Genomic DNA, 121896 nt, shown 5'->3' on the forward strand with positions numbered 1-121896 from the left:
GAAGAGTGACAGGCAGAAGAACAGGGAGTGCAAAAACCCTGAGATGCTTAGAGAAAAGTAAAGAGTGTGAAGGAAAGTTTGCAAGAAGAAAAAAATGGTAGGAGGTGAGATTTGATTTGTAATCAGGAGCAGAATTGCTTGGAGTTTGTAGGTCTTTAGTCAATGAGGAGGGTAGACATCTCACTGAGGATAAATCTAAAGACCTACAAACAGTAGACATTTATGAGCAGGGTGGTAACATGGCATGATTTACATTTTAGAAGGATCACTCCGTCTGTTTTGTTTAGGGGACAAGGATGGAAGCAGGGAGACCAATTAGGAAGTTATCTGGGTAGTCTAAGTGAGAGGCAAAAATGTTTGGATTAGTGGAGGTGGTGGGAAGGTTTCAGAGTCTGGATATATTTTGAAGGCAGAGCTGACAGGATCAAAGAATGGATTGACTGTGGGATATAAGAAAATAAGGACCAGCTGGACAGAACTTGAAAAATTATGTATTTATAAACGTAATTCAATTTGGAAGGCTTACATTTTAATTATTCAAAGATACTGTTAATAATACAAATACAGATTTGACCAATCCATTCAACTAAGTTCCTTTCAATGTGAAGGTTTGATTGAAATGTGAGAAATAATTCTCGTTTGCCTTTTATTTAGCATCTGGCCCATAAAAATAGCACTGATAATTCAACCACTTGGCAACAAATTCACCAAATACTTGTTAAGCTTGGGACTATGCCAAGATTTGACGACACATGATCAATAAGGTACTGATATGAAATATTCAATCTTCAAAATTACTACTTTTAGGTAGATACTCTGACATTAATATCTATGCTACTGTTTTGTGATGTAATATTATATAATATCACAGAGTACTTTTTTTTTCACAGAGTACTTTTAAAAATAAAAATGTTCCCTATTATAATGTTGATATTGGGAAATAGGGCTTCCCTATAGACTGACTTAGTGGTTGTGGCCTTTATTTGTAAATTATTTTAATTTTCTTGGGATACAGTTTGATTGAAAATCCATGTAAGTTAGGGTGGCTACCTACCTTACATGGGTGGCTGGGTGGCTCAGTCAATTAAGCATCTGCCTTCACTCAGGTTATGATCCCTGGTGGTGAGAAGTCTGCTTCTCCCTCTCCCTCCACTCCTCTCCCTGCTTGTCCTCTTTTTCTCTCTCTCTGTCTCACTCACTCCCTCTCTCTCCTTCAAATAAATAAATAAATGACCTTAAGAAATCCATGTAAGGGAATAATAAACCATATGACAAAGGAGTTTTGCGTACATTTGATTCAACCTAATGATGCTTGGGACGCCTGGGTGGCTCAGCGGTTGAGTGTCTGCCATTAGCTCAGGGTGTGATCCTGGAGACCCAGGATCGAGTCCCACGTCAGGCTCCCTGCATGGAGCCTGCTTCTCCCTATGCCTTTCTCTTTCTCTTTCTCTTTCTCTCTCTGTCTCTCATGAATAAATAATTTTTAAAATCTTAAAAAAAAACTTAATTATGCTTGATTCAGTTTTTTTTCTTCATTGACCAGAGGAAAACTTTTGAAGAATCCATCATTATGTAACTTTTATCATTACTACCTAGCCAGAATAGTTATCTGGTTATTTTGGAAACATTCTTAATTCATTAGTGAATATTGCACTACCTTTTAGGACTATATCTCTTTATAACCATACTACAATATTTTAAAAAAATATATTTCCTCTCTTTCATTCCTTTTATAGTGTCTAGAATATCATTGCTGGCTCTCTGTTTCTAAGAGTTGTATGATACCTAAGTGAATGCTCTGTTAGTGCCACATAACTAATTGTTATGATAAACTCAAGTCTAATTTTAGCTTATTTTACCAAATTACAGAGATAAGCCAGCCTTTATTATTAATGAGCTGATTTAAAAAAATAAATTTTTGAGGCACCTGGGTGGCTCAGTGGTTGAGTGTTTGCCTTTGGTTCAGGTCGTGATCCTGGGGTGTTGGGATTGGATCTCGCATCAGGCTCCCCATAGGGAGCCCGCTTCTCCCTCTGCCTATGTCTCTGCCTCTCTCTCAGTGTCTCTCATTAATAAATAAATACAATCTTTAAAAAATAAAAAAATTAACTTTTATTCTTGCTGTTGGTCTGTACTAATCAATGAAGAATTGTTTTCTAATACTGATTCAGAGAGGAAAAGATGGATTTAGGGTTATAATGTATGCCTGTCATGCTTCTGATTATTTTGTGCATTGTTTTTATGTATATTTTAGCTAATTAATATGGGAGAAGTGTTCAAATCAGTAAATTTTTCATTAGGAGCTGTGCAGCCCTTTTTATTTTAAGCATTAGAACTTACCTGGAATTATTTTGTTATCCTGATAGAATTCCTGTAAATCCTTGCCTATCCAACATTCATCCTTCAACAATTCTGAATCTTCAAGAATGACTCTGAACCCATAACTAAACAAAAGGAACATTGCACAGAAAAATGTCAAAGCAAAGTTCAAGCCTACTGCATCATGATGATTGGATTGACCACAGCAACCAATAAACAGACAAACAAAAGAGAAACCACCAGAGTGGTCTGATTGAGTAATCCCACCTATAGGAATAGTTGTGCTAACTTTTGTTTGTTAATGCATGAATCAAGGGATTCGTGAAAAGACCTGGAAGAGGAAAGAAAAGAAGAGAGAAGAGTGGAGAATGAATGCAATAATTTCAGAAGCAGCGGAGGTTCAAAAATCACAGAAATGATGAGAAGCAGCTATGGGCATAGGTGGCAACAGAGAGCCCTTGAAGAGCATAGAGATGTTCAACTGCAGCTTACCTGCTCTGGGGTTCCGGAAAGCACAGGATAGCTCCTCTATGAGGCTATTTGCAGGAGAGAATTGCCATACACGTCTAACATTTTTATTTACTTATTATTTTATTATTTTATTTTATTTTATTTTAGAGAGAGAGAGTGCGTGCATGTGCGCAAGCTGAGGGGAGAGGCAGAGGAAGACTGAGAGAGAGAAAATCCCAAGTGGGCTCCATGTTCAGCACAGTCCCTCACAGGGCTCTATCCCACAACTGCATGATCATGATCTGAGCCAAAATCAAGAGCTGGGTGCTCCACAGACTGAGCCACGCCGGTGTCCAAAATATAAACCTTTTATTTATTTATTTATTTATTTATTTATTTATTTATTTATTTATTTTTAAGATTTTATTTATTTATTCATGAGAGACACCGAGTGAGAGGCAGACACATAGGCAAGAGGGAGAAGCAGGCTCCCTGCAGGGAGCTTGATGCGAGCCTTGATCCCAGGACCCCAGGATCCAGACCTGAGCCGAAGGCAAACGCAGGTGCTCAACTGCTGAGCCACCCAAGTGCCCCAGATAAAGCCATTTTAAACGCATATGCTACATATCTGTAAAATGTAGTAAATTTCTTTCATGCTTCCATGGAAGAGAAACATACTTTTTTGTTCTGTTGATGAGAAATGCTAAGTAATAAATAGTTTAGTATTTCATGAATAGTTATTTATACCATGATTTTTTGGTGAAAGAAAACACCTGGAAAAGTCTTCCTTATCCGTTGAAACACTAACTTACAAATACAACAGTTTTCTCTCCTATCAGCTAAATTTGTTGTGCATAGCAAAATGGCAGACTTTTAAAATCTAAAGCACACTTCTGTCTTGAATATTATTTGTAGAGTGAGATAAAGTATAAATAAATATAAATAAATAAAGTGACTAAATGAAGTTTGTATTCTTTGCAATTAGCTTTAGAACCTTTGTAATTAGCTACCCGAAATAAACGCTTTTGTATTTAGCTTAATAACCTGGACTTTACCGAATTCGTATTTTTGTTTCCTTTTTACTGTGTGACATTGTCCTAAAATGTATTAATGTAAAAAATTTGATTTGTGTATGATTCACTTTTCTTTTAATCCACTAAAATGTCATCAATTTAATAGTTTTACTTTCCTCACACGGAGCATTGAAAGGTAACTTCTATTAGAGATTTCTATAAAAAATGACTCAATGTAAGCCAAAAAAAATTAGTAGTCCATGAACTATGTTATTTCTGTGTTATTTATGTAAATAATTTCATTAGAAAAGGAAAGCTTTACTGTGCCCATGCTCTCCTGATGAAAATAGAGAAGTTCATCTGTTCACTGGAAAGGAAGCATTGTAACGTGGCAAATGGCCAAGAAAGCCTACAGTTGGCTCACTTCTTCAGGATTATATAAGGATCTCACGCACCCATATTCCTGGGTTCCACCTTTAGAGACTCCAGTTTGATCAGTTCTGGGATGGGGGTGTAGAGCCTGCATATCTAACAAACTTGCGGGTAATTCTGATGCAGGTGATCTGTGTGTATCCATTGAAAAATCCCTGTATAAGGGCAGTTAGCACTTGATTTTAAAATCATACTAAAAAAATAAAAAATAAAAAAAATAAAATCATATAAAGATATAACTATCTGATATCCCTTCCTGAAAACACATTCTAATGTTGATAGTGGGATTTGGAAGAAGATTGAATACTTTAAAAGTTGGCACGTCACAGTGATAGGGAAAGGGGTACTTAAAATGAGGACTTTGTGAGTACTTAAATCTTCATAATTTCATAAAGCTTCCTTTATAGGAATAAAATCTCAGAAATGAGAATAGGTACACAACATAAGAGAGGAATAAGAATGGGAGATGAACACATTTCTCTTTAGAAAGGGGTATCAGTAAAAGGTTTAGATAGTGCCTGAAGTTAAGTGGAACAGGCAGGTTATCATCTTTTAATTTTCAGAATATCAGTAAAGAAGATTTTCTGCTGCAAGTAACCGATTACTCAAACATCAATTACATAACCCATAAAGATATTTGATTATCTAACCAAATAAGAAGCTTACAGATGGAGGTTCCAGATATGGAGTTCAACGACCAGGCTCATTCTTCTTTGCCATCCTCAGAATATTGGCCTGTTGTTCCAGACTTACCATGTTATTATCACTTGATGGCTGCATCTTCAAACATTCGAGGAGGAAAGAAGGGATCATCTTAATTTGAGCAAAATCCTTCCCAAAAGTGCACCTACCAGATTTCCCCTCCCATCTCACTGATCAAAACTAGCCAGAACTGGGTCACACCAAACATTGACAAAGGAGAATGAAATTTTACTCCTGGTTTATATCAATTATGTTTTATGCCTTGATCTGGAGGGAGAACCTACCTTCTCTGATTATGCTGCTGCTAGAAAAAAACCGAAGGTTCTTTAAGTTGATATATAAAGTATTTTTTAAAATGGGGAAATAACAATGGATAGGCAACCAATCATATCTTCCTTGGTTTTGAAATTAAAAATTTGGATTTTAGTGGTGGTTGCAGAATCCTAGAAATGCATTGAGAGTGCGATAGAGTAGGAGGAAGAGGTTATGGTCAGAATTGCTTATGGGGATGGCAGTAGGTGGGGTAGTATGGGAGTGGGTATGTGAGAGATGACCTGGAGAAAGAGTTGTCTTTCTTTTTTGATATTTTGGTCAGTCATGTCCTAGTTGAGGATGACTTTGTAAGAACTAGAAGGTTTGTAAAGCTTGTGTTGCTACGAGAAATAATAAAATAAAAATGACTGTAAGCTTATAACATTTGTAAACTAATAATGTTGGATTATTTCCAGAACCTGTTTGTAAATTTGTTTATTGCAATAATTTAGTATTTTACCACCTTCCATTTAAATATAAAACAAAGTATTCTTCCAGCTTCTTGCAACTCACATGAAAGACTATGGTAAATAGTACTGTATAGTGTTTGCTTTTATCTTCAACTCTGGAGATCACACGAAATATTTAGACATGTTGGAAAACAGTGTCAGCCATGTATGTAATGCATTTATTTATTTTATGCTTTGCTTTGTTTCAAAAATACTTGAAGCCACATGAAGTGGCTTAAAAGAATGTGCCTAATACAAACAGGTAATAAGCAGAAATGTCAGCCTAACACCTAAGTAGGAGAATGTTACTGTTTTTTAATTATATATAACGCAAAATAATGACAATGAACTTAACCTTTTCTAAGACTAATGCTAGACTTTCAAGGATTATTATTTCAAAATTAAAGTTAAAATTATTATAGGGGTGCCTGGGTAATTCAGTCGGTTAGGCACCCAATTCTTGATTTCAGCTCAGGTCATGATCTGAAGGTTGTGAGATCAAGCCCCACATCAGGCTCCGCACTCAGCAGGGAGTCAGCTTGGGATTCTCTCTATCTATCTCCCTCTGCCCCTCTCTACCCTGCTCTCTCTCTCTCTAAGATAAATAAATAAACCTTATAAAAAATTACTGTAATTGGGAAGTCTTTGCTTTCAAATTTGTTCTCATTAGACTTCTTTCAAAAAAGGAATGTTTCTTCTGTAACACTTTCAGAACAATCAAGTTGAACATTAATATACATGTCAATACACATAATGGTATTTAAGGTTTTGCTTTGTAAAAATTGAATTTCTATTTCAGAAGTAGAGTTTGTATTTAATAACTATTGACATTTTAAACATTTAAAAACTCTATTGATATGAATAATATAGAAATAGGTATTGGTTCATCTGACATTGTAATATCTTTTTTTTTTAAGATTTTTATTTATTTTTGTGGGGATAGGGGAAGAGAGAGAGAGAGAGAGTGAGAGAGCATGAGCAGGGGGAGGGGCAGAAAGAGAAACAGACTCTTCACTGAGCAGAGAGCCCAATGCAGGACTCAATCTCAGGACGCTGAGATCATGACCTGAGCCAAAGGCAAATGCTTAACTGACTGAGCCACCCAGGCGCTCCTGTCATTGTAATACCTTTACAGATATAATACCTTCAGCATTTTACGAGGAAGTTGAATTTAATTTAATTGGAAATTGCTGTTGCTTCAAAATAATCAGTGGAATGCAATACTCTTCAACTTTAATAACTGTTTTAACAATATCATCCTTTCTTGAAATATGAAAGAAACAGACAGTAGTGTATAATATTGTCTTTTTATAATAAAGTCTTACAAAGTGTCCACTCATAGGGACACAGTTTTCCAAACTGAGGAAAATGTTGCTATGAAAGAATATCATAAGAAAAAACTAACTACAGCCTTGCTTTGGAAAATAAATGCTGGAAAATGGCCCAATAGTAGGGATTCACTTGGATTTTTTCCAGTTAAGCAATAGTAAAGATTTTAATCTCTTTTTCCTTCAAAAATGAAAAACACCCCATCTGTTTTAATGGCTTTAAAATTTTAACCTTAAGTCCTTCAAAACAATTAGAATAGCAGATTCTTTCTTCATCCCAGACTTCATGATGGAAAACAAACTCAAACTAAATTATAGTGGCGATTTTTTCCCCAACTGTATATGTACGTGTGTATGATTTGAGATACTTGTCATAATCATTTAAAATCAGTTTGAAGAGCTGAAAAGTGAATTAATTGAAATAACTATCTGATTAATTATCATTCATTCAAGAGTTTCTAATTATTTAGGCTAATGATGGGCAAACACAAACACATAAATCAAATAGCATAAAAAGTTAATCTATAGAGGTTGAATTTAAAAAGAGCATTCTAATCAAGTCTGGGCAGATGAAGATTAGATTAGGCAATGACTGCTGAGAGTTAAATATTAATGAGAAATGCGCTAAAGTGTACCACATACTTGGTTTCTTCAAAATTTATTCTATATGCATTATATTTATCATTTCACTTAGCAGTATTATGGGAATATAAGCATTTTATAAGAAGTTGTATTTTGGAAAGGGAAAAAAAAACCTGGATAATTCATGATCTAACATGATACTCAGGTAAAGATACCTAAGGTAAGAATATAATTGTGATTTATACATAATAGATGTTTGATAAATACTTATTGGAAATGAATATGATGGGTTAATTGGGGCAGCAGAGCTATATGCAGACTCAGGTCTCAGAATTATTCAGTTATGAATAGACCTTGAACACTATTGATGATAGTAATATCACTGTTGATGAGGAGCAGCTGCTCTATTACAGTTATTTGACAATGCCATGCTTTAAGGAAATAAAGAAAAACACTTGGGAAACAGAAAAAGATATTAATTGTTAAGAGAGGTTTGTCCAGCATAGTTTTACTATTGTTCTATCTAATAATGTTTGACATGACTGAGTCACGTGAATTGCAAAGTCAGTTTATACTCAAAGCTTAGTATTGTAATCACATTGTTTCAAAGTCCATCTGATATATATGTAATGAGAGCCATAATTGTACTTTGCCCCTTGGTCTTTAGACAACAGTAGTAACATGATCACAAAAATGGATATTTGAATTATTACTCATTTTATACAGACTGGACTAGGGTTAATGTGGGTGGATGGGGAATGGGCTGGGGATGGTGGACAGGAAAGAGGTTGAGTCTGTGAGGGGAGATTGAGCAGTGCAGGAAGTTATGCCGAGAGCACCAGGAAGACCAACTGGTCGTAGCATCTGGAGTGCTGTACGTCATTACCTTCTGCTGCAGGGATTGCCTATGGCCTGGTGTTCTGGGAAATTCTGGCTAATGGGCTTGTTCCTACACTTGGGAACTCAGAAAGCAAAGACAGAGAAGGCAACATAAATGATGCATCTTCCCTGATGAGTGAAAACTTGACAGATGGCTTGGTTCTTAGCTTCTGACCAAGGGTTGCTGATGGGCAAATAAAACAGAAAAAGCGGTGACTAATATCTAACTTTCTCAGAAGAAGAACAGGGTAGTCACAAAATTTCCCCTCCTCTTCCTCCTTTCTTTCTGGAGTTTTGTTTTACTGAAAGAGGACATCTATATGTAAAATTAAGGGCTGTTCACTAGCCCCCAAATCTCCAAATCCAACAGGGTGAGAGAAAGATCCTAAGGGTGTTAAGTACAGAGGAGTAGCTTTGGGGAATGCACTGAAATATCTGATGGTGTCAACATGTTAATACCTCTAAGACACTGGAAAGGAAGCTGTCATTCACATTTTATTCATCTATTCAGTGAACATTTATTGAGCACCTAGTATTTTCTCTGAGCCATTTTATAGATATAATGCAATTCCAAGGACACTAAATGTGAATTCTGTTTAGAGACCAACAAAGCACTCCTTGTGCTTGCTGTCAGATTGCTCCTTCCCAGGTCTCTTTGAATCCATCTGTAAGGTCAAGAGGACACTCTGGAAAGCCACTACTCCCTGATCACACCTTGCCACCTTTTCTGCCTTGAGCCCACTGAAATTAATCTCCTATTAAAACTGCAAGTAACTATAGTTCTCATTCCAATTCATTTCCCACTCTAATTCCTACACTGTTCATATCACCTATTTTATTCCTTTCTTCCACCTTTCCCTGACTTCTGAAACCTATAATACCATTTCCTGTGGAACTTATGATCCATCATCAATAAACTGCTCTATACCTTTAATCGTCTCTGAAGGTTCCCTTCACTTCCTTGGTCTAATCAAAACCTGACTCTCTCTGAGCCTCCTATTACACTGTCAGGCTGTAAGACATTTTTCTTCCTTACAGTTGGGGTTGGAGCGGGAGTATGTGTCCTCTCTGTTCCTTTATCACCACTTTCAGAGTATTCTCACTCCCTCTTCCCTAAAAAAAATACTCAGGTATGAGTTTCATATCATCAGACTCTTCCCACTATCTCCATTTTGCTTCCATCTACTGGCTGTCCTGGTTACTGTACTTGATTTATTAGTTTTCTGACTCACTGCATGCTACTCTTATCTAAGTTCTTGGTAATGTGAAACATGGGTGATCCTTCCAATGCTCTAGTTCCTTGGTTCCTTCATATCTCTCTTCCAATAATCTTGACTTCCACCCTGCCTTAGCTCCTCATATCCATAATCATATCCTAGACCTTATCATTACCAATCATCGCAATGGCTTCATTATCTCAGTTTTCTGCATACTCTTCTCTGACAACCACTTTCCTAAGTCCTCCTTCTATACTGTGACTCTAACAAGGATTGGGTCAAACCAAAACCTACAGTCCACTGACCCTACCATTTTTTAGCCATTCCGTCTCTTCCTGCTGACCACTCTTCCCTCCTTACTCAGTACTGATTCCATAATCAAACACGTAATCACTCACTTTTATTCATCTGCAAATCCCTTGCCCTTCTCTTTTATCATAAGGCCTTAACACAAGCGCAACCTGGGTAAGCCAGCTATTGCCTACTTTTGGTTTCATTTTAAACCTGTGATCCAGTAGCCTGGGTGGCTCAGCTGTTTAGCACCGCCTTCCGCCCAGGATGTGATCCTGGAGACCCGGGATCGAGTCCCGTGTTGGGGTCCCTGCATGGAGTCTGCTTCTCCCTCTGCCTGTGTCTCTGCCTCTCTCTCTGTGTGTCTCTCATGAATAGATAAATAAAATCTTAAAAATAAAAATAAAAAATAAATCTGTGATCATTAACCACATTGGGCCTTTAATGATTTTTGAGAAATGTCCTTTTTTCTCCTAGTCCGTTTGCTTTCCCAATCTCTTGGATAACAATTGCTTACCTTCTGGTCTCTCTTCAAATCCCCAGCATACCTGCTCACATCTTCAGTCAAGTCAAACATTACTTTTGGGTGAATGGTATGGGCTCCTTTTATCTTTTATTTTTTATTTATTTATTTATTTATTTTAATTTATTTTTTATTGGTGTTCAATTTACCAACATACAGAATAACCCCAAGTGCCCGTCACCCATTCACTCCCACCCCCCGCCCTCCTCCCCTTCTACCACTCCTAGTTCGTTTCCCAGAGTTAGGAGTCTTTACGTTCTGTCTCCCTTTCTGATATTTCCCACACATTTCTTCTCCCTTCCCTTATATTCCCTTTCACTATTATTTATATTCCCCAAATGAATGAGAACATATAATGTTTGTCCTTCTCTGATTGACTTACTTCACTCAGCATAATACCCTTCAGTCCCATCCACGTTGAAGCAAATGGTGGGTATTTGTCGTTTCTAATGGCTGAGGAATATTCCATTGTATACATAAACCACATCTTCTTTATCCACTCATCTTTCGATGGACACTGAGGCTCCTTCCACAGCTTGGCTATTGTGGCCATTGCTGCTATAAACATCTGGGTGCAGGTGTCCCTGCATTTCATTGCATCTGTATCTTTGGGGTAAATCCCCAACAGTGCAATTGCTGGGTCGTAGGGCAGGTCTATTTTTAACTCTTTGAGGAACCTCCACACAGTTTTCCAGAGTGGCTGCACCAGTTCACATTCCCACCAACAGTGTAAGAGGGTTCCCTTTTCTCCGCATCCTCTCCAACATTTGTGGTTTCCTGCCTTGTTAATTTTCTATGGGCTCCTTTTAAAGACCAATCTCATCTCTTGTTTATTACAATGCACCACTTTCAGTTCTTCCCTCTCTTTCCTACATTATCATCCTCCCCTCACTCTTTTCAGGGTGATTCCCATGAGCATATAAACATTCCATTTTGTTCTCTCATCTTTACTTCAATCTAGAAACATATATATATATTAAAGTAGGCTCATAAGTAGTATACAAAACAACATGGGGTTTGAACTCATAACCTTGAGATCAAGACCTGAGCTGAGATCAAGAGTCAAGTGCTTAACCAACAGAGCCATCTAGATGCCCCTGGAAAAGTTTATTGAGCATTTAGTATTTACATCCACCAGGGCTGGAGGAATGGAAAAAAGAAAGAATCACTGCATTACTGCCCCTACAAACCAAAGATAGAACTTTACTAAGAAAGATTTTAGAATTAAAGACTGTAGATATGAGTTATAGTACTTTAATATTACCTGTAAATTTCCATAATATCAGCTTCCTATTGCCTGGGTAACATCTATAATAGAAGTCATTTTGCTCAGAGCAGAATATTTTATGAGCCTTTCCACACTTTCTATCTCTAGAAATGATAAATTTGAACTTTGTTGTGAATTCTTATGTATAGTAGCTTGCTATTTTCCTTACAAACAACAGATAAGATTCTGCTCCATAAATTAAGGCCACAATTTATTGAATGTCAATAAATTTACTGATCACCAGACTCTTGGCTGACTGTTTTCATCCATTTGTTCATTAATCCTTATAGCAATCCTCTGAAGCAGGTAGAGTTCCTTAAATTACAGGTAGAAAACTGAGAAACAAAACATTTTTTTTGTTTTGTTTTTTTAATAAAGCTCTCCCCATAAGCTTTATAAAATTTTAATTTTAATTAGGGTAACATACAAATTCTTTGAATAGTCAAACAAGAAAAAGTATGCATGCAGATGGTCTGAACTAAATAAATCATGTGCACTTGAGAATGAACACCGTCTTATGAAAGAGAACACGTCAATAGCTACAGTGGATTTATTGTGTGAATGGTTTCTGCAGGACACCAGAAACCCCGGGCAATGATAGGACAATTTAGCCAACAGACAACTGGTAGCTTTAGGGGATATGCAGGGAGGAGTTCATGGATGAGAAAGGAGGAGGAAGTGCCCACTTATTGTCAGATAAGTAATGCTTTTTAAGTTAGGTAGTTTAGGTTTTTTACTCTCAATTTTATGTTAAAAATTTTTTCGAATCTGTAGAAAAGTTGAAAGAATAGTACAATGAACAACCATATACTATTAACATAGGTCCAAAATTAACTTTTTGCCATATCTGCTTCTCTCTAAATATTTACATTTTTTCCTTATTTTGGAAGTAAGTTAGTTGCAGACATCCTGATTTTTCAGCCTGTAATGTTCAAGAATAAGGACATTCTACATAATAACAACCAAATAATCACACTTAATCCATTTAACATGAATCTATTATTACCTACTATGTAGTTTGTTTTCAAATTCTCTTGGTTCCTATAATATAGCATATAAATCACTTTAAACTCTGCTTCAGAACCCAATCATAGATCCTACATTGCATTTAGTTAAGTCTTTTTAGTTTTCTTTAATCTAGAACACTTTCTCAGCCTTTTTGTCTTTCGTGACATTGATCTCACAGAAGGATCTAGGCCAATTGTTTTGCAGACTTCTTCAATTTGGATTACTATGATTTTTTTATCTTACAATTAGATTCACAATAAACATTTTTGACAGCAGTACTGCATAGATAATAAGATGAATTTTAACATATATTAGATTTTCTTAATAAATGTATTACAACTATGTTTTGCTTTTGTAATTTATGTGTATATTTTAAATATTTATTTATTTTTGCTTATAATGCAATTTTGCTCAAAACTTAGATGAAATGTACTCTGTCACGAATAAGAATTTTTTTGCAGATTAGCAAATTACATATTTTCAGTGACAAACTTTAAATCTTATTTTTTTTTAAAGTAAGCTGTATACCCAACATGGGGCTCGAACTCACAGGCCCGAGATCAAGAGTTATATGTTCTATCGGCTGAACCAGCCAGGTGCACCAGTGACAAATTTTAAAATTAAGAATGAATGCAACCTAAAATGTGTGAATGTAATTGGTTTAAAATATTTATTTATTTACTGTGTACAAGGCTAATAAATGCACTATACTCTCTATGTCTGGGTGATAAAGAAGTTCTAGTAATGTTAACCCTTTTTAGTAAGTCTTAATACATCTTTGCCACAATGCAGAGTAAAACTAACAAGGTGTTTGATAAGAAATGCCAAAATTGTTAGTTGTAGAAATAGAAAATAGAAAAATATCTCCCAAAATAGCTCAACATTTATTTACAAAATTTTTTTTTTTTTTGAGATTTTTTATTTATTTATGATAGTCACAGAGAGAGAGAGAGAGAGAAAGAGAGAGAGAGAGGCAGACACACAGGCAGAGGGAGAAGCAGGCTCCATGCACTGGGAGCCCGATGTGGGATTCGATCCCGGGTCTCCAGGATCGCGCCCTGGGCCAAAGGCAGGCGCCAAACCGTTGCGCCACCCAGGGATCCCTATTTACAAAATTTTAATGTGTGCTCTACACTAACAATGGTTGCTGTTTATTATCTTTTACATATATCTCCTGTAATTAGCACACAACTTAAGAGGGAGGTTTTGGAGGTTAGAAACAAAGTCTCTGTTTTTTTATCAGTCTACAAAAATGCTTACATTATGGGATGCTTAAATGATGCTCACTTCCAGCTCTCTGCTATAGTCCTTGAAAGAAGACTAACTCCACCTGCCACCATTCCAGAAATTTCTCTTATGGAAAGGAAGTAGGGGAATCTAGAGACTAAGTCATTTAACTTCCCTCTGGCCTTCCTCCTCCCAACTGAAATCTAGATCTGAAGTTCCTTTCCTTCCGAAGCTACCTTTCCAAGTGTTAGATGTTGCCTCCCTGCTGGAGAAATGAACATCTCCTCAGGATCTTGATGTACCTCATTAAATTTGCAAAGCCATTAATCTAAGCTAGGATAATTAAGGATAAATTGTTTTCAACTATTATTTTGCTTTTAATAGAAAGTTGACCATAGTTTTTCCTTAGCCATGATTTAGTTTTTCTGTGACAAGAATACTCATTATTAACATTATTAAGTAATATTACTCTGGAATTTTCGGTCAATACAGACATAATCTTTAGGAAGGAGAAGTACATTTTCATTTTTTACAGATATTACAATTAGATATCAGTGAACTCTCCAAAATCAACTAATAATTATTGAAAATGAAAGGCTTAGATTTGAGATAAACATATATTTTAAAAACTCTTGCAATACACCAGTAAAAACAAATCAGAAAATAGAACAGAAAAAAATTGCATTTAGAATAGTTATAAGAAACATAAAATAATTAGGAATACCAAAGTATGAGGTGTAAGATAAACAATCCAGAAGTATATAATAAAGTTAGCCTACAATGTTGTGGTGATGCAAAATAGAAAGATCACTAAAACAGAATCGAAAGTAGGCAATCAACCCAGTATTCAAGAAAGCATTAATATATGATAAAAGAAGTATCACAAATCAATGGGCAAGAGAATATTATTTTTGCTGGTGTTCTGACAGTGGACTAACAATAACACAGAATCAGTTTTGTTTCTAACCTAATACTGTAAACCAAAATATACTTTGCATGGTTTAGAATTACATGTAAACATCAAAAAAAAAAAAAACTTATGTAAAGTGGCACCTAGGGACACATCATACTGGAGCTATGTTGATGGTACCGGTGGAGAACAGTTACAAAGGAACTCATTGTGGAGAGTAGAACACAGTAGTCCAAGGACCAGCAGGCTAAGGGGATTGTCACACGGATGGCTCCTTAGGAAGGACTTCTTGGGAGAGCTGGCCCTTGGACATGGTGTCATATTTGGGTTATGGAGAGGAAGGGACACCCAGGAAGTGGCACACTAGCAAAATTACGGTGATAAAAAAAAAAAGCCAGGCACTGGGGAAAGAGTGATGTCCCAGGAAGGGGATGGAAGCTCTGAGAGGGTGGAGATTTGCATCTGCTTTGTTTGCTGCTGACATCCCCCCACCCTCCCCTCCTCCCCCCAGGACCCTGGTGGTCAAGAATGGCTGCCTTGGGAAGTAGCCAGCTTCTGGGTGAGGAGATTCACTCTGCATGTTGGGATCTGAGACACTGAGAAGCCTCTGAGTGGCGACTACTCACTGGTGAATGGGGTAAAAAGAGATAAAATGTAGGAGAATCTGCACAGTGAAGGCATTTGTAAGTATAATAGCAATGGACGAAAATAAAAAAGGAAAGGTGAAGAGAATTTTTTTTAAAGAGAGTTTTCAAAAGATCTGTATTTTATGAAGTGTATAAGTCAAACAAAAACCAAATGGAAAAATAAGACAAAAAAGGGATAAGGTCAGTACATTGAAGATACTCTAAAAATCATTGAGACATGAGGATTTATCAACAAATAGGACAGGGAAATGAAAATTTTCACAAAACAACAATTACAAATGGCCAATTAACATTTGAAAAAATTATGTTTTCTTGATCATAAAAACAAATTTTAAATAATATATTAATGACTTGTTTGTCTTTTAAAAATTAACTAGTAAATGTTGATAAGGACAGGCAACTTTTTGGGAAAGTAACATATTCAGAGGGTTTAGATTATTCATATCTTTTCATTCCTAGGATCTGTTACACTCCTAACTGGTAGCTATATTAAGAAATCAGAAATGCTGGCAAAGCTTTTGTGCAAAGAGTTTCTTCTCAGTGTTATTTACATAATGAAAAAGGGAAAAATCTATATAAGTAATAATATGGGAAATATTGTTATCCACATAACAATAATATATATGAAAACATATAAATATAAAATATATAAAAATAAATAATAAAATATTATTATCAACATAATTAAATAGTAATAAAAATGTTTTCAAACAGTTTTAATGATTTGGAAAGATGTTATATTGTAATAAGAAAATAAAAGCAAAATGCAAATTTTAAAAAACTGCCTGATGCCAAGGTGTATTCTAAACTCCAAGGTGGGTGTGAATGTTATGAAAAAAGAGAAGAATAAACTGAAATTTACACCTTTGTACAACTAGTTTTGCTGTTTTCTCTGGCAGCCTTTTCTGTCCTAAACAGGGCTCTGAGGATAGTCTTATTTTTCTTGTTTATCATTTTATTTTTCAATAAAAAGTATTAATTTGGTGTACTATAAACAGTTACACCAACAGCCAAGATAGCTAAGAAAGAAAGCTGCTGTTTACATTCTCTTCCTTAATGAGTGTTATGTTTGCTTTGGCTAAATTGCCACTTTGGCAAATTATCATGTTTTGTTTTTTTTTTTTTTTTTTTTACATTTATCCATGTAAAAGTGATGTATAAGTTTAAAGAAATAAAGACTTAATATTAACTTCTAATTTTTAAGTCAAATTTGGAAATGAATGTTGTAATGATTATGTATTTTTTAGTTTATTATAAAAATACCTTTAAAATAAACTATGGTTAAATTAACAATAGTAAATTAAACATTGAAGGCAGGAAATCCAATGAAGTCTCTTATCATTAGTGCTTAGCTGTCAAAATGCCTTCATAATAGGAGTAATTTTTTAGTTCATATCTTCACCCAGTGTCTGATTTAAATTTCAGCATGATCCTCTACACCTGATGTGTTAGAACAACCAGATTTTTAGAATGAAAAAAAATGAAGTGTGTGAAAAATTCGCTTGAATACTACTACTAAAAGATTTCTCCAAATGTCTGGCTAAGCAATCTGATGGTTTGGGGAGAAGAGGACTTCTGGACGCTAGTGTATGCCTGAGGGATCAGAGAAAACCAGAGTCTAACAAGTAGTACAAGTGCTATGATTCACTTATTTGACGATTTAAAACTGTGATAAGAGGCACACAAAATGTGGTGTCAAATTCAAAACAAAGTGTGGTGATCTGCCTTGTTTTCAACTTGTTGCTATCTGATGAAAACACTTTTCCACAAGCAACGCTGATGAGCAGATGGTGCTAATAAGACCAATTAAGTGCTAAGCTTCTGGAAATGTTTTTTGTTGAGTGACATCTTCAGACTGTTTTCTGTTAACATATATCTTAAGCCATGTGTTTCTAAGGTGCAGTAGCATTAATACTTATGGTCACTGGAATTTTCATTTTCAAGAATATAGACTCAGACAAGACCAAAAAAAAGCCCTCAAACTCCCCCAAACCCCAAAAACCTTCTGCCTCAATTCCAAAGACAGTATGTGAAGTGATGAGATTTTTTGGGACTCTGGGAGGCTTGGTCTAGGTCACTGGTTTCCAGTAATTGGTGCATGAAGAAATTTTTCCATAATCTAATAGCATGAACACTCTTTGCTGGCATATTAGTTGCTGAGAATTAGTTGGTTAATCAAAAAAGTAGTCAATGCAACAAGTAGTGGATAAGTCCTAGAGACCTAATGCACAGTGTAGTGAGTATAGACCATATTGTATTATAATCACCAAACTTGCTAAGAGACTAGATCTTATTTGTTACAATCACTAAAAAGAAATGGTAATTATGTGATGTGATGGGGGTGCTACAATGGCAATCATATTATAATATATAAACGTAAATTAATATGATGTAGATCTTAAATTTATACAATGCTATAGAACAAATATATTCCAATTTTTTAAAAAGTGGTTAAAGGGAGAAAATAATGCCCAAAAAATACATGTCTTAAAATTAAGACTGGCATATTGGGCATTCATTCACCAAATCTTCAGTGGAACCAAGTTGTTCTCTTTGAATTTTGGCTCCTGATCTATTATAAGTTTTGAATTTTTCTTTTTCTTCTTTCTTTTTTTTACACAAATCACATTCATTTACAATATCTTCAATTTTATGATTTCTATTTCATTAACATGGAAATAGAATATAAAGACACCACAGAACAGTCTGAGTGCAGAATCTTCCTGGAGTTTTACAACTAAATTTTTTTTTTTTTACAATTGCCTCACGTGCATGTAATTTGATAACATTTTAGCAACTTAACAAATATTTATTTATTTATCTGAGAGAGAGAGAGAGTGTGTGCATGTGCTTGCATAAGCAGGGGGAAGGGCAGAAGGGGAGGGAGAAGGATAAGCAGACTCTGCCCTGAGCTCAGAGCCCCACATGGGCTTGATCTCATGACCCAGAAATTAGGACCTGAGCCAAAACCAAGAGTCCAACACTTAACTTACTGGGCCAGCCAAGTGGACCTAGCAACTCACCTTTTAAGCATTTTTAAGGATTTGACTTAGTTTTCATAGAATCAGAGCCTAACTTACTTGTGCTCCTTATTTTTCATTTTATGTAATATTTCATGGAATTATATAATTATAATAATTAGTACAACTAGCATCAACAGACTTGAGGATAAACAGTTGACCTTTGGTTTGTGTGATCCTCAATGTAGAACCAGGTTTCCTAGCCTTGAGCATTCAGAGCCTATGGGTATCAGTCAAAATGTTTGATCTTTAGGCTCTCATTTAGGGAATTAATTTGAAATACTTTAATTTTATGCTTTATGTATTTTATCTAAAAAGGTAAAGTCAAAAGAAAAGATACTGTAATCACAAAAAAACTTAAGGATAGTAGTAATTTTAAAGTAAAATTCACAGAATAAGATGACAAAGCGACATGCTAGAATAAGTGATGTAGTTGAGTTATAATTGTGAAAGAAGTAAGTATTACATTAGTGAAATATTAATACCTTAGCATTTTGGGAAGCTTTATACGATCTCAGGGGAAATAATAGTCAAAATTCCAGAGCCTAATTCTAAATACAGAAACAATAACTTTCATGTACTACAAAAGCAATGATTGTGTGTCACTGTGACTATTTCAGTTAAGTAATAAAAACAAAAACATGCTTTTCATATTGCTTATCCATTCTTCCACTTCATCTAGTTTCACATTTTCTGCACCAGTTTATGACTGCGTTTGTATTTTCTACTATCACATTTTTTATAGCAGGTTGTATGGCAGAGTTTTATCTTTGGAATTTCCTGTGGAATTACACAAAAGAAAAAGATCTTGCATCAATAGTTAATTTATCATTTTTATCAACCTCTGAGGAGATTCCTAGGAAATATAATTATGCACTTAGACTAAGAACTTACTAGATAGCATATGAATACAGAAGAGAACTAACTACCCATGGAAATTTCTTGGAAGGTTGCCTATGCCTTAAAAGGTGCAAAACTGGTAAAATAAATATTTATTTGGCATGTCTAACTTCCACAGCTGGATTAGTGAGTGATAAAATACACACTGGTTCAGTGACTACTGTTGCTATCTCTTCCTACTTTAACTGTACAATTACTTATTCTAATAGCTCCTGCCGTTGGCTCAGGTCATGATCCCGGGGTCCTGGGATCAAGCCCTATGCTTGGCTCCCTGCTCTTGGGGAGCCTGCTTCTCCTTCTCTTTCCCACTCATTCTCTCTCTTTCTCTCTCTCTCTTTCTCTTTCTCCCTCTAATAAATAAATAAATTATTTTAAAAAAATATTTTTTTTAATTAAAAATCCTATCAGCAATGCACAGGGTTCAAATTTCTCCATATCCTTTGCCAACACTTGTTATTTTCCATTTTTAAAATATCCTACTGGGTGAGTGGCATCTCACTGTGGCTTGGATTTGAATCTCCCTAATGATGTGATGTTGAACACTTTTTATGTGTTTGTTGGCCATTTGTATATCTTCAGCTAGTCCAGTTTGCTTGACTGGGTTAGAGGATGGAGGCGATTCAGGTCTTCACCCTGAGAGGTTTGAGACATGATCAGTCATTGAGGATTATGACTGCTGCAGTCACCTGTCCATAATTATTTCTAGGCATGGAGACACCAAGAGATGCCCTCATGAATCCTTTGAGTTACAAACATAATCCTGCCTAGCTTCTTGTGGTAATTACAGTTTATTTTCTCTAACAAAAGAGTAACCTCTTTGACTGCTGGTCCACTGCATGAGGAGCCCAAAGAGATGGGTTGGTAGTCAGAATTTCTAGTTCAGTGTGTTCTTTACTAGATGTGTTCTCTTGAGGATGAGGATTTTAATCTGGCAAAATCTAGTTTCAGAGAGGGAAAGCACAGAACCTGAAAATATGTCACTGTCACTGATTATAATGGTGAAAGAGATTAATCTCACTTCTTGTTTTCTGGACCTAGGTATTCCAACTATTGGGGACATAGCATCATTTATAGATGACTGATTTAAAGCTTTCATTACATTTTGGGGACTGTGGTCTCCCCCACCGGCTTTCCCAGAATGTTGTCCTTGAATTGGAGAGTTACTTGAGCCTATGAAAAGTTTATTCAAGCATCTAATAAGATAGATGCTTTGGAGTAAAAAGGTATGTGATAAAACCATTATATCTAGTGCTCATGTGCCTGCTGACACACCACTTTGGCCATAAGATGTGTCCCTTCATTAGAGGTAATGCGTCAGTTGCAGTGCTGATAGCCCAGTCCCTCTATAAGCCTCTGAAACTGTTATCCCATCCCCTAGCTTAGCCAACATAGTAAGTCAGAAGTAATACCACAGTCCAGAGAAAATGCAAAGTCTAGCGCCTCCTTCAATACTTAAAGAATTTAGGAGTGGAGATCTCCATAATATCCCTGTGCAATACACTTGTTTAGTACCTACAAAACCTTTCAAACAAAAACATTTCAGACAACCACTACAGTCATTACCACCACTAAGTACCATAGTTCCTGCATATTCCAACACTTCACTTCATCTGTATCTCAATCTTTCACAACTGAGAGTCTTGGGAACTGCAGTGAGGTCTTACTGCTGTCTGTGATTGATCCAGTTACCAAATCCCAGCCTAAGCACCTGTTTTCTAAGGCTACTACTGGTATTAATTGTCTGAGTGTAGTGTCTTAGATCATGCTTTCTAGGAAATGTACTCTGAGGTGGATTTGAAATGCACAGGGTTTGTGCTTTGGAAGCACAGATACCAAAATGAATAATGCAGGGATTTTACTGGGGAGTGTTCTCAAGATCACAAGTGAGGGAGTAAGGAAAGCAAGAGTGAGCAGAGGAAGAAGTTCAACTGTGTTGCAGTTATAACAAAGGGTTCGGCAGATCCCGGAAATCCCTGAAGCTGAATTTGCCCTTCAGAGAGGGGCTACTTTGCCCCCAGTCATTGGTTAGGCGGTGGGAGGGGCTGCAGCGTGGGTGAAGCAGTTCCCTTTGGCCACTGGCAATACCTTGAAAGGTGAGCCACCAGTAGTCAACAACAGTCCCAGCGGTGGCAGAGAGGGATGCTGTGGGCCAAGGGCAGAGCTGGGTGGTGCACCACTGCACTCACTACACTTACAGTGAAAGCAGAGTTGAGAATAATTGCATGGCAGCAGATATTCTATTTGGGAAGTAATCTCAGGGAGTGACAGGAGGGTGAAAAAGGAGGAAGGAAAAGCAGTGCAAAAATGTGCTATTCATTTGGTGGCTGCTTTAGAAGGCTGCCACTCGGCTCTGTGAAATCTTCTGAGGAGCTGTAGGAAATGTGTTCCAAAAGTTTCCACCTGGGCAAAAAAGAGAAGCATTTACCGACTGGCTCTCATTGGTTAAGGCTGAAGTCATTAAACTTCCCTGTGGTTCTGGGTCTCTTGTGCATGAGTGCTGAAAATGCCAAGAAAAGCTGCTGTCGGGTTGCATCTGCAGGAAGCTTGTAGAAGCCGGTATGGGTGGCACCTGGGTGGCTCAGTTGGTTGCAAGTCTGCCTCTGGCTCAGGTCATGATCCCAGGGTCCTAGGAACCCAGCCCAGAGTCAAGCTCCCTGCTCGGCGGGGAGTCTTCTTCTCCCTCTCCCTCTGCCATTCCCCCCACTTGTGCTCTCTGGCTCTCTTTGTCAAATAAATACACAAAATCTTAAAAAAAAAAAAGAAGAAGAAGAAGAAGAAGAAGCCAGTAGGGAATGGGTTGCCTCAGAACAGGGTTGAATTGAAGGGTCTGCAAAAGGTATCTGGTGCTTCTGGATACTACAAATTTATAATCTAAAAAAAATTAGATTCACTTACAGGAATTTATACTAGAGAAATTTGTGCTTAGAGATGCAAATACCTATTTGATAGGCTTTGGGGCCAAATGCCTGGTTTAAGGCCAGGTTCTGAACATGTAAATGAGGCACCTGTAAATATGTCATGTCTCACATAGGGTTGCTATGTGAGAGTATTAAACGTTCCTGAGAGTATTAAGTAAATTAAACCATGCAGTAGGCTTTAGACAGTGCTCTGCACACAGTGAGGTTTCTACGAATGCCAGTTATTATTAATATTACTCTTACCAAGGATATTGGAAAAGTTACTTTTAGTAGTGACAAAAGATGACAAACAACCTAAACAGTAGGTAAAGAAATTACAGAATGGCCATATACAGGAAACTATCATGTGCAACGTATGTTGTAAGTGAAAAAAACAAAAAAACAAAAAAACAAAAAAAAAAACTAAAGGAAAGCCAAATGTAGAAAAGAGTGTCTAGTTTGTGCTCCTATTTGTGTAAAAAGCACATGTAGGTACATGTGCCATAGAGATTATTAGTTTACCAAATGCTGGTTCTCTTCTGCTTCCTGGGCACACAGAAGATTGCTCTTTGCAGTTAAGTGGACCATATGATTACCTCTGGCCAGGGTGAGTCCAAGCATGAGACAAAAGCCCCCATGAAACCTTCCAGCTCTCTCTTCCTGGAAGCCACATGCTCGAATGGCAGTGTCACAAGGTGATGTAGCTTAAACATGTAGTTTGATGCAAAACTGAAAACCTTTGTTGTGTCTAGCCACTGAGATACTGGGTTGAATTTGCTACCACAGCATAACCCAGCCTATCTGGCTCGTATCATATGATTCTGCAGAGGAGACAGAAAAATGAAAGCACTATTTGCTCCTAGGAGAGAAAACCGGGGGCTCTAGAGCCAGAGGTTGGGGTGAGAATTAATTTTGTCCTCCGTATATTTTCATGTTACTTGAATTTTTTTACTTGAATTTTTAAACTATAAGTGCAAATTAATTTTTTTTTAATTTCAAGAAATTCGGGGGTGCTGGTGTGGCTCAGTCAGTTGGGCATCCCATTCCTGATTTTGGCTTAGGTCATGATCTCAGAGTCTTGGATTTGAGCCCTGCTTAGGGCTCCATGCTCAGGGGGGAATCTGCTTCAGATTCTCTCCCTCCCTCTGCTCCTCCTCCTGCTCATGCGTGCTCTCTCTCTCTCTCTCTCTCTCTCAAATAATCAGTCAATAATTAAAAATCTTTAATATTAAGTACAGTTTGGATTACACAGGAACCATCAACCTTCCCTAAAACTTAGGAGAAGGTGCAGCCCGTATCCCCCTCAAAACAAACAAAAACGAGAGACAAAACAACTCCCCTGCCACCAAAAAAGACAAAAGCACAGAAATCATTTAGCCAGATTATGTTATTTTCTCTAAGAATGTTCAGCAGCTAGAATAAAGATGCAGGAAAAGAGCCTTTTGGACAAGAAAGGCAGGAAAGATAGGAAGGAGTGGGGTTTGTGGTAGTGGATGGGGAGAAGGTAGTGGAACTATAGCACTGGAGTTCTTGAAGGAGTTTACACAGTGGTGCCAGAGAAGTAATGTGGAGAAAGAAGTGCTCGTGTTTGGGGAGTTAGACACCTGAGGAAAAATTTTTGTTAGTTATAATGAGGTCTGAGAACCGGCAATTGAAGTAGGGTAAAGTGAAAGGCAGCACAGTTTTGATATTTTAATGCAACTCCTATAAAATTTGGTCTTGTTTGGTATCTCATTATGCTTATAACATTCTGAGTGATTTCAAAATACACTGCATATTCCATAATATAGATGGTGACAAGGAGAGGAATCTTGATCATTTTCCTTCAAGAGCTTTTGCAAAGAAATTTATGATTTTTCTGTGAGTTTTATCTGCAAAGGATGGTATGACATATTGCTCATCAATAGTGACCCAGCTGGATATTTGCAGGACAGCTATGACAAAAAAGGATGGCAGTTTCACAATAAGGAGGAATAATGGACAAGATAAAAGATAACCTTGACAGAGAACTCAGTTAAGAGGGAAATTAGAAAATATTTAAAGATCCTGATTCATACCAATGGGCCATTCTATAAGAGTCCATCTAAAATAATAAACCATATTTATACAAATGATTTTCTTGAGTTGCAGGAAATTTTTCTTAGTGAGTAAAGAACTATGGCATTTTGGAAAATAGAAGATTTTATTAACATGAATAATAGACCCTTCCTCAATAATACTATAGCAAATGTTGTGGAAGAAAATTAATTGAGCAAAGTAGTTATCCAGCACCTACTGTGTGCCTGGATGAGGAGATGGGCACTGTTTGAAGAGCTATGTGATCCCTGATTTTAAGGTACTTTTGGTTCATTTGGAGAGATATGGACTAATGGTATATTATTACTCACAAGGATGATGGAAATAAAATAAGATAGTAACCATTGATGAATTACAAGGTAAAGAATAAAAGTGGTATAAAAATTCAGAGAAAGGTGAGCTCAGGGTCATTGAAATGTATGTTGAGGGCTCACTGGAAGTTGCTGTTAGCTGGGTTCAGAACTGGAAGCCCCAAGTTAGAATCTGCTGCTGTCATTTACTAACTTGTGACTTTGAACAAGTTGGTTGAACTTGCCTGTTTCTTGATTTGTAAAGTAGGACGATAGTATAAACTTTGCAGTACTGTAAAGAGTGTGCCAGTCCCGGTCCTGTTGCTCTCAGATCCACTCATGTCTTTCCCTTTCTGTATCAGAGTCTAGTAGGGGTGACAAGAAACTACATTTCCTGAGTGCTCTGCACTGAATTGTGTCCTGCCAGATTCATATATTTGAACTCCTCAACCCCCCCACGATGATTGGATCTGGAGATAGTTTCTTAGGAGATAATTAAGGTTAAATGAGGCATAAGTGGGGGGCTCTAATCCAATAGGGCTGTGGCCTGGATGGCTCAGTGGTTGAGCATCTGCCATTGGCTCAGGGCTGATCCTGGAGTCCCAAGATTGAGCCCCCAATCAGGCTCCCTGCAGGGAGCCTGCTTCTCCCTCTGCCTATGTCTCTGCCTCTCTCTGTGTGTCTCTCATGAATGAATAAATAAAATATTTCTTAAAAAGAGGAAGAGAGAGATCTCTATCCCTCTCCTCTATAGGTGAGGACACAGCAAGAATGCAGCCTTCTGTAAGCCAGGAAGGGAGTCCTCACCAGAAGCAGACCACACTGGCACCTTGATCTTCCAGAACTCTGTTGTTAAAGCCATCCCCAGTCAATGGTATTTTCTCATGGCAGCCCAAGCTGACTCAGAGAGTGGGTTTCCACATCAAGAGGCTCAGGCAATAGCAGATACAGAAGAGTAAAAAGTGGGAGGAAGAGAAAAGCCAGACTCTATCCCTCCTCTCTGCCTCAGCAGTATCTCCAGCCTTTTGCCATCACAACTCCCTGTATTTAGGCTGATCTAGCTTCTAGCTCCTTCTGGGGAAGTCTGGTCCTAGACTGCAGTAGCACCAACTCCTCTTCCTTTTGTCTTTCAAGACTTGGGGTGCTTGTAGCTTTCTGCTGTTACTAATCTCTGGGGGGGCCTCACCGTCTCTCACTTTGTTACTGTCGGGTCTCCCATCATCTGTGCTATCAATTTTCTGGATTAAATCCCCCTCTATTACAAATATGTAAATATGTTGTCTGGTTGACTTTTGACCTAGACAAAGAGAAAATCTTAAAATGGAATACTGTGAAGCTGTAATATGCCTTACAAGCAATAAATATATATACAGAGGTGTCATACTGCACACATCTATCTTTGCCCATCCTGCCCATGATGCCTGATGACTGTGTTTGTGATATGTCTTCTTTGATCTAATTGATTATTCTGGAGGACTCAAAGAGGGCTCCGCACAGGTCACAGTATTGACCTAATCACAATCCTCTCAGAAACTGGAACTAAAGTACAAAGAGGGACATTCTAGCCAGTGGTGGTCACTAGGGATGAGAAATCAAGCTATGAAGTTCATGCCCATGTTCTGGTAAGTAAAAGAATCTAGTTGAGAGATGGGACCAAAGAGTAGGTCACATGGTTCTTGAGAAGTAGAAACTATAGCCTTTGTTCCAGATAACTTTCAACTCCCCAATATCAGTTTTGTACGGGCTTGGTATTTCTATTTCACATTTCATGAGATTCTTTTTTTTTTTTAAGATTTATTTATTCATGAGAGACTCAGATATATATATATATATATATATATATATATATATATATATATATATATGGAGAGAGAGAGAGAGAGAGAGAGGCAGAGACATAGGCAGAGGGAGAAGCAGGATCCCTGCAGGGAGCCCAATGTGGGACTCAATTCCGGATCCTTCGATCATGCCCTGAGCCAAAGGCAGATGCTCAACTGCTGAGCCACCCAGGCGTCCCTCAACAGATTCTTTAAATGCTTTCCATAAAAAAAAAAAAAAATGCTTTCCATAAAGGTACCTTTTTTGGATATCTGTTATCTGTGGTTCTGAGTCCTTCACTAGAATACCCCATGTATCTGTGTTCACACACACACACACACACACACACTTCTGCATACTTTGAGCTGCCTATAAAAATACTTAGTTTGTGATTAGGGAAAGAGACATTTATGTGGAATTCTGTTCAGGATGAACAACATGAGCAAACGTTCATGGTTGAGAGACATGAGATTCTAAAATATCTGGTTGACTGCTTTGCTTGTGTTAACTAACATATGTTAGTTTACCAATATGTCTAAAGGCAAATTGTTTTTAAGTTAAATATAGTTGGAATTTTATAGATCTTACTCTACACAGTTAACTAATAATTTTGGTGTTCCCTGAAGGCTGATTTAAAATAACATAATTATAACATTCACAATAGAGCAGTAATCATTACATTAAAATATATTAAAAACTAAATTTATAAGCAGCATGTTTCCTCCATGCCCTGAAGGTCATGCCACCAGGTTTCTGCAAAATTGGGTCAGGAATAAAATGCAGTAAAGAAGGGGCTCTCTCTGAAAACTATCCTATTTGTAATTTCTTGACGGTAAGTTTCTGAAACTCAGGGCACCTAATGGATCTTAACTACAGACACAATACAGTTTTTTGTGTTGCTTTGTTTTGTTATTAGGTGTTCTGCGGTCATTCATTCCCTACCCAAAGGAATCTTGCTACGGAGATGAACATTCCTGTGTTGATCAACTTTTTACATTCTAAAACAGGCTGGAATCTGTTTTTTGATGTCAATGTGAAAATGTCAATTTTCAAGAAGGGACGTGAATGGAAATGTGAAATATGCTGCCAGAGGAAAGTCCCTGCTACAAAGTTTAAAAGATATTGATCAACTTCACTTGCCTGGAAGTTGTTTCTTATAAAACAAAGCATATTTTTGGACACGATATTTGCATGTGCTATAGTGGGTTTTAGCTGGTTACACAAATCCATTTGTTAATGTACTATACTAATATTTATTGTTTTGCATTGCATTGTTGTTGACGTCTATATATATATATATATTTTTTAAAGATTTTATTTATTTATTCATGAGAAACACAGAGAGAAACAGAGACATAGGCAGAGGGAGAAGCAGGCTCCCTGCAGGGACCCTGGGATCATGGCCTGAGCAAAAGGCAGACACTCAACCGCTGAGCCACCCAGGTGTCCTGACATCTATATTTTTAAAAAGATTTTATTTATTTATTTGAGAATGAGAGAGAGAGTAGGGGCAAAGGGAGAGAGAAGGAAAAAGAGAATCTTGAGCAGACTCCACGCTGGGCATGGAGCCCAGTGTGGGGCTGGATCTCATAACCCTGAGATCATGACTTGAACTAAGACCAAGAATCTGAAGCTTAACCCACTGAAACACCTGGATGCCCCTCAACATCTTTTAAGTCTTTGGCGCTCTTCTTTAATTTCCACTCACTCTTTTTACAGCACCATGAGATGAACATGCTCCATAAGCCCATTGGTCCCAGGAGGTGGATGAGAAACACAGGGAGCAGAGCTGCCTCAGTCAAGCTGCCCCCAACAAGCACAGCCTACACCAGCCAACCACAAGCTCATGAGCTAAATAAATACCTATTGTCATAAGGGTAATGAAAATTTGTGGTTATTTGTTAAGCATCATTATTGAAGCCATAGATAGCCGGTATAACAATAACAGTAGTTTATTACTGAATTCAGTACTTCCAATAGCAACCTTTGATTCCCTCTTTTGTAATTGTGACAAAGATAATAGCTCCCCTAGTGAATTAGTTTTTGGTGTTCTGGGAATTATTCCTGAAGATCAGTCTACTCCAGTTTTTAATGATCTATTTCCTTTTCTGCTTAAAATAACTATACCACCTCACATCCATTAGGATGGCTACTACAGAAAAACAAACAGAAATTAAGAGTGTTGGTAAGGATATGGAAATATTAAAACACTTTCGCCCCATTGGTGGGAATAAAATATGGTGCAGCTGCTATAGAAAACAATAAGGCAGTTCATCAAAAAACTAAAAATAGAATTATGATCCAGCAATTCTACTTTTAGGTATATACTCAAAAGACTTGGAAGCAGACTTGAAGAGATATTAGGACACCCATGTTTATAGGAGCATTATTCTCAATATTCAAGAGATGGAAGCAGTCTACATGTCCATCAATAAATGAATAGATAAACTGTGGTATAAACACTTGCCTTAAAAGTGAAGGAAATCTTGACACCTGCTACAACATGAATGAACCTTGAAGGCATTATGTTAAGTAAAATAAGCCAGCCACAAAAGGACAAAAACCATATGAATCAATTAATGTGAGGTACCTAGAGTAATCAAATTCAAAAAGAAAGTATAAGTATACTCTGGCTACCCTCCACCCTCTGGCTCATTTTGGGATCAGAATAATACAGTGTAGGACCAAGACTGTTGTTTACCCCATTACCATCTATGTAATAGTGTGAAGAAGGAACTAGCACAAAGGGGTATTGGTTTAGCCCACAGTAGATAATGTGTTGTACATGCCATCATCAGCTTAAATGTGTCCCTGGAAAATTCAGTGTGCTTTCCTGAACCTCTAGTTGCCAGTAACTGCATTTTGCCTGAAGGTTCTTCCTTCTACCTCTAACCCCAACTATAACCATGGAAAACCAAGTTGCCCATCTAGAGTAGGCTAGAAGTGGGCAGAAGAGTAAACACTCTGCACCCTCACTTGAGTAGTCCTCAATCATTGACTCTTAGGATTTTATGTATAAATACTCCAGCTCTCTCATCTTGAAGCTGGGGTAATTCTGAGACATATGTTTTATACTATTTCCAAGGGTTTCCACTTTGGAGGGTGAGCTCTAGCTCCCATTGTGGCAGCAGGTCTATTGGCTACCCTCCTTTCCCTTCTTTTTGTCACATCCCCACTTCTTTAACTGTGTTACCTTTACTTCCCAAATAAACTAGTTGTACTCAAATCCTTGTGTCCAGGTAGAACTCCAGTGAAGCCACCATGGGAGCTTTGTTCCTTAAGTGTCCTGTGAGTCCCTGGCACTAGTGTCATAGTACCTGCTTCCCCAACTGAATAGCGAGATAACCATGTTCACTTGGGTGAGAGTATTATACCTACCACAAGATAAAACCAGGAAACTCATGGAGCCTTTCTGGTGGCACTCTGTGTCCCATGTAAGTTCATCCATCCCTGCCTCACCTATTCTGTAGGAGAAGAGCAATGGTGCTTCTTTAGCTTTCCTCCAGATCACTGGGATCTGGGATTTGAGCTGTCTCAGGAAGTCTGAAAATGGACCCGAATTCCCTCCCAATGATTTCCAGCAGGAAAAGTCAGGAAGTTCTAGTGGGATAAACTGAGATGGGTATAGGCTAACTGGTGGGGACAAAGAGCAAATGTGGGAAAAGCAAAGCAAAAGGGTGGAAGACAATCACTAGAAGGGAAAACCCAGGACCTAACTTTCACTTGTGAGCACATGTGCTGGTTTATATAGTGTGTGATGAGTCAGCCTGGGTCAAAGGCACAGGTGGAAAGGAAACATAAAGTGCCTTGATTTTCTCATATGAAAATTATTTTAGTATAGTTCATAAGATTCTTGGCCCTGAACCCTACTCATTTCACCTTCTGCATCAAAACTGGATACATTCAAAGGAGGTGCAGGTGAAGGTTGGCCTGAGGAGTTACTCCAGACTCTACCTCCTACTTTCCCTATCAAGTTTTGTTCTCCCTTGTTCCTATCTTATTGATTGCATACCCATACCCACATTATCTCTGCATCACCAAGAGGACTGGTAACTCTGGCCCTAACTTGGAGGAACTCATAACCTGGTTGAGAGCCATATAATCAGATTCAAATAGTATGGTAGTAAGTGCTAAAAAAGGGACCTAACTTACATGCTATGGAAACAGGGGGCAAAGCAGCTTATTCTAGCTGGTGCCATTGAAGATAAATGAACAAATAGAAAGGCCCTGAGAGATGAAGAGGAGATTTCCAAGCTGAGAAATACTGCAGAGACATTTCAGGCAGAAGGATCACTATGCCTTCTCTCACCTGTGTGATTCTTGGGATCTTGTGGCTGGTCATGAAGACTCCGCATATGTTCCTTAACAGATACTGGGGGAAAGAGAATCCATTTGGAAAGTTAGCATTTTGGGAAAATAAATGTTTTTTTGTTTGTTTGTTTTTTTTGTTAACTCTTTTGAGAAACCATCTCTAATGTATAGCTTGTAAAAATGCAGGTCTTTCTTTCTTTCTTTCTTCTTTCTTTTTTAAAGATTTTATCTATTTATTCATGAGAGACAGAGAGAGAGAGAGAGAGAGAGGCAGAGACATAGGCAAAGGGAGAAGCAGGCTCCATGCAGGGAGCCCAGTGTGGGACTTGAACCCGGGTCTCCAGGATCAGGCCCTGGGCTGAAGGCGGTGCTAAACCGCTGAGCCACCTGGGCTACCCTTTTTTTTTTTTTTTTTTAGATTTTATTTACTTATTTGACAGAGAGAGATCACAAGTAGGGGAGGAGGGGCAGCCAGAGGGAGAGGGAGAAGCAGGCTTGCTGCTGAGCAGGGAGCCTAATGTGAGGCTTGATCACAGGATACCAGGATCATGACCCAAGCTGAAGGCAGAGGCCTAACCGACTGAACCACCACCCCAAGGCCCTGTAGGCATTTATTTCTTATGAATTGAGAACTTTAATGATTTAGCCACATAATTTGAAATTAACACCCACAGGAAACATTAATGAGGGTCAAAGCACAAGTAAAAAGTCAACTTGATGTGTATATTGCTTTTTGATTAAAGAGAGGGAATACCTAGAGTTCAAATTCCAAAAGCAATTATTGAACAAGTTTGGACAAGGTATCAGTTGAGGCCCTGATTTTTCATCTAAACACCCCTGATTTGCTATGAAGTCATTTCCTCTCTTAAAGCATCACTACAAAATGAAAGTTTGGGGGGAATTTAGAGAAGGGGGTGATGTACGGGGTTACTTTTGTTGCACAGCTAAACATATATTGAGGACCCTCTTCTTTTTTGATGGAAAAGTTTAAAAATTTAGGAATGCCTTTCACTGCATTTACTGTTAAATGAAAAAAAATTACTTGAATATTTGTAAGATATTTTTAGGAGATTAGATACTGTGAACGAGAATAACTAATAATGAATATGTAATTCTCCCCAGTTCTACCATTTATTAGGAGTCTGTGAGGTGAGTTACATTTTGGGTTACTGTAGTTGGTAAGGTCCTTTCTGGCCCCAAACTCTGTTCCTTTCTTCTTCTTCATTCACCTTGTTATTGTTGATGGTGGGGAATTATTTTACCTCTTGGGAGTCATATTTGAAAATGTAATATATTAGTTAGGGATCAGATTAGATCACTGTAAAAAAGAGCCCCCAATATACAGTAGCTTAAACAAGACATTATTTCTCTCTCACATAGAAGTCTAGAGGGGCATTCTAGTGACAGTATGATCTTATCCTGGTGTCAGAAGCACTATCTTGTTACTCTAACATTATCAACACTCAGGTTTTAATTCCTTGGTTGAAAATGGCTGTTTCAGCTACAACCAGTGATCAATTTATTGTAAAACTAATGAAGATTCAGCTTCAGGATCCTTCATTTGCATGGGTCCTTTCCATGTGACATGTAATGTTGGAGAAGCTGCAGGCTTTTCTGAGATATGACTGTAAGGATACTTCTTGTGTCATAGGCCCCTCTGGCAGTTTGGTGAAGTCTATGGACCTCTTTTCAGAATAGTGTTTTAAAAAGCTTAAAGTATAATACATAGGACTAAAAAAGAAGCTAAGTATACTAAATATCAATAATCAAGATATTTTAAAAATTTTATGATGCAGAGGGGCGCTGGGGTGGCTCAGATGGTTGAAGTCTGACTCTTGGTTTGGCTCAAGTCATGATCTCAGTGTCCTGAGATGGAGCCCCATGTGGGGCTCCATGCTCAGCAGGGAGTCCACTTGAGATTCTTTCCCCTTTCCTCTCTCTCCTCCTCTGCTCCTCTCCCCTACTCTCTCCAATAAATAAGTAAAATCTTAAAAAAAAATTTTGTGATATAGAAATATATGTGCTTCTTTATTACACATTAAACAATCAGATCTAGTGACGAGACTAATAACTACCATAATTTTGAACCTGTAATGAACATTGAAGATATTTCACAAATCTGTATTAATTGGAATATCATATGAGCATATATAATTCTACTGGTGACAAAGTCACAGGCAAAGAATACAACTATGCTTTTGTCTACATTTATAATAGAAGGAAAAATCTTAAAAGTCACACTCCCCAAAGTTGGAGACCCAAGTGATACATTTTCATGGATTCTGTATTGGTTCTTCTAATAAGAGCCAACAGTTATCCTTATATTTGACTGTCTTTATTTTCCATTTCAGTTTCTCTCTGTGTTTACTTCTTTTCATTTTCATCAATATATATTGTGATTATCTCAATTCCTCTGTTTCAGTAGCTCAACTTTTTTAGTAAAGACTATTCTGTTTTTTTAATGTTTACTTGCCTTTTGGTGATTTTTTTTTAAAGATTTTATTTATTTATTCGTGAGAGACACAGGCAGAGACACAGGCAGAGGGAGAAGCAGGCTCCATGCAGGGAGCCCGACGTGGGACTCGATCCTGGGATTCCAGGATCACGTTCTGAGCCAAAGGCAATTGCTCAACCGCGGAGCCACCCAGGGATCCCTTTGGTGAATTATTTTATTTATCATTTTCCCTTTGATTCACAAGCCCTTTTTAAAATTTTATTCTCATCTTTTATTTGATCTCTTGCTTTCTTTAGTTGATATTCTTATTCATTTTTTTTATGCAGTGATGCAAATTCAGGGAGTTTCCTTCTGTTCCTTGAATTAGATTTTCTTCTAATTTGAGCATTTTGTCTGTTTCTTCAATGTTTCCTTCTACCCTGTCTCTCTCTCTCTTTTGATTTTCACTCTTTCCTTCTTTCTTTTTAAAAACGTCCAGATTAAGTTTTCATGGTTGTCATTTTATTCTTTTTTATGCTTGGCTCTGTCCAGGCATACATTTTATTTGCTGTGATACAGTGCAAGTGATTTCTTGACTTTCACTCTGCTGTATCTGAGACCACTTTTCCCCTCTGAATTGTAATTAGGGGACTGGGGGTTTTGTTCCTTATTTACTCCTCTATAGCCTGAGGAAATTTAGCCTGGAGTGTGAATGTGTGTATGTGTGTGGTGTCTTTGTTTTCTCATCTAGATTTTGTTGAATACCAACCTTCACTCCATTATCCCAATGGGGCATACCATGTACAGCATTGAAGTCTTTGCTTCTGTTAAAGAAAACCAGCTTTGCTCTTCACTTTTCTTGTTTTATCTTCTTTTTTTTTAAGGCTTAATTTTTACTCATCCAACATTTTTTTTAAAGATTTTATTTATTTATTCATGAGAGACACGGAGAGAGGCAGAGACATACGCAGGGGGAGAAGCAGGTTCCCTACAGAGAGCCCAATGTGGGACTCAATCACAGGACTCCAGGATCACGACCTGAGTCAAAGGCAGACACTGAACCACCAGGCCACCCAGGCACACTTACCTTCTTTTCCAGTTTCCATTTCTGCTATTTGAAAAGAAGGATGAAGAAGACGAAGAAGAAAAAGGAAGAGAAGGAGGAGAAAGACAAGAGTGATTATTGAGTTTGCTTTTCTTTAGACTTGAGATTAGTGAGAATTTTTCAAATGCATTACAATGTCTGGATGGTGGAAGTGGGTATTAGGAGCTGAGCTACATACTCCTCAGCTCAACTCCAGAATCTCCTGCTTCTTTCTTTGAACACCTGTTTTTGAGGTTTTAGCACCAGTTTAAATACCTTTTCTTGTTTGCTGGTTCCTAGTAAGTTTTTGGATCATTCCATTAGGTGAAATAGGATAGAAGTTCTTTGAAGAAGTTCTAATCTTATATTGTATCCCAGAAAAACAAGCCTCAGTTTTAGAGCAATAAAATGGACCTATGTATACCTAATTCAAAGAGCTGTTAGGACAAAACAATGGATTGATGTTTACAAAGTGCCCAGTGCTGCATTTGGTATGAAGAAGGCAGGTGGTAGTTGATGGAATTCATTTAATTTAAATAAAATGAATTATTTGTCCAGTATACCAATAAAGCTGGGAAAAAAATAAAATGAGTAACTTTAATAGCATCTTTATATATACTACAAACTATGAAATATGTACATTTACAAATTTCCTCAAGATATGTGCATTAAAAAAAAAAAGATTTCACTTATTTATTTGACAGAGAGAGAGAGCACAAGCAAGAGGAGCGGCAGGCTGAAGGTGAGGGAGCGCCCCGTGCAGGGCTCCATCCCAGTACCCCAGGACCATGAACCTAGCCAAAGGCAGCTGCTTAACTGACAGAACCACCTGAGCATCCCGATATATGCATATTCTAATACTCAAAAATATGAATACATTTATTACAAAGGTACATTAACAATGCAGACAACCAAAACAAGTTTTATACTTAGGCCATTAACTTAAGATTGACGCACTAATTTATTTCCTGAATTGTGATCTTTTTTAGGTGAGTCAGGGGAATCAGGAGAAATCATGGTCATCTGTAGGAAACATGTCAATATATTTGCAGCCAATTTCTGATTATCACATGGGGATTTTCTGCCCGTTTGATTATCAGGGCCTTCCAGGTGATGCCCAGAAAACAAAACAAAACAAAACAAAACAAAAAAAGATTCTGCTGTTTGGTATGGTGCAAATTAATTTTTTTTCCTTTCTCTTAGTGAAATCTAGACCAGATGGTGATTCCCAAGCAAATGGGGAATCTTCCCAAAAGAGGGAAGACCCTCTTATTTAGGAGTCTATAAACATAATCTCTTTCCATACCAACTCTATGTTAGAAATTTGTGCTGTCTCCTGTGGGTGGGAATGCAAACTGGTACAGTAGACAGTGTGGAGGTTCCTTGAAAAGTTAAAAATCACGGGTGGGTGGACGGGGGAAATAGGGGATGAGTATTAATAGAACACTTATCATAATGTGCTGAGTAATGTATAGAATTGTTGAATCACTATATTGTACACCTGAAACTAATACAACATTGTATATTAAGTATATTGGAATTAAAATTTTAAACTTAAAAAAAAGATATATTTTCTGCCTCTTCCATAAGCCTCCTTAAATGAAAGGAGGCAGGGAAAACCTTGTAGAACTACTCATTCAAAGAATCAAGTATATGTTGTTTGATAAAAATAAAAATTTATATTAGAATGACAGGGAGGACAATGTGAACCTTTCCTCCCACGTTTCCTTCTTCCCTTATTTTTCCATTATACAACTGTAAATTCCTATGCAAGGAGGAATTCAGTCTTGTCTTTTTTATTCCACTTTCTGCCCCTATCACCTAGCAGAGCAACTGACACAATAGTAGGTGTGTAAATAGTTTTTTAATAAATCAACATGTGTACTTAATGTGTGAGCTAAACATTCCTATCTGATTTACAGACATCTTTTATTAAGCTTGTCAGATCTAAAAAACATTTTTCATTTTTCTGAGGAACTATACATACAATTAGAGGACTGTGCAACTAGTTATTATCTAATGCTACTCGAGGAATTGCTGTCACAACTGTTCTTGGAGACTACACTATTTCCAAGCTTCTTTATAGTTAGGGTCAAGTGCATCATTTTGCTTCATCCTACTGGGCAGACTAGATTCTAGAAGCCATTTGAAGAGAACATTGTGGGTGTGGTCATCATAACTTCCCCAGGTATTGATAGTATTTATAGTATGATTACTGAGATTCCTCAGACTTCATATCTATGTCCTGACAACAGTCTTCTGTCAAAAAAGAAAATGGCTGTATTTTATTATTGGAGTGTGTGTATGTTGAAAAATGCACTTGACCAATATAGTCAAAGAGTCAAGAAAAGGCCATGATTCATTCCTTGGGTGTTCCCTTTTCTGGTTGATGGGTGGTTTATGTAAGTCAAGGCTATTGCATTCTCCAAAATTAACAGGCGCGTACCTACATATTGTATTTTAGTATACTCCTTTCACAACTGGTAGCATTCTTTACTTAGAATCAAAGGATATTCAAATGCTGAAAATGCTTTGCACTTTCTAGTCTCCATCAGTTTGTTTATCCTCACCCCTTAATGGTAGATGCCATCTGTTGTTCTTATAAATGTGTTGAGGTCAATTCTATCCTTTAAAGCCATATCAAATGCATTCATATATCATACAGTGCTTTTCATTATGGTTCAATTTATCTTAGCTTCCGAAATGGAAATTACGTATATGTAGTTAGAGTAAAAAAGAGTCCAGAGCAGTGACAAGAAGTCAAATAGGTGCAGGCAGACCAGAATGAAGCACTTTGAAAAGACAGCAATAAGAATTTGATGATACCTGCACTGGGAATTTATCTTGAGAATTTAGCATCCCGGGGATCCCTGGGTGGCTCAGCAGTTTAGCGCCTGCCTTTGGCCCAGGGCGCGATCCTGGGGTCCCGGGATCGAGTCCTGCGTCGGGCTCCTTGTATGGAGCCCGCTTCTCCCTCTTCCTGTGTCTCCGCCTTTCTCTCTCTCTCTCTATCATGAATAAATAAATAAATAAATATTAAAAAAAAAAGAATTTAGCATCCCTACTTCATTCACTATTATCTTTCATGTTCTAGTATTTTCCATTTATTAGGCAGGTTGCAGTGGGGATATGGTCTGTGTCTTGTGATATTCTGTATATCTTTCAATATATTAGTGTTGAAAATTGTTATGGGCTCACACAACCAGGGCCTAAAAGAAAACCAGTCAAGTCAAGTGAAATGAGCTGGAAATTTTTAAAAAATATTTATTTTATTAATTTTAGAGAGGGAGTACAAGGGTAAGGGGCAAAGGGATAGGGAGAGAGAAACACAAGTAAACTCTGTGCTGAGTACAGAGCTGACTTGGAGTTCCACTTTGGGCTAAATATGGGGCTTGATCTCAAGGCCCTGAGATGAGACCTGAGCTGAAACCAGAGTCAGACACCCAACTGACTATGCCACCCAGTCATCCTGAGCTGCAGGATTTTCAATGAACTTTGAAATGATTGCCAGCAAAGCCAATATTATTCTTCTTGAGGTGACCAGATCTCACTTATTAGCTACATGAATCCATTAATTAATACAAGGAAATTTTGTGGGCACTTGCTCTACATCTATAGTTAGTTTTCTTGCAGGATTTTGTGCTAAGTGCTATATCACTTTTACTGATAGGGTTTAGTGAACATACATACATAAACATACATAAAAATTTTAAATTTCAAAGTGATGGTTTGGGACATTAAAACAAATATGCATGGTTAATGCAATTTCTTAATTTTTGTGACGTAACCATAGCTTCATTAGGAACTTCTCTTTTGCATTGTCAAAACACGTCTGAAATGTCTTGCTAACTGATACTGTTGAATGAGGGTGGTCTCTGTTCACAAAAGGGAGGGCATACCTCTTTTCAGTGGGAACTCTTTAAAAATAATTTCACTGCTCTTTTAAAAAATGTGTAATGAATTGAAATTATTCTTAAATATTTAAATTCACTTCTTCAATGAATTCAGTAAGATAAATCAATCCCTCCTTACTTCTTTACCCGGACACTTTTATTTTATTTTATTTTATTTTTTAAGATTTTATTTATTTGTTTGAAAGAGAGAGAGGGAAAGAGCATGAGCATGAGCAGGGGGAAGGGTAGATGGAGAGAGAGAAGCAGAATCCTCACTGAGCAGGGAATCCAACACGGGACTCAACCCCAAGACCCAAGATAATAGTTTGAGCCAAAGGCAGACACCCAACTGCTCAGCCACCCAGATGGCCCTATTTATTTCTTTAGTAATCTCTACACCCAACATGGGACTCAAACTCACAATCCCTGAGATTAAGTCACATGCTCTTCCAACTGAGCCAGCCAGGTATCCCCTACCCTGACACTTTTAAAGTGATCTACCTATATTTTAATTACTCTTGGGGCCTCCTGCCTTGAAACAATTGTAGAATTTTATTTTTCACTTACAAATAAGATAGGTCATTGATAATTACTTAGTATGAAAAAACACGGTATCCATAGTGACTATGGGGATAAAGCTTATCTCTATATTAGCTTAAGGAGTGGCACATTAACCTTCATGAAAATTTGCCTTTGAAGAAGAAAAATTAGGATGATAGAAGAAAGATTAAAGAAATGTGATCAGTTGCCAAAGGAGATGAGAGAGCCTGATTTGGGGCTGCTGGAATCATTACTAATGATGAGAGGTATTTTATAAATGTTAGATATTATATACAAACTGCATAAAATACACAAAATATACTTTCACATCTGTAGAGAATTATGTGGCCATTTAAAATATGTCCACAAATTCTTTAACACACCTCCCTTCAAGAAGTGGAGTCTAAATTCTTGAGTGTGGGCTGGACTTCAAGATTTGCTTTTAACAAACAGAATAAAGCAGAAGTGATAGCATGCAGCTTAGGAGACAAGGTCATAAAGGGCACTGCAGCTTCCTCTTTGTTCTCTCTGTCTTGGATTGCTTGCTCTGGGAGGAAGCCAGCTGCTATGTTTTAATTAAGGACACACGGGCAGCTCTGTAGAGAGACCCACACAGTGAGGAAGTGAGGCCTCCTGCAAATAGCAAGTTAGGATCTGAAGCATCTTGTCAACAACCTTGTCAGTGAGCCATCTTGGAAGTGGATCCTCCTGCCCCAGTCATGCCTTCAGGAGATTGCAGCCCTCGCTGATATCTTGACTGCAACCAAATGAGAGGCTCTGAGCCAGAAGCACCAAGCAAATCTGCTTCTGAATTCCTGGCCCACAGAAACTATGGGATAATAAACACTTGTTATTTTAAGCCACTAAATTGGGGAGGAGGGGATTTGATAGATAATGAATACAAATTCCTAAAATAGGATTTATTTTCAAGAAACAGAATTAATTTCAGCTGCTTTGATCTAAAAGAGGTATAATATAAGAAGTTGGAAGGATTGAAAAATTGTTATTTAGGCCATATTTACAGAATCATACCACTATTTTCACCTATAAGAGGAACTGCTACCTCTGCCACTATTAGGACAGTGAAAAATCGAGATGCTCCCCCTAAAACTGCTGACCTCAATGAAGCAGGAAGCCTCTGCTACTGTTACCACTGCTACAATATCCACAAAGCTCCTACCTGGATATGGGAATGTGGCTGCAGAATAAAACCAGCATGTGTAGTTCTAGAATCAACCAAAGCTTCAGGAAAAAAAAAAAAAAATGTCTCTGCTTTACTTCTGCATTCCAAGTTGCATGAATATACATCTGGTTGGGAAAAATACAACACAAAACGAAAACCAAATTAAAAACTTGCCTCTAGGACCCTAGGTGTATTTATAGCTTTTTAGCTTCTGTAGTGCAGGAAGGCACACCATAGGTATTGGATATTTTTGTGTTTCTATAAATATTCTTGAGCTTTGTTCTTCAACATAGGTAAGTTTCTTGAACACATTTCAATCCTTCTGAGTCTTGCTTTTAGGATTTGCTAAGCTATGCTTAGCCTAAGGCTAGTTTTTTCTCATGACTGAGGCAAAAACCTCCCAAGTACTCTACCCAATGCCCTTGTGGATTATGAGGTTTTCTAATCTAGTTGGTGGACACCACTCCACATCCAGTGTGGATGTCAGGTACTGTTTTTTTTTTCTAACTCTTCCCCTTGCCTAAGATATTTTCCTCACACACACAGGATGATCATTACTCTCCTCAATCCTGAAAGAATAGCCTTTGTGGATCTCTGGGGTCCTGTCAGTGTGCAGGTCTGTCTCTGTATCATCCTGTGAGCTCTGTCACTTTGCTCTCTCTAGACTTTTAGTCCCTTCTCCTTAATTCAGGAAGCCCATCTGGTTCCACCTGGGTTTCTTCACCCTACACTACAGCCTAGAAACTCTCAAGCCAGTAAGCAAGGGTAATCATAGGGTACACCTCATTTGTTTCCTGTTCCTCAGGGATCACTGTCCTTCCTTGCCTGATGTCTAGCGTCTTCAAAATTGTTTTTTCAACTACTTTATCCTTTTGTTGTTATTGTTACAGATGAGAGCATAAATCTGCCCCTTTTATTACATTTTGGCCCCTTATTGATTTTTTGATCAAAATCTGTATCACATCCCGCAGGAAAGCATTCCAACCCAATACATGTATTATTTCCCAGCTGACACCATAAATGTCTACCTCAATAAGTCATTCTACTGTTTTATAAGACTGATTGCTACTGTGTGCTGGAATACATGGTAAGATCATTGTTTGCCATAGGCATTGATTAATCACATACCTTCTTTTCTGTACATTTAACTCTTTGGTCAATAGTTGAGTGAACAAGGCATTTAGTAAGTCTATGGATGGTAGTACTGGTGCATATACGACAAATAGGAAAGATAATACATTTCCAGAATACATTTCTGTTCCATTAGGATGATCTCTGCTTCCCTATGATGGAAGGTTTCCAATGTGGTCAACCTGCCACTAGGAATGAGGTACTGTGTACATGGACTCAACTGCTGGTTTCTGGTTGTTGGCAAATTAAGTTGCTGCAGTGGAAGTAGCCAGATTAGCCTGGATGAGGGAAAGTTCATTCCTCCCACCATGGCTACCTGTTCCTAAGGCTATTCAGCAAGTACTAGATGGCTGGGGAAAGAATTTGACTGACATCCATGAACAGTCCTACTTGTCCTCCAGATTTTTAAGCCACTTAAAAATCTATATGGTTGACTTGTAGTTAGCATTCACAAGGGCACAAATAATTTTTACACTTTAGGCCAATTCTGAGAGATTATCTGTCTGTTATCTATTGCTTTTTAGCAATCATCCCAAACTTAATGGCTGAAGAAAACATTTGCTTTGCTCAAGAATCTATTTAGGTAAGTCTCACAGGGATAGTACCTCTCTGCTGTACTTAGCGTCACTAGTAGTGACTTGAAGGCTGGGGCTGGATTATTCTAAAGGTTTGGTCACCCACATATCTGAGGGTTGATGCTACTATTGGTTACATCTTCAGCTGGGGTGGAGCTGGAACCTCTAGATGTGGCTTTTCCGTGTGGGTACTTACTTTCCTCACAGCACAGTTACTGGGTTCCAAAGGTAAGCATAAATGTCCCAGGAAGAGTTAAAGAAAGCTGCATTGTCTTTTATGACAGCCTTAGAAGTCACATGACATTGCCTCTGCCACAGCCACAGACCTGCCAAATTCAAGGAAAGGGATCACAGACCTCATCTCTCAATGGGGGAATGTCAGTGTCACGTTATAAGGAGTGTGTATAGGATGAGATATATTGGTGTGGCCATCTTTGGAAAATAAAAATCTGCTCGTCCATCGTGCACTTCTCCTGTGGACTTCCTTATTATGAATTTTTCATTCTTGTTCCTTCCAAGATCTTCACCGTATAGCCAAATTGGTAGCCCCTGCACATGGATTGATACTGATCTATATTTCTGAGCACATCTATTTCCAAGCAGAGGATAAACATATGTACTGCTCAAAGTTCTTGTCACTGAATGTATCTGCCTCATTGTCCATCATAGCCAATGTTGAGTAGCACTATAATGCTGAGGCATTCCTTTTATGGAAGGTGCCAATATGTTATGCAGAATGATCTGAAAGCCTTTCTTTAATTTTCTTATTCCCTAAGCAATTGTCATGCATGGGATGAAGGGGATATGACACTCAACTGCTGGCAGTGCATTAGGAGTAGGAATACTGAGAATGTAAGCTACGTGTTTGTGAAAAATGCTGGTGTTGTTAGAACCTCCTTGAGCCTAATCTTTTTCCTTGAGGAGGGAGTACAGCTGCACACAACTTTAGCGATTGCTGGATCATATAACAGTTCAGTTCCTGACAGGAAGAACAGGTTACATAGCCACTTGAAATCCAATGGTTAGGTAGTATGGTAGGCTAAATAATGGCTCTTCAGTACATCCACATCCTAATCTCTAGAACATCCTTGGTGCCTTAAATAGCAAAAGAGATTTTGCATGTGTGGTTAAGAATCTTGAGATGATTACCTAAGATTATCTGAGTGGATCCAATATAATTACAACATTCCCTAAAAGGAGAACGCAAGGGGAATCCAAGGCAGAGCCAGAGGAAAGAGCAATGTAATGATGGAAGCAGAGATTGAAATGATGCCTTGGGAAGAAGGAGGAAGGGGCCAGAGGCTAAGGTCCAGTCACCACAAGCACAAAAAGGCAAGGAAGTAGATTTTTTTCTACAGAGCTACTAGAAGGAACCAGTTCCCCTGTCAACACCTTGACTTTAGTTCCGTGAAATTGATTTGACTTCTGACCTCCAGAACTGTAAAGAGAATAAATTTGCATTGTTTTAGTCTACTACATTATCTTCCTGTAGCTGCTGTAACAAATTACCACAAACTTGGTGGCTTAAAATAGCAGAAATGTATTCTCTCATAATTCTGGAGGCCAGAAATCTCAAATCATTATCACTGGGTACAATCAAGGGGTTGGCAGGGCTGCACTCCCTCTGGAGGCTCTAGGGAGTGTCTTGTCTCTTCTAGCTTCTGGTGGCTGCTGGCCTTCCTCAAGGCTTGTGGTCACATCTCCCCAATCTCTGCTTTTCTCTTCATGTTGTCTTCTGTGTATCTTCTCTTCTGTCTTCTGTGTCCTTTCTCTCTCTCTTATGAGGACATGCAAGATTGCATTTAGGGCCCACCCAGATAATCCAGGATAATCAATCCATTTCAAGATCTTGAACTTAATCACATCTGTAAAGACCCTTTTCTCCTATAAAGTACCTTTATGGGTTCCAGAATTAGAGCTTGATATCTTTGGTTGGTCATCATTCAGCCTACTACAACCAAGTTTGTGGTAATTTGTTACAGTGCAAATGATACAGATAGGTACTAAGTCTCTACTAGGGCACAGTAGCAAGCCAAAAGCTGTTTCTCAGAAGGAAAATTGTTGTCTTTAAGGAGAGCGTGGTTCTCTTAGGAAACCCTAGGAGCCTGGACAGTGGTGTGGTTCTTTGAATGCAGCTCTTTAGATCTGCCATAGACATTTCAAACTTTATTGAATATGTTGTTGTAAGGGGCACATGTTAGCCTAGACCAGTTGGAGAACTTTCTCTTTCTCTCTGTTCCATGTAAAACAGGTTGAGGGTCACTTAGTGGATGGCCAGGTACCATGAACTCACATGGAACCTCTTCTTTCACTTTTTGAGGAGATATTCTGACATGTTCCAACTATTGGACTCCCGGAAACTTCTCTAAAGTAGCAGGACCCTGACTTTATCTGCCACATGTGTGTGCCTTACTAAGGCATTCCAGTCCTATTAACCATTTGCTATATATTCTTTCAAATTCCTTTATTTTTATTTATATATACTCATATGTATTTACTTCTCACTTAGCTACTCTTCATCTTTTTCTCACTGAAAAATGTACAGTAGTGGGTTAACCAATGCTGACGTCCACTCTCACCCACAGAGTCCCCTGTGAATTGAATGAAAGAAAGACATTTTGGAATGAGAATGCACAATATGATAACAGGCATCCTTCTTCAAGTTCATTTAAACCAGAAGCAAAAAGAATTGGTGTGGTTTGTCTTTTTTGTATTTGGGGAATTTGCAGGTGGGTCTGACTAGTAGATCCTTCTGTTTTTGAGCCAGATGTGCTCACAAATAGAAGTACCACACATTTACCGTATGTATGCTTGTGTGAATGAATTCCTCCCTCATTAAAGCTGAGGATTGTAATATAAAGCAATATCCTTTTTCTTCATTTGACAGGCACAACTAGGTGATGTGAATATTTATCTTTCAATGGATAATTTCCAGGAGAACGAAGAAGGAAAGAATAATAAAAACTAAAATAGAAGGGAGAAAAAAAGATATGTGTTTGAGAAATACCGCCTTGGTTGCATTGTAGAGAATGGAGTGGAGGAGAAAGAGCCAGGAAGACTAGATAAAGGCTATTGCCATTCAAAACAAACAAAACAAACAATAACAACCAAACCCAGAATGAAATACTGATAGATGTAACAATATGGATGAAACTTGAAAACATTATTTTAAGTGAAAGAACTCAGACACAAAAGGCCACATGCTGTATGATTTCATTTATATAAAATGTCCAGAATAGGCAAATCTATAGACAGAAAGTAGATTAGCAGTTGCCAAGACTGGAGAAGGGCAAAGGGGAGTAGGTGGCAGGATGATTACTAATGGGAATGGAGCTTCCTTTTGGGGTGATAAACTTGTTCTGGAATTAGATAGTGGTGATGGTTGCACAACTCTGTGATTATACTAAAAATCACTGAGTTTACAATTAAATAGTGAAGGAATTTTTTGGTAGGTGGTATCATATTTCAACAGGACTGTTAGATTTATTTTAAAAATCAAAGCAAGATATCAAAAGAATTTTGCCTAACAAATAATTTCTCTTTCTTTTTTTAAAGATTTTATTTATTCATTCATGGGAGATAGAGGCAGAGACACAGGCCGAGGGAGAAGCAGGCTTCATGCAGGGAGCCTGATGTGGGACTTGATCCTGGGTCTCTAGGATCAGACCCTGGGCTGAAGGTGGCACTAAACCACTGAGCCACTTGGGCTGCCCCTAACAAATCATTTTCTCAAACTTCCTATCAGATGTAGCATTTTCCCAAGCCTTTGAAGAACAGACCTATGTGGTAATATTACAGGTAGTTTCTTTTCAGGACCATTTAATTAATATGGTGGACAATCTAACAAAAATGAAAGGAAAATGTCACCAATAAAATCAAGGATTTTTACTTAATTCAGTTAATGGACAGGAAGGATAAAAATCTTCTGATACTAAAAGGTTAGGGAAAAACAGTTTGCCCAACTGAATCATAAATCAAATTATAAAAGCCTCAGCAAACATTAGGAATAGTAATCCTCAAGGAAGCAAATTCTCCTTTATTTGTGGTAATTGCTATTCAACATAATGGACACCCATTGGTGCCTTTCAGAGCATTCCCAGTGTTAGCTTACGGTAACTGGGGAAAGTCCTTTATTATAAGACAAATAAATTATCTTAAATAAACAAATAGGTATTTTGTTATAGGTGGGTAGGCCTCATCATGCATCATATATATAACTATCCAAACTGAATTTGGGGCAATTTTCAAGCTTTTGTTTGTTTGTTTAAAGAAAATCAAGCAATATAGTAGATTTGGTGGATGTTGCAATGTCTATCCTATATCAATTTCCCCCTTGTTTCTTACTAACAGAACCCTGATTATGTTTGGAAGGGTGTTGTGGGCTGAATTGGGTCTTGTCTTTTCTTTCTTTCTTTCTTTCTTTCTTTCTTTCTTTCTTTCTTTCTTTCTTTCTCTTTCTTTCTTTCTTTCTTTCTTTCTTTCTTTCTTTCTTTCTTTCTTTCTTTCTTTTTCTTTCTAGATTTATTTATTTATTTGAGAGAGACAGAAGGAAAGAGTGGGAGGGGGCAGAGGGAGACTCCAAGCAGACTCCCTGCTGAGCTTGGAGCCCGACACAGGGCTCCATCCCATGACCCATGAGATCACAAAACCAGGAGCCAGATGCTCAACCAATGGAGCTATCCAGCTGTACTGTGAATCGTGTGCTTTTAAGATTCATATATTGAAGTCATAGCCTCCAGTACCTCACAGTGTTACTGTTTTTGGAGATAGGACAATTAAAGAGATAATTAGGTTAAATGAGGTCACTAGGGTGGGCCCTAATCTAATATGACTGGCATTCTAATAAGAAGAGGACATTTGGATATAGATTACACACAGAGAAAAGACCATGTAAAAATAGAGACAAGGTAGCCGCCTACAAACCAAGGAGAGAGGCCTCAGAAGAAACCAACCCTCTGACACCTTGATCTTGAACTTCCAGTCTCTGAAACTGTGAGAAAATAAAGTTCTGTTGTTTGGGCCAAGTACTCTGCATACTTTGTTATGGCACCCCTAGCAAGCTAATATAAGGGGTAAAAAAAAAATCTTTATTTTCAATTTTTTTTCAATTTGCAAGCATGGGTGGACATGACTGAGCATTCTGGCCAAGGATATATACAAGCAGAAATTATTCCTTGGTTAACAATTTGCTAAAACTCTCTTGAAGAGGTCAGAATTAGCTCCTAGGTGCCCTTTGCTCTTTTCTTTCTTCCTGCCTGGAATGGGAATATAATTCTGACAATAGAGTAGCCAACCTGGGACCATGAAGCAACAGCCAAGGATGGCCACATGGAAAGACAAGAGACCTGAAGGTATCATAGAGCCACTGTACCAACCTGGAGCCACCTAATTTCAGGTTCTTTCAGATGAGAAAAACAAAACATTTTATGTGTTTAGCTACTTTTTTCCCTTTCAAGTGTCTACCTCCCATAGCTGAATGTAATTCCTAAATGATATCACAAATACTTAGTATATACATATTTTTAACCTAATGAGAAAGAGAATTTTGCTATATTGGGTATAGGTGAAAGATCTAATTGTAAATTATATGGAACATGAATTTATTTACTTCCAACCATCTGCTTAGCTATGCAGTTACCACCTTCTCATTTGTGAGCAAATTTTAAATGAGATAATTAAACAGAAAGATACTGATTTTTTATTTATTTAAAGTGGGCAATGATGCTTACAAATGCACTCATTCAGTATTCAAGAAAATTTCAAAGGAACTATGACTTCGTAGCCAGCACATTTAGATGTGAAGAAGTCTACTGCTGTGATCACTGGAGTAGGTTTTAGAGTGGCATCATGGGATTCCTTATAAATTCTCTTGTAAATTGTCATATGGGCAACCCGGGTGCCTGACCTCTGGCTCATAAGTCTGTGTGGTCTGTGGACTAGCTGTGGGTCTGCAAACGTTATCAATGAGCAAAGAGATGGGGAGATAAGGAACCTATTACTAAATGTAGAAGAACTACACCACTGTTTAGTTCAGCTTACTTGCTTACATGTTTTTTGCAGGACTTCTTAATGAAGGAAGCAGTATGTTGGCCAAGCAGTATGTTGGCCAGCAGTATGTTGGCATACATTCCAGTATGTTGGAATGTAAGCCAACATAATGTAAATAGATAGATAGATAGATAGATAGAATGATAGATAGATAGATAGATAGATAGATAGAATGTAAATAGATAGATAGATAGATAGATAGATAGATAGATAGATAGATAGATAAATCTATCTATCTGGTGCCAGCTCCATATCTCATTGCAGCTTGGTGAGTAGCACTTCCATGGACAACTTGCGTAAAACTAGCTAATCATGGCAGGAGGTAAGGCTGTGCGTGTCTGTCCTCCATGACTCACCAGGATGTCTGTCCAATTAAAATCATATTTCTATTAGGTCCAGACTGTAATGACTTTGAGCCCCAACTCTCTGTATTAGGAACTTGGCCATGCTTCTGAGAATCTCTAGAAAACTGTCTCATATTTGTTCAGGAAAAATTCACTCAAGTCCTTTCACTTTGGTCGCTAGCCAAGTCATCCCAGCATGGCCTCTGGTGTGGATATTTTCAGTGACAAAACTGAAGAGCTCTATTATTTAAGATACATTTGGCTGCAAGGAACAGAATGCTCTCCTGTACCTTTATCCACCATATCTTTAGCAATACAGACATTTAATTTTTTCACATAACAGAACGTCTGGAGGAAAGCAATTCTAGGTTTGAAATTGGCTCAACAATTATCTATGGCTCAGCCTTTTTGCACCTTTCCACTGTGTCATTGTTGGCATATTGGCTTTTTGTCCTTGTAGAAGTCAGTTAGGAAGGCTACGGGGTGGGGGCCCTCACAATTCTAGACATCATGGTTTAAAGCTGGAGATTTCTTCTCTTTTATTCAAACAAGAAAACCCTTTCCTGAAGCAACAGATGTCATTCCCCCACCTCCAACCACACACACCCAGAGATTTCCTGTTACATCTCATTGGTTAGAACTAGGTCTCAGGAACTGCCCTACCTTCAAAGGTATCTGAGAAAGTGATCGTGTGGTAAAGGGGACAGGATAACTATAACTGGTTTAGTCAGTTAGGATTCATCTCCTTGGGCTCCACTCACTGATACCCCAAATTAGAGCAAGGTTCTGTTGGCAGAGAAGAAGGGAGGGTGCTTCTGTTGTGTAGTTATCCATCAGTATTTTCCAGAGACACTGTCTCCCCAAAGCCATCTTTCCTGATGGGCCAGAGCAGTGCTAATGGCACTAAAGAGACCTAGGCTTCAAAGCAGCTCCATCCAGATCCAGCGTCTCACAACTTCTCATGCAAAGAGCTGCTTTAGTTTCTAACACTTAGTATCTGAGCCCTTGATGGCATCTTCCTAACATACACTCACATCCTCCCATGACAGTGAGCCACAGTTTTCCAGCAATGGATCCATTTCAAATGCACATTCGGAAAGAAAACATTCTCTCAATGGAACATCATTCTACTGAGCTGTTACTGCTGACCACACAGATATTATCATCCACTGTAGCTTGAACCCCTAACCACTTGGAGCCAATGAAAAACATCTTTATTTTCTTTATTTCAGACTTTGGTCTTTGCATTTGTAAATATACCATCAAGGTAGTTTTTTTTCCAGAACAAAGAAAAGTGTGTGCAACTCCTTACTTCTTGTATGACACCAAACTGCTAGATGCTTTGACATGGCAGTGTTCCAGCTCTCGTACTTCCTGTCAAGGTTCCAATAGATTCAAGTTTCAGCAAAGGATCGCACACTTACTCTATCCATCCTCTCCTTACAGCAGTTTCTGAAAAAAGAAACTGCTCTCAAGCAACTGGCCTAGTAATGGGATCTCAAACCTAAGATGGTGGCAAAAAGCACTTCCTTGTCTTCATCACCTTGCTAGTGAACCTTGTAATTAAATAATGCAAAGGAGTGTATGCTACATATAAAAACAATTGGTAGAATCCTATCAAATGCAATGATGTCTGTGTGTGTGTGTGTGTGTGTGTTCATCAAAATAAGCTGGATGACCTAGGAAGATTTTGAATAAGAGTCAGAACTATGGGTAGGTTCTCACCAGTGGAGACAAAAAAAAGGAGTGGGCTTTCCTGAGTGAGAGGTGCTTAATATTAATGTGTCTCAAGGTAGGGAGGTTAGGGCTGTCAGCAGAGGGAATATAGTTATATTCCCAGGTTTATAAGCAGTTTAGATAAATCTATGATTAATCTATCCATAGTTTTTGAAGCTTTCTGTTTATGTTGACTATTAGGGTTATTGTGGTGAGTTTCCTAGGAATACCGTGAGTCACTCAAATTCAACCATTTTCTTTCTTCCAACTCAGTTTCCTCATGCAATCTTGACCTTGACCTAGCTGCTTCCAATATAACAAATTCTGAACTTAAATGAATACAAGTCAGAAGTTTTATAAGATCTGCAATCTTTACATTATTGTTATTGTTCATCACAGTGACAGAAAATGGGGATATAACCTGTAGGCTCTTGAACTTTGTCCAACTGGTATACCTGCCTTGTATTAATAGGGAAATGTTAGCATCTTCTGATCTTTTCCATGAATAAATTCTGGATATAACTCTCCAAATGTACTACTATTATTGTTTTATTTGTTTAGTACCAACTCTTTAACATCAGTTCCTTTTGAGAGAGGAGTAAAAAAAAAGGGTTAATTATTATATGCATCAGAATCAGTTTTCTACCTTTCCATTTTCTTTTTAAAAAAAAATTGACAATATGTATAAAGACATGCATGTGATCCTTGCCTTCTGATGAAAGGCAGTTTCTGGCTTCTACTGGCTAGATTTAATCTCATTAGGGAATTTGGAAAATTGAATTTCACGTGTCAGCAAAACTTATTGTTCCTTAAAGCATTTGAAAAACTGGCAAGGATGGGGTGAGGATGGTAGAATCAGAAAATGGGATAGGATATATGGATCTGAAACAGGGCTTGAGAAATCTTCTTTATTCACACAAGACCAAATGTGTATTTACTGAAAACAACACATGGAGAGGATGGGGAGCTAGAACTTGCTTTGTTAAGCTAAAGCTTGGGAAATATTGTAATTGAAGATCCACCTGGTGTGTTCAAAGCAGATTATAAAGCCTGTTGAGCAGCAACCAATTTCTCTGGAAATCAGTTCGTACCTATGAACGTAGCTGGGTTGGCCCTGTGGTACTCAAATCAAATCAAACCACAGTTTTGGTTTCATTCATGATGTCTCTCTCCCACACACAGACACACACAGAGACACACACATATGGAAAGTTTTAATGGGAATCGGTATTTTGGTAGGTTAAATAATGGTCCCAAATATGTTCGTATTCTAATTCCTGAAATCCTTGTATTATTTTATACGGCAAAAGAGACTTGCAGATGTGTTTAACTTAAAGTTCTTGAGATGGGAGGAATATGCTTATTATCAAAGGGGAGGGCCTAAATGCAACTGTAAGTATTTTATAAAAGAGAGGCAGGGGGAGATTTGATACAATAGAACAGGAGGAGGCAATGTGGCCACAGAGGCCAAGATTGTTCTGATGCAATAACAAGCCAAGGAATGTGAGCAGCTGCCAGAAACTGGAAGAGGCAAGTACTGGATTCTCCCTTAGAGCCACGGAGTGTGGGCCTGCTGACACCTTGGTTTTGGCCCAGGGAAACTGATTTTGGACTTCTGGGTTCCAGAACTGTGATAAAATACATTTCTGTTGTTTTAAGCTACCAAGTTTGTGGCAATTTGTTCCAGCAGCAAAAGGAAATGAATACAGATATGTAGTGGACTGGCATCTTAGGTAAAAAAATTTAAGGCAAAAATCAGAGACTGATAAATTATTGACCACCACAAATCACTTAAAAACATACCACTTTGGAGAACAAGATAGCAAGTTTCGTCCCCAGCAAGCACTGGAACAGAGTGCTGCTTCTTTATTTGAGATGCCAGATGAAGTAATTGGCTTGCATTTAGAGGCTATGTTCTGGGGGAAAATATTTATCTTTAAACATAGATTCCTCACAAAAGTGAGGCAGATTCATATCTCCCATCTCACTCTCAATCAAGGCTCTTTGAATGGAACAATGGACAAAATCACTTACGTGATTCAAATTGCTCTTTCTTTTCTACCAAGGTTGAATTTGTTTAAGATAAATAATAAAAGCTAACCAGTATAAAGACTCACCACATGCCAGATTATTTTCTAATTGCTTGTATTAACTCATTTCAAGTCATAAGCTGAGGTTCAAAGAGGTGAGTGACTTAATTAAAATGGATTTTTCTTATTTATTCAAATAACCTTCCCATACAAAATTAAAGACATTTGAAAATCCCAATTTTTTTGTCCCATAAGGCTTCCTTGGGGAGCTGCCTAATAAAGATGAGGGTCTCAATTTCCAGAACTTGTGGACCCTTTAAAAACATGCTCCTCCAAAAAGAAGCTCCTGTCTTGTTTTATGTGGACTTTCTCATCTATTCTCCATTCCATTCTTCATTCTCTATTCCAGCTTGAAATTAAAAGATGTTCTTAGGAAACTTTTCCCTTCTTTGCTATTAACTGGAAGACATTGTGATATTTGCCAAACATCTATTTTCATAACCTGAATGGATGCTGCTAAATTAATACACATTTTATTCCCAAATTTTTTTTCCAGCAACTTCCGTGGCTATCAAAGCTAATCCATTCTGTGGTCCCTTTACTTAGTTTTAGTCCATTTAAAAAAATTGCCTATTTTAATTTGTCTTTCATATAATGCATTTGAAATCACTCCTCCCTTCCTAACCACAGAACATTTTCTTGGGTTCAGTGAAATTGCTGCAATTTTATACAATCTTCAATAACTCTCTTACTAGAAGAGCCATATGTAAGCTTCATCTGCAGCTTAAAGCTGCCATAAAGCTTTGTCTCCACCAGTTAAATAACCAGACTGGAGTACACTTGATGGGATTCTTCAGGTCTCCTGAATGACTAAGTGGTGTTGCTGCATAGTTGATGGGCACCCATGATTCAGAGAGATTGAAAAAAGGAGCGAATTGGTGGTGGCAGCCAATTCGGTCACAGGGCATGCAGGGGAGATCCAAGAATAATTCTGTAGCTTTAAAATTATCTGCATCATTACTGTGCACCCCACTTGTCTCACTGCTTAAAAAATATGAACTTCTTTCTCTCTTTTTTATCCAGACAATTTGGCAGTCTATGGTGGTATTGTCTCTCTATCTAAGCCGTTTCTCCTTTTCTTTGCTATAGCAAAAATCTGGCTCTCTCCTAATGACACTGATTCTCCTGCATCTCTTTTGGGTTTATTTTCATGCTCTCCACATACCTTTGGCTCATCAGGAAGGATGGTGCAGTTCTTGCACTGTTGCTGCTCCCAGATTCCCCTTCCTCTTGGCACACTCATCCCATCTCCTGGCTGCTCTAAGTGGCGGCTGCTGACTACCCAAGGCTGCTTCCTTCTCTGTAGTAACACCTTTCTAGACATGTCTCCTAAGGCAAGGGAAACAAAAGCCTCAATAACCTATTGGGACTATACCAAAAGACAGATTCTGCACAGCAAAGGAAAAAAAAAATCAACAACTCAAAAAGGCAATCTACTGAATGGGAGAAAATATTTGTAAATGATATATCTGATAATGTTAGTATCCAAAATACTAAAGAACTTCTGGAACTCAAAACAAAAAAAGAGGGGTGCCTGGGTGGCACAGTCAGTTGGGCATCCAGTTCTTGGTTTCAGCTCAGGTCATGATCTCAGGATCATGAGACTGAGTCCTTTTTTTTTTTTTTTTTTTGAGACTGAGTCCTACATCAGGCTCTACACTTAGCTCACTTAGCTTGGAGTCTGCTTGAGACCCTCTCCTTCCCTCTGTCCACCTTCCACACATGGGCTCTATCAAATAAATAAATCTTTAAACAAAAAACTAAAAAACCCAAATAATCTAATTAAAAAATGGCAGAGGACACAGACATTTCTCCAAAGAAGACTTACAGATGGCCAAAAAAGAATGAAATCTTGCTATTTTCAACAACATGAATGGAGCTAGAGAGTATAATGCTAAGTGAAATAAGTCAGTGAGAGAAAGACAAATACCATATGATTTCATTCATACCTGGAATTTAAGAAACAAAGCAAGGGGAAAAAGAAAGAGAAAAACAGAACAAAAAACTCAGACACTTAACAAACCTCGGGGAAGGGAGATGGGTGAAACAGGTGAAGGGGATTAAGAGTATACTTGTCTTGGGGCATGTGGTTGGCTCAGTTAGTGGAGCATGTGACTCTTGATCCAGGGTTGTGAGTTCGAACCCCATGCTGGGTGTGGAGATTATAAAGATCTTTAAAAAAAGAGTACACTTGCCTTGATGTGCACTGAGTAATGTAAAGAATTGTTGAATCATGATATTGTACAACTGAAACTAACGTAACACTGTATGTTAATTATACTGGAATTTAGAAATAAAAAAAATTTTTTTAAAAAAAAGCTGTTTCCTTCTGAGAACTGCCTACATCAGTTGGTCTCAAAGTATGGTCCCTGGACTAGCAGCATCAGTATCATCTGGTCATTTGTTAAAAACGTAAATTCTCAAGCTCCACTCCTGGTCTATTAAGAAACTTGGGATTGGGGCCCAATCATCTGTTTCTGACACACACTAAAGCTAGTCAATACCACCATAGAGGGAGTGGAAACCCAGATCAGAAATGTCCAGGATAATAATGTCTTCCTTTCAGGGGTTATCTGCAGACAATGGCTGAGTGATTGGGGAAGAACAAAAGGCTACAAGCCCCCTTCCCTCAATAGGGCACAAGTTCACGATGCCATTCAGCCTTCAGAACTCCTTGTGGGATAAGGCTGGGGCTAGAATCGACCTGAACCTCTACCTTGGCCAAATTTCTACTGCCTTATTCTGCACCCGCCTTCTCATAAGAGGTGTTATGAGTTGGGGCACCTGGGTGACTCAGTGGTTGAGTGTCTGCCTTGGGCTCAGGGTGTGATCCTGGGGTCCTGGGATTGAGTCCCACATTGGGATCCCCGCAGAGAGCCTGATTTTCCCTCTGCCTATGTCTCTACCTTTCTCTCTGTGTCTCTCATGAATAGATAAATAAAATCTTAAAAAAAAAAGAGGTGTTATGAGTTGAATTGTGTCCTCCCAAAGAGAAATGTTGGAGCTCTCACCCCCAGTATCTCAGATGCGACCTTATTTGGAGAGGAGGTCATTGCAGATGTAATTAGTTAAGACGGGGAGGAGCCATTCCAGAGTGGGGAGGGCCCTTAAGCCTATAGGGCTGGTGTCCTTATAAGGTGGAGACACAGGGACTCAGGGAGAGTGCCCTGTGAAGATGGTCTGCAAAGTGCAGTTTTATGAGAAGAAAGGCAAGGGTAAGGGTCTGATTAACTGGCCACACATGCAGTTGACCCAGTGGACCCAGCTACCTTTGGCTCACTCACGTCCCCCCCCCCCCCCCCCCACTGCTGGTGCTTTCTACTGCTTACCATTCTTGGGGTTTGTGTCCCTTCTCAAGCCCTTTCATGGTGTTCCCAAATGGGGCTCAACATACCGAGCTGCCTACACAAAGTAATCTGATGAGGACGGAAGGGCATTGCTCTCAGAACTCCCTCGAAGGGAGGAATTTCCAGTGATACCTCTGCTCCAGGTTGGAGTGCTTGAATTGGGAAAAGAAATCATTAAATAAGTGCTCATGGAAGGCTTTTAGTGTCACTTCAATTCCTAAGTGACACTAAATAACAAGAACTCATGGAAGGTATTAAAGGGAAATTCCTTGGGTTGATTTGTTGGGTTTTGGCATGTCCTTTCTTTTGGAATCTCTCCAGTGTAAACCTTTAAGTCATTTTCTATTTGTAGACTTCTGTCATAGTTCAGGTTTGGCTTCTCCAACTGGTGCTTTCCTTAGATGAAGTGCTCGGTAAGATATAACTAAAGAAAATAAACATTTGACTAGAATTACCGTAGTGTACTCATAATGAAAGGACAGTTTTAAAAAATGGTGTATATTAAAACTTAAGTTTCCTAAAGTAGCTTTTTCCAAAATAACAAAACATCATTTGCTGAGTAGCGACTGAAGATACACTGACTGGCTCTAGCTCTTTTTTTGTTTAATGTGGAATAATTCTATATACTTCAAGGCCAAATTTGCTTCACTTAGCTTAATTGTCAGTTAGATGAATGGAAAATAGCATGTTACTAATTCCAATTTATTTTGCTTTGATATAGTCAAGATTCATGCGGCGGGGGAATAAAGGAGGTCAGATTCTGATCTGACAACTTTTTCTTTTTTATTATTCATATTTTGCTATAATTGCTAACATTTAGCAAATAGTCCAACTAAATTGCAAATAAAATACACAGCTGCCATTTCTTCTCGTAAAAGGAAAACGTTAAGTCCAGTATAATTATAGAGAATAAAAAAAAGACATACTCATATGGTTAATTTTTATATTTTCTGTGAAGAAATACCGTTTTTGATGAAAATCTTTGTAAATAGGTTTAAGATGATTCTGTTTTGGTTAAAACTCTTAAATCTGATTGCCCAGCTTTGAATTATTCCTCTTAAAGACAATCAGTTCATATTATTCTCAACAAGATCGCTTTTCCGAAAGCCATGAGGGAATCTGGTAGTTTTGTTTTGTTTTTCATATGTAACAAGTGCCATTTTTCTGTTCAAAATGGTCTGTGTAGTTGCCTGAGGGGATTGGTGGTCCATAGATCTGCTGTTAATAAGCTCAGAATTGTTCATGGAAGAAGAAATCTTGCAAACCCATTATCCTATGTGACACTGATGCTTAGGCACTTCCTTTCCTTTGAAAGGAAATTGTCTTAGAAGTTGGAGGTTGTCTGTCTGGGCAACTTCAGTCCTCTTGGACTTTGGGATCACGTTGAGTTAGGCCTTACATGCAGACATAACTAGACTGCCAGCTCTCTGATGTGAGGAATCTGTGTAGAGGAGTGTGAACCTCAGTTTTTCCACCTGCAGGATGGAGGCACTCCTGCCTACTTCATTGGGTTTTTGATGGGAGTCAAAATAAGGCAATTTTAAAAAGATGCTTTACCTATGCTAAAGGTGGGAGTGATAGAAAAATGAATTTATCAATGAGGATTATGTTAGTGGTCTCCATACATATTCATTCAGTGCCTTGCTTTTCTTTAAAATGGAGATAATGATATTGACCTACTTCAAAAGGTTGATGAGAACAACTAATTACTGTTGGTAAAACACTTTGAAACATGGAGTGCTATCTATGAAAATGCTAAATACTGACATCCTGATGCAATTGAAAGGATTAATTAGGGAACATTTGCTTGAACCTTGATATTCTAATGAAAGGTGTTTCTCCTGTTGCTATTTTTGTGTTAACTATTATTTTGTGCCATAATTTGTTGCATAGTAGGGGTCATGTTTGGCTTGTTTTTAACTGTTTCCAGAAAGAATTTTGATAATTTTTCTTGGAGAGATCAAATGGATTTCACTTTGTAAAATGTTCAAGGTCATTCAACTAAACTGACCTTTGCTTATTTCATGATGTCACTCACAGCTTCCTAGATGTTCTCATTCAAGCCTCTCTCTCATGGTCTCCTTGAAATACTGTGCTTAGTGATGGATTTGCAATCCCCAACTCCTCTATTTCTCTGGCCATTTTTTTTCCCACCAATTCCAAAAAAATTAGGAAGATTTTTGGGGAAAAATGACTATTTAATAGACTTATTGAGAATTAGGATTTGCTTAAAAATAAAAGTTGTTGCTTTTATTTTCCATACTTAAATTTCTAGATATACAGGCTTAGTATTCTGTTTTATTCTCTTAATTTTCTTGGTGGCAAAAGGGACTGCTTTCAGAATATCCTCATCCCAAAATGGATTTGATGAAATTTCATTTTCATGTCTTTCTACAATTGGATACAATTGCTCCAAATTGTTTGGCTTTTTTCCAATATATTGTGAATGATAATTGTGTCAGTCAAAGAACCTGGATGATTTCAGAAGCTGAAGAATTCATGTAAAGGATATCAGGCAGCCCACAGAATCTGTGGGGAAGCTACAGGCACAAAACGATGCCCAAATCATGTTGCAGAAGTGCCTTCTCTGCAACCCAAATCCTACAGCTTGCTCTGTTTGGATCCCTGATATTGGTGCCACCAGCTGCTGCCACCGTGATTGTCATCACTGCCTCTGAAAATCAGATGTCACTGCTGCCACCATCAACACCTGATTCTACAATAAATTTGGGCAGCCCTTCCTCTTTTAATCAATGATGAATCTAACGAACAGAGCCATAGGAAGGCTAAGAAATCCTGGGCCTGGAAATCCCATTTCCAGCTTCTGTGGTGGGAAAGGGGCTCTGCATACCTCCAGAGTACAGACGGGACTCAGGAGGGGTGTTCTGCAAACACTGGGAAGAGTTTCAGTTGCTGGGTGGCCAAGAGGAATGACAAACATCCATCTATAACAATAATAGGACTGTAGTCTATAAATATGTGCATTTGATTCCTTATATTTATACTTCCCCTGGAATAAATATTTAGATGTTTTTAATTTTAAAGATGTAGCTTTACTTTTTCTGCTTACAAGAATTAAATTTTGCTTGGGATGAAAAATTACATTATTTCATTATTTCATTATTAATCTCTGTGCTCTTTAGTCAATGTCCTCACAGATATTTTTCACACACATTTCCTACAGAATATTTCCTGTTAATACAGCATTAAAAATCCTCTCCCTGGCATATTTGGAAAATAATTATCATAAAAGCCAGTAGGGAGGAACAATGGACTTCTTTATTGTTATCAATAGTCATTTGTGTTTGTTTTTTATTCCTTCAGTTTGTGTCAGCAAAAGATAGCAACTGGTGCTCATACTATGCCAGAATTTTAACCAGCTCTGGATTAGTTGATTGCATCACTATGGTTTTAACTCCCACTGGCTTTCCTCTAAATCTAATTACTGATTTTATGGTTCTCGACATTGCTGATGATGAAAGCTTTTTTTTTTTTTACTCTTTTTTTTCCTGAGTACAGTGCCTAGCTCTGCCAACACCATGACAGTATGTTCGTGACTTGTGCAAACCAATAATGCTATTTGCAAAGTTTACCAAAAACTATTTCCTGAGGTCATCTCTTCAAATCTTAACTTTTCAGAGTTTCCATCTGAAACACATTTTGAATTCTTTCACTATCAAGATTTCCAATATTTTAAAATAAGTGGTACTAGTACTGGACAAGTAGCCATGTGGATTGCTGTCAAAGATGGATAACTCTTTTGGCTTGGGTATGTGCTGCTCAGCTATCCTAGAAGTTTTGGGAAAATTTTTTGTTTTTGTTCTAATGTAATTGAGGAGGCAAAGAAAGCTTTCAGAATGGAGACAGTGTAGATATCAACTGCCTCGTAATGAACGTTCATTCATTAGCATTTGACAATTCATCTGTACTCAACAGTATGTGTTAGTATATCCAGATAGGCTATGCTAAACACTCATCGTGAATCAAGCATAACTTGCAAAACTGAGAACTTTAATTTGGTTGGGGTGCAAATATTAAAGATTTTTTTTTCAATTTCTGTCCTAGCTGTGCTAGACAGAAGCATCCTTTCCCTTTCTTACCTATATCTCAAGAAGATCTCACGAATGGCTTGAAAGAGCTCCAATTTTCTGTTGAGTACTCAAAATTCCTAATGTCTTGGTGGGCTAATGCCAACAAAACATTGTAGAGGAAAAAAAATAAAGGAATTTAAAGAACTGTAAAGATCCTTCTAACCAAGACATGAGGGATGCTCCACCTCTGCTTCTCACTGGTGCTCACTAGGCACAACTCACGTGATTAAGTGCCTAGTTAGGAAACTCTGAGTACTTGACAGAGTAAATGGGAGCTATTATAGGCCATCCAGTGAAACCTCACTTTGAAAATGTTTGGCTTGCAGATCAATAACTCGTAAGACTGAAACGGCTCTGAAAAAAGTTAGCCTATGATCTATGACAGTACTGTGGTCTGGGAGCCCTGAATGGACATGTAGAAGGCACGTTGGGTTATTCTGACATAAAAGACCTAGGAGGATTCTTGAAGAATCTTGTTATGTTAGCTATGTTAGGCCTTTCCGGGCTCCTACCAATTAGAGGCCATGTATCTCTGGTGGATATGTGTATATTAAAAGATTAAGGGCAGCCCCAGTGGCTCAGCGGTTTAGCGCCGCCTTTGGCCCAGGGCATGATCCTGGAGACCCAGGATCAAGTCCCAGGTCGAGCTCCACTCCCAGGTTGAGCTCCCTGCGTGGAGCCTGCTTCTCCTTCTGCCTGTGTCGCTGACTCTCTCTGTGCCTCTCATGAATAAATTAATAAAATCTTTAAAAAAAAAAAAAAGACAGATTAAATGGACCGTTGGTTATTGGTAACACCTTTTATTTATTTATTTATTTTTTTAATTTTTATTTATTCATGATAGGCACACAGTGAGAGAGAGAGGCAGAGACACAGGCAGAGGGAGAAGCAGGCTCCATGCACCGGGAGCCTGATGTGGGATTCGATCCCGGATCTCCAGGATCGCGCCCTGGGCCAAAGGCGCCTGGCGCCAAACCGCTGCGCCACCCAGGGATCCCTTGTAACACCTTTTATTTTGGAACAGATCCACATTGGTTTGGTTTAAAGCACAAAATTCTTCTTTTTCCAGGAGAATATGTTATAACAGGATCCAGATATTGACACTGTAAGTGCTGACCACCTGCTCTGTGTGTGGCTCCATGTTAGAATAACATGCTCTGCCTCTTTCTCTCTCTCTATATATATATAATACACACTTGCACATATATTTATTTACATATATAAGTCTGTATATTTAGAGAATATACACATAAAAAATTTGTGGTAGCTAATTAGCAGACTGAATTTACTAAATATGTAGCACATACCGTTTAAGCTGCTCCTCTGGAGGGTTACTCTGTTTTGTGTAACTTCTTAAATGATCATCTCGTATAATTACTTAGTTCCTCTTATTTGGATTTTGGTTCCCCACCTAATCTCTGAGCTCTCCTGGGTTGCACTGCAGAAGGCTCTGCCTTCCTTCTACTCATTACTCCTTAGCAGTAATTAGTGGAGAGCTGCTGCTAAGCATCAAACAGGTGCAGCCCTTCAGCTGAGGGCGGAGTGGCATTTCTCCAAAAGCCATACCTTCCCCCCACCCCCCCAACCCCCGCCCCGCACATTCTGAAGGTAATGTGTTGACACGACAGGACACGGATGAAAAGACCTTAGAGAAAAGTCTATACATTACACAAATTTTCCTGTACCTAGAAGTCACCTAGGGATCTTGTTAAAGAGTAGACTGTGAATCAATAGGCCTGGGGCAGGGCCGGAGATTCTGCTTGTAACAAGCTCCCACGTGATGCCCGGGCCTCTGGTCGGTGGATCACACTCGGCTGATGCAAGGTTATACAGGTAATGGCCGCATCAGGGACCAGCACCTTCTAACCGTAGATGAAGAAGCCATGGGGGCACCTGGGTGGCTCAGTGGTTGAGCGGCTGCCTTTGGCTCAGGTCGGGATCCCGGATGTGGAGATGGAGTCCCCCATCTGTCTCCCTGTGGGGGGCCTGCTTCTCCCTCTGCCTATGTCTCTGCTTGTCTCGAATGAATGAATGAATGAATGAATGAATGAATGAATGAATGAAATCTTTTTTAAAAATTGTATTTATTTATTCATGAGAGACACACACACAGAGAGGCAGAGACACAGGCAGAGGGAGAAGCAGGTTCCACGCAGGTAGCCCGACGTGGGACTCGATCCCAGGTCTCCAGGATCACGCCCCGGGCTGAAGGCGGCGCTAAACCGCGGAGCCACCCAGGGATCCCCAATAAATAAAATCTTAAAAAAAAAAAAAAAAAAAAAAAGAAAAAGAAGTCAAAGCGCCTCCCCCTCCGCCCCCCCGCCCTGGCCGCTCCCCGACCCGGTAGCACCCCAAGGCAGCCCGCAGGGGGCCCCGCCGGCTGGGCGCGGTGGGCACGGCGGGCCGGGCCTCCCCTCCCCCCGCCCCCCGCGCGAGCGCACCGCCAGGTGAGCGCCCGGGCGAGCGAGCGGACGCGGGGCCTCACGTGGGACACCTGCCGCCGCTCCTCCCGGAGACCCGGCCGACCGGTTTTACCTGCTGGCGGTCGGAGGAGGCGGGCGTCCTCCTTCCCCCGCCCCCCGCATCCTTCCCCCGCCGCCCCCGAAGCCGCGGGGCCCCGGGCGCGGCGCAGCAGCCGGCGGAGCCCGGCCCCCGCGCCGCGTGCGAGACTGTGGGGCCGCGGACAGCAACAGCGGCCACGCGGGGCGGGAGGGAGGAGCGCGGCGGCGGGAGGGGCGCGGCGGCGGGAGGGGCGCGGCGGCGGGAGGGCGCGGAGCCCGAGCGCGCGGGGGGAGCGGCTCGCGGGACGCTCCGGTGCCAGTCAGCGGCGTGGGCGTTTGTTGCTGTGTTGGTTCCAGTTCCTCCCCGAGCCCGAGGCGAGAACAGCCCTCGTGGAACGGTTTCAAGAGGAACGTTCCACCGGGAGGAGAACTACTGCCCGTCTCCCCAGCTGGGGACGGATTCCCGCCCGGCCGCCCCGGCCCCGGCCCCGGCCACCCCCGAGCGCGCCGAGCGCCTCCTACCGCGGGCGCGGGATGCGCTCGCCGGGCCGGGGCCGCCGCTCCGCCGCCCCGCCCCTCCGCCCCCGCCCCGCCCCGCCCCGCCCCTCCGCGCCCCGGGCCCGGACGCCTGCCCGAGAGCGCAGCGCGCTGGGGACTAGGTGCCTCCAAACCCTGCCTCTGCCCCTGCGGTGCCTTCCTGCGACCTCGGGCAGGCGGATGCTTTGCTGAACTGCGTTAGCTCCCCTGTGATACCGACTCTGCTGCAGGACTCTGCTAAACACTCCATCCTCGCAGCCACCTCCTGAAGAAGTACTGTCTATGCATTTATTTTAAAGATTTTATTTATTTATTCATGAGAGGCACAAAGACAGAGGCAGAGACGCAGGCAGAGGGAGAAGCAGGCTCCTCGCAGGGAGCCCGACGTGGGACTCCACCCCGGGTCTCCAGGGTCATGCCCTGAGCCAAAGGCAGATGCTCAACCACTGAGCCACCCTGGCGTCCCAAGAAGTACTTTTTATTATTTTTTTTATTTTTAAAGATTTATTTATTTATGTATTCATGATAGACACACAGAGAGAGAGGCAGAGACGCAGGCAGAGGGAGAAGCAGGCTCCATGCAGGGAGCCCGAAGCGGGACTGGATCCTGGGACTCCAGGATCGCGCCCTGGGCCAAAGGCAGGCGCTAAATCGCTGAGCCACCCAAGAAGTACTTTTTAAATTGCCGTTCCGCAAATGGGAAAAGCGAGTCTTAGCGACGTTAACCGATGCGCCCAGGGCCACACAGCGGAGGAGTGGTAGGGCTGGGATTGGAAACGAGGTGGTCTAGCTCCAAAGTCTATACTCTCACTACTGTACTAAGTCATGTTAAATAATAATGTGTATGTTAAAGTACCTGGAAAAGAGCAGGGGTAGCTATAGGCGCAGCATCATCAAACTGATCCTGGCTAAGGTGTAATGGACCCATTACCGATTTACAAGGGAAGGGACAGAGGCGGTGAGGGGCTACGTGGTTGTGGGAAAGTCATCAGAGACAGGTGACTGGGAATTGGGGAATAGGAATGTGGATCCCAGCTCCAAGCCGGTCACTGTGTGGTCCAGCCACCTTGCCCAGCCCAGCCCAGCCACCTTGCCAGATGTGTCCAGGGCCTAGTCAGGGTTAAAGACCTTTGAAAAACAGAAGCCATAGGGTCAGGACAGCCCAGTGAAAAGAGGCCTGAGTCTGTGAGTCTGTACTGAAGCCACCTACTGGCTGCATATCATCTACTTAGTACAAAAAATACTAAACTGTTGGTTTCCCTGCCATCTTGAAAAACATGTATTTTTTTTTTTTTCTGCAGTGCTATTTGGGCCTCTTAAGGATAAAATTCTTGGAAATGAGTCAAAAAATGAAATCCAAAAACCATGATGTGCACTTGAAACTGTCATTTATGTACACTTAAGGGCTGGTACAGACGTCTGAGATAATATATGGGAAGTGCTTGGGGATAAAAGCACTAGGTAATGGTATTTTAAAAGGGTACCATACATGTTTTGATTGTAATAATAACTTTCCTGAGAGAATGCTGTCACTAACATGTGGCTGCACTCAGAGTTTCATGTCCTGCCTTCTTGGTAAGGCTGTTTTCAGAATAGTGCACAGACAGGGTGGGAAAGGCCAGGAAACAGGTGATTTCTGGAAGCGGTACAATTTCTGCCTATGAAGAATTGTCATGGAGGAGAAAGGCAGATATTTGGGTTCTCCAGAGAGCAGCCTTTTTACCTTTCACCAGGCCATTGCCCATTCATCAGGACAGTTTGGACTTAGCTGGGAATCTATCCACTATGAATGAGGTAAATATTGCTGCTGTAACAAACTACCACAAATCTGGTGGCTTAAAACAACCAGATTCATCATCTAATAGTTGAGTAGGTTAGAAAGCTGACATAAGTCTCCCTAGGGGAAGGTGGCAGTCGGCAGGATTCGCACCCATTCCCGGAGGCCGTACAGGAGAATCTGTTTCCTTGTCTTTTCTGGCTTGTGCAGGTGTCCGTACTCCTTGGTTTATGGCCCCTTCATCCATCTTCAGAGGCAGCAACGGCAGGTCAAATTCTTCTCACACTGCATCACTCCTCACTCTCTCTTCTGCTTTCCTCTCCCACTTTTAAGGACCCTTGTGGTTACATTGGGACCATGTAGATAATCCAGGATAACCTCCCCATTTTAAGGTTCTCTGATTAGCGATTTAATTCCATTCACCACCTGAATTCCCCTTTGCCATGTAAGGTAACATATTCATGGGCTCTGAGGATTAAGACACGGACATCTTTGGGGGCCATTATTCTGCCTGCCGTGCACCCCAATTGCTTTGGTGGCAGGCATAACCTTAATTAATTCATAAGCATATGTTTAACACTCCGTGAAAGGTACTATTAGCAGGGACTTTGAGTCACAAAGACTTGTGTCTGTGTCCTACTGCTGCCACTTACTAGTTACATTATTTTGGTCCAGTTACACCACCTTTCTGATCCTCAATCTCTTCATCTGTGAAATGAGGAGAGTAATAGTACCTACCTTGTTGTTTCATTGCTTGAATTAAGTGAGATAATGCTAGAAAACACTTAGAGCCTAGCCTGTGGTAAGCACTTAATGAACGTTTTATTATTACTAATCTGTCTTGAGAATTGCACAGAGGCATAAGCATGGTGTCTGCCCTTGTGGAGTGTGGGGGAACAAGGCATCCTCACACATGTAATCGTGGAATTAGATAACACACAGGAATAGACAGTGAACGAAATAGAACAGTATCGTACTTAGGTGCTAACTGGGGTACTATAGCCAGTGCTATTGAGTGAAGTAAGATATTTTTAGTAAGCCGGAAAGGTAGGAATGACAGAAGCAGGACTGATGTCAGGACTAAAGGAAAAGTCAAATGTAGACCAGATAGAAGGGAAGATGTTGGACACAAGAGCATTTACACAACGGATTACAAGGTGACAGTAAATAAGGTGGTTTACTTGTCATCTTAAGGAATGGAAGGCTTGCGTAGGCATGTTCATTCATTTCCTTTTTTTCCTAGAATGTTTAGGGAGGGAGTGGACTATCAGGCTTGAAGGGGCCATCCTGGAAGGGCTTGCACAGTAGGTTATGTAGTTAAGATTTTCCCCATGATGGCAGGGAGCCATGGAAAGTTTTAGAGCAGAAGTAGATTCCTGGTGAAAGTAGTGTCTAGAAAGGTTCATCCAAGAGTAGTATGCGTGGGGAGACTGGTAGGAGGAGAACCCGCAGGTAGGGAGAGCTGTTGGGAGATGTTTTCAGTGGTCCAGATAATAATGGCTGGAGGAGATGTGATAGTGATCAGCCCCAGAGAAGAGAATGGATGCAAGAGACATGACAAAGCAAGAACAAAGAGACGCCTTCATGAGATAGAGGGAAAGGATAAAAAAATTCCTGGAAGTTTGGTAATAGAAATAATAGAAATCAGAAACGAATTCCCATTGAGTGTTCTGTGTTGAAGATGTTGGCAGGTCGTCAGGTGGCACATGTCCAGTAGGCTATTGGAAATGTGGAACTGGAAGAGAGAGAGAGAGCATAGCTAGATAATGAGATTTGGAAATCATTAGCAGAGAGGTGGTGGCTGAAATCCTTCACTCCTGCCCCCAGGCTTCCCGATCAAACCTGTTTTAACACCCACACTGGTGGATTCCTAGCCTCATCCCTCTTTTCCTTCTTGTTATAGGTTAGATTGTGTCTCCCCAAAATTCATATATTGAGTCCTAACCCCCAGTACCTCAGCATGTGATTATATTTGGAGATAGTGTCTTTAAAAAGGTACTTAAGATCAAATGAGGTCATCAACTGGTGTCTTTACAGGAAGAGGAGATTAGGACAAAGACACATACAGAGGAAAGACCATGTGAAGACACAGGGGGAGAAGATGGCCATCTCTAAGCAAAGCAAAAGGCCTCAGAAGAAACCACACCTGGAAGCACCTTGATCTCCAACTTCTAGCCTCCAGAATTGTGGAAAAATAAATCTGTTGTTGAAGCCGTCTAGTCTATGTCTATGACATCTTGTTATGGCAGCTCTAGCGAACTAATACTCCCCTCCAGGGACCAGTGTTGTCGTACCGCCGGCCCATTGGAGCTGAGGGCGCTCCATGCTGCCAACATATCCCTCTGCTTACATGTTAACAGGCTGCACCCCAGCCCCTCAAGAGATGGGTATGTTGTGGGTGGTATTGGGTGGTGATCAGAAATGTTGTTGCCTGTGAACTAGATAACCCTTCCTGATAACAGTGCTCTGGGTCTTGGGGACTCCCCATGATGGGAACTCTGGTGTTTAGAGCAGAGCTTGTGGAAGAGGGAGTTGGTCAAAGAAGCCTTTCTGAGCACCCAGCTCACAGCTGTTCGCGGCCTGCTCTGCCACCTGTTCCCAAGGCTGTCTCTGGCAATGGATTTCTCCATGTGCCTTCCTCGGAAAGCACGCTCAGAACAGAAAGAAATGTGGCCTTCCTCGTTAGTACGGCAGGAAAACGAGTTTTACCGCACATATAGTTCATACTTTTTTTTTAATAACCATTCTGAATCTTGGTTGGGCCCTGTTTTTCAAAATATGAGATAAAGTACGTGGGGGTTGAAGCCTAAGTTAAGCACTCAAAGTAGCCTTCAGGGGAAACAAACGGTGATATATTCGCACAACCACCTACAAAGAGCTTATCTATGAAAGGATAGAATAGCAAGTGTCCAGAAAGCTCTTGTTAATTCAACTGGACAGATTCCAAGCCCTGTCTTGTAGGCTGGTGACAGTGAAATATTCAGACCAGGACCGTGTCCTTGGTGACTTCTGTGTTCATTAGAGGTGGCCTCTATGATGGATGAAGGCCGTTATTATGACGTAGGTGCTGATGAACTGTTCTTCATCTTCACAGAGGACAGAAAGAGAGCAAGTGGCCTCAAGGTGTAGCCAACGGAGTCATCCTGTCAGAAAGTCTGCTTCTAAGGCCATTTTTAAGGTCTGACTAGGTTGTGCTCTAGCTCCCTCCTCTGGGCTCCCTCAGTATTACCCTGCATTTTCCTCAGCGGGTTTACCACCGTGTGGAGTTGTTTAGGTGCCAGTTGGGACCAGTAGACTGGGAACTCCCAATGGGCCTGGCTCCTTCCTCATCTATTTGGTCCCTCTGCCTCAGCCCCTAGCTGGCACTGGCTGAGACCTCAGTGGATGTGACTAACTTTGTCCTTTGAAAGCTTCCTAGAGTCTCTGTGTGTGTGTATGTGTGTGTGTGTGTGTGTGTGAGAGAGAGAGAGAGAGAGAGAGACAGAGAGACAGAGAGAATAGGTGAGAAAGACTATGAATGCTCTTGGAAATAGTTTACAATCCTGGATATCAAATAAGTGCATGAGGAGTGTAGCTGAATACCTAGCTTGTTGTTGATAATAAAGACATAGTTATTGACTGACTGACTAAAAGAAGGCTGAGAAATGGGTATTTGCTAGAGGGAGAGGTGTGGCTCCCTCTCTAGAGCTTTTTAAGGAAAATGATAGTGATATTTCAGAGATGGGGTGTGAGCAACCTGCTGAATGCACATTTTTCCCCCTAGACCTACAAGGTGATTGGAACCATGAGGCCATATACTGGGTGGTCAGTATTTAGCTGCCATTTATTGACTACTCCCAGGTGTCAAGTGCTTTGTACATGCTATTTCACTGAATTTTCACATACTTCTGGAGATGAATATTGTTCCCCCAGTTTTACAGATGGGAAAATGGAGGTTCAGAGGGGTTGGTTTATTCATTTAGTCAACCATATTTATTATTTTTGTGCTATGTGCTGAGCACTGTGACTGGCTCTAGGGATACAACATTGACGACAAATAGAGTCGTCATCCTAGTGTGTTTACAATCTAGCAAGAGAGAGAAACATAAAAGAGGAAAGAGATATTGTTTAAACAGTGCTGTTGAAGTTTATAGCAGGAGGGAGCCCAGTAGGAAGGAGTGAGATATGGGGGAGCAAACAACCCATTGCAATGGGTTTAGTTAGAAGTGTTCCATAGATTAAGTACTAGGTGCTAGGTGAGCACACAGAAGACAGTCAGAGAGGCTTCTTAGAGGAAGCAATGAATAGGAGTTGGCTAGGTTACAAAAAAAGCAGAGAGTGGCGGGGAGGGGAAGGAAAATGTTTCTAGGGAACAGAGTATGCAGAGGCCAAAGGTGAGAACTACCATGATCCTTGAAAGTTAATTCCAGCTGGAATATGGATTTGGAATTAGAAATAAGGCTGGAGAGGCAAGCAGTGGCCAAATATTAAGCATTATCATAAAAAGCTTGGACTTGATTTTAAGGCAACCAGACAGAGGATGAAGGTGGTGGTGGCCTGAATAAAGTCGGAGCAGGTTAAGTGACGTGTTCAACGTCTCATGACAGAAAGAGGTAATTTGGGATTGGAAATTCAGAAGCTCATCCCATGACCACTGGCCCACATTGCCAGAAAGCAGTCTACAAACTAGAGAAGAAAAGGTGGAGACTCACTTGTGGTTTTCTACCAATCTCTCCCTCCTACTCCCAGCCCCCGTAGCTTTCCATTTTTTATTTCCCCAGGACCTGCAGTAGCCCAGAAGAGGGTGTGTCTCAGCCTGGGGACAGGTGGGCGATGCTGGCACCAAGGAACAGTTCTATGACAGCCTTCCTGCCTCTCCACTGCTTTCCACCCCTTCCCCTGGGGTTGACGTTTCTGTCCACTCCACATCAGTGCAAGAAACAACCTGGCTGCCTCCAGAGGGTGAGGAAGCTGCACCTGGAAGGCTTTTGCTGCCTTCCTAAAACATGAGAAGAAAAAGAAGCAGGTTCCCACCTTGTAAGAGGAACAGTTTTCGGGTGGGATGAAGACAAGATGCCCATGTTCTCTTCACCGCCATTTGTGTTCTTGTCGAGTGGATTCGAGGTACATATGCTTGTGCATTGTTTTGCATTGTTTTCCTGTATACCTCCTCAGTGGAGGGCTGCCATCTTGCCAATGTTTAACTAAATCTGCATGCCATTATTTCATATTTTGGAACCCCAAAATGTTAAAATGCTTTCATGGTAAACAAAATGTTTTCAATAATTGCTCAAGAAAATTTGGAAAAGTAGGCTTGTTCTCTCCATCTTTATCTTTTCAGCAGGATACTTGCCTTTGTTCATTTTCTTTTTTCCTTTTAGTATAGTGTACTGGGTAAATGTGCAGTCTCTCTCAGAGTTTGCATCCTGAATCTAATACTTTCTGGCTAGGCAACCTTGGGCAAATTACTTCACATTTCTGTGCCTCCCTTTCCTTATCTGTAAGAAAGAAATAATAATGTGATTTGTCTCACAGTATGATTATGAGGGTTGAATGAGTCAATCAGAATATTTGGCACATAGTAGGTTCTTCATGGTGTCAAGCTACCATTGTTTTTTATTAACTAGCTTGCATAATTTTTTTATTCTAATCCTCAGATCCAAATATGCTTTTAGGAAAGCCTTTGGAGAGATAAGTAGTGCTGAGCACCCTCTCCATGTGAAGTCCACCAGTATACAAGGAGGTGATTATGAGATCATCAGGCTCCCCTGAAGATTGAAAGCGGGAGGTACAATTCTGCTTTCCTAAAGCTTCTGAGAGTGTTCAGAAGCATTTGCAAAGGATGAAATAACATCCTATATGTTAACACATGTCACATCAATCATTCCCAGCCAACTTCTGGGGCAGCATATAGCACACAGCCCAGTAACAAATTGCAGAACCACAAATGATTTTTTTAAATGTAAATAATGTTCATTGTATGAGTAAAATTCCAAAAATTTTCCCAAGTCACAGAGGAATGTGCCTTTGGAGAGTGCCTCTATCTGTGTGTGGTTTGTGCTTTTAAAACCACATGAACTCCTATTGTTTTGAACAAAGTTTTTGTCACAGGTCAGTTAATTCTTTCATTCTGAAAATGAAGTGACTTTTATTTTCTTCCGAAACAGCTTTAACTAGAAAGTGCATGCATAAGTGAAGGGAGAAGGCTGCCCTTTGATTCTTCTAGATAGAGGCTGTGATAAACAAGTTCTCGACAGTCTGCACTGCCTGGGAATGTGCAGGTGACTATGGAGACAGCCGTGGAGGCACAAGAACGGGCATATGGTCCTCATTGGCACGGCATACCAAAGTAATTAAAAATGTCTTAAAATGCAGAAACCCCCTAAACTGTAAAGTATATCATGGTAGATGTCAAATTAGCATTTTCTGCCTCTTTTAAACAATGCCATAATCTCATTAATCTGCAGAAGGAACCAAATGCATGGACCTCAACCAGTTGGCTGGACATATGTTGCATATTGGACTGGCCATTTGGTTGGATCTGATTAAAGTGGAGAAACTGCATTTTATTTTGGGCACTGAACCCAAATCTGGGCCTGCTTATTACTTTCTGAGCTCCCTTTTTAAAGTGATAGGTTTGTAAGTGCCAAAAATTCAGTACCAACTTGCATTTAAAAAAAAAAAAAAACCTATAAAGAAACTACACAGAGGAAAAGGACAAGGATTGGAGATGGAGACATAAGGCTGGCTTTGGATCATTGAGATGTATTAAATATCAGTATTCACAATATTATACATTAGATCTGTCAAATCTACAGGATCACGCTCACTTATGGGCAAGGTGGCTCAGTTGATCAAAACATTGTATTTATTCTGCATGGTATCATGTACTATTAAGTCTTTTAGCGCATTGCTTTGTTTTTAAATTCTTTATTAACAAGTGTGAGAATTTTTAAAATCTAAATATTTTTGAAAGGGAATTGAATGTATATCGTCTGCTAGCATGGATGCACCCTCTGTTGTAGCCAGTTTGGGCTGCTATAACAAAATACAATAGATTAATTGGCTTAAACAACAGAAATTTATTTCTCACAGTTCTGGAGTCTGAGAAGTCCAAGATCAAGACACGAGCTGATTTGGTGTGTGGTGAGAACTCTCTTCCTGGTCTGCCTTCTTGCTGTGTCTTCACATGGTAGGCACAGAGCAGTCACCTCTCTTGTGGTATCTCTTCTTATAAGAGCAGTAATCCCATTCATAAGGCCTCCACCCTCATGACCTTATAACCCCCCAAAGGTCCCACCTCCAAGTACCATCACCCTGATAATTGAGGCTTCAGCAAATGGATTTTAGGGACATTATAAATCCATAGCACCCACTGGTATTTCCCGAAAATTTGGTGTGTGTTTAGTGCACTGTGCTAAGCATTGTAAGAATACAAATTTGTATGGAACGCTATAAGGTATTTGTGGTTAGGCCAAGTTCACTACGAGCTCACCTGATGGGCAGGGTGTGTCTTCTTCAGAAAAGGGCAAAGGGCAATAGGGTTTCAGAGGAAGATGAGATCATCTCTGGTGTGTATTTGGTGGGAGGAGTAGGATTCTGACAGGAAGATGCAAGCACTAGAAGGTGATTTGAAATCTCAGGAGTAAAGGTGGAAGGTAGGAAGTCACAGGGAGCTAGATAAAGGAGGGTACTGGAGGATAAGTTTGAAAAGGTGGATGTTGGGGACCATCTTTTGGAGGGGACTCAATGGCAGATCACAGAGCAGTGGGCAGCAGGGGGCTACTGAGGGCTTTTGAGCAGAGCATGACAAAAGCTGGACCTGTTCTTGAGGATGAATAATAGGGCAGTGTGTGATGCGTGGGACAGATGAGTGAGAACCTCAGTTAGGAGATGAGGATGGCTGACCCAGTGAGAGGGGATGAAGCCCTCCTCTGAGGAAGGGCAGTGAGAACAGAAAGGATGAGAGTCAGAGTTACTGTGGAAATAGAATCCATGGGACACAGACGCTGAGTGACTGCTGGCTGATGCTCATCATAGGGCCTCAGAATTGTCATTTTATGTTTTATTATTATTCTTAAAGATTTTATCTATTTATTTGAGAGAAAGAGAGAGAGAGTGCAAGAGAGAGCACAAGTGGAGAGGGAGAAACAGGCTGCCCATCCTCAGGGAGCCCGATGTGGGGCTTGATCCCAGGACTCTGGGATCATGGCCTGAGCCGAAGGCAGCCACCCAGCAGACCGAGCCACCCAGGCGCCCCCCAATTGTCACTGTAAACAGTGATGATCATTCTACATTTGGAGATAGGCTGGTTGTCCTAAAGCGCTCTGGCGATAAAATGCTCAGTAGACAAACTTGTTCTATTAAAGATGTCTTTTCGAAAGCGGAATCTTTCATTTCCTCGGAGTAAAGTAAGCTGTGTCTGGGGCAGAATGGTTGTGGGTGAGACAGGGACCAGGGCTCATGTTCTGTTTTGTTTTGTTTTTTTTTTTAAAGATTTTATTTATTTATTCGTGAGATAGAGGCAGAGAGAGAAGCAGGCTCCCTGTTGAGCAGGGCTCCATCCCAGGACCCTGAGATCTTGACCTGAGCCGAAGACAGATGCTTAACCAACTAGGCCACCCAGGGGCCCTGCTTATGGTCTGTGTTAAGCTGTCCAACACCGCACCCCAGAGATTAGACATTCCTGTTTGCTCGCTCAAAAGAGGAGGAAACCTGACAGGAGGACCAGAGCTGGAACTGTCCCCACAACTCAACCAGGCCACATACATTCTTCTACAACAAGCCTAAATGTTTTCACGAGGTCTCAACCTGACTTTTTTCATCAGTTTTATGAGAATTTCTGCTAAGATGGTGGTTGAAGTGGAGAAACGCGTTGGCAAGGATTTTGAATACTACAGTTGCAATAGTCCTCCAATATCTATACGGAATTTTCAAATCAAAGAATGCTCACAGGTTGGGCAACTACTAACTTGTGAGAGATGCTCAAGTCGAAGGAAGAAAGAGGTTTTCCCTTTTGGCAGCATGTTCTTTTGACTTCTGCCCTAAATCCAGAGTTCAGATACAGGCGGGTCTCAGTCTTAGGAGACATAATAGCCATTTGATTTCATTAATCTCTCTTTTTGTGGCAGTAGAATTTTCTGAAAGGAAATGGGACCTCTGAGACTTGGCATAGAAACGGTAAATTAGAAATCTATCCATGAAGACTTCTCTGCATTTAATTAAGTGACACTCTCTAGGGAGTTAGCAGTATATAGAGTAATAAACCCATCACACAGAACTGCTAAATATGTGGACTTCAGTGCCAATTTGTGACAGTCATGGTAAGATTCTAGTGGTATATGAAAACATGCGGAAATGAATATTTTTGAAGAAATACTTGCTAGTGTTTTTTTTGGTCTTGATATTGTGACTCGGAGCTAGGCAAACATGAATTAAAATGGGTTGCCCAAGTTCAAGTGAAAGTATCAAATCAACATGAACCTTTTGTGGTTTTTCTTACGATGGGGGAGAAGCTGCTTAGAAAGAGTCCTTTCCATCTTGTGACGGGGAACTTCTAGGACAACTTCTACATTGTTCTGTGTGATTCATGGCTGATGACTAGGTTGAAGATATTCAACAAAGCAGTGAGATCTGTTCCTAATCCTGTTGACTCTTTAAGGAATTTCTTTTCTTGTTTCTTTTCTTTTCAAGATTTTATTTATTTATTCATGAGAGACACACACACACAGAGAAGCAGAGACATAGGCAGAGGGAGAAACAGGCTCCCCTCTGAGCCTGATGTGGGACTCGATCCTAGGACCCTGGGATCACGACCTGAGCCAAAGGTAGATGCTCAACCACTGAGCCACCCAGGTGCCCCTAGGGATTTCCTTAGAAATTCTAATACACTGGGCAGCAGCAACTTATGGAGGTAGGGGAGTTAAGATGCACTAATCATACGTTGGAATTTAACTTCATACTGCTCAGTCCATACAGACCTGCCTACTTCCTTGTAGAAAGGAATTGCCATTAATTATAGGCTAGTAAAGGTGTGTGTGTGTGTGTGTGTGTGTGTGACTAGTGTTTTAATGAGATGTGATACAGTTCCATTTCCATCTTTGTGGGTTTAACTGATTACCGTAAACACTAGAAATGGATCTTGTTTTGATGTTGTCATTATCTTTTTTAAGGATCTTGCATCCTGGGGACCCCTGCGTGGCTCAGTGGTTTAGCGCCTGCCTTCAGCCCATGGTGCCACCCTGGAGTCCTGGGATCGAGTCCCACATCGGGCTCCCTGTATGGAGCCTGCTTCTCCCTCTGCCTGTGTCTCTGCCTCTCTCTCTCACACACATGAATAAATAAATAAAATCTAAATAAATAATAAATAAAAGGTGAAAAAAAAGGATTTTGCATCCTTTCTGTGGCAGGTATATCCATTTAGTGACAGCTTGAAAAATTTTAAAGCTTTCGGCAGATTTTTTTTTTAAACCACCTTAAAACATTCCCTCCCTATTAAAAGAAGAGAGGAACTTATGAGCTCATTTTGTAGATGATAAAACCTAGTTAACTGAAGCATTAAGTTAGCTCAACCCCTAGCGATGTTAGTGGCAGAAAGCTCTGGTTGGGGGCTGTAGGGTGAGATCTGGATCTAAGTGCTGACTGCCCCTTCCTACATGATTCACCTTGGGCAAGTCTTCTAGGTCTGAGCCTCAGTTACCTTGTAACTGTAGGGCCTTGAACCATGTCTGGTACCTAGCTGGGGCTCAGTAAATGTTAGCGGTCATTAGCTTGATTACAAGCCCGATCCCAGTTCCCATGCACAGCTGGAGTCTCACTGCCAGTGTCGACTATGCCTGCCTCTGGCTGCAACAGGGATGCTTGGCTGCTAATCTGGGCAATGGGTTTTAACTTCCAGCTTCAATCTTTCCCTTCTGATGTCAGTCTCCTTCTAGATGCCTCCATTTTCTTTTTCTTTTTTTAAAGATTCTATTTATTTATTCATGACACAGGCAGAGGAAGAAGCAGGCTCCATGGTCTCCAGGATCATGCCCTGGGCTGAAGGTGGCGCTAAACTGCTGGGCCACCCGGGCTGCCCTAGATGCCTCCATTTTCAATTCTCTTTGACTGCCCTTCGATAGGAGTAGCCTGTGCCAATATGTTTGGATTTCAATGGCCATTGCTGCTTCATAGACAAGAGCCTCACTTGCAGAATTGTGTACTCTTGAGCCAGAAGGTAGTATGGGCTTTGAAGCCAGATACACTGAGTTTGAATCTTAGTTTCACATCTTATGATCTGAGGAAGTCTAGCCCAAGGATCAGGCATAGCACAGTGATTTCAGGCTTGAGTCGTAGGGTATGACTGTGTATGTTGAAATCCTTGTTCCCTAGATGAATTTACTTAATCTCCCCGAGCCTCAGTGTCCTCATCTGAAAAATGGGGTTAATAATAATCTTTACCTTGTAGGGTTAGTCTGAGGACAAAATGGTACTACATTAAGTGCTCAGCTCAGAATCATGGTGAATACCCAATAAATATTTGTTCACCAGTGTTATTTTCATATATGGCCATACATAAGCCATTTAACCTCTCAGAGACTCAATTTTTTCACCTGTAAGATTGGAATAGTTATATATGTCTCATAAAGATTGACGAACAGATGTGATCATGTACATAAAGGGCATGATGGATAGTAGAATCCTGATAAAGAATTAACTATTTTATTATTAGCCTTCATGCTGGAGAGCCCTTGCTGGTCAGAGGCCTTCTGGGACCAACTTCATGCCTTTCATTTGCTGCTGAAGTTGGACAACATTCCCTAAAGAACTGACACCATCCCAGAGTGGATTCTGTTCCAGGTTTCACCAGGCAAGCCAACCCCTGCCCAGGTGGGGCCTACATAATTGCTGTGCACACAGACATGGCTCCTGGGGCCCCAGTGGCAGCCTGGCCTGTGATGCTGCTGTATTTGATTTCTGTAGGTCAACAAATAAACATTTGAAATTAAATAAGCACGTTAGTCATGGCAGGTTGGAGTTGTTCTAATTAGCTTCTGTCTGGCTTGCTTGCAGGCCTGTGCTTCTCACTGCAAGAAAACTCTGGTCCCAGAGCTCTGAGGGTGCTGTGGCTAAAAGCACTTGATTCTGATGCTTCAGATGGATGCTGGCGAAAGCCTCTTCCTGTGGTGGTGGTGAGTGTGGGGCCTTTAATTTTTCAGGCTGTAGGGAGTTCCTGAGCAAGCCATTAGGCCTAGCACTGGGAATATAAAGACAGGCTAGACATGGTCTTTGATCACTAGAATCATGATGGGGGCAGAGGCAGAGACGGGCACGCGGAGACCAGGAGCAAAAGATGAGGCCTCTCCAGATTCACACCGTTCTTCTTCGGGGCTTGCTGAGCCAGGTGTGGCTACCTGTGGGCCCTAGACCAGTTTACCTGTGAGAGTCCCAGGGCTCCCCTGAGTCTCTGTCCCTCATGGGCTTAGCTTCTCTCTCTGCTCAAAATCTCTGAACTATCTGGTTCAGCCTGGCCTCCCTTTCCTCCTCTTTCCTGAAAATGTAGCATCTTTTAGACTGAATTACAGTCTCTGTGTATCATTACCCTACCATCTGCCAAACCGGTCATGCATTTAATCATACTGATAATGATGATGATAATAATGATAACAATACATTGCTTTGGTAAAGTTTTTTTGACTTTTCAGAGCAAACTGTATTTTTATCTCATTTTTAAAAGAAGTTGCTATGTATGCATATTCATCATCTCCACCAGGCATGTGAGTAGCAACTATGTTTGTCAGTCTTGGACATCGAAAGAAGCATAATATGCAACATCCATCCACCCATCCTCTACCCTCCAAGGGGAAGCAGCGTGGAAAGTAAAGATAATATGAGCTTCGTCCACTTCTTTGCTACTTACAAGCTCTGTGATCTTTGTCATGTTATTCAACCTTAGTTTTCATGTCTGTAATATAGGAATAATAATAGTAGTTGTTCATGTGTGTGAATCCCATATATCATCCAGTAAAAGAATTAGGCCCCCAAAATGTACTAGGGACTTTATTATAAGCATAATCTCCTACACCGTACTACAGCTCTGCAAAATAAGTATTACTATTCCCATTTTCCAGGTGAGAAAACTGAGGCCTAGAGATATTCTTAAGGTCAGTCACAAAACCTATCATGTGGTAAAGCTGGGATTCAAACACAGATCTTGTAGACACTACACTGGAGCTTATTGGGCACTGAGCCCAAAGGAATGGTATACACAGTGAGAATTGGAGGAATGCAGGAATGAGCCCAAGATATGAGTGCCTGGTTATTCGGAACATGTGCTTGCTTCCACCTAATTTTTAATGTTACTTCTATTTTTTTTTTTTAATTTTTTTAATTTTTATTTATTTATTTATGATAGTCACAGAGAGAGAGAGGCAGAGACACAGGCAGAGGGAGAAGCAGGCTCCATGCACCGGGAGCCCGATGTGGGACTCGATCCCGGGTCTCCAGGATCATGCCCTGGGCCAAAGGCAGGCGCCAAACCACTGCGCCACCCAGGGATCCCTGTTACTTCTATTTTTAACAAGACAATAACAACACTTAAGAATATTATTCGGGAATAGTTTGTGTTTAAACCAGTGTTTGCATGTTCTTGGACATTCTGCTCTCAGTCTAGCTTGAGCTCTTTGTATTCAAAGTTTTGCTCAAATAAAAGGGGTATTTTGTTTAAAGGGCAACATTTTGGTGATACAAGACCGAATACTCTGTATGGGAATCTGTGACTCACTTTTGCATCAGTGCCCTCTGGTGGTCAACCTAGGAAATCATTTACTTCTTAACAGAGTGCAAGAACTAAAAGGGAAAAAATTCCTGAATTCAGGTTCCATCTCTCTGACTCTGGCTAAAATATTAGCCAGTCAACCCTGGCATCTTTATTTTCCTATAAAATATCTTTATTAAGGTCCAAATAATAAGGAATGAGGTTAATTTTTACACAAACATTGGCTGTGTTTGCCTTTAAGGATTTGGGTAAATATTTAGGAAAATATTTTGAAATCCACTATTTCATGTTATGTGAATTAATGGCAAAGAAAGTAAATATTGCCTAAAGATTTTTACTTGCTGCCTTTCCCATAGAGTCATTTTAGAGAATGTTGTCCTGGAATAAAGCTCTTCATTTATTTATATCTTTTTCTCCATAAAATCCACTAAGACAAACAAATAAAAGACATCCAAGTTGGATTTTGCTTGGGCTTGTTTGGAGTCATTGTTGTTTCAAAGCCTTTGGTTCAAGGTTGAATATCCTACTTTTCCCCAGATGGTCAGGATTCTAGGGTTGGAGTTGAAAGTAAATCTTAGGGAGTATTATTGAAATTTCCATATTTTTCTCTTAGATTCTCAAATGTGGCATCTAATTCTGTGGTCCAAAGGATATCCTGAATGGTGTTCCTCCAAAACAGGTGATAGGAGCAGGTGCTACTGGCCAGCCATTGTGTCAGGTGTTATATATGCTGTTTAATCTTCACACTCCTTTGAGATCTGATTATAGCCTCATTTTCCTATAAGAAAGGGACTCAGAGAACTTAGGTAACTTGCCACCCAGCTGGTAAGTGGCAGGTCTGGGACTCAACCTCAGATCTCTGACCTCTCATTTTATGGCTTTGCCTTCTTCCTGTGTAGGAACCCATATGTTGGGTCGTGTTCGTAGGCAGCTCAAACCCCAAACTGCAACTGTGAGCTTGGCTGTGTGTTATGCTCCCTCAGGGGAGAGTTGCAGTGGGGCTGATGTGTTTGTGTAAATGATGTAGGCTGACACATGGCAATGTCACCTCTACGGAAGCACAGGAAACAGAAAGTTCTGCTTTGCCCCCTACCAAGAAGTTACGATCAATAACATGGATGACCTGCAGTCAGTATGGTGAGATTTGCACAGAGCCACATCTGTCCAGCCTGGCAAGACTCCTTTAAACACAGTAGCTACCTCTCTGGCACAAGTTGGAATTCCCTATTGCCCTCAAGAAACTAGACTCAATCCAAACTTGCACCTTACCTGTTATCTCTCTTGGTCCTTGACTTTGCTACTCATTTGCTCATCGTGGGCTAATCCTGTCCCTGAGATTTGATACACTTTGATGCTTTCCCGCTTAATGACGTTAGCTCCCAACAGCAATCCTGCCTCCCTTTCTTGGAAAAAAGTACTTTGTAAAAAATATTTACAATCCTAATCTTCTCACTCACTGATACACTGTTGGCAGGAGGGTAAATAGACTCTTTGGAAGGCAATTTGGCAGTAGCTATCCCGTAATTTCACTTCTAGGAATTTATTCTATGTAACTACTCATGCATATGTTCAAGGATACATTTATAAGAGTGTGCATTGCAGTATTGTTTGTGATAGCAAATAAGTAAGTAAGTAAATAAATAAATGGAAAACCCTTCTAATAGCCATCAGTAGGATACCAATTAAACAAATAAAGGCTACTCGATTCCATAATATGTTTATACTATAGAATCAGGCAGCTGTTTACAAAAATGACATGGATATATGTGTTAGTGTTCCCCCCAAATATGGCCAGAGATGGTTCTACAATATGCTGTTCAATTCAAAAAAACAAGTTGCAGAACTTGTGTATATCATAAAAAAACTATATGATTTTTCATCTTCATAGGAAAAATATATGGAATGATATACACCATCCTGAATGGAGACAACATGCAGCACTTGAGGTCCATTTGATCTAGTGCTCCCAGGACTCCCTATTCCACTCACATGTCTCAGATTTACCTTGGCCAATGCCCCTCGAGCTTGCCATAGGTGGGCCCGAGCCCCAGAGTGTGTGGCAGCTGGATAGTGGGCAGTGTTAGCAAGCAGCCGCTCTCTGCTGCAACTTGGACCCCTCCCCCCAACTTTGCTGTGGGCCTGTCGGGGATATCATCACGAATGGGAGTTCACAGTGAAGAAGGAAGGTGATATGGCCTGGATACGTGCAGTAATTAGTTAGAAGGCATAGTGGATGACCAGCTTGGCAAACTGGAAGAAGCTTGTGGAAGACTCCCCAGACCCTGGGGGGAGCCCCAGCCCCTAGAGAAAGGCTGGTTCCCATAGGTTGACAGATCACTGTGATTTCCCAGCAGGTTGGTGGGAGGCATCAGGGATGTGCTGAACATGTGTCAGGCTGGGGGCTGACAATACCAGGCACGATCTGAGTCCCCGGGGGGTGTGGGCTACCAGGTCAATAGCTAAAAATCAGGTACAAGGAACAAAGTTACCCAGAATGGGCCGTAGGGTGAGGAAGGTCTCCAGAACAAAGCAGAGTTTCTCTAAGAGTCTTCTTGTGGAAGATCAGCGTCAGTCAGACCTGGGGTTGGGGCTGGCTCTGGGCATGTAGGGAAAGGAGGAGCTCGGGCTCTGTGGGGAGAGAAGGTATGCAGAAGTGGCAGCTGCAGGTGGCCTCAGAGGTGGGGAATTTTGCCTCTTCTGGTTTCCAATTACCCCAGCTTCTTGAAAAAGTTTTCTTGAAAAAACTGAGTTGAGTGTAGGTGTTGGGGTGGGTAGGTGGAGCAGGAATGGCTTAATGAGCAACTGAAGCTGCCATACAGCACCAGGACTACATTATTCTTTTCATTTGGAATCCTGAAAATGGTGAGTATATAAAGATCTTGAGGGCTTAGTGAGAATTGGAAAAACCATCACATCACTGATATTTTAAGAGACTAGCACATGAAATACTGTCCTGAATTTCCGGCCTTTCTGGTGACTGTTTTTTTCTCTGTCATCATCTCCAATTGCCCTTGCTTCCAGCCACTCTGACCTTCTCACTGTTCCTTGGATGTGCCCCAGGGCCTTTGCACTGATTCTTCTCTATGCTAGGACTATTTTTTCCCAAGATAGCTACGTTCCTCACTTCCGCATCTCCTTCAAGGCTGCTCAAAAGTCACTTTCTCAGGGATGCCTAATCTGACCACCCTATTTTTAGATTGCACTTTAAATTTCCTTTCCTTTGCTCCCCTCCCCACCAAAGTGATCATTGCAAAATTTACTCATTTTGATGTTTATTGAGTACCACCCTTCTCAGCTTCCTTCCTGCTTCCCAGAATGTAGACTTCATGAGCAAGCATAGTGGAAGGTTTTGTTTTTGTTTTTAAAGATGTTTATTTATTTATGAGAGAGAGAGAGAGGGAGAGAGAGAGGCAGAGACACAGGCAGAGGGAGAAGCAGGCTCCATGCAGGGAGACCTATGTGGGACTCAATCCTGGGACTCCAGGATCACGCCCTGAGCGGAAGGCAGGTGCTCAACCGCTGAGCCACCCAGGCGCCCCTAGTGGAAAGTTTTTGCTTTGTTTTGTTTTAATGGTCTGTTTTGTTCGTTGCGAAACATTTGGTGCCTAGAACAGTGCCTAACACAAGGACTGTTCTGTATTTGTTGAATGAATGAACACACTGTAGTACAAGTGGTAAAGGACTTGGGATCCTTGGTCATGGAATGCTGCCCAGATATGCAGAAACCATTTCCAAAGCATTTCCAAAGACCTACTTTCTTTCTCCTCCTTCCACTCCCAAATCCCTATGGATTTAGGTCTTGGCATTCAGCCCAGGAGATATGATTGCTGGCAAAAGTTGAGTGAAACAGTTAAGAGCATGGGTTTGGAGTCAAAGAGACCCAAGTTGGAACCTAAGCCTTTCCACATACCAGCTGTGTGACTTTGGGGAAATTATCCTCTCCAAGCCTGAGGATGAAATTTGTGTGTGAATATATAAAGCCTGGCATTAAATGTGCCATTAAATGTGGTAGCTTATGTTATCAATGATGGATATGGATGAAAGAAATGGAGCAGTGAATTCTAAAAAAGGCGGTTTCCCCCATCATACTCATTCATTTAGGCTGCTTTAGATGAAAATATTGGGGAAAAACCCACCACATTTCCAGTTAATTTAAAAATATCAAGAGATTTTTTAATAGATTCCGGGTTTTTCCTTCAATAAGACAAATTCCTTTTTTAAAAGCCCGAATAAGCACAGGGTCTTGGAGGTGGGCAATGTCTTGGAGCCTCGGGTCTCCCTCCCAGGAAGGCGCATCGAAATCGCGGAGGCACCTCACTCACGTCTGGGACGCGGCACGTGGCGCCAAGCAGAGAATCTGCGTGGTTCCAACATCTGGAGCCCGGTTACCGGCGCAGATGGGAAAGAGCAAAATGCAAAATCAGTGGGTTCAGCTGAGCGAAGCCAAGGCAAGAAAGGGTTGGAGAAAGTGGGTGAAAAGTGAGCCAGGACCAGAGCCCAGGCAGGTGGCTGGGCAGCTTCTTATCTAGAGTGCATGGCTCCAGGAAGAGACGAGGAGATGGGAGGAGAACCTGGAGCTACCTGGAGCAGCCTTCCTGTCGGAACTACCCTCACCTCACAGCCCAGAAGAGGGCTCCAGGGTCACCTCGTACTCCGTCCTGATGCCTGCCCCATCGCCTGGCCTCTTCCCTAACCTGCCTCCCCCACCCCCTCCCTAGTTTCCTCTGCGAGGCTTCCGGGGGGAGCCCTGCCTCAAAAACGCACCTGCACCCGAAACAGATGCCAGGCCGACGTCTGGGAAAACTCCGCCCACAGCTCCAGTTTTTCAAGAACCGGGTAAAGAGTTCTGATTGGCCAGCTAAGGTCACGTGGCCGCGGCAGCTTTTGATTGGCAGCTTCTCCTCCATTCCCTTCCGTCCCCCACTCCCACGTGATCTGATCCAGCCCGCCCCTCGGCGCAGCGCCCTCTGGGGCGGCCATGGCCGCAGTCCCTGAGCCGGCCCTGCCCGCCTGGGCTTACGGTCAAGCGGAGAGAGTGCTCGGGCACGTGGTTGGCCACCTGCTCACGTTTACAGCCTGTGGACAGTGCCAAGAAGGGAGAGCCGCAGGGTGCGGTACGTGGGAGGGGGCGTGGACGGGCGGTGCTGTGCTCCCCGGGGGGCTGCCCCGTGCGGAGCGCGGAGTGGGGGGGCCCGGAGCGCAGGGCGCGGCAGGGGAGCGGGTGAGAGGTGGCGGCGGCTTCCGGTGGTGGCGGCTTCCGGGGCTGCAGGCGGAGAAAGGCGGGAAAGACTCCGAGACCTTCTAAGGGCCTCGCTCGCCCCCATCATAGCCCGGGGGGCAGGGGCGACACCAAAACAAGAGGAAGACCAGGAAAACCCCATTGCGATTGGGAAACCTTCGGAGCAGAAAAAGAACACCAAGGAGCGCCCCCCTGCCTCCCCCCGGGTCTAGAGATGATCTTAATACCCTCCCCGCCTTCCTTGGGTTCAACGCGTCCACCTCCTGTTTGGAGCTTGTACGAGACGAGGGTTTCTGGGCTTCCGAAGAATGTTGCCCTCGGCGGTTCCCCGTGACTGTTCCCGTGGGGTATTCTCAAGGACCAACCGGCCTGCGGATCTGGCCTCCACTTCTGATTCTCTAGGTGGTGGTTTTGCGTGTATGTCTCACGAAATTCTTTACCTACGAGGCAAAGATAGCTCAGAAATACCGAGCTCTTTTCACCATCTCTTCGCAACGCAGGGCGTGAAGATAGTGACCGTTTTGTGTAGACCCGTAGTTTGGGATGGGCTAAATCGTTACCCCAAAGCATATGCGATGCTGCCCAAGGCTGCCTCCTCCGCAGTCGGTGGATTGGGGGGGGGGCGCAGGGCCCGCGCTGCTGACTTTGGGGCAAACCCCGCGGGGACCCCACTTCCTCTCAGCAGCAGCCCCCGGGCTGCCTCTTGAACCAGCCTTGTTTCCCCGGTGGGGAAAGTTCTAGAAGGAACTAGAGCTGGGGGGGAGGGGCGGGGGGAGGGGTAACTCGCCCTCGCCACTTGCTACAGCGGAAGGAGCGAGGTCTGGGGCTTCGAGAATCCAGCCAGCGGGTGCGAATTTGCCAGACCATTTCATTTAGCACTTCACTAAGCCTATTAAGAAATATTTATAGATGACACTGCTTGGGCTGCAAAGGGGTGTCCCATGTTTTGTTTGTGGGCTTGTTTCTTCGTCTTCGTGTCTTTTAGTTCTTCAGAATCCATCAGGCACTCAAGCCCCCTTGGTGGTTTTAGTTCTAGTTGCAGACATGCTCCCGTCCCTCAGCATTCAGTTCTTTTAATCTCTACACTTTTTTTTTCTTCTTTTTCCCCCTCTTCTTCTTCTTCGTTTCTTTTCTGCTTTTTAAAAGTTTTTAAGATTTTCTTTTTAAAATTGAAATTTTTTCCAACATATAGTATAACACCCAGTGCTCATCCCATCAAGTGCCCTCCTCAGTGCCCATTTCTTCTTTTTTTTAAATCACTTTCTTGCTATCCCTTAGCTGTTCTTCCACTTGTATCGTTCTTCCCCCCACATTATGCCGTGTCTTTGCCCTTCTTCTGTCTCCTTTCTCTTTCATTTTTTTTTCCATCCCGTGCTCCCTTGTTGGATCTCATGAACTCAGAAATTGCCCTCCAAATACCATGGGTATCACCATCTATTCAGTGGTTAAGTGCTGCTTCCACTCTGCCTTGGAAGATGACATTTCCCAGAGTGTTCCCCCATAGAGGCTGACCAGTCTGACCCAGATAATGCTACCAGTTAAAATAACCCTCACTCAGGGCCCATGGGACTCACCAGTCATTATGCTGTATTGGAAAGTAAAACTGATTTGGCAGCCTCATTAGATTATAATCAGCTCAAATCTTCCTTCTGACTTCTCAGAGCATAGCATGTGTCCCTGGGAGCAGCAGAGGAGAGAAAACCACTTCTCCCCAGCTTTCTGTACTTCTTCTAGGCTCTTGGCTCAGATTAAGTATTTGTTCATTGGCCACCATGCCTATCACTTTAACTGGGTTTCTAATTTGTTTGGGAAGCTACAGGGAGCTCCAGGATAGTATCCACTGTCCTAAAAATGAAGTTCCACAGTACAGATTGTATAAACCAGTGGATGCTGAGCCAAGAAGAGTGAGCCATATTCCATAATAATAGTAATAATAGATGCTGCTTACTGGTGTTTATTAAATATCAGACCCTTTTCTATATTAATTAATCTTCAGATTAATCCTATGAGATATGTACTATATTATCCCTATTTCAGGTGGAGGATATTGTGGCACAGGGTGCTTAAGTAACTTGCCCAAACTTACAGTTAATATCTGGTAGATTCAGGATTGGAGCCCAGAAAGACTCTTGTCAGCATCCATGCCCCTCAATATTTTCCTATACCCTAACTTGTAGATAATAGGGAGCTACAGTAGGTTGACAAGTAGACATGGTATAAAAACCATGATGCTCAGGAAGAGTCTTTTGGAACAAGAGATAGATGAGCCAAGGAGTCTGATAAGAGCCTTGTCTACTATATCCTGGTATGCAAATATTAAAGTCTGAATTAGAGTCAAAGCAGTTGACTATGGAAACCTATAGATGTAAGAGATGGCATGAAGGATTTATTTGAACTAATATGGGACGCAAACGGTAGAGCATGGCCTGGAATGTTCTGCTCGGAGAGAATGATGGGATCATGGTTGGAAGAAGAGGTGGCAGAAAGGGCCTCTGACTTGTGTGGCCCTGAGATATTGGGTTGATAAGGTTTCCAAGCTGTAGGGATGAAGCATCCCCCCACCTTCCCATATTCCATCCCTGAAAGGAGGGATGCTGATGTGGATTAGTTACACTCAAGGGGGCCAGCATGCTGGAAGGCGGGGCACTCGGTGGGAAGAGTGAAAAGATTATAAATAGAACCACCCTGTACCCCTTGTCTTTCCCAGGATGATGGAAAGTTGGGTTCCAGGTATTTCCAGGCCTGAGGTCCCCAAACCCTCTGAGGGGTGAGGCCAGGAAAAAGATGCCTGGAGCGCGTGGAGGTGTAGCTCAGAGGTAAGGTGTGCTCACATTTTCAGGCATTCTCATACTTCCTTCTCTGGAGGGGAAGTGGTCAAATGTGAGACTCAGGAACATGTTGAAGTCTGGGGGAAATGAACCAAGTAACAGCCTCTTCAACCTGCCTTACTCCTAGGTCTGGTCCTAAAGGGCGGGGGGGGAATGTCTTCAAAACTCAGTTCCCCAGGATAGGGCTAGGAATTTGATACTGAAATTCCAGGCTGCATTGCAGACTGTGTATTGGCTCTTGATCAGTCCTCCCATAATCCAGAGCAGCAGTCGTCAATGGGGTGGAATTTAAGGATGCGGTATCCATCTTTATCAACCATGGTAAGGATACCTTCTTTGTTTAACCAGTGTATTTTTTTTTTTTACTTTTTTAAAGATTTTATTTATTTATTCATGAGACACAAAGCGAGGCAGAGACATAGGCAGAGGGAGAAGCAGACTTCCCACAAGGAGACCTATTCGGGATTCCATCCCCAGACCGGGATTACGCCCTGAGCCGAAGGCAGATGCCAGCCACTGTGCCACCCAGGCGTCCTGTCTTACCAGTTTAAATTCCTGTCTCTAGTTCTTTAGTGACCTAAGCTGCTTATGCTTACCCATTTCAATAAGATACCTGGTAGTGATAAATATCCTTGAAATATTTGGTTCAAAGAGCTAAAAGGAGCTACAAAAGTAAAGGCATCTCCCTTTACCCTCTGAAGTATTGTGAGGGCCTGGTAAAATGATATATCTGAAGCTCTAATTTTAAAAAGCTCGCATTGCCACCAAACAAACAAAAACCATGGGCTATGTGAATGTTAATAATTTGTAGATGTTGGTGGAGGTATCAATATTCTTGAATAACACATGTTCATACTTCATCTTTTTAATTAACAAAGTCCTTTTTCTTGTAATTTCAGCAGGAGAGATCCCAGGGTAAGAGAACAAAACTTGGATTTATGTGAATAGGATTTTTTTTATTTCATCACTGAATCCAAATAGTGTTTTCCTAGTGTGAAAACAGATGGCAGAGACTTTATTTGTGGTCAAAGGCATTATGTATGAGAGTGAACCTTTCTTCAACAGGCAGATTTGAATAAATTCAGGAAGTGATTTAAGACATAATATGTCTCCTGGAATCTGATCTATAGCAGGTACTTTTATTAACAAAATTTATACACTCAAACCCAGTGAATCAGAGAAGCTAATTTTCATTCTGGCAAATCATGATTTTTTTTTTTTCCTTAGCCATTGAGTACATGCCTGGAGATCAGGACTGTCTGGGAAAACTCAGTTTGTGGGTCAGAGTCTGCATGTTTCTTCATTCTTGCTGAAGAGTGTCTTCTGATCTTGTTTTCAAGACCTCATGGTGTTTAAAAGAAACTATTTGAGGAGATAACCAAATCCTGGCTTGCTGTTAACCTTATTAGTCTCTATATTAATTTTGGTATCTCCAACAATGCAAAGTTTAAATGGGATATATTGTCCTTAAAGGATGTTTAGAAACCGTAAGTCACTCTGCAAATGTGAGGTGGTACAATTATAACACACAGTTTTGCTATAATGCCAGATGTCTCCTACATTCCCCGTGGAAATTAGACAGTTGGGTTACCGGTTCCCTGCTTCCATAGTGTAAGTTGAATGACTACAGTTTTGGAACCAAAATATGATACCCACTGGAGGTTATTAAGGGCCATACACAGATGTGGGAAATGGTTAGAAATATGTGTTTGCAGTGACTTAACTGTCATGGTATATTCTTGGAGCAATTTCCTCCTGAGTTCATCAGTGAGTTTCTTGGACTGTAATTCCTTGATTTTTCTTCTCTTCTCAGTTTCTTTTCCCCCTCACCAGTATATTGATTTGAGTTCACATACTGAAAGAGGATGACACAGGATGATAGTGTCAGAACTGGCCTGACGGCTCTGAACTGGACAAGGTGGAGGTGATGTCCACCGATGAAATCTTTGCTTGGCAATGTAGGGCATGTGAGTCTTGTAGATCTTGGCGGGGTGGGGGGGCCCTTCACCTTTAGTGGGATGAAAATTTCCTGGTTAACAATAACTTAAAAAAAACCAAAACCAAATTCTATTACATTAAGTCTGGGATGGAGTCCAGGAATCTATATTTATAATCATTCTAGGGAATTCTGCTGCAGGTGGTTGAAAAGCCTGCAGTTTGAGAAATACTTCACAGAGTCCTAACTCCATGGCACCCTCATGCTCAAGAAAATTGATTACAGTTACTAAAGTCACTACTTTTCTTTATTTTTTAAAGAAATTAGGTAGGCTCCACACTCAGTGTGGGGCTTAAACTCATGACCCTGAGATTAAGAGTTGCATGCTATAACAACTGAGCCAGTCAGGTGTCCCTAAACTTTTCTTTGTGTAGAAATAATGTAGTTCTGTCTCAATCAGTGAATGAACGAATGTGGCCTTGTCTACTCCAGGAGGCTTAATGATTCTGATCCCTTCCTTACCAAGGTGGGGAGAGCAAGGTGAATAGATATCCCCAGAGATGACATGGTCTCAGTGACCAGAGAAGCAGTTTGAGAATATAGATCCAAGCCTTCAATACCTTACACTTGAATCACTTTTTCTGAGTTGACTTGTAAATCAATAAAAAACAACCAGAGTCAGCCAATTAGTAAATAAACACAAAAACAGAAAGAGCACAGAGGATGACATAAAGCAGTGGGGATCTAGTTCAACCTGTAGGAGCACTATTAAGAGTGACAGCTCAAAGAGCCGTGAATTATGTTTCAAAAGGGATGTGATCACTAAGGAGGCAGGTTCTCAGTCTCAAAATGCTACTGTGTGGCTTTCATAAAGCTATTTAGATACCTGTTATTCTGGGGTCTGACATGTAAAAGGTACAAGTGGGGCTCAGTGTAGAGAGCATAGAAATGTGTTATGTGCCCCCCAACTATTTACTTTTGGCAGGCACTTGGAGGGAAATGGAGCCTTGGCTCTCAGACCTTACAGGTAGTTTGGCGCATGTTTCATGTGTACCTACTGAGTGCTCAGCATTGAGCCCAGAGCCACGATAGGCTTGACTCTTGTTCTGTGTTCATTAGCAGCCAGACAGCTGCCTTGCATTTCTCAGAGCCAAACTGAAGCTGGCTTGAAATCCCTGGGTGTAGCACACAGACATAAGAAGCTTTCAATATTCTGAGCTTTCACTCTTGCTTAAAGGGCCAACTCTGTCCCACAACCTGGAGAGATTAAAATGCCAACTCCTTGCTGCAGATCACTAATTTCTAGTTCCAAAACTGAAAAAACAAAAACAAAAAATGAAAACCACTGACACACTTGAGAAAGAGGCATCTAACCCCATGTGTTAAGTAGTATGTGGGAGCAAATATGAGGCAAATGTGCAAAATATGGACTTTAGGATCCTTAGACTTGAATTCAGATCCTGATACTGTCACTTCTTGTTCTCTCCAATCAGTTTCCTTATCTTTAAAAAAAAAAAATTCTACCTACCTCATCAGGTTTGTGTAACAATAACATACAAGCACATATAGCACAGTAGGGGCACATAACAGGGACTTGGGAAATATAAAACACTCTGTTCTGCTCCTTGTCCTCATATGCTGAGCCTTGGCAAAACTTTGGATCAAATACACAGTACATGTTGGTTTGGACTTTTCTGAGATGAGTGTGCTTGGGAGAGAAGGCCTGTGTCAGAGTTCTCTGCAAATTGAGTGTAAAATACCAGAAACCAGAAACCATTATCTCTCTAGGAGATTGTTTAAAACCAGAGTTCCTTCCAGAAGAGGGCCTAGGACAAAGGATTGTATGCAGGTCCTTTGGGAAGTGAGCTCAGGGAACTAGAGTGGAGGATGGGGAAAAGGAAAAAAGACAAGAGGGGAAGCCAGTTCACACAAAGGTTTGTTATCAAGTTTGGTCACAGCTGTGGGAAACTGTGGCCTGCCCCTTCTGGGACTGAGAACCAGGAAAAATGCCTCTCGGAATTGTCCACTCAAGGGATACTAGTGTGGCGGGCGTCTGCAAGCTGCCATCCCTGACTGGTCAAGGATTGCCCCCATGTGCTATCTCCCTCATATTGCCAGCTTTGAGCAAGTGTTGGGTGGTTACCAAAGTGTTAGACCAGGTGTCTGAGTAGCTGAGGTAAGCATGCAGCAGAAGCGAGGTGCCCCAGGAAAATCAGAGTAAAATGTGAGGTTCAGAACATGTGAAGTGGACATGACCATGTCCAACATTGGGATCAACAGGAAAATGAGCAAGTGTGTTTCTCCTTTTAAATCTCATACCTCAGATACCTTTACAAAAGTAGCTGCTAGAATATTTTTCAATTGCCTCCATGTGGCATTATGCAGTCTCATTGGTCTCCTGGTTTCCTGAACTCTAATCCACGTACAATCTTAGTACTTTGTACTTGATGACATATTCTCTTGGTTGTCCTCCAGTTTCTTTACATGTTTTACTTATGCCCCTCCTTCTCACAAGAGACACTTCTCTCCATGAGTAGCTTGGGATGGAGTCTTCTAATTTTTTTTTTTTAATTCCATCAGTACTTAACTGTGCTCAACAAAAACCTGTTGACTTGAACTCATTTGATAGATGATAAATCCTTTCTTTAGTGAATAGGCAGTAACTTCTTTGACATCAGCCATAGCAACTTCTTTCTATGTATTTCTCCTGAGGCAATGGAAACAAAATAAAAAAATAAACTATTGGGACATTAAAATAAAAAGGTTCTGCACAACAAAGGAAATAATCAACCAAACTAAAAGACAGCCTCTGGAATGGGAGAAGATATTTGCAAATGACATATCTGGTAGAGGGTCATTAATATCCAAAATGTAAAAAGAATTTATAAAACTCAACACCCCAAAACCAATTAATCCAATTAAGAAATGGGCAGAAGACATGGACATGAATAGACATTTCTCCAAAAAAGACAGACCGGTGGCCAACAGACACACGAAAAGATGCTCAACATCACTCATCATCAAGGAAATGCAAATCAAAACTACAATGAGATACTACTTCACACCTATGAGAAAGTCTGAAGTCAACAACACAAGAAACAAAAATGTTGGCAAGGATGTGGTGAAAAAGAACCCTCATGCACTTGGTGGGAATGCAAACTGGCACAGGCATTCTGGAAAACAGTATGGAGTTTCCCCAAAAAGTTAAAAATAGGGCTACCCTACAATCCAGCAATCACACTACTCAGTACTTACCCAAAGAATACAAAAATCCTAATTCAAAGGGATAATACACCCCAATATTTATTGCAGCATTATTTACAATAGCCAAGTTATGGAAAGAGCCCAAGTGTCCATAGACTGATGAACGGATAAAGAAGAGGTGGGATATATATATATATATATATATATATATATATATACACACACACACCTCTGCTTGTTTGCCTCTCTCTCTCTCTCTCTCTCTCTATATATATATATATATATATATATATATATATATATATACACACACACACACATATACACAAAGGAATATTACTCAGCCATAAAGAAGAATGAAATCTTGCCATATACAATGACATGGCTGGAGCTAGAGGTAATATATTAAGTGAAATAAGTCAGAGAAAGACATGATTTCACTCATATATTGGATATAAGAAACGAAACAAATGAGCCAAGGGGAGAAAAAAAGAGGCAAACCAAGAAAGAGACTTTTTTTAAAAAAAGATTTTATTCATCTATTCATGAGGACACAAAGAGGCAGAAACATAGGCAGAGGGAGGAGCAGGCTCCCACGGGGAGCCTGATGTAGGACTCTATCCCAGGACCCCGGGATCATGACCTGTGCCAAAGACTCTCAACCACTGAGCCACCAGGCATCTCAAGAAAGAGACTCTTAACTATAGAGAACAAACTGATGGTTACCAGAGGGGAGGTGGGTGAGGGGAGTGGGTTAAACAGGTGATACGGATGTAGGAGTGCACTTGTGATGAGTGCTGGGTGATGCCTGGAGGTGTTGAATTACTATATTGCACACCTGAAACTGATATTACCCTGTATGTTAACTAACTGGAATTTAAATAAAACTTAGAAAAAATCCTTTCTCTAGGAGCCCAATCCATTTTTGCAGGGGCTTGTGGCATCTTCCTACTCCCTAACTACATTGAGACCCTCACCAACTAATGGAGGTTGGAAAGCAATGTGTATAAGGAGGGGCAGGGAGCTGGGAGCACAATGCCAGTGCCTAGGGGTGTTGTAAGGTTTTCATCAGCAATTCATTCTGCACTCTTTGTATCTGGTTTCATTCCAATTGCTTCACAGCCAGTAGCACTCAGAAGGGACATATATTTAGACTAGACTTCAAGTCTCTTGTCGAAGTTTTCTGTGTATAATGAAACAGCAATGCACTGGTCCTTTCTCTACCTATCATTTTCCTCTCTGCTTCAGTTCTGCCCAGCTATCGATATCTTGTAAGTATGCACAGTAACTAGGACCCTGGTGGATCAGCAGGAAACTAGTATTTGTTAAATTCTTATAGATGGCAAAAAAGAAACGTATCCAAGTTACCTTCAGTGTTTCTTAGTGTGAGCTTGGAGCCATGTACATGAGGACCATTCGTGGCTGGTGCATTTAGCTGGGCAGGTTGTACACTGCACAACTCTCAGGAGGCATTCACATCATCAATATGTGTGTGCCTGGTGGAGTACAGTGGATAACCTGTGTGCACAAATCATGGCTCTCTCTGAGGCTCCACCCTAGTTCTACTGCATCAGAATCTCTAGGGAAGGGACTCAGGAATCTACATTTTAACAAATTTCACAGGCTTCTATTAAGGCTCAAGTTTGAAAATCACAGCTTAGGAGATAGATTTTAACAGAAAGATGTACTAGAAAGAAGGTAAGGTGGGGAATTATGTCAGCACCTATGCCATCACTGGATCCTCTGCTTATTTGCCATTCAGAAGATGGTTGCCCTGATAGTGATCTGGTCATCTTTTCAATGTCTTTCAAAGAGGCCTCTATTGCTTTCTTCCCTGTGTACTTTTACATTCCAACTTTCCAGGAGAGAAGTTCTGATTGGGCTGGGTTGTCACCACTCAGTATGGAGTGCTCCGATTAGGTAGCATGCCAAGTCATCTCCTTGACAATAAGTCTTGCTCATGTTCATCTTATGTACATGTGGTTGCTTCAGTCCTGGGCACTCATTTTTGGATCAGTGACTATCAGCTATAGTATCTTAATGAAGAAAGAACTCCTCATGACCACTCTCCTCTGAATGGAGATGTGGGCATAGCCGACGTGTAGTACTTCACTGTTTATCAGGACAGGAAGGGAATATAAATACTCAATACACCATCTAGTTGCCATGTCTTGTAATAATAGGAGCAAATATGTATTGAATATGACCTTATGCCAGATGTTTTTCTAAGCATTTGAATAGCATTCATAATTTAACCTTCAGGGATCCCTGGGTGGCGCAGCGGTTTGGCGCCTGCCTTTGGCCCAGGGCGCGATCCTGGAGACCCGGGATCGAATCCCACATCAGGCTCCCGGTGCATGGAGCCTGCTTCTCCCTCTGCCTATGTCTCTGCCTGTCTCTCTCTCTCTCTCTCTCTCTCTGTGACTATCATAAATAAATTTAAAAAAAAATCAGTCTTAACCTTCAAAAGCAACTTTTCGGGGTAGATGCTATTATTATCTTCATTTTATAGACTAAGAAATTGAGGCATAGATCTTGTCCAACACTTTGTATATGGTGGAGCCACAATTGGAGCTCACACAATTTAGCTCTGAAGCCATTGCTTTTTTTTTTTTTTAAGGGGGATCTATCTATCTATCTATCTATCTATCTATCTATCTATCTATCATCTGCCATCCAGGTGCCCCTGAAGCCATTTCTTTTGCTTTCTATGACTTTTGACATGATTTTTGAGTCATGAAAGAAGATTGTGTATGTGTGTATGTGTTTGTGTGTGTTGGGGGTAGGACAGTTATAAGAGGGAGAATGCGGGGTGCCTGGGTGTCTCAATTGTTTAAGTATCTGCCTTTGGTTCAAGTCATAATCCCGGAGTCCTAGGATTGAGCTGCACGTTGGGCTCTTTGCTCAGCTGGGAGCCTGCTTCTCCCTCTATCCCTTCCCCACTCATGCAAAGCTCTCAAATAAATAAATAAAATCCTTAAGAAAAAAATATAAGGGAGAATGCAATGCACAAATCCTGTCAGAAAGGCAAGCATATGCAGAAGCCTCCACTGTTGCATGTTGGGGGAGGGAGTCAGAAGCAATGACAGGCAGATGCCACAAAGGGAAAGCTGGGCTTTCCTTGAGGGCTAGAGTCTAGCAAGAAATCCTGAGGGGTTATTCTTACTCCTCTCTGACTTCTTAAAAAGGAGTATAAATGACATCTAATTGTCTTCAGTTCCTTTTAAAAATAAAGCCAAACTATAAACCTTCCTTTGGAGCCATTTTCTTCTATTCTGTGCCAGTTCCTCCAGGGAGGGCTCATGTACCTTTATAGGGAAGCCTTGAGAATTTAGGATTAGATAGGAAAGTGTGGCTCTATGTTTAACAAAAGAAAATGGAGGGGGTTGTACCTACATTGCTGAGGAACACAGAGTGTGTAGCAGGGATGTGGAATGGAAGACTCTTCTACTCTGAACAACTCTCTGAAGGTCCATGCCCAGAGCAGCGACTAAGCTGTAATTGGTCTCCACTACAGGTTGAGGCAATTATTCTAGTATTTCAGGAGGTAGGGGAGCTATTGAATTACTATAATAATGATCTCCATTTCCTTTCTTTCCTTTTTTTGTTTGCAGAAAGAGAGAGGAGAGAGAGAGAGAGAGAGATATCTGGTCTGCTCATGTCAACGTGCTTGCTTGCTATGGACCCCCTCCCAAATCCTTAACTTTTTGAGTGAAACAACACAGTAGTCATTCAAAAATCATTTAGAGGCCTCTGTGGGTCTTGTCAAGGTCTCCTTGGTGCTTCTGAAATGAAACCTTTTCACCTTTCATGAGCTACTTTTTCCTTTCAATCAATGGTTTAGGAAGTAACAGGGGAGATTTGAGAAGAAAGTGGCTATTTCATGTCATTCCCAGGTTACAATCAGTTTCTTGTGGGCCAAGATTAATTTTGTATAGTCCTGACTGAAGCCAGGGGGAAATGGGCACGATGACCTTTGCCCTCCCAAATTCTGAGCAGGCCAGGGGGGCTGTGCAAGGTTTGGGTTCTGGCCAACACTTGACACACTGTGTGAATTGGGTATTTATACACTACAAACCAATGGGTCTTGGTGCTGAGAGCAGAATTTGAACGAGGGGGCTATGGTTCTCTGGGTCAGTTGTTCCTCTGAGAAACACTCACAAAGATGTTCTCTGTTTCAGGCAAAACAATTACACCAGAGACTTTGGGAGTTTCAAGACAACTGAATGTACGATAAGAAAGGGGATATCTTGGAGAAGATAGACTGTCTATCTCTATTGGGATTCTTCTGTAAGGCACATTATTGACTTCAAGGCAAGAGGCCATGAAAGTGTGACTTTCCTTAAGACAGTAAACTCTCTGTTTTCTCAAGTGAATGGAAAAAAAGGGGTGCATTGGTTCCCTATATCAGTTTCCAGAAATGAGTATATTGTACAATGTAGTTCATCTACAATGCTTCCAAATATAATTTATTGTTACTCAGATGATTCAGAAGACCTGGTATGTCATCAAGATAAACAGCAAATATTTTGTGCTGCAGCTGCATTGAGAAGGCATTATCCAGTGACTTCTAGCAATGAGTCAGGAAAATAAAAAATAAGTGCCTTTCTCTGTTACAACATATTCTAAACCAATCATTCAATCAATTGGAATTTATAGTTTATCTACAACTGTTGAGGGATTATATAGGTATGTGGAGCATATAAAGAAAATGTATGCAATGGTCTCACTGGTTTCAAAGAAAATTACATCTACAAAAGTTCTTGTCAGAGTTTAAGACTAGAACTTAGTATTTGGGGTTTGTGATGGGTTTGCTAGCTCTGCCCCTACTGTCTACTTTACCTGACTTCTAACATGCCTTCTTGCATTGTAGTGGCTGGTGAACCAAATACCACATTTCCCAGACTACCCTACCCTCAGGGCTCTGAATGTGATTTACGTCCTGCCATTAAGTTGCACTAGTGCAATGTTTGGAAGGTAAAACGAGGCAGAGGCCATGCTTTTGCTGCTTCTGTTTTTTCTTTTAAAAGTTTAGTCATGGAGGTATTTGAATTTTCTGTAGCAGCATTAGCAGAAGTTTGTGGGTGTTAAGAGGTGGTCACAGAAAGCTCATTTTGCAAGTGAGGACTAAGGCATGTCTGGTTTCACATGGCACCACCTTCCTCTCCTTGAGGCCCACCCCACTGCGGTGGCTTCTGGACTTTGGCAGTCATATTGTTTAGGAGATGGCAGTTTCCTCATCTGGGGAGAACAAAGATCCCTTGGTGATCCAGGTCTTCATGTAGTTTTGGGAGTCATTTCTGAAATGTCAACCTAAATTTGGACTCTTCTAAAGATTCAGTGAGCTTTTCAATGCCCTATAATAATTTTTTTTTTCATTCTTCAACTTGCTAGAATGGCTTATGTTCTCTGGAACTAAATCTATCTATGCCTATAATTGGTACTAGGAGAGTTATAGGCAACAGACTCTTAAAAAATTGGAAATTTGGATTCATTTTTCCTGACTATTGGGTTTGAAAGTAGCAATGATTATGGAATATGGAATTAAAATATGGAATATGAAATATTAGAATATGGAATATTGGCAGTATATGACATGGAGTGGTGCAATAGTGACTTAAAATATTGATTACTTAGAGTGAAGAGCTCAGTGAAGGCAAAGATTTTGGTAGAGTGCCTGCTGACCATCATGGTGAGAATAAGGAATACAAGGTCTGTGGAGTTGGGTGGCTGTTTTACCTACGTTGGAGAACTTCAAGAAAGAAAATGATATGCTCAGAATTTTAAAGTTATTGGCATGAGGCATGATCAGAGGACCAAGGAGCTTCTATGACTTTCTAGAAGAACCATTTATTTCATGTAGTTGCAAGGCTTATGCATTCTAATATCAAATACCATTTGATTCTGTGGGTTGATGATTAAAAGATAATCTAAACTCATAGAACCACTAGGTCTTTTATGTAAAACTTTGGGTATTGATTGGGAAAGAGTGGGACCCTGAGAATTGGAACTACTTGGGCGGGTTCAGTCCAACCTTCCAAGATCCCCAATATTCCAGTGAGCCTCCATTGCCAGTAAAGCATCTTGTCCTTCCCTGTCTCATAAGGCTGGTCCAGCCTTGCTAGAGACTATAATGGCTTTACTGAGATAGTTTCCTTGCAACGGGATGTCAGTTTTCTTCCTGCCCCTATTTCCAACCATTCATTGTTCTCTATTGGAAGTCAAACACCAGTATGTCTCTAGAAGGACAAGTACAATGTCTATCTTATGAGACAAATGTTTACATACCCAAGGATTTGCAATATTTTGCTCATTTATATCAGCAAAACCCTAGGGAACAGGTGTAGGAATGGATTAGGAGAATCTAGGCCAGAGAGAAAGAAACAATTTTAAATCTGGCTTAATTTTTTGGTATGGGTGCATTTCCCAAAGATTCTGGGTTCATTGTTCTAGTGAGTTCAGCTGGTAATAGTTGTAATTCTAGGCCTGGTTGAATGACTGGAAATGGGACTTAGTGAAGGTCTACATGGAAGGAAATTCAGGTGTCCAAAATCCATGGTATGATATAGGGGCAGGAATCTAAATTCTTAAGAGAAAGGACTATTTCATGTATGACCCAGTAACTTACTAAGGAGACCCAGAGGATGCTCTTTTCACCAAGACATTGAAAAACAAAGTTGTGAGAAATATATCCTTGAAAAGTATTGCAGTGAAGTCCTAGGTCAGGGGTAAAGGTGAGAGATGCTGCTCTTGAAATGGGTATGTTGATTGCAGTGGATCTGTTGAGGTCTTGGAGTGGGGAAGGACAAGTAGCAACACTTAAATGCAGATGCAAAGTTAAAGCAGCTTCTGGTAATAGAGCTGGAAAAGTTCATTGGGAAGCTGATTGATCATGAGTAATTAATTGATCATGAGGTTTCCAGGAATGAATAGATGGCTGATCTATCAGGATCCCGCTTGATATACATAATAAAAAATGCTCCCTCTGAGAAATAGTCCTGGCTTACTTTTCATGGCATACCAAGTGATCACATGACCTGAGCTGTCTGTGGGCTTGGTGTTATCTTATGAATCAGGCTGTAAGAATGGGTCTTTTAATTCTTAATTCTTTAACACTTCATCATTAAGTGGTCTTGAAGGCATAAGTACATTGCTGGAAAGCTCATACTCCCAGGTATCACCTACTGCTGCATTGTCCTCTTCCTTAGCCAATACCCATAGATTCTCAGGGTGAGCCCAATGAACGTTAACTGGGGGAGGGGGAATCAAGACTCGTTTAGGATGTGTTCCACAAAATATGCTTGTGTTAGTGAAAGTCGACTTCTGCACCATTATAGCCCCACCCAGTGGTAACTTTGAAGGATAGTAGTGGGAAAAAAAAATCAGTGATTTGAATTTATCAATGTGATCTGAAAATAAAGGTGGGCAGAGGTCCAGGCTGACACAGATACATTGGTTATGGCTTTAAAAAAAAAAGATTTTATTTATTTATTCATGAGAGAGACACACATACACACACAGAGGCAGAGACAGGCAGAGGGAGAAGCAGGCTCCATGCTGGGAGCCCAATGTGGGACTCCCTCCCAGGACTCTAGGATCAGGCCCTGGGCTGAAGGCAGATGCTTAATTGCTGAGCCACCCAGGCATTCCCATTGGATATGGTTAATGGTCAGTAGAATAGCTGGATGGTTAGAGATTTGGAAGGAAATAGATAGGAGGACTGGTGTCAAGGACTGAGGAAGAGATGTGTGAATGAACCCTTAGGAGGGTCACACTTATCTTCACATTTGTTTACGATAGGGCATGTTTTGAGGATTAGTTGCTAAAAAATAAGTTGGACGCACTCACCTGCCTTGTGGATGTCTGTAAGCCCGCTTTCCACAGCCTGACGGTGTTTCCTCATAATTAGATTCAGGTTATGCATTTTTGGCAGGAATGTCACGTAACTAATATCGGTCCTCAGTGAAAACACCAGGAGGCACATGATATCAGTTAGTCCCATAAAACTGAAATTTGAGATTGCCCCTCACCACTTGGGCACCACATGCAAGTAAGACCAACAGGCAAAAGAGGGATCATCATCAGGTCAGCTGGGTGATTGAGCCTGGTTATCAAGAGGAAATAGGATAGTCATTATACAACGGAAGCAGGAATGGAGGGGTTTTTGTGCCCAGTGGAAACGTTATATTAAATTCTATATTTAATGTGTATATTAAACATATACCTTACATGGAGGAGTACAGAAATTGAGTATATTCAGGATCCCCTAGTGCTCAGATTCACTAGGAATGAAGATCTGGGTGACTCCACCAGCTAAAAAACTTGGCCCAGCTGTGATGCTGAGAACGAAAGTAACCTACAACGGGCTGCGGAGGGAGGACAAGAGTTGTAAATAACGTCGATAGGCTTGCACCTGAAACTGGAACTACCATAACCACCACTGATCTCTTCATTGCCCTGAAGTGCAGTTTATATAATTACCCATTTCCCTTCTTCTGGCAGTTTTATGTATGGTCTACTGATGGTGGCTAATTTTATAAATTAATTGATATACAATGAACATCCTGGTGGAATTGAAACTGAACTGGAGAAGGAATAAATATCATCCAAAGACAGAGACTCATGGAAGTTTGGGTGTCTTCAGGGAAGGGGAGTACATTTTTTTAGTACAGGGACAGTTATGTTATTATCATTTGGAGGGTTAAATACAGAGAGAAGTATGGATGTTGATGAGCTGGGGGAACAGTGAATGGCATTTATGGTGGATTGGAGCTCAATACCCATTCAGGCTTTCTTCTGTGAACTTTCATGATCTGCAGAAGTTAGTAAAAAAATTATTTTACCCAGATTCTCCTGTAGCTAAAATTTTGGATGTCATAGAGTCTGGGCCAATCGAACATACTTGTGTAAGATTTAGAAGGTAGAAGTGGAGTGGACACTATGTTCTGCTGTGCTTGTTTTTTTCTAAAAAGCACAATCACAGGGGAGTTGGGGATTTTTAATTTTTATTTTTTTCCTGTGGCAGCTTTAACATAGCTACCAGCAGTTAGTAGCTCGGTTTGAGTACTAAGAGGCAGAGCATTGGGCCCTCCCACCTGCTGGTATGTATGCAGGCCTGGTGCAACTTTCTGATGGGACGGCCTCCTGGTTGTAGCTGCTTCCTCATCACAGCGGAGGCAGAAACTCCTTTGGTGGCTCATTTCTGCATTGTGGCTTTTTGTTCCTGAAAGCTTGACTTGGAGGCTATTTCTTTGACTTTCCCAATGATTCGGTAAGCCTTGGCAGTAGCCTGTAATAAGTACTTTTCCTGCTTAAACTAGCTACGATGGGTTTAATTCTTTGCCAATAAATCCCGATCTCTACACATAGGGGTTTGGGAGCCCACTATCCTGTGCCAATACTTTCCATGAGGAGCAAGCAGTTCAGGGGTAGCTTCTCTGCTACTGCTGGTTATGCTCCCTATTTATTCTGGAGAGAAATCTGTCAAAATTTAGATGTCAGCTTATGCCTTTTATTGCTCTTTCATCTGCTTTTGATTCTAATAAGAAACAGCATGGTCTGAAGAGTATGAAGAGGGGTTAATGAAAACATATCACACCCTCTATGACAGTGGTTCTCAAACTCAGCTGCACATCAGAATCATCTGGGGAGTTTTAAAAATTCCTGATTCCTGGGCTGAACCCAGATCATTGAAATCAGAATTTCTGGGTGTGAGACTCAGGATTCATTATTTTTGAAAGCTCCCCAGGTGATTCCAGTGTTTGCAAGGTTGAAGAACCAGTTAAGTCTGGGAAGAAAGAGAGGTGAATTTTCAGCTTTTATAGGAGTTGCAGTTGGGGAGAAATAAAATAGTAGTAAAGTAGTAAATTTACCATCTCACAGTCAGAAATCCAAAATGGGTCTCATGGGGCTAAAATCAAATCGTCTATAGGGTCGGGTTCCTTCCTGAAGACTCTAAGGGAGAATCTGTTATTCTTGCCTTTTCCAGCTTCTAGATATTGTCTGCATTCCTTGGTTCTTGACCCTCTTCCATCCTCAAAGCTAGCAAAGACTGAAACTTTCTCATGATGCCCTCTTCCTGGTTTTGACTGTCTCTTCCAGTATTACAGACCCTGTAATGGGCCCATTAAAATCATCCACGTTAGTCTTTCCCTCTCAAAGTCAGTTGACCAGCAGCTTAATTCCACCTCCAGCCTTAATTCCTGCTTGCTATGTAACCCAACATATTCAAAGTTTCTGCAGGTTAAGATGCAGATATTTTTGCAGGGCATGGGTGGGATGGACATTATTTTGCTTATCATAAAGAAATAAGGGACAAGGACACTGGAGAAGAGACACCCTAGGGATTCCTTCCTCACACATTTTGAATCAGAAGAGGCAATTGGAGTGGCCAAATCACTCAGAAACTATTATACCCTTAATTCAGATGTGATGGGAAGCCTGGTATACTGTATATTCATAATTCTGTAAGAAGCAGGGTTAGCCAGAATGGATTGCTTAGAGATTAGATAGTAATTTGGGATTGTTTAGTTTTGTTACTTTTCACCCATATGCAAAATTGTATTTCAGGGATTTGGAACTTTGCGCAATCACCTGGATGCCTAGCTATAGATAATGGTGGAATGCAAACATGCCAACCTTCCGGTTTACTGATCTGTGGCCTCTTGTTAGGCACCAGGAGGGGCCTACCATAAACAGGTGGGCCTGCCAGCTACTTGTTTTTCTCTTTTTAAGAGCCATTTGACATTAGCCATTCTTAAACAAAAGTATTCTTTTGGCAGATGTCCTCCAAAGTAGACTGCTCTGTGTCGAGTAACTGCGGCTGTAGGGCTAATTCATGTAGTTTCTACAGAGACACATTGTGCAGCTAATTCATCCGGGCAGGTTCACTGGGAAGCTTTTGCTCCTGAGAGGATTTCTGAGGATTTTTTTTTTGACCTTGCAGAATGATTGGTAGTACCTGCTTTAAGCGGAGAGGAGACCATGCCAAGAGCATCAGAGCCACAATCCACCACATAGAATGCCGTAACCTTAGCATTTTTTCATTGCCATGATAGAGTAGGCCCAGTCTCTTGAGGAAATTGCTGGCTTTGCCACAGGTATCCAGCAGATGCTTATTTTACTGCTTATTCATCTGATCTTCAAAGCAGGGAAGCACCCTTAACCAGCATCTTGGACTATCTACACACTGGGTCTTTGGAAACTAGTTATCTGTGTTTCTCTGGGGCCGTCCTAAAAGGGGATGGGGTGGAGTTAGTTTGCAATAGTGGAAATAAAATTGGATATTTCTGGCTCACTGGCTGTCCCCAGTCCAGACTCATAGGACTCTTGCCCTATGCTCCTCCTTGTGATTCCTGCAGCTCCTACCATTCCTTCCTTTCCAGGCATGAGGTTGGCTCCCTGGGCCCTGGCTCCTAGGTTGCTGCTCCGGCTGCCTGGAAACGTCTCTCTAGCTAAATCTAAGGCACAATTCTAGGTTCTCTCTAAGCTGTCTTAGGCTTTTCTCCGTCTCAATTTTTCTATTTTTGTTTATTTTGTTCCTGCTGATTCCTTATTCTACTTTACATTATGTCATAATATTATTGTGTGGGTTCTTGCTGAAAAGCTCTTCAAAACCTCCAAGCATTAATCCAGGACACAGATCAGTACAGAGTAGTGACACTCGTGTCCCTCTCCCCATTGAGACTGGTGATGAACATCAATTGTGTCTCATTCCTATACGTTGAAAGAGCAGTGGGGATGATACAAACATTAGCCATTTCACTATGTTGATCAAGGAAAGGTTGCCTGCCTGGGTCAGGTGAAGGGAGCTTTACCCAACCAGGTACATTTTTAGGTAGTTCCGATAGGCAAATTGTCCATGAAACTACCACACACCAGGATTTAATCTCAGGACTGAGTAGGTAGAAAACAGTATCACCTGGGTCTTTCATTTTTTGTGGGGGAAAAAAAAGAAAGAAACTAAATATAGCTAACTGAATTTCCAAACGTGAAAAATGTTTTCTGGCATAAATTTAAAATATACAATTTTAGTTCAATTGGCAGCATCTGACAATCAGGTTTTTTTTTTTTTAAGTCATTTTGGATTGTGCATCTAGGGTAGAAGCTATGCTGAGGAAAACTTGTAAAACTTGTCTGTCGGATTCTTGGTCTCTCTTTTCCTCTTCCCTTTCTCCCCGCCCCTCCACCTCTTACTGTGCCTTTCTTATTTTTTTCCCCCTCCTCCCTGTGCCTAATACTGGATGGAGTTTCCCTGCGGGCCCCAGGGTTGTGCTAATAATAGAGGTAGCTGCTATTTATCAAGCCTTTGCCACTTGCCAGGCACTGTGCAAAGTACCCCAGATACATGACCTCAGCTGTCCTTCCCAGCAGCCCTCCAGGAGGGTGGGCATGTTCATGTCATGAGCCAGGTCAGACGTGGTGGTTAATTCCTCCATTATGTCCTTGGTCAGCATTCCATATAACAAAGTTATTGGTCTTCTTGGCTTTTTCATGCTTGGCTTAAAATATATTGGTAAATATGATGCTGGTTACAGAAAGGAGCTAGCAGGTGGACTGTGAGGAATCGGAATTAGGCTTTATATATGCTCTTAATCCTTTCCCTGAGCAGTAATCACTAGTGGTAAATGAAAATCCTGGGAGCTCTGTTTTATACTGAAGTATAACTGCTTCCTTGCTCGCACTTGTTTTAATACTGGTGGGGATGCATCAGAACCTATCATGTAGGAAAGTATTAAGTTTCAACTTTAACTTTCCTAGTAGGCTCATTATTAACTATTATTGTCAATGCTTAACCATACGAGAAAACAGAAGTACCTCATCTCTTTACTGGGTATTTCATAGGCAAGACATTTCAGGCTGTCTCTGGAAGGTCTGACCTTTTGGGTTGGAGCCAATGAATCAGGAAAGCATGGCAGGTCCACTGAGGCTGGGGTTTTTTTTTTTTTTTCCTTTTCCTGGCGTGTACTTCATTTTCCTACCTTCCTCACTCTCCTAGTGAACCCACCTGTGTACAGAGTTCTCCAGAGTTCTTCTGCTTCACATATAAAGACCTAAGGCTGCGTTCAAAGTCAGAATCTAGAGCTCTGGGGACTGGCACATGTTCCCCAGTCAGGCAGCAGTGTTCTCACACGGGGGACAGAGCCAGCTAGTTGGGCGAGAGGACACCAAGGGAGCATAGTCTTGCATCAGACGCTGCAGATCTTTCATCACGTTGCTCTGACAATGAGGGTGGAACAACCACAGCTGGAAAGTGATGCAACAGGGCGGAAGGGGCCCAAAGCACTGGGAGTTAAGTTGCCCTTGCAAAAGGGAAGATGGGAAGGGAAGTTGAAAACAATATCTTGAGGCCCTGAATTTAAATTACCAGCTGCATATTACTGGAGACCATCCCACATCCTTTGAGATGAGCTTAAAGGGAATATAGTTAAGTCCCTCAGAGGGCAAGGGGTAGGGATGCTAGAGATCATCATATAATTCACCTTTCTTACTTTTGTTAACCTGAAAAAGAACAATTTGATTCTTGTTATTGTTATTAATTTGTGAATGAAAGCTTTAATGTTAAAAAATCCATAACTTACTGTAGTGGGCTGAATAAAAGCCACCAAAGAGAATTGGTCCTAATATCTAGAACCTGTAACTGTTTCTTTATTTTTTGAAAGATTGTCTTCACAGGTGTGATTTGAGTTAGTGCTCTTGAGAAGGAGAGCTTATCTTGGATTACTCATTGGGCCCCAAATAATTATAGTGTAATCTTTTAAGAAGGCAATAGGGCAAGATGTGACATACACAAAGGAACAAGAGAAAACAAGGTAACTATGAAGACAGAGATCGGAGGGATGTAGCCACAAGCCAAGTAATGCTGGCAGCCACCAGATGCTGAAAGAAGCAAGGAACAGAATCTGCTCTTGAGCCTAAGGAGGGAGCATGGCCCCGGTGACACATCGATTTTGGCCCAGTGATATTGATTTCAGATTTCTTGCCTCCAGAAAAGTGAGGGAATAAATTTTGTTGTTTTAAGCCACCGAGTCTGTAGTAATTTGTTATAGCAGTCATAGAACCCTACTGCACTTGCCTAACTTGAACCTAGTTAGATTCTTAATTCATAAATGTAGATCTCTCTATTGAAAAATATGTCAGAACCAATATGTGCTTACAGAGAAGGAGACACAAGAAATTGGCAGCCATGCTTGCTTCTGGGAAGGGGAACCAAGAGAATAGAGTCTAAAATAAGAGGCAGACTTAGTGTTGTTGCATTTTATATATTCTGGTTCTGTGTGAGATTTTTTTTCCAAATTCATGTATTCCTTTTTTAAAAAAATAAACTTTTTATAGAAACATAAATCAATGGAACAGAATAGAAAGCCCAGAAATAAACCCACAGTTATATGGTCAATTAATCTTTGACAAAGCAGGCAAAAATATGCAATGGGAAAAAGTCTCTTCAACAAATGGTGTTGGGAAAACCGGACAGCAACATGCAAAAAGAATGAAGTGGGACACTTTCTTACACCATGCACAAAAAAAAAAAAAAAAAAACCCTCAAAATTAATTATGGACCTGAAACCATAAAAATCCTAGAAGAGAGCATAGACAGTAGCTTTTGTGACATTGGCTGTAGTAACATTTTTCTAGATATGTCTCCCAAGGCAAGGAAAACAAGAGCAAAACTAAACTATTGGGACTCCATTGAAATAAAAAGCTTCTACACAGCAAAGGAAACTATCAACAAAACTAAAAGACAACTATGGAATGGGAGAAGGTATTTGCAGATGACATCCAATAAAGGGTCAGTATCCAAAACATATAAAGAACTTGTACAACTCAACATTCAGAAAAGCAGATAGTTCGACTAAAAAATGGGCAGAGGCAGGAATAGACATTTCTCCAAAGAAGACATCTGATGGTCAACAGACACTTGAAAAGATGTTCAACATCACTCATCATCAGGGAAATGCAAATCAAAACCACAATGAGATATTGCCTCACACCTGTCAGAGATTAAAATCAAAAACACAAGAAACAACAAGTGTTAGGGAGGATGTGGAGAAGAAGCAACCCTTATGCACTGTTGGTAGAAATGCAAACTGGTGCAGCCACTGTGGAGTATGCTCCACAGTATGGAGGTTCCTCAAAAAGTTAAAAATAGAATTACCATATGATCTAGCAATCATACTACTGGGTATTTACCCAAAGAATATGAAAACACTAATTCATAAGGATATGTGCACCCCTATGTTTATTGCAACATTGCTTTCAATAGGCAAATTATGAAAGTAATCCAACTGTCCATCAATAGATGAATGAATGATATGAATAGAAGATATGGTATATGTATATGCAATGGAATATTAGCCATAAAAATGTGAAATCTTGGGGATTACTGGGTGGCTCAGTGGTTTAGCGCCTGCCTTTGGCCCAGGGCGTGATCCTGGAGTCCCGGGATTGAGTCCCACATCGGGCTCTCTGCATGGAGCCTGCTTCTCTCTCTGCCTGTGTCTCTGCCTCTCTCTCTCTCTCTCTCTTTCTCTCTCTCTCTCTCTCTCTGTCTCTCATGAATAAATAAATTAAATCTTTAAAAAAAATGAGAAATCTTGCCATTTGCAGCAACATGGATGGACCTAGAGGGTATTATGCTAAGTGAAATAAGTCAGAGAAAGACAAACATCATATGATTTCACTCATGTGGAATTTAAGAAACAAAGCAACCAAAGAGGAGAAAAGAGACAAACCAAATCCAGATTCTAAACTATAGAGAACAAACAGATGGTTACTAGCGGGGAGAGGGGTGGGCGGGCTGGATGAAACAGGTGAAGGAGATTAAGAACACACTTATCATGATGAACACCATGTATGGAAATGTTGAATCACTATATGGTATATTGGAAACTAATATAACACTGTATGTTAAGTATACTGGAATTATAAATAAGTAAATAAATAAATGCACAAATAAGGTATGTCAAAAAACTTTTAAATTTAGGAGAGTTTTAAATTTACAGAAAAATTACGAATATCGTACAGAGAGTTTCCATATACCTACATCCAATTTTCCCTATTATTAGCATCTTGTATTATTAGTATGATACATTTTTCACAATTTGTCACAATGAACCAATATTGATGTGCTGTTTACAGGCTTCTTTTGAATTTCCCTTTTTTTTTTTTTTTTTACTTAATGTAATTTTCCTGTTCCAAGATTCCATCCAGTATCTCATATTACATTTAGTTGTCCTGTTTCCTTTGGCTCCTCTTGGCTGTGATGGTTTCTCAGATTTTCCTTGTTTTTTATGACCTTGACAGTTTCAATAAATACTAGTCAGTACTGGCTACTAGTCAGTATCTCTTAATCGGGATTTATCTGATGTTTTTCTCATGATTAGACTAGGGCATATTTTCCTTTTTCAGTTACAAACTAGCTAATAAAAAAGGGAATATATTATTAGTACAATATAAATACTTCTGTAGATTATTGTGAGGGTTAAAAGAGTTTGTATGTATGTGTATACATACAAATATTGTTTAGGATATTATTTAGCACTTGGTATACACTGCCTAGATATTATCTATTACTAGTACTGCTATTATGAGGTTAAAAGGTTAAAATAAATGTTTGGATAAAAAAAATGTTATGTAGGACAGTGTGGTAAAGTCAGAAAGATCTATGTTACAATCTCAGCCCTATCACTTGCTAGTTCTGTAATCTGGGGCAAATAACTTTTTAAGCCTCAGTTTTGAAATCTGTAAAATGGGGGTAATAGTACATACTTAATAGGGTGGTCATAAATATTCAAAAGAAAAATGTGTAAAATTTAAATGCTACAATAAATTTTGTGTTGTTTTTAAATTTGATATTGGAAGATCAATTAAATACAATGGGTGGTGAATAATTTGCTTGTTTTTTTTTAAGGTTTATGTATGTATTTATTTATTAGAGAGTGAGAGAGGGAGTGAGTGGGGGGAAGAGCAGAGGGAGAGTCCTCAAGCAGACTTCCCACTGAGCTTGGGGATGGACAGGAGGCTCAGTCTCATGACCCTGAGACCATGACCTGAGCAGAAATCAAGAGTCAGGCACTTAACTGACTGAGCCACCCAGGCACCCCAGCCAAGTTACTGCTTTAAGTTAGCTGTATTTATAAACATCTCAGCCTTTCTAATTGTGATTTATCCATCAAATACTTGTCTGCTAGAGGTGAAATTCTGTGTAACACAAAGTTACATAAAACACAGTGCTTGCTTACAATACAAGAGGAACAGGAATGAAATGGCCCATGAGTGCAGAAGAAGGGGGTATTTCTGGCAGTTGGGGCAGGTTTGTCAGAAATACAGGTGGCTAGAATCTTTATCTTTTCTTCATTATCAGTATTTAGATATATACTGCAGAAAACTTTAAAAAGCATAAACAAGTAGAAGGAAAATATTCAATCTTCATTCTATTTGGGTATAGCTCCTTCCACTGTTTTTAACCATGAATTTTTGCAAAGAATTACTGAGATCATAGGATATATACAATTTAGTGTCCAGTTTTTTTCACCTACTGTATCATAAACATTCTTTTGTGACCCTCAAACTGCTCCTTAAAGTATCATTTAAAATAGTTGCACAATATTTCTGTGTGCAAATAGGAAAGAGGTTTGAGTGTTGTGAAAGAGATGCAAAATAAAAGTGGTTTCAACAAGACAGGAATTTGTTTCTCTGTTGTGGTCTTCTGCACCAGTGGCTCAGAAGCTCAGTCAACTTTATGGCTGTGCTTTGCCATCTCCAGGTGTGGCCCCCATCTGCAGGATCCGAGATGTCTCAACCACATTTATGTGAAAATGAGAAGGAAGGAAAATAAGATAGGGAAGACCTACCCCTAATCTTTAAAGACACAACCCAGAAAGTATGCCTGTCACTTCTGCTCACATCCCCTTGACTAGACTAGTCATGTGGCTCCAACTAGCTACAAGGAAGGATGGGAAATGTATTTATTCTAGGTGACTATCTGTCTACTAAGACCAGTGTTTCTACTTCTTTAGTTTCTCTTTCTTTAGGAGAAGGGAGATATTGAGGGTCAACTAGCAGTTTCTGTCACACTTTGTATGGCCATATACTGCTTCTAGGAACCACAAGCTATTGCCAGAGACTTTTGACGTTTCCATTTTCTTCTTCTTTTTCAACATTTACTATTATTTATATTAAAATATTTATTTACTCATGAGAGGCACACACAGAGAGGCAGAGATGTAGGCAGAGGAAGAAGCAGGCTCCCTGCAGGGACTCGATTCCAGGACCCCGGGATCACGACTTGAGCCGAAGGTAGACACTCAGCCACTGAGCTACTCAGGTGTCCCGATATTTCCATTTTCTTTTGCTTTAATGGTAAATCTTTAACATTTTGGTACTTACCAAGTGTCAAGTGTTTTAAACATTAATTCATTTAAGCCTCACAATAGTCTTATAGATAAAGGTTAGTTTCCTATTTTAAAATGTGGAAAGTGAAGTTAAGGAATTTGCTCAAGGTTCTATTATTGGTAAGTGGAGTGGCCAGCATTTGAACTTAGGGCCCATATTCTATAGCCACCATTGTAGCCTTCTCATCTTTGACCATGTACTAATGATTTCCTTAAAGAAGATTTCTAAAAGAGGAATTACTGAGTCAATGGCTATGGACATTTTTAAGGCTTTTGATATATTATTCCCAATTATTTTATAGAAAAATTGGACCACCTGGCCATTTCCTCCTATGAAAAGAAAAGATGTCCCCCCAGAATCCAAAAAAACTCTTCCCAACTGGGCACATAAGTCATTGTCCTACTATCTTGCTGGAACTGGCCCCTTTGATCAACTCTTCTCACTCTAGGGCTTGATTTTCCCCTCGCTTTTGCCTTCAAACATGGCGGTCATGCTCATATATGGACAGTGGTTATTTTACAGATGCTTGTACCCTCCACTGTGTCCAGCCAATGGTAAAGGAACTCATTGCACATTTGTTGAATGAACATAGAGACACACAGTCTTGTAGAATGTATGCCCAGTGCCTGGGCGTGGTAGGTGTTCAAAATATTTCTTACATAAATTTACAGGCTCTTCTCATGCTGAAATGAATCTTTCCTTGTTCTGCTACTTCCACAAATGATACCATCATGAGCCTTTTTTTCCATAGCCAAATTTTACAAAATCACAGCAATATGGTTTTCTGTCCTCCTTTCCATCTGCTCCCCAGCTTCGTGCCATCCAGCTCCATCCCAACATCCCCTCCCAAATGCCCTTTCCAAGGAGAGTTCTTAGAATCTGTATGTCAGTGACAAGTGAAGGTAGCACTGTGTGTTTAATCTATCACTATATCCCCACTGCTTAGAGTAGATCTCCAGTAAATATTTATTAGATGAAGGAATATATCTAATTGCTGCTTCTTAATTATAAAATTATGAAATCATTGATCCAGCAGGAGTTCAGCAACCCAAAACATAGTATAGGGATATACTATATTAGAAATTGCTTCAGGAAAAACCACAGGTTAGCACGCCTGGGTGGCTAAGTGGTTGAGCATCTGCCTTTGGCTCAGGTTGTGATCCTAGGGTCCTGGGGTCCTATCAGGATCCATATCAGGCTCCCTGTGGGAGCCCCCTCTGCCTATGTCTCTGCCTCTCTCTGTATGTCTCTCATGAATAAATAAATAAAATCTTAAAAAGAAAAAGGTCAGGTAATAATGATAAACATCTTTCAAAACATAGTGGTGAGAGATGAATAAAAAAAAATGGTGTTTGGTGATGTTGGGAATCTACCCCTTCTACTGGCCTGGCTTCATATCAGGTTTGTGTTAGTCAGCAATTCCACTTTGACATTTCTCTCCAATTGCTGTTATCTCTCTTCTGGGGGTCCTCTCCTACCCTGTGGTCTCCTTTTTCTTCCACCCTTCAGCCACTTTAGTATTCTCATCTTTAATTTCTGTTAAGAACTCCCTGAGTGCCCCCATAGCTTTCTCATGGTATGTCCCTTTTGGCACTATAACTTGTATTAATTAAAGTGGTTTCATAATGTGTTTTTGTTTCTTTGGTTTTACTTTGAATTTCCTGAGGACAGGAACTACATCTCACTTATTTATCTTTGTTTCTCTCAGGTGTGGTGCTCATGGAATAGGTATTCAGCAAATATTTCTTTACTTGAAATCCCCTCTGGTTGCTAGTAGAAGTCCATGGCAATCCCTCCTCTCCAACCATACTCTTTTTGCACCACCTCTCCACTCCCCACTCTTCACTATCAACCAACCACATTTTGAGCTCAAAGATAACTCAAAGAATAAGACTTTCTGCCCTGATGGCCATGTCCTGTCATCTGTGCTGTCCAACACGATAGCCACTAGCCACATGTGGCTATTGAATGCTCAGAATGTGGCTAGTGTAACTGAAGAACTGAATTTTGAATTTCATTTAATTTTAAGTAAGATCAGCTAATGAATTTAAATGATTGACTTAAAAAATGTATTTAATTAATTTAAATTGTATTTAAATTAATTTAAATTAAAATAGCCACAACCGTACCTACTAGATAGCACAGTTCTCTAAACATGGAACAAACGAACTCCTAAATCTGAAGCTCAGACTGGAGAACAGGCTTTTGCAAGAATTCAGCAGGAGTGCATTCCTGAGCCCAGAAATGAGAGCTGATGGAAAGCTGTACAATTCATTTCCAAGCAGGTCATTGCTCACGTTTGTTCTTAGGTTGTCTTGAGCAAGTCATCGTGCCATCAATCCATGACTACACGTGTAGACATCGCCTGTTGTATATAGGGTGGCAGCTCCATTGAAATAGCGTTATGTCTATAGGATAAAATGGGGGAGATGTCTAAGAGGCCTGTTATTGAATTGCCCTAAAATCTCTTCAAAGGCATCGAGACACTAACTGGAAAAAATTATTTTTCCCTCCTCTTCATTTCTGTCAAATTTAATTTTTTTGTTTTCTTTTCCTGGAACTCTAGTAGCTGTCAAGCATGTATTGCTGGGAGCCAAATTTGCCATTTTATCTTCGTCATTTGAAGAACTTTGATTTTTCTTTCTAGGGGTAATGCATTTCCACTTAGAGGACAGCTAAGTGAAAATGCACTCCTGAAACAAGATTTGTTCTGCTGGCTTCTTTCAATTTGTCAAAAGGACAAAAATCTCACCAGCCTCACTCTGTAATAATGCCCTGAAATTACTTAGCATCATCTTCCACCTACTTTTCTTATCTCTATTATCTCATATGTGTGGCAGAGAAGAAGAAAACGAACACTTTTCGAATTTAATGTTCTGTGTATCTGTGTATTGCCAAAGCTAATTGTTTTAAACAAGGTGTCTTATCACTGATTAAAATAACAGTGCCTAAGAGTATAAAAGAAACAATAGTAGAATTTCCCAAGTCTTTTTCATAACAGAATCCCATACTTAACTCATGTCTACACACTGATTTAAATTTTTTAAAAATTTTTAAAAAAATTTTATTAATAATAAAGTTTTTATTCAAATTTAATTTTATTTAAATCTAATTGCCAAAATATAGTATAATATCCAGTGCTCATCACAACATGTGCCCTCCTTAGGGCCCATCACCTAGTTACCCCATTCCCCCCTACCTGTCTCTCCTTCTGCAACCCTTTGTTTTTTTCCCAGTTAGGAGTCTCTCATGGTTTGTCTTCCTCTCTAGTTTTTTCCTACTGAGATTCCCCCCTTCACTTTTGATCCTTTTCATTGTTTTTTATATTCCACACATGAGTGAAACTGTATGATAATTGTCCTTCTCCAATTGACTTATTTCATTCAGCATAATACACTCCAGTTCCATCCATGTCTATGTAAATGGGATGTATTTGTCCTTTCTGATGGTTGAGTAATATTCCATTGTATATATATACCACAGCTTCCTTTTTTAAAAAAAGATTTTTAATTGTTCATGAGAGACACACAGAGAAGCAGAGACATAGAGGAAAAAGCAGGCTCCCTTCAGGGAGCCTGATGCAGGGCTCAATCCTAGGACCCTGGGATCATGACCTGAGCCAAAGGCAGACATTCAACCACTGAGCCACCCAAGGGCCCCTATACGATATCTTCTTTATCCATGCATCTGTTGAAGGACATTCTGGCTCTTTCCACAGTTTGACTATTGTGGACATTGCTGCTATGAACATTGGAGTGCAGGTATCCCATTGTTTCACTACATCTCTATCTTTGGGGTATTTACCCAAGTAGTGCCATTGCTAGATTGTGGGGTAGCTCTGTTTTTAACTTCTTGAGGAACCTCCACACTGTCTTCCAGTGTGGCTGCACCAGGTTGCATTCCCACTAATACACTAATACTGCAAAAGGGTTCCCCTTTCTCCACATCCTTGCCAATATTTGTTGTTTCCTGTCTTGTTAATTTTAGCCATTCTCACTGGTATAAAGTGGTATCTCATTGTGGTTTTGATTTGTATTTCCCTGCTGACAAGTGATATGTAATATTTTTTCATGTGCTTGTTGGCCACACTGACACCGATTTCTAAGACACAAGTCCTGAGTTAAGCCATGATTATCCTTCAAAATATAAATATGAAAGGCATATCTATTAATGAAATTTTCTGAGGTTCCTCCATGCTCTATCCAGTTAGGGAGAGAGGATTTTTCCTCCCAAAATCCTCATTTGCAGAGAAACTGAGACCACCAATCACGTAAAGATTTTTGCTTTTTCAACCCAACTGGGTTTGAGCAATGTTGAATATCCAACATAATTTTTAAGGCTCCTAAGTCCCAGTACCATCTTCAAAGCACAGAAGGCATTCCTCTTGAGGCTAGCCATTTGCTCCCAACACAGACCTGATGTGTCTTCACAAGGTAGGTCAAGTAGAAAAAGAAGGATAGGATGACCTCATTCTTGCCCTGTGGCCAACATTTTCGGTTCTCCAGGTTCTTCCTCCTTGCCTCACCCTTCATCGCTATCATGGGCAGATTCATCAAGACAATGCTGTTGCTGGGTAGCTCTAGTGCACTGTCCCTCAGGAGGGTCTCCTGGAGGTCCTACTATGTTCTGGGCCCTTTTTAGAGCTGGTCTTCAGTCGTCATGTCAACGCTGAAAGCCAGTGGTGTTTCTACTTCACACAGAAGGAAACTGAAGCTTATTGAGGTGCAGTGAGTTGTCCATGATCCAGCTGAAAAAAGGTGACAAGGGCTACCTCAGTAGTCTTGTCCTTTGATCCTAAAGCGCCATACTATCCTGCTTTACTGTAGAGAATAACAGTTCATTTCATGACTGTGGAGCCTGGGCCTCATGGAGCTTCCCATTCTGTTAGAGAAGAAGAGCCTTAAAATGGAAAACCTCTCATGGGAAGAAACCTGGTCTAGGTATCTATGGCAGGCTGAGTCATGGTCACTCAGGGAGGTCCATGTCCAATCCCTGCAGCCTACAAATATGTCACCTGACATGGTAGAAGGAACCTTGTTAACGATCTTTAGATGAGGAAATTATGCTGGATTGTCTGGGTAGACCCAGTGTAATCACAAGTGTCCTTCCAAGAGGGAGGCAAGATTAGAGTGAGCAGGAGGAGATGTGACAACAGAAGTAAGAGGTTGGACAATGCAGAAAGGGGCCACCAGCCAGGGAATGTGGATGGCATCTGGAAACTGAAAAAAGCAAGAACATAGGTTCTGTCTAGCAGCCCCTAGAAGAAATGTAGCCCAGTTAGCACCTTGATTTTAGACTTTTCACCTCTAGAACTGTAAGATAATACATTTGTATTGTTTTATGCCATTAAGTTCATGGTAGGTCGTTGCAGCAGCAAGAGGAAAATAATATAGCTTATTAACAAAGAGAAAACAGGGCAGCCCCAGTGGCTCAACGGTTTAGCGCCGCCTTCAGCCCAGGGCCTGATCCTGGAGACCCAGGATTGAGTCCCACATCAGGCTCCCTGCATGGAGCCTGCTTCTCCCTCTGCCTGTGTCTCCGCCTCTCTCTCTCTCTCTCTCTCTCTCTCTCTCTCTCTCTCCTCTCTGTGTTTCTCATAAATAAATGAATAAAATCTTAAAAAAAAAAAGACAAAGAGAAAACAACCACCCAAAGATCGGGTTGACTGTCTGCTGTCCCCATTCATTGGAGCCAGTAATTGCTCCCCTTGCCCTTTCTTTTCTGCATAACACTCAGATGGGCGGGGGGACCTCTTGCATCCAAAGAACCATAAAGTTCTCAATTTTTAAAAAAGTCATTGAATTTTTTGTTTTGTATATGTTTGTATTATATATATACACACACACACACATATATGTATACAAATATATACACACCAAATCAACTGCAGTGCTGAAAGACCTAGGAGGTGGTATAAAATTAAGAGTTTGGTTTCTGTGATTTCATAAAGGAAAATGGGGTCTTCCACAATATCATGTGTCTTACATGTGCAGGCTGGGAGGAGCTTACAGTGATAGGTAACTGACAAGCAAGGGTCATAGAGGTAGAATATCAAAATTCCATAAATATTGTGAGTGCCTGATTCAAGGAAATTATATTCTATCTAGAGTAAAATGACCTTTTAGCTATACTGGTTCTTGACCTAGAGAAGGTTCTTCTCAAGGGACATTTAGAAATGTGTGAAGGCATTTTTGGTTACCATAACAACAGGGATGGGAGGGTGGGAGATGGAGACTGGGAGTGGAGAAAGTCCAGGGGTGGGGGCACAACCAACATTTAGTGTCAGGAATCCCGGATGCCTGATGCCTGTAGTTCTCAGGGCAGTCTCTGATAAACTGTCTCACCGAAAATGACAATAGCATGTCTACAGAGAGACACTGAAAGGGGAAGGGGATAGTACTCCAACAGGTGCTAACACTGGCCATTTGGAATTCATCAAATTAAAGATGATGCCATTGAATTGAATGTTGGTTTTGCTGTCACCCTGCCTTCAGACACTGGACAGGAAAGACACTGAGAGTCATCTGGCCTTTCTCTATCTCTCCTGTGGTTGCATTACTGTGCAGTCACGAAGGCTGGACTTCACTCCTTTACCCACTTGGCCATGATCACTACCACCATCATCAACCACCTGGTGAGGGAGTATCTTCTGCAGGCAGAGACTACTCTGCCTTTGAAATCACAAGCAGTTTGGGAGGCTGGAACTACATGAAAATCTAAAGAAGAAGTGTGGTTAAGACCAAAGACTCTAGAATCACATCATTTTAGTTGGAATTCCAACTTCACCGTTTGTTAATTTTGTGACCTTGGGAAAGTTATTTGACCTAGTTTTCTCATTTGTAGAATGGGAGTAATGATAATCATTATCTTACAGAGTTTTAATAAAGATTAGAAGAGATGATGTATATAGAGAGCTCAGCACATAACAAGCACTCACTAAATGTTGGCTATCATTATAAAGGAGGCAAATTTGGGATCCCTGGGTGGCTCAGCCGTTTAGTGCCTGCCTTTGGCCCAAGGCGATCCTGGAGTCCCCGGATCGAGTCCCATGTCGGGCTCCCTGCATGGGGCCTGCTTCTCCCTCTGCCTGTGTCTCTGCCTCTCTCTCTCTCTCTCTATCATGAATAAATAAATTAAAAAAAATAAAACAAAGGAGGCAAGTTTGGCTGACAGGTTAAGAGTATTCTTGCTGGACCCACACTGTTGAATTAACAATGTTAGTTCCAGGGGGCACCTGGGTGGCTCAGTTGGTTAAGTGTCTGACTTTTGATTTCAGCTCAGGTCATGATCTCAGGGTCATGAGATTGAGCCCTACATAGGGCTCAGCAGGGATCTACTTGAGGATTCTCTCTTCCTCTGCCCCTCCCCACCAAACAAACACATTATTAGTCCTACAGCTTGTGGCCTTGGGAAACCTATTTAAACTCCCCACACCTCATTTTCCTCATCAGTAAAATGGGGAATAATAGCCTCTTTTTCAGAGGGCCTATATGACTTGATTTTAACCATGTAAATCTCTTAGAACAATGCCTGGCACCCAGTAAGCTCTCCATAAATCTTTGCTATTATTTTAATGGAATAAGGCAGGCAAGCAATGATAGGAAGGAAATAGGAATTTAGGTTTTAAAGGACAATTAGTGAGTGCCTTATATAAAATGATGAAAGGGGCAAGAGAACCAATTTTTTTGAATGCTTAATGAGTGCCTGGAACTTAACATCAAAGGAGTTGTTTTGAGCGTTGAATAAAATAAGACACTGCCATGCCCATGGTGGGGGGTAGGTGGGGGCTTGATTTCTTATCCCAATTTTGCAGCCAAGGCTTATAGAGTTTTACCCAGGATCTCATGATGGGCAATGGACCTTGGTTCTGTTTGTCTCTCAGTCTCTGTTGTTTCCCTCCTCCCTGCTGTGTCCAGCTACAAGAAAGAAAGTGATGCAGGTGTGTATGTGTGTGTGGCTGCAGTTAGGATTGTTAACTGGTTCCCAGGTTAAGGCTTTCAAGTTCAAGATACTGAGGTGCCGGCCTCGTGATGACCACCAGATGTCAGTGCTAACAAGGAATTTCTCCCCTTCGTTCTGGGTCCGGAGCTAAGGGCTAGAGTAGACTTAATTCTTCATTTGGCAAGAAGCACCATCAGATACGTCTCTCTAACAGAAATTTAACCTGGTTGTGAAATCCATCTTTAAGTTCATCCACGTGTTGAGTGATTTTGGAGAACTGGGTCAGAGGAACATGTATTAGCAGAGCCCAGAACTGAATTTGGAAAACGGGTGGTGGTAGGACACCTGGATCTTTAAGATAAAAGTCCAAATCATCACTTCCTAAGGAAAAATTTATATTTGGAAAATAAAAGTTCCTTGAGAGGGGTCAGCTGTGGAAGCCAAAAGACACTTAAAACCTTGAGTTTATGAGATAAAAAGTTTCAATTGGTTATTGATTAGCCAAGTCTTAGAAATGTAGCTTTGAACTTTTAAATCATGAAATGTAATTATGTAGGATGCAAGCCTATACACACATACACGATTAAAATAAAAATTTCCTGAAACAACCCGAGTGAGGCACTCTGATATTTTCTATTCTCTTCTATTCTTTCACTAAAAAATGCTAGTTGGGACCCACCAAACTGATGACTCACAGTTTGAAAAACCAGTGACCTAGGAGATTATCTCCCAGTATGTCTCAGATGAAGCCCTGGGCTTGCAATGCTCCATCAGAGTTAATTTCTGAGCTTGGAATGTTCTAAGGGAGAAAGCCACTGCTTTGGATATGGGCTCAGACGCCAACTGCAACTTTGCTTTAAGTTACGTATTTGCTGGAGTGCCTAGGGGGCTCAGTTGGTTAAGCCTCTGACTCTTGATTTTGGCTCAGATCCTGATCTCAGGGTTGTGAGCTCCAGCCCCATGACAGGCTCTGCCCTGAGTGTGGGGTCTGCTTAAGATTTTCTCTCTCTCCCTCTCCTTCTACCCCTCTCAATCATCTCTCTCTCTCTCTCTAAAAAAAAAAAAAAGTTATTTATTTGCTGAAAGCTCACCTTTCTTGTATATAAATGGATGTAATAATGGTGTCTCACAGGACTGTTGTGAGGTGCCTGGTACATAACAGGTTTCCAACACACACCTTCCTCTTCTGTACTTGCAGGGTTTTACATTCTATGTGGTTAGAGAACTTTGTGGTTAAGCTAAATGAGGGTATTCTGGTGTGGAAGGGGGATTAATGCTAAGAGCAGTGATTTAGCGATAGAGATGAGTTCAGGCATAATTGCATTCAGAGGCAGAGTGAGGGAAGCCTCTTGGAGGTTTGGGGAGAGGAAGAAATGTCCACCTTACAATGATGCGTTCACTGGAATTCCTCTATCTGACCCTCTTTTAGTACTTACTATGTGGATATTATTACTCATTTAATGATTTTCCCTGCTAGGAAGTGTGCTTGACTGGTAAACAGTAGGTGCCCAAAATGTTGCTGAATTACTGCACAATTATGAATGGGCATGGGACTACAGGTCAGAAATCTCATGTGGAGAATATTTTTTTTAAAGATCTTATTTATTTATTTATGAGAGACACACAGACAGAGAGAGGCAGAGACATAGGCAGAAGGAGAAGCAGGCTCCCTGTGGGAGCCCGATGCGGTACTCGATCCCAGGACCCCGGGATCATGCCCTGAGCCAAAGGCAGAGGCGCCCCATCATGTGGAGAATTTTATCCATGAATCCCTGTGAGGCACTGAGGGAGGAGCTGGAAAGACTGAATTTTTAATTTTCAGGGTACCAAATACTCATCACTAGGGTGCTGTGATTTGTTTAATAATGGAGCTGCTCAGATAGGTTTTTTAAACCTTCCTCAGACTGAGGAAGAGACACAGAACCCCCGGCATAAGAATCCATTGACATTGTTTTCTCGTGATGTGTTTCTATCTCTCCTCCCCCACTGGACTGCAAATTCCTTGAATCTGCTTTATGATGACGCCTATTGTTTGGTGAGCACCTGCTCCGTGAGTGCGGGATCACCTGCCCTCACAGCTACTACAGCAAGGTAGATGTTATAGCTCCATTTCACAGAGGACAGGGGTGACGCTCAGAGAAGGTATAAAACTTCCCCAAGGTCACACAGTTAGGAAATAACAGTGCCAGGATTTAAACTTACTCCCCCCCCTTTTTTTTTAATTGGAGTTCAATTTGCCAACATATAGCATAACACAAACTTAGTCCTGTGAGGACCGAGGTGTGGCGCGTATCCACAGCACTCTCAGCACCTCCCTCCTTCGTGGCCTCAACATGCTTGCACTCAATATATACGGATTGATGGTTGGTCAGTTGATAGACTGAGAATTTGTGATCTGATTCTCCACAGACAAGTGGGAGCCTGAACTGCCAAGTCCAGGTAGGGAGAGAGCATTCCAGGATCCTGATCCTGGCCTGTGGGGCATTGCTTCGGAGCACAGAGAAACACCGAGATTGCATGCAATCCAGGGAGGGCAGAGGATTAAAGAGGATTAAAGAGAAGGAAGACGATGATGTGGACAAATCATCCGAGCCTCCGGAACAGAGCCCCAGACTCCTGCGGATTCCTGCCTGGATGGGAAGGAGCAGAGACCGAAGCTTCTGGCTCCAACGACGGGCTTGTGTTACAACCCAATCCTATTGTCCTGACTCCATTCCAGCTATAGAGCAGTTTCACAAAACTTCAGAGCTGGAAAAGACTTCGGAGATTATTTGCTGCCATCCTGTGGCAGGATCCTCTCTCTGTGTCTCTCTGTCTGTCTGTCTCTCTTTTCACATAAAGCCACCCTACACGCACTGTGTGAAACAAAAGTAATAATAACATCAGTACCAACAGTAGCCAAAGGTGATAGTAAAACTACGTTAGCATTGCTGAAGCACGGATGCTGGCCAATCAGAAGTGACACAGGAGTGCACAGCGGGTCTGGCTGTCCCCGTGCACGGGTTCTCAGCCGCAGCCTACGGACCATGTGTCGTGCTGGCCATCAGCTAAGCATTGCCTAATTAAATACCCATAAAGCCCTACAGGGCTGATGATACTCTACCAGAGGAGACCTTAGGTTTAGAGGAGTGGTATTACTGCCCCAAGGATCCCCGATACCTAAGTGGGGGTGTGTGGCCTGCACTGGCAGCTCCTGATGGCAAAGCTCATGCTCGGGCTTAGCCACTCTGGGGTGACTCGCTGTCTCATAAGCGCGTAGCTGGGGCAAGGCAGGAGCAAGGGGGCATCCGCTTGGACTGTGGGAGTTTGAGACGGGTGGGAAGGGAGCCTTTGCTGTTCTGGGATGACTCCTTGATTTCTTCCAACAGGGGCCTCTGAGAGATGGTATTGCCATCCTGGGCTCTGATTTCCATTAGGGCAGGAAACACCTAGTTAATGGTAACCTCTTTCCAATGTCAAAGTTTTCCTTGCTTTTGGGGGCAGGGGGAGTAGATATGGGAAACATTTCCATTATTTTTACTTCAAGGCTTCTCTCCACTTCCTAAAGGGCTCTTGCCTGAGGGAAATCTCTGGACTTGACTCAGGTTCTCCCCACAGGGGCAAGGAGCCACAAGGCGGGCTCCTTTATGGTGTCCGAGCTCTCTAACTCCTCAGCTTTTTCTCCAAAGCACAGTTCCTTAGTCTTTCTCCCACGGGGTCTCATGGGGCCTCTAAAGTACAGTGAAGAGGTCCAGGGTGACCTGGCAGTGTGACCTGGGGCAAGTCCCAACCTCATGAGAAAGACAAATGGAGAAAATAGAGGATAAAATGGAAGAAAAACCGAGGCCAGACACAAAGGCCCAAAGAAGTTGTAATTTCATAAATGAATAAATCTCAGAGAGAGAAATAAGGATTTCTTAAGTAGCAGTAAAAAAAAAAAAAAAAAATCAGTCTTTGAAGAGACACTGGAAAAATCCATCAAATGATAAAGAACCCAAGTGAGGACTTCCCTGCCCCCAGGCCTCATTTTTCTGTAATAATAATACTAATGATGATGATGATTACCTAATATTTTGATGGGAAAAATTGACATGATTTTCTCTTTTGCTTTTCTCAATACATTTCTGTCAATGCAGCCAAGGGTCCTCATCTGCCTTAAGAAATTAGGGAAATTACTACGGAAAGAAATTGATAGTATTCAGGTTCTGATTTTCAAAATAGGGTCTTATTTCAAGGCAATAGACTTGAGAACAGGCATTATGAAGACAGATTTTCTAAATTCCCCCATTTCCTTTCTTTGCTTATCAAGACCCAGGCCAGTGAACAAGACTGTAGGGTTTTCACTTGGGAGGTTCATTCAGAAAGAGAATTGGGTGCAGAGAGCCCATCTCTTCCATCCATAGAGTGACTGGAAAAAGAAGGGAAGCCACAAGGGCAGGTGTTCCAGAAGCTGAGGATAATCCCCTCTTCACTGCTTTGGGC

The 121896-nt window shown here is 40.7% G+C and overlaps 1 protein-coding gene and 1 long non-coding RNA gene across 21 annotated transcripts; both read left to right on the forward strand.

Annotated features, from left to right (window-relative positions):
- The first annotated feature begins 67257 nt into the window (after positions 1 to 67257).
- On the forward strand, positions 67258 to 121388 carry LOC111095638. 20 transcript variants are annotated; one of them, XR_005358575.1, is made up of 9 exons: positions 67258 to 67337; positions 68920 to 69262; positions 71234 to 71330; positions 76190 to 76308; positions 85841 to 85949; positions 87027 to 87094; positions 87189 to 87237; positions 87775 to 87928; positions 95283 to 97040. XR_005358575.1 is itself a non-coding variant. In XM_038535304.1 (6 exons), exons 3-6 carry the CDS (start codon positions 69212 to 69214, stop codon positions 120307 to 120309), a joined length of 732 nt encoding a protein of 243 aa, XP_038391232.1. In that variant the 5' UTR covers positions 67258 to 67337; positions 68664 to 68751; positions 68920 to 69211; the 3' UTR covers positions 120310 to 121388. The 20 variants fall into 20 exon arrangements, 3 of the variants coding, with proteins under 3 accessions (XP_038391232.1, XP_038391231.1, XP_038391233.1); XR_005358578.1 differs by lacking the exon at positions 71234 to 71330; XR_005358586.1 differs by lacking the exons at positions 87027 to 87094; positions 87189 to 87237; positions 87775 to 87928 and adding an exon at positions 94716 to 94871.
- Positions 99886 to 105120, forward strand: LOC111095640. The gene is made up of 2 exons (XR_005358588.1): positions 99886 to 100372; positions 104763 to 105120. It is a non-coding gene; the product is annotated as an uncharacterized LOC111095640 (long non-coding RNA).
- Positions 121389 to 121896: the final 508 nt, after the last annotated feature.

The sequence above is a fragment of the Canis lupus genome, chromosome 4 (genome assembly GCF_011100685.1).
Source record: "Canis lupus familiaris isolate Mischka breed German Shepherd chromosome 4, alternate assembly UU_Cfam_GSD_1.0, whole genome shotgun sequence".
Taxonomy (NCBI): domain Eukaryota; kingdom Metazoa; phylum Chordata; class Mammalia; order Carnivora; family Canidae; genus Canis; species Canis lupus.

Coding starts and splice junctions, on each gene's coding strand:
- LOC111095638 (XM_038535304.1), top strand. CDS start 69,212: ATGCCCATGTTCTCTTCACCGCCATTTGTGTTCTTGTCGAGTGGATTC. Junction 69,263..71,233: donor TCTTGTCGAGTGGATTCGAG/GTACATATGCTT, acceptor TATTTCTCACAG/TTCTGGAGTCTGAGAAGTCC. Junction 76,309..119,844: donor AGCCTCTTCCTGTGGTGGTG/GTGAGTGTGGGG, acceptor GATTCTCCACAG/ACAAGTGGGAGCCTGAACTG.